Source organism: Odocoileus virginianus, chromosome 22 (genome assembly GCF_023699985.2).
Source record: "Odocoileus virginianus isolate 20LAN1187 ecotype Illinois chromosome 22, Ovbor_1.2, whole genome shotgun sequence".
NCBI classification, from domain to species: domain Eukaryota; kingdom Metazoa; phylum Chordata; class Mammalia; order Artiodactyla; family Cervidae; genus Odocoileus; species Odocoileus virginianus.
In genome coordinates, this window is record NC_069695.1 from 39,377,891 (window position 1) to 39,522,069 (window position 144,179).

The 144,179-nt window shown below is 37.0% G+C and overlaps 1 long non-coding RNA gene, 1 other non-coding gene and 1 pseudogene across 2 annotated transcripts; all 3 read right to left on the reverse strand.

Moving 5' to 3' along the window:
- Window positions 1–5,063: 5,063 nt before the first annotated feature.
- Window positions 5,064–5,135, reverse strand: TRNAC-GCA (transfer RNA cysteine (anticodon GCA)). Its single transcript has one exon. It is a non-coding gene; the product is annotated as a tRNA-Cys (tRNA).
- A 1,501-nt stretch (window positions 5,136–6,636) lies between these two features.
- Window positions 6,637–119,996, reverse strand: LOC139030399 (uncharacterized). Its single transcript, XR_011482770.1, has 5 exons — window positions 119,588–119,996; window positions 118,563–118,710; window positions 111,162–111,275; window positions 17,500–17,623; window positions 6,637–6,770 (listed from the first exon to the last, which is right to left on the reverse strand). It is a non-coding gene; the product is annotated as an uncharacterized lncRNA (long non-coding RNA).
- LOC110138390 (large ribosomal subunit protein eL43-like) lies at window positions 28,349–28,653 on the reverse strand (annotated as a pseudogene).
- Window positions 119,997–144,179: the final 24,183 nt, after the last annotated feature.

Here is a 144,179-nt window from a genome sequence, read left to right on the forward strand (position 1 = left end):
CAAGAATACACAGAAGAACTGTACAAAAAAGATCTACACGACCCAGATGACCACAATGGTGTCATCATCCACCCAGAGCCAGACATTTTGGAATGAGAAGTCAAGTTGTCCTTAGGAAGCATCACTATGAACAAAGTTAGTGGAGGTGATGGAATTCCAATTGACCTATTTCAAATCCTAAAAAATGATGCTCTGAAAGTGCTGCACTCAATATGTCAGCAAATTTGATATACTCAGTAGTGGCCACAGGATTATAAACAGGTCAGTTTTCATTACAATCCCAAAGCAAGACAATGCCAAAGAATGTTCCAATTAGTGCACAACTGCACTCATCTCACACACTAGCAAAGTAATGTGGGTATATCTTTAATACTTTGCAGAATGACTTATCCTTTAAATCATGTATATAAAACAGTTCCAATGTTATTTTATGTTTAGTCTATTACTATACCCTTAATATCCAAATTAGTGAGAGCATGTGGTTGCATAAACAGTGCAGTTTATTTAAAAAATTAGTCATTATTAATTAATCATTTGCACAAAAGTCCAGAAAACCATGAGGTACAATTCCTTTCTAAACTCTATTGTTACTCTCTACAGCTCCCTTAGGTGAGAAATCAGCTGAGGGACCTTTTGCTGTATTTGTGCATGCATGCTCAGTTGCTTCAGTCATGTCCAACTCTTTGCGACCCTGTGGACTGTAGCCCATCAGTCTCTGCTCTCTGTGGGATTCTCCAGGCAAGAAAACTGGAGTGAGTTTCCACGCCCTCCTCCAAGGGATCTTCCCAACCTAGGGATCAAACCGGTGTCTCCTATGTTTCCTGCACTGCAGGCTGATTTTTTTTACCCCTGAGAAACCTGGCAAATCCTTGCTTTATTTAGATGAACCCAAATCTTAGTCTACTTAGCTTAAAAAGGTATTACCTGAGCCTCAGCCCAAACCTTCTATTTGCCCAGTGGTCATACATCCAGAGCCCCTCAGAGTCCTTTCTACATTATGGAATCTTCCTCTAGTCATTATTTATCTACAGGATATGGAGGATTTTTCAAATTCCTCTTTTGGTTATTTTTTAGTTCTTATGGATTTCACCCCTGATTGCCAAGCGTTTATTTACACAAGGGTTTTCTCCTTCTAAATCATAAAAGTGCATGAGGCCAAAGAAACATGAAAACTGAAGCTTTCTCTGTCTAGACTCATTATCATAACAAATAAGAAATAACATAATCTACATTGCCTGATTTAGTTAATCTTTGTTTAATGTTTATGCTGTAGAATTCAGAAAATGTGTTGTTTCCTTTTTATTTAACTTAAATCATATTGCAAAAGTTAAATTCAGCAAGTCACAGAGAAGGAGGAAATCCTCACAATACACACACCCAATAAAAGATGTATATTCTTAATACATGTAGAAATCTTCAAATTAGCAAGAAAAAGACAACACAATTAAAATAGATTAAAGACATAAGCAATCATTTGACAAAAATAATTAATTAAGACATGCATGCATACATAAGCCAACAAGTATGTGACAAAAGTCATGAGGAAAATCCACTCTAAATTTATCAAATGGCTAAAATGAAAAGACCAGCAACATCAAAGATTGGTAAGAATGTGAAGCAAGTGGAAATCTTTTACACTGCTAATGTGAGTGTCAAACATGTTAGAAGACTGGTGATTATCTAAACTTATGACTTCTTTATCACTGAGCAATACCATTTCTAGGTGTATTTTGACAAATTATAATTTATGATGTCTTTCTTTCAGTCACTTCACTTATGAAATTGTTTGCATGAAAGTCAAGTGTCAATGACTTCACAATCTGGGATTGTGCATCCAGGATTGGAGCTCTAGTTTTAAAAAAGGAGTAATGTATGGTCATTGAGGTAAAAGGGAAAAGAGAAGAAGAGAACTGATTCAGACAGAGGCTCCTTCCTTTCCAAATAATTAATTAGGATTCAGGATTTGATCGGGGGAGGCAGAAAATAGGAGTCATTCTGGCCTTCTGTCAAAAGTTGAGGGGACCAGTATTTGGAGAAAGTGGGAAGCACAGACTAGAATTTCTGAGAAGTTCTCGATATCAAGAAGGACATCTTCGTCCTGTTGCAGAGAAGTAGACCAGAATTAACATCCAGCTGCAAAGAGAAGAAAGTAAGAGAAGTGACACATACTATTTCAAGATCCAGGCCATGCCACCTTGCCTTCAAGGCCAAGCTCTGACAGTAGTGGATTGCTAACTAATAAGTTCATGGGAGTCATAGGTAGATGTTCCTGAGAAGGTAGAATGTTCAGTCAAATGAAAACACAGTCATTGTTTGGAGGGAGTTTACCCTAGACTCTCCAGAACTTAGGAATGGAAACAGCAGACCATCATTTCTTCTCTCACAAATGCATAAGAAGAGTTCTCAACTTCAGAAGACAAACTAGAACTTTTGTGTCAGAAGAACTCGATGGTTGGAATTGTTTACATTCTATGTATATTTCTGCTGATTATTAATCTCAGTAAACTTCATTCCTGGGGATACTAACGTTAGCTGCCATATTTTTTAAAACATAAAGTTTTGAAAATCTCTGTCTTGATAATGAGGTTTGGATACTTGTCAATCACTTGTTGATCAATGATACTAGTCATCAATGATTAAAAAAGAGGCGGCTTGATTGAAAGAAAACTCAGAGGGTTTCTTGGTTTTACTGCTTTTTCCCCCCTCTCTTTCATTTCTTCCTAATAGCAATCAAGGTGTCAAACTTCAATTTTAAATAATCACATAATTATGAGCAATAATCAACTATTGCAAACCTATCATATTTGTGGCTAATTTCCAATGGCTCATTAAAATCAATTTTTTTTTCCCCATGGATAGTTGGATGATCATAATGCTAATGCTGAGCCCCTTGAGAAAAGGAGGCAAGTTTTACACCCAGATTTACTTGCAACCCTAACATGTTGACTGAAACATCATTGACTCTCAGCAATAATGAAAAGAATAAATGACTACTTAAAGCTGACTGTGTTGTTGTTTCTGACTCTTCTTGTTTTTAAGCAAGAAGATTATGCATTCCTGCTTTCAGGACTTTGAATGAACTTGTAATGCTCATACTGGACATAAATCTAGCTTTGACCCATAAAATGTAGAGAGACATGATACTGAGCAGAATCTCTTTAAGACACTGTGTGACTTCAGTGACCTTGCTCCTGGGAAGGAAGCACTCAGAACCCAACATGATCCCAAGCAGCATGCAGTGAGAGATCTGCTACTGGTATGTAACTTTAGCAGCAACTAGATCTTCACTGTTGAAGCCACTATGATTCCATAGAGCTGATGTATATATTCTAATCATCAATCGAATAGGCAGGGAAAGTGTGTCACCAGTTGAATGCCTGACTTAACTCAAAGCTGTGTTTATCACTGATAGATTTTATGAAACTGTCTAAGCAGTTCAATAGTCTTCCCCCACTTACAGCAAATTTAGGATAGGGTCTTTTGTATCCAAGCAAGTAAAAAAATATGATTGAACATCCAGATTCAGGTCAATCATCAAGACATAGAAGAGAGTAGATTTTCACACAAAAGGTAAGAAAAAGCATCAGGCGTAAGACAATTGTGCTAACCAGAAATTCTGGTTAGGGTTTTGTTATTATAGAGGAATAAAACTGTGTAACATGCTATGAAAATTTATCAGTATTTATTTCTTATTGCCTAGTTGATTTCCTTAGTGACTTAATTTGTGTTTTTTCATAGCTTCTTAACAAAGTTACTGTAGGAAAGTATTGTCCACTTTCCTGCCAGTTTGATTGAACTACAGGGATAAGAAGCTTTTCATTTTGACCTGATTTACTGCTGACAGTGGTAGTTATGATTTTTATTGGAAATTTTTTTCGGAAGAATTTTATTCCTAAAAAAGACATTTATCCACAAATAACTTTTGCTCAACTCAGACAGCATAAGGTGGTATATAAGCTTATGTGATTGAAAACCTAAAGGTCAACTAGGGTCCACATTTCTTTTTTACTTTATACCTTCAGTTATCCTACATTTTATCTGTATTTTGGGGGTTGAAACTGTCATCTATTTATAAAAAGTGGGACAAAACAAGGACTAGAACAATGTCCTTTTTAATATATTGAAAAAGAAAAAAAGATACTACCCTTAGATTTTGGAATAGAATCTCTCTCTCAATCTGATTGGTATAATTTTGGTCGACTATCCTCTCAGGATCAACATATGTGGAAACATCATGACCTGATTGGCTCAAACCTGGATGCCTGAGTCCATCACTAATAAGAGGAATGGGATTTTGGTCAGCTTTCTCTGAACTGATGAACCATGAGGATGATGAGTCATTACTGGGGGTTCATTGGTCTAGGAGGAGGGACCATGGGTACTGAGTAGGTAACCTGATTAAGGTTCATTTTACTGATGGTGGTTGTGGTTTAATAACTATGTTGTGTCTGATTCTTATGGCATCATGGACTGTAGCCCATCGGACTCCTCTGTCCATGGGATTTCCCAAGCAAGAATACTGGCGTGGTAGCCATTTTCTTCTTTAGGGGTTCTTCATGACCCAAGGATCAAACCTACATCCCCTGTATTGCAGGCAGTCTCCTGCATTGCAGGCAGGTTCTTTACTGACTGAGCCACCAGGAAACTTTACTGATATGGAGCCTAAATGCTGAGGACTACAAAATCAAATGAGTATGGTAATAATTTTTGTTATTTTCTTCCAAAGCTTTTCTACTTGTCTTCATAATAAATTGTACATTCACTAAATACTGTCTCTTTACTATCCCTCTTGAGTGTGTCTGCTTTTTAATAATTATATGCTTATATTTTTCCCTCTGCCAAAGATACAGTTTTTTCTTTTTTTCCCATTTACTTTTATTAGTTGGAGATACAGTTTTATAACAGATCTGCTTATTAAAGTTCTAGTGAGTGAAGTGAAAGTTGCTCAGTTGTGTCTGGCTCTTTGCAACCCCCATGGACTTTCACCCACCAGACTCCTCTGTCCATGGAATTCTCCAGGCAAGAATACTGGGCTGGGTTGCCATTTGCTTCTCCAGGGGATCTTCCCAAACCAGGGATTGAACCTGGGTCTCCTGCATTGCAAGCAGACTCTTTACCATCTGAGACACCAGGGAAGTACAAAAAAATGACACAGGGCAAGCGGGTTATGGAAATGGGGTAGTAGTAGTAGTAATAGCAATAGTAGTAGTGGTTGTAGGTGCTAAGTCCTGTCTGACTCTCTGTGACCCCATGGACTGTAACCTTCCAGGATCCTCTGTCCATGGGATTCTCCAGGCAAGAATACTAGAGTGGATTGCCATTCCCTTCTCCAGAGATTAAAGTTCTAAATATCCTTCAAGTCCTAGTTAAATTATCTTCTCCTTGGAATCTGTCTTGATAATTTCAGCCCACAGTGATCTCATCTTCCTATGACCTGTATAGTACTTGTTGTCAAAACTATGAATTAATTAATTAATTATTTACTGCCTTATGACATAATCAGTACCTGACATTGCTATGGCTTGCCATTTCATTAACCTTTATATGTGTTCTAGTCTTGCATTCCATATTTTCCTGCAATATTCGACTTCCAAGGGAAAAAAAAACAAAGACTATCTTTTTCATTTAAGATCATAATTCTCCACTAAACAGATTGCAAAGTCATATACATAATTTGCTTTTTCAATAAATAGAGTGATAGAATTGCTAACTAAAGAGGTGACAAAATACTACTTCAAAATTCTAGTAGTACTAGAACAGAAGTTCTAGTACAAATAAGTACAAATTTCATACACACACACACATACACACACACACACACACATATGCAAAGTTGTTTTTTTTTTTTTTTTTTTTTTTAATGTCAGCCTGCACAAATAAAATTTGGATAGGAAGAATCAATATAGTGAAAATGAGTATACTACCCAAAGCAATCTATAGATTCAATGCAATTCCTATCAAGTTACCAATGGTATTTTTCAGAGAACTAGAACAAATAATTTCTAAATTTGTATGGAAGTACAAAAACCCTCAAATAGCCAAAGCAATCTTGAGAAAGAAGAATGGGACTGGAGGAATCAACCTGCCCGACTTAAGTCTCTATTACAAAGCCACGGTCATCAAGACGGTGTGGTACTGGCACAAAGACAGAAATATAGACCAATGTAACAAAATAGAAAGCCCAGAGATAAATCCACGCACTTATGGACACCTTGTCTTTGACAAAGGAGGCAAAAATTTGAAAATGAAATAATTATCTTTTATCTTCTAAGATGGTTTGAACAAGTAATGCCCACTTCTAGAAAGGCTCTATCCTTGTAATAAAGGGTTCATTTCAACATTCACTCATGTTTGGTTATTTCTACAACTCAGATTCATTCTAATCATATATAATAGGCCAGGTTTGGGGGACAGATTAAAAAAAAAAAACACACACTAGGGTTTCCTTTACTGCGATTTTTCCTCTGGCTCTGTTTGCAAGAATCACAGTTGAGTCCTAGAAATGCTTACCATAGAACAGTGAATAAAACAACAACAACAAGAAGAAAAAATGAAATTGCATTTGTTTTTCATACATGAAGAAGAGATAAATTGAACTTCATTAATTTATTAAGTATTTATTGAGTACTTACCATTTTGTAGGCTTCCCTGGCAGCTAAGATGCTAAAAGAGTCAGTCTGCAATGCAGGAGACCCAGGTTTGATCCCTGGGTCCAGAAGATCCCCTGGAGAAAGGAATGGCTACCCACTCCCATATTCTTGCCTGGAGAACTGCACGGACAGAGGAGATTAGCAGGTTATAGTCCATGGAGTCACAAAAGAGTCAGACACAACTGAGCACCTAGTACTACCATTTTCTAATTTGAAAATTAAACAAGTAACATTCTAGGTTTATAGTTAGCTTTAAATCAGTCACTTTCCCAAGATTATACAAAGAAGCAATACCAAGAAAAAGCCCAAATTTAAGATTCTTATTGTCTTTATGCACACTGCCTCCAGAGAGTCTCCTTGGCCCCTCACACATTTTCCCATATTTTCTGATGACCTTATACATGAATGTTCATGATGGCTGGTGGGAAAGTTGAGTTGTCTGTGATCATGAACTTAAGCAAGGGTAGCTCCTCCACCTGCCTTTTTTCCCTCCTGTATGTATGCATTGGATAGAAATGCATGCCTGACTTCTTAGCCAAGGGTCTCCAGTCAGTGCTCATCCTACTAACTCAGACAACCCCTTGACCTGCCCATTAGTTTAGCCCACTCTCCACCGAAAGTTTCTTCTAGGTAGTGCTTGAATCCAGTGACCCAGTCTGGGAGGGCTCTGGAGTTTATTTCCAGTCTGTTTCCAGTGTTAATTTTATGTAATTGATCTTAGAAAATGCAATTAGGCAACATAAATTATTCTTTTTCAATTAAATATTTAACCACAACAGAAACAATGAATATCCTAAATGCATTAATTTAAAATCTTTTTCTAAGAAATGTGAGATTATTTTTTCCCAGAAGTGAAAAATTATCTGTAAAGAATGCAATAAAAGTAAGAAATATTTTAAGTTAATTTGTGAACAAAATAATAGAAATGACTGTATTACTGTGTTACAAATCAATTATATTAATAATGAAACCTTATACAAGTTTGCTTTTATTTAATTAGTTGCATCAGTATGTGCTGTAATTGTTAATGCATCACACTATAAAAGATGAAATAAGGTTAAATGGCAGTTCCCAAAACATGTATATTTTACAATGTGAGGAAAAATCACAGCAAAATATCATAAATAATGTAAAAGATTTTCTAAATTGTTATGTTGGTTAGAAATCATTTGTGGGTGAGGAGAGTGAAAATAATAATAATAATAATAGTTTCCAGAAATATTTTCTCCTCCTCCTCCTAGTTAATGTTTAGATCATAAATGATCAGAACTGAAAGTTCTCATGCAATAACTAATTTACCTTCTCCATTTTTAAAAATAGAAAATGAGGATTCAAGGAGTGAAGAGATTTGCTCATGGCCAGCCCAGTACTTAGTTTATTAGGGAATAGAATTAGAACCCTGATTTTATGAACTCTCAGGCAACAGAGGTCTCTTCAACTTCATAATGCTTTCTTCCATTCTCCAATAATGATTATGAAACATACATTTCTCTTTGATTCTCAGAAATTTCCCCCTATGGCTAACACAATTTACTTGAAATGTGAGAACATAGCACAAAATAAAAGTTGCATTGAGTCACAGGGAAATAAAAATCTTACCCTATTTTCTGCTACTAAGTACAGCTGATACTTCGGATGCTGAAGGGCGATAATTTAAACAAAATTGACACTGTGCTGGTTTTATGGATTTCTAATGCATTTCATCTGGGGTACATTGGACATATTGTTGTCTTGGCTTATGCTGCATCTAATACTGAGGTTTGGAAGTTTACACAAATTGAGAATTGCTGGCTTCCTTCTTCAAAAGGCAGACAGCACAAAACCAGTTTTTTTCCCTCCCATATTCAGTTAGCTTGTTTACTAAAAACTTCATATTTAAGGAAACAGCAATAATTGATTAAAATTGATTTAATAGTCTTTTACTCTTTATAGATAGTTTATTGGCTGATTTATTTTCTTAATTTTTTTGGCATTTTGATTAAATCATTTTCTCTATATTTGTAAACTTTATCAAATGGGCCTGTCTTCTACTGGAACTTAAGACCACACTCTGTGGAAAGTTACACACACATACGCACATACACACACAAACTCACAATCAAAGAACAACAAAACAAAAACCTGTCATTCACTAAAACAAAGATCAAAAGAATAAAAACTCCATAAACACAATATAAATAAAATTAAAGGGCAAGCTGGATTTTCTTCAAGTTTTCTTGGATCATCTGAATATCTTACCCACTGTATATTGTGCTCATATTTTCTTTCAAGTAGAAAAAAAAAAAAAGACCCTATTATTCCTTTGTCAGTTAGGTATAGAGAAAGTAAGTATATGTGTACCCCTCCATTTCTGTCCTCACCTCTGCTTTCTGTTCTTCTCTGTTATTGTTTTTAATCTTCTAGAAAACTATATTTTCTCCAGAAAAGGAAGGGTAAAAATGTGTCTGTCTTTGAGATTTTATGAATGATGAAGATGACAATGTTCTTAGGATCCCAAAATGTGTGATCTGGGTACTGATTTGTTTTTCATAATTTGTCAGTCTATTTACATGAAAATTCCCTCAAACATATAAACACTGAGAGCTAGGGTTATAGTGGCTTGCATATATTGGAAGAAATTAAAAATACTCTCCTGTCTCCTGTATAGGTAAGTGTTTCAGCAGGCATTCTCTGGGTGGAGCAGACATGTTTAGGCTCTGCCTCTCTCATGGCAGGAGAATCCCAAAATGCACGTAAAAGGACTTCAGGTCCAGCATCAGGTAGGAAGGCTTCTGCTTGCAATGAGCGTACACAGTGCACTCTTGCAAGGTCTCCATTTTATGAAAAAGTCAGATCTTGGTTTTGGCCTATAATTAATTCCACATCTTTTGTGACTTTTGATACATAGAAACTAATATAAATTTTAACACGTACTGTCATGATTCATTTAATTATTTATAAAATAGTGGCCTGCCATAATTTTTTTTTCTTTTTTACCTTGTAAAGGAAAATGGGGTGGAATATTTTACTGAGATTGGCTCAGGAAAATCTGAGTAACTAATTTTATTACCAAAAAAAAAAAAAGGATATTCACCTAGTTATACCAAAGACCTGAGGCAGCTAACAAAAATTGAGAAGTTTAAACAAATAAAAATAAATAAGACAGTTGAAATAAGTGGGAAATACATATGCACAGTGCCCTACTAATATTTGTGTAGAAGATTGTCAGGTGTGATTGTAAGCATCCTTGCAGTTCAAGCAAAGAGACTATAGGCACAGTGTACATAATGCACATTCAGGTATTTGTTGACTTGATGGAGCGGCTGTTTTGCGAATTATTAGCAGTTTTTAACAAAAGTTAATAATTACATCAAATACTTTTACATAGTGTTTGAACATCTCAAATATGGTGCATTCCATGATTTGTCTTCAGTAAGTGTTGAATGCAATATTGAATGTAAGAAACCAGCACTGTCTTTACAAAAGTTATTTTTCACATTAAAATATGAGACCTATAGCCTAAAATTAACGGCTTCTCAAAACCAAGGATTTATCTAAGTTCCTAAAAGTCCACCTTTAAAAATAATTTTAAAGTAAAAATAAAATGTATAAAGCTAAATACAAAATACAAACCAATTGTAAGTTGCAAGTAGATTTTCTGTTTGCCTTTTCATACTGTTCACAGGGTTCTCGAGGGAAGAATACTGAAGTAGTTTGACATTCCCTTCTCCAGTGGATCATGTTTGTCAGAACTATCCAGTGTGACCTGTCCATCTTGGGTGGCACTGCAAGGAATGGCTCATAGTTGCTTTGAGTTAGACAAGGCTGTGATCCATGTGATAAGTTTGGTTAGTTTTCTATAATTGTGGTTTTCATTCTGTCTGCCTTCTGATGGATAAGGATAAGAAATTTGGGGAAACTTTTTAATGGAAGGGACTGGCTGTGGGGGAGTTTGGTCATGCTCCGATGGGCAGGGCCATGCTCAGTAAATCTTTAATACAATTTCCTGTTGATGGGTGGGGGCTGTGTTCCCTTCCTGTAGTTTGGCCAAACTATGGTAGGGGTAATGGTGGTAAAGGCAAACTCCTTCAAAAAGAGTTACACCAGCATTCCATGTCATAATTGGGAAAGGAGTACATCAAGGCTGTATATTGTCACCCTGCTTATTTAACGTAAATGCAGAGTGCCTCATGCAAAATGCTGGGCTGGATGAAGAACAAGCTGGAATCAAAATTGCCAGGGGAAATATCAACAAACTCAGATATGCAGATGACACCACCCTTATGGCAGAAAGTGAAGAGGAACCAAAGAACTGCTGATGAAAGTGAGAGAGGAGAGTGAAAAACCTGGCTTAAAACTCAACATTCAAAAAACTAAGATTATGGCTTCTGCTCCTATCACTTCATGACAAATAGATGGGGAAACAATGGAAAGAGTGACAAACTTTATTTTGGGGGCTCCAAAATCACTGCAGATGGTGACTGCAGCCATGAAATTAAAAGATGCTTGCTCTTAGAAGGAAAGCTATGACAAACTTAAACAGCATATTAAAAAGCAGAGACAAGAATCAAATGGAACCAAGATGGCAGATAAGACTAGACCTTGATCCTCAACCAGCAAGCAAAATGATACACCCAGAGGTGCCATGACCATTCCAAGGCACTGTCAAAAGACCAAGGAGAGGGCAGTAGCCCAAATCCTGGAAATCACCCCTTCCCCAAAATAATTGGAATAATTCTCCCACTCATTAGCATATGAAATTACCCAGCCTATAAAAACTAGCTGTGCCACATTTCGCAGCCACACTTGCCCTCTGAAATGGCCCAAACTCTGTCTGTGGAGTGTGCTTCCCTCTGAATCTGAATAAATCCATTTCTTACCTATCACTTTATCTCTCACTGAATTCTTTCTGCAATGAGACAGACATCAAAAACCTGTGCTTTAACAGGTACTGTGAAACCGGGTACTGTGGGTTTTGGCTGGATTTGAGTACAAGTCATGTGTGCTTGATTTCCAGACAGGGTTTTGGCTGGGTTCAAGTTCCAGCACATGGTTTCAAGTCCCAATCTGAAGCAAACAGTTTCAAAACCGGTCAACCCTAAAGGAAATCAATCCTCAACATTCAACAGGAGGACTGATGCTAAAGCTGAAGCTCCAATTCTTTGACCACCTGATGCAAAGAACTGACTCATCAGAAAAGGCCTTGATGCTGGGAAGGATTGAAGGCAGGAAGAGAAGGGGATGACAGAGGATGAGATGGTTGGATGGTATCACTGACTCTATGGACATGAGTTTGAGCAATCTCTGGGAGTTGGTGATGAACAAGGAGGCCTGGCATGCTGCAGTCTGCTGGGTCACAAAGAGTCGGACATGACTGAGCAACTGAACTGAGATTTTCTTTTGCTGATTGTCTCCTCATTCTCAAATGGATTGTATATTTTGACTGAATCAAAATATTCAGTAATATCAAGATATTACAAAGACCTGATATTTCTCTGTGGTTAGGCAAAGCTTATTTGAAGTTGATAAACTAATTTTTATATGTATTGGCATGCTGTCTTCCTTTCATGAAATATTGCAATTTTTTATCTGGGTGACCTAAACTATCAGATAAAAGTGGAAAAGAAGGAAACAAGAGAGGACTTGAGGAAACCGAAAAGCTAACTGTCAGTGATGACATCTCAAAAGTATTCTCTATTTTCTGATCTCATTTGCTCTTAAAAAATTAAAGTGGCTGGAACAATACCATGTGCCTGAGAACTCAGAGGCTGATAAGCTCCCATAAACTTGTGTTTTAGTTTCAACCTGTCCATTAACCAACCTGACACATAGGTAATCAACAATTATCAGTCTTTCTCTTTGAGAAATACTCTCATTATCTCAGAATTTTTATTTCCATGTTTGTAGATGTGGGATTTATTGAAGAAGCTAAATTTTCTTCCAAGTATAATATCCACATCATCCAGTAGAAGAATTCAGTTGTAGAAGTGAAATCACCAATATATGTGATCACAGACTGTTTGGAGAGGTCTGTATTCTAGAAACTGGGAACCTGTTTTTAAAGACTTTGTGATATTTAAGAACACCCCACTTGTGAGTTAGTTTATTTTTCCTAACTCTAGTTCAATTGACTCCAAAAACATTGAATGGTGACACATTTTAAAGGGCATCTCAGAATTACTTTATCAAAAATTGGTAAACTAATTATATACAGATCCCTTTTAGTTTTTCTATTTAATTAGTGCTTGTTGAGAAAGAACTATGCTCAAAGCACTCTGCTTAGTGCTAGGAACAGGGGAGTGAAGAAAATGAAGCTGTAGGGCACATGGCCACATAGGCTTTTAACAAATAATTAGTTTATTGATTATTTAATTACAGTTGGGATAATAAAGAGAAAATGCAGGGTGTTATGAAAATGTATAATAGAGTACTATGATAAAGTCTCGGGGTCAAGGAGAGATTTTTAAGACATAATATTAAAGAAGAATAGTAGAGCTCAAAGCTTCATCAAGGGAGGTCCTGGCAAGAGTGTCCTTTTCTTCTACCATTGTGACAGGCACTTTGCTACTTTGTTGTAGTTGGCAGGGTGGGGGTTGGGGGAAGTGGGACAAGAGTGCATGCCAACCTACTTTCCCAGGTTTTCTTCCAGATTCTTCCCTTCCAGCCTAGCAAGGAGAGAAAAAAAAAATCATATTTCTATATATTTCATAAATTTCCAGAATTTCAGTTCCCCCCAAATAGAATGGGATTCAGCACATCAGGTACTACCCCAAAGTATTTGTTTCAGAGCCTTTGCCTAAAGGGTGCTCATTCAATGATTATTGACTGAATGAGTTTTCCTACAAAATTTTGGATAATCCTGTCTACAAAATCATACAAGACAGGGCTATCAGATCCAAAGAAATTAAAGGATAGGACGTTTTATTGATGCTGTTTAAACATTAGTATTGAAGAATGTGGAATGTGGCAAATCCTCTTTGGAAGACGATTATGATCTCATCCATCTAGTTTTCCTAATTTATACATCTATCCATAACTTGTTTGGTACATATTAGCTCATGTGCATTTGGTCTCTCTAACTAGATTAACTAAATATATTTTAAATGCAGGGATCATATCTACCATTATTGTATCTAAAGTAGGACCAACTATCTATTGATATACAGGCTTGGGAAGACTGAGAAAGTGACTTGAATGGTCCTTAAGAGTTTAGACTTCTTTTTCCCTAGTTTTGCACTACTTTCTTTTTCTTAATCACATGAGATCAGAAATGAATTATCAGTAGGTTGCTATGTCTTTGTAAAAATCCTGAAAATGATGGAGCTGTGTGTGTCCAAGATGTTCATTTGCTAGTTTAAAATCCTGAAGCTCTCAGTCGCAAGTGGCATCAATATGTATGAGTGGCCCAACTGTTGCTCCTACCTCCTACGTCCCTTCCTTCCTGGTGGGTGTCACCTTTTGAGAGTGCTACATCTGCCTTTGGAACCCTTCTGGAGTAGATGGGATGGGGGAAAATAAAGATGTGTGCTGTTGTTTTGCATTGTCAGATAGCAGGATTTGTGTGTGTGTGTATGTGAATCTTAGGAACATACCAGTTTTCCTTTTTCTGGCTGCCTCTTTCTCTCTCTGTTCTTTCACCTCTTTCCCCCACCCCCATGTAAGTACACACTGCCTTTCTTTTTTAAAAAGCAAACAAATATGAGAATGGGAGGCAAGAATTTACTGTGGCAGATTTTTGAAAGAATACATTTCTCCACTTTCTTACTTGCTACACTCCAAAGACAGCCCACATACACAGATGTGACAACTTTTTTGTAAAGCTAATTTGAGCGAATGCCTGTCTGGCAACTTACTCTGGGAATAGTTACATTTGCCCAAGCTGAAATTCTGCCTTTGTAGAGGTGACACTGATGGTGTGTTATTACTGGATACCCAGAAAAAAGAGACAGTAGGAGAAGAAAAAAATTAAAAAAATAAAATAAAAGACATGAAAGTTAAGTATACGTGATTTTGTTTTTGAGGATCTCTGTTAATGGGACTAGAATAGAGGTGCTTGCCCAAATATGACTCTGCTCTTGTAAAAATAGCTGTCTGGGAGGCACCTGGCATCGACTGGATTAATTTGTGAGCTTCTTTGTTTCCCTTGATAAAGGCCTTCCACAAATACAGAAAAAAAAGAGGTAGATATAAGGGCCTCCACTAAAGATACGAGTGAAGGGGAAAGAAAAGAGGTGCCTCTCATTGCCAAATTTATTTTTAACACTTTTCTTTTCCACTTTGTGTATAATTATTTCTATCTAATTTGTCATATTGGTCATTCAAAATAGAGGGTGTGCAAACAAACTCATAATACATTGGGTGAAAGATAAGGCTATTGCCAAACTATTTGACAAGGGAAGGCGGGGCATTTGCAGAGGGAGAAGAAAGAACCCTTTCTCTGTCCTGATTGTACATTCTAATTAGACACGATTCACCGGACAACTGCATTCCTTTCTTCCTTTCCATCCCTTCTCTGCATTTTCTCCTCCTTTCTTTCCTTTATCTCCTTGTGCTTGTTCTTTAATCAATGCAGCTTATATTTATATTTCTACTTATTTAATGCATTGGGGGATGTGGGGAATGCATAATGCATTTGTGGAGAACATAAAGAATATTATATGCTGCTCTTGCCCTCAGGAGTTTGCTGCTATTTGGGAAGACATGATATATATGCATGAAATGTTGAATAAAGATTCAAGATTTGAATGGCAATATAAGAATATAAATCAGATGAGCAATAAGTACTATCAGCTTTTAGTTAAGAGATCAGTGGAGACTGGATGGTCAGAATAAGCTTTGTTAACTTCATCCCCTTTTCTGGAACACTCACTGCTAATATATACATTTCAAGGTTTTTATCGGTTTAACTTATAATTCTTTGCCAGTTTATCTTTCCAAATGTTTCCCAAATATTCCTCAGCCTTCAAAGTTTTGATTAAACTTTATCTTTTTCTGTGAAGAATCCTGTAGTCTTAGCAGCCCCCCGCCGGCATATTCTTCTTCCCTGAATTACTCTACATCAGAACTTCTCTACCGCATACTAAACAATGGACAGCAAATCATCTACCCTGTACTTTGTTTTTTTATTATATATTTAGGCCAAACTTTTCCCTCAAAATTTTTATTGTTTTGAGAGTAGGGCCCCATTTTGTACTTCCTATACAGCTCAAAATAGCACAAAATATACCATCTGGTCTACTCTGTTTTTCCAATATGCATTTACTCGGTTGATTTTTACCCTAGAGAACTTGAACAAACTCCCCTCTTTCAGGTCATCCCATATCTTTTTCAGATCTAATATACAATGTGGTTTTGTTTCTATTCCTTGAAGTCAAATCACTCTTACAGATATTTAAGGAACACTTTTTATTTGTAATGATCATATGAGGCATAAAAGCAGTTTGGGGAGATGAGTGAAGTTCTCATGAAGTTTAATGATCCCAAAAGTTTACCACTGCTGACCGCAGCAGGATTGCCATGCAGGATACATTTTCAGGAGGGTTAACTTCTTTTACAACTTTTAAGACCACCTCAGCTCTCTGAATCAGATGGAGCCTTTAATATTTATTTTTTCACTATTTTATTTAAAGCCACTTTAAGAGCTATTCAATAGAGGTCATGACAAAATGATCTCAATGCTCCTCCAGACTCTTGTCATTCTAGAATTCCAAATATCAACACACACATATACTCACATATACACAAACACACTGGATTCAATGGAAGGTGACTAAGTTCAACATTTCCTTACAGGCACCCTATCTCTCAGATCAGCACCCCAATTTTATCCTTCTCTGTGCCTCAGAGGCTCAAGCTCTGTTTGGCAAAAGAACCGGAACAATTGTGATTCCTGGGAGAGTATCTAAAACGACAGTTGCTGAAAGGTTACAGCAAAATCTATTAGAAAAGAAAAGTTGAGGGAAATCAGGTGAGCTCATAGAAGAAAATAAGGAAAGATTGGCTCCCTTTTGGGATTAGGTCTAATTAAGGTGAGCAAGCAGCTGGGCCTGTTTGGAATAACAATTGTGCTAGCTTGTCACTTTTTTCTGCTTAGTTGAAATTTATATAGTTTGGGAATGGTGGATATAAGAAAATTAGAGCTCATTTAGAATCTGTTGAAAGGACAGTGTGCCTTCATTATTAGTTTTGCATCTGAATTTTCCTGGGGCAGTCCTCTCTCTCTTATAGGTAATGGATTTTTCCCCAGATGTAATTGGATGAGTTTAATTTTTTCTTTCATTACCTGTCGAGGAGGCCTATGCCCCTACTTCCCTTTGTGTTTTATTAGGACTGTAACCCCTATTTAAATAAAGGCTTTGATTGTGCTTATATACGTTCAATCAGCACTTTCTGATTGAATAGTTCTGGTCACACAATGCTCTTGCCTAGCATTTTTTACTAATTACATTTTTGCCCTGGCTGGGTATGGAAAAACCTCTGATGATGTTTGTTTGCTGCTTTTGATTATGCTGGTGATTTGGTCTGTCCAGGGTGCCACAGGACTAAGAAAACAGATCTTCAGACTATAGCCCTACTGGTCTTGAACAGTGACTTGACCTGATCTTGTCTTTTGTTGAAGGGATAGAAAGCTAAGTCATGTGCTGATAAATGCTTAACAAGCAGTTCTAAATAAATAAAGGAAACAAATCTCTATCATAGCTTTCGCTGATTTCCATGGTATAAATATTCCCACTATGGCTGATTTTAACATGACATAATCAAATGTGGAGCTGAGAAGAGAAGCACGCAATCTGATATCCAGAGCTGGTATGTACAGCTCCAGCACATGATGAAAAGTCTCAGTTACATACCTGTCACTGAGGCCACGTACCTTATCATCTCCATATCACAATTAAGATGGATACTGGTTGTTAAGCCGATTTAATTAGAGTATAATTTCAATGATTTATATGTTTTGTCACTAAAGGCATTTTAAGGTGATTCTTCTCCCTGTGCTGAAAAGTCAGAAATATAATGGTTAAACTGTATCATCTTAAATCAAATGTACATGTTTCCTGAGAAATTTTTAAATATTTATATGTTTCATTCTTTTCTAATATATTAACAAGCATCTTAGTAGATGTATTGTACTAGGAGTTTGAAGACCTTAAATTTAGCTCAAGCCATAATTAAAATTATTAAAATCATCTGTATCCTTGAGGAGGGAACTCATTTAATATCAGGGCATCACCAATTTGCTCATCATTTTAGGAACGAGAACAATAGTTCAATTATAACCTCTCATGGAAAGCTGCTCATTTTCACCTGGATAGTATTATAAATTCTTTTGAATGGATGCATGATATTTTATCTTTATCTGTCCTAAAGCAAACTTTAATCAGGACCCAAGTGATAACATGTTTACATGTATTATATCTATAAAATAAATTATGTTGCTAGATTTTACTGGAAGGCAGAAATCAAGCTTTGTTCATCTTATATATCTCTCAAAATTTAGCCCAGGAAACTGAACAGAGTGAGTACTCAGTTAGCATGAGTGGAATGACTTGGTGACTGAGTCCTTTCCTGTTAGACAAAGATTGGTGTGGAAACAGGAAATAATTCAAACTAAAATCTTAAAAAAATTAAAAGCACGTCACCAATGATAAACATTAGACTCCTGACAGTACATATTTTCTAATGCTAGCTAAGGACTAGAATGGAATATATATATATATATATATAAGTTTTTAATAGGTTTAAAAAAAGGATTAAACTTTATGTTATCTCTATATACCTTACAAATACATTTTCTTTTACAATCTCTGGAATAGCTAAAATCACATAAATTAAGTTTAATTAATATTCATCTTTAATTATGCTATAAATGCAATGATGTTTCTTCAAAGTGGGAAGGACATCCCAATGGACTGAGATGTTTCTTTTTTGCTTCCAGGTAAGCCCCTAACCCCGTTGCATCAGGGCCTCCAGGCTTTGTGGAATAGACAGACTTATGGTTCAATCTTAAATAAAATGGCTATGCTGTCTGGTGATGACATCTATGACTAAGAATCTGGAACCTCGGCCTTTCCTTCTGAATCTTGCCAGTCCACCATTTTTTCTCCTTACTTTCTTTCATAAAATAGAACACATAAAAACTACTTTGCCAGTATTGAGTATGAATAAGAAAAAAAGGTTTTAAAACATAAAAATGCTGTAACATAAAGTAACCTTAAATATAATATTATATATAATATATAATACAAGATAAAATATAATGATTAACCCAATGACTAATCTTCAGGCAACAAGTCTAATTATAGATGGTCAGTATAATTTAAAAGATTATTGTGTTCAATTCCTAAGCCCAGTCCAACTCTTTGTGACCCCATGAACTGTAGCATGCCAGGCTTACCTGTCCTTCACTACTTTCTGGAGTTTGTTCAAACTCATGTCTATTGAGTTGGTGTTGCCATCTAGCTATCTCATCCTCTGCTGCCCCCTTCTCCTTTTGCTTTCAACCTTTCCCAGCATCAATATCTTTTCCAATGAGTTGGCTCTTCACATCAGGTAGCCAAAGTTCTGGAGCTTCAGTTTCAGCATAAGCCCTTCCAATGAATATTCAGAGTTGATTTCCTTTAAGATTGACTGATTTGATTTCCTTGAGTCTCCAAGGGACTCTCAAGAGTCTTCTCCAGTACCACAGTTCAAAAGCATCAATTCTACAGTGCTCAGCCTTCTTCATGCTCCAAGTCTCACGTCTGTATAAGACTACTGGAAAAACCATAGCTTTGACTAGACAGAACTTTGTCAGCAAAACGATGTCTCTGCTTTTTAATATGCTCTCTGGTTTTTCATAGCTTTTCTTCCAAGGAGCAAGTATCTTTAATTTCCTGGCTGCACTCATAGTCCACAGTGAGGTCCAAGAAACTAAAATCTGCCACTGTTTCCATTTTTTCCCCATCTATTTGCCGTGAAGTGATGGACCAGATGCCATAATCTTAGGCTTTTGAATGTTGAGTTTTAAGCCAGCTTTTAAAAGTCAATGAATGATTTCAAAATGGAACTGGGTCTGGAGTTGTCAGTTTCTAGCAAATGGTGGACTAAAATAGTGCTGACATCCTCCCACTACTTGCATGTCAATAAAATGAAATGAAATAAAATATGACCATATGATACTCAACAAATGGCTGAGTTTGTAAGAAAGAGAAATAATCACTTCCCCAAAGCAAAGAGAAAAAGTTGAAGATAAGAAGGCCAGTAGCAGTGCAGATCCTGAATTTTAATCCACCTACAGAAAGATGAGACAATATCATGGACCTGAGATAAGTGAGAAATAAAAACTGAGACTCTCTAAGTTGAAACTAGAGCCTGTCTGCCACAAGCCAGGGGAAATGTCCTTTGTGCTGTTTATATAGTGAAGTGAATGTCACTCAGTCATGTTCGATTCTTTGTGACCTCATGGAGCGTAGCCTGCCAGCTTCTTCTGTCCATGGAATTCTCCAGGCCAAAATACTGGAGTGGGTAACCATTCCTTTCTCAAGGGGATTTTTCCAGCCCAGGGATCGTAATCAGGTCTCCTGCATTGCAGGCGGATTCTTTACCATCTGACCCACCAGGAAATCCCATGCTATTTATATAAGTGAAATGTAAAATATAAGTAAGCAAGAAAAAGTTTTAAATTAAAATAATCCGAAGATATAAATTGGTAAATAGTAGCCAAACTAAATCTCATGTAACTTTCTTAATATTAATTGAAATATTTTGTAGTAAAAGAAAAGTAACATAAAACAACATTGTTGGGTTAAAAAAGGTTATTAATTTTATGACTTTCAGGTCATAAGAAATATATTACAATCCTGAACAACATAGCTTCAAAATATGTTGATCAAAGACTGACAGAAATATAAGGAAAATCCAAAACTAAATTTGGAGATATTTAACATAATTCTCTGAAGAATTAGTAGGTCATCAGATTGAAAATAGATAAAGATTATTTGTATTAAGAAGTTTTTGAGTTGATGGAAATAACTGAAACATGCCTTGTTTCTATTTATTTAAATGGATCACTTAGCCTGTACCAGAGAGTTATTTGTAAAATAAAGGTTTTAAGTAATTGATGACAAAACAACATATTTGTTTTTTTATAGATGCCATCATTGTTAGCATACAGTAATCAAGGGATGAGAATATAGAAATAATTTGCTATAACTAATAAGAGATTTCAGCATAATTATGCAAACTAAATGACACTAATATACAAAAATTGGTGGTGTTTCTATGTGAGTGGTGATTAGATACTTTAGTTTCTAAAGAGATAATAATCTACAATGCCTTCTATAAAGTACTTAGAATTAAATCAAGTAAAATATATATAAAAAATTTAAAAATAATTTTAAAAGGTTAATAAAGAAAATGAATTAATATGAAATTATCAGAGAAATATACCAGGTTCAATATTGGACAATTTTAATAAGGCAAAGATGGAGATTTTCCATAAATTAATCCATAAGTGACATGCAGTTTCTAGCAACACTCTGAAATATTCTTCTGGTGATATCAAACAAGCTGATCATAGACTGTATTTATAAATGGAAAGAGCAAACAACAATGGAAACAATTGAAAAATTAAAAACAAAATAATGTAAGCTTAATCCACAAAGACTTATGCTAAAGCAATAATTATTAAGAGTTTGGTTGACAATTAGTAGAAAATAATGGAGAGTGCCAAAATATAACCACCTATAGATTGGAAACTAGTTATACCACAAAGGAGGCATTACAAGTCAGTGGAGAAATGTTAATCAGTAGGGAAATAGTGGGTAAGTTATTAACTGGCTTGTAAACACTGACTTTACTATTGAAAACTTTAATTCAATTCAGATGGGTTAAAAGACAAAAGGTAAAAACTAAAATAAAAATAAAATCTAGAACATCTTATGATATCAATATGTGCTAATATTTGAAATAAAATGAAAATTATACATTGAAAAGGAACATACTAATACTTTGTCCCATTAAAATAATAATAGAATATTCCTATGTTTGTCCAATGAATTGATGTGATGTAATGCTGTCTGTACCTAGAACACAGAAAAATACTCCAAACCCTTAATAAAGTGTTCTATAAATGAATAAAAATTTGAACAAATGATTAGAAGAAAAACACTATCTGCAAAAAAGAACAATAAAAAAGATACTTAACTTTACTACTTAGAAGGGGGACTCAAATCAAAAGAAATTTAAAATTTCTGACCCGCCAGATGAACAAAATTATACAAATATGTGTTGGTGAACATAAACTAGGAATATAAATTATTACAAATTGCAAGTCCAGCCATGTATATTTTAAGTCCAGTCACGCCTGTGCAGTGTAATTTGACACCACCATTTTGAAAAGTATGTGGATAAAATTCAAAACAGTCAAAACTACCTATACTTTATGGTATATCCATTCCACTTCCTAGTATCTTACCCTAGAAAACATCAGTCTGGTCTTGTACTAAAGGAGATTCATGGAAATATATTTACTGTGACACTATGTAAGACTGGGAAGAAGGGTGTTGTTTTGCTTATCAGTCTTATAAGAGTAAAATATTAAACATTATTCTTACAACGAAGTAGTATATGGGAAACTTATATCAACTTCTTTCAACATGAATAAGCATGAAAAACAATATTGAGTAAAGTTTAAATACATTTTTAAACCAAATGAAAGAATAATTTATATTGTTTATGGAAATACACGTAAGAAGGAAAAATATAAAAGCACACATGGTTATATATAGATAGCAATAGTGTTAGAGAGATTTTCAGAATAGTGATTACTTTCAGAGAATGAAGAAGAGGAAATTGATGGGGTAGTGGTTGGATTTACATTTTTTTCATTAAAACAGAAAAGGGAAATTCTATTTAGGACCTTAAAACTTAAGTTCTTTTACATGTAGCACCATACAAAGTTTAACAATGACTAAATTTGCTTTTGTTTTCCCTTTCATGAAGAATGGTCTTCAGAATGTCCAGTGACCATGGACAACACTGGCATCCTTCAGAGACATTCCATTACAAAATGCTGGACTGTGGGCTTCCTTATTTGAAGAAAGGATCATCCTATAGCTTATATGTCAAGAGATCATATCTGGGAGACATTTGAATACTGAATATCTCAAATAACAGGGGACTTACCATTCATATAACACCCACTCAGTCTTTTTTTGGGGGGGAGGGGGAAGCAGAGACATATTTAATTGCCACAACTCAAAGATTTTTTTGGAGACCAGTGTGGGGAAGAATGTCAGACATTCCTCCAAATCATCATCAGGGGAAGCTAACACAGGCCTACAGAGCTAATCAAAAGAGCTCTTCTGATCACTATCCAGTTGATGTCTAACACTGAACAAAACACTTTCATTTATATAAACAAGGACGGGAAGTACACATACTTACATGTACAAGATACTGTGAAAAAATCAATTCCCTAGAAAAAAAGAGACTGGACTAACAGCAGAGTCCCCTCTAAGAGTCAATATGGCTTGTAGAACATACATTTAATAGGGAATTTCTGATAAAACAAAATATTATAAAACATACTGTTTTCAGAATGTTCTTTTTAATATTTAACCATATATGGAACACCCACTTAGTCTTGAATAGTCTGTTAGAAATATATTTTGCTGACAGAATATCTGACTTGTATTCTCCATTTTGAGCTTCTCTACATGCTTTCTGGAAAAACAAGGTTACATATTACATGTGGCAGCTTTTCTGAAGTTCTCCACTTGGTGTTTTCTTCAACCTGCTTTTCAACAGAATCATACCTCTACTTGCAGATCCCTCATGGCCCTCTGCCCTCTACTTATTCTGTCTGTTACAAGCACTATCCAGAATAAGGAAGAAACCCTGTGTAGAGGGGTTGATGACACTAGACTTTGTAAGTCAGTCCCTTCCTATACTTTACCATTAAAAGCAATGTCCTGGGAGCTCAAGTCGGTATTTTGGCTGTTATTTTTTTCACCAGTTATGTTATTACAAAATGACGCAGCAGTAGGTGGTTACGGCAGATCTCTAGGAGGAAAGCTCTCGCCGTGGCTGTCCTATTGTACTTACAGACAGCCTACATCCCTCCATACATATGTATGTAGGCAGGAGACATGGGCATTTTTTTTTCTCATATCATGAATAATTTTAACAGCACAGACGTCTGACTTTGAGTCAACAACCAGTTTCAGACGAATGCAATTGCAGCCAAGGAAAGTTTCTAACTAAAATTAGCCACTTTTCATATTTAACAAACTACTGCCTGCTGTATTTCCTGTGATCTCAGCTTTCCTCTTCCTCTCATATGGTCACATGTAACATTGACTCCACTTCCGTCTATTTTCTTCTTGGCTTCTCTAAGTGTAAAACTTGCAGCTCCTCCTGCCAAATGACTTTCCAAGGCTGCATCTAGGATATGCCAAGCCAACTCAGGCTCACATCTTCCTATATTATCCTCAGATTTCAGTGACCATGAGTCCCTTTGCCCCTAACACGTATCCAAGAAACTGGAATAGGAGCCTCACATGAAAATAAAGAAAAACACTTTGAGGGCAAGAATTCAAAAAAGACCTCTGGGCACAGCCCCAGGCAGATGATAAATTGAATGTTTTTAAGAACTATATCTCATTTAATCTTTATAAAACACTCTGCAATATATGTAATTATTCATATTTTACAGATGAGGAGCTTAAGCAATTTTTCCATGACATCAATAAACTCTCAACCAAGTTTATTTTGTTGGACTCCTTGGAAATTAGATCACTGTCTTATTCGGCTTGACTGGTGTTAAAATGTCATACACTGAATGGCTTAACCGACGTATGTTTAATGTTCATAGTTCTGGAGGCTGAGAAGTCAAAGATCAAGGTGACAGCAGATCTCGGTCTTGATTAGGACCTTCTTTCCTTCTAATGATGCTCACCGTCTTGCTGTATCTTCACAGAGTGAAGAGAGGAAGCTCTGATATCGCTTCTTCTTATGAATGCTACTCTCGTTACAGTGGCTTCAACCTCAAAGTGAAAGAAAGTGAAGTCTCTCAGTCGTGTCCAGCTCTTTGCAACCCCATGGACTGTAGCCTACCAGGTTCCTCCATCCATGGAATTTTCCAAGCAAGAGTACTGGAGTGGGTTACCATTTCATTGCCACCCAAAAGACCCACATCCTAATATCATCACATTGGGAGTTAAAGCTTCAGCATATGAGTTTGGAGGGGTCACGTTCAGTCCATGGCAACTGTGCTCTGTTTATTTTAAGTCCAGTCATGGCTGTACTTCTCTGACTAACCCTGTTCTTGTTCAGTTTGCTTGCTTTTAACAGGAATTGTCCTAGTTTGCATGAATCATCTATCATTGAAATTACATAGTAAGCCCTGGACTAATTGAACTGATGGCATCCTGCTCTATAGATCAGCTTTTCCATGACTGTGGTTGATAGATGAGAGGGACACTTTGGGAATTTTATTAAGGAAACATTTATTTCTGACTGTAATCCTCCACCTTCTGTCTTATTATCCAGCCTCAGAACTCTTGTGTTCTCAGCATCAGATGACCCTCAGTCAAGAATTTTCATTCAAGTGTTTAATCAATTTTGGAGGCTGTGTGGCTCTTGGGTATAAAGTATAACTTTTGGGATCTAAGAGTCTGGCTTCAAGTTCCATTTCTATGATCTATTAGATTCATGAGTTTACATATTACCTCATCTCAGGCCGTCGTTTCCTCATCTGTTAACTGAAGATACTAATAGAACCTACTCCACACAGTTGTGGGGAGGATAGAATGTATAAAACTCATCATTTAGTTTGAAATAATAATTTACTCTGAATAGAGGCTACAGTTCCTCAAGGTTCTCATAAGACCATACATTTTGGCATTTGATGAATCTCATTTTATTTGAATATTAAGCAGTAGACAAGTTTCCCACACAGTTGTGTGCTATTGAAATGCTTCTTTCATCTCTAGAAAGCAATTCTAATTATGGTAAATTTATAGACTACATGGGAATTATAATTAGAAATGCTTAAATACTCAACTGGTCTGGTATCTTCTGCCTTGTTTCACTGCCTTGTTACACTGTTGCTTCAGTGTACAAAATTGTATCCTGAAGAGCTTGGGAGTAGGCATATAAACAGACAAATATCCTGTTACTTTCCAGACCCCAATCTTCTCATTTGTGTCTGAGGGACTTGATCTAGAACCTTAGTAGAATATAACAAATGTAGCTCCTGCTTTAAAATTCTTATGTATCTATGATGATGATTATAATCCCAATTATGTTCATATTTAACAAACATATCTTTATATACTTGTTATCACTTTTTAAAAAAAGAATTCTAAAATGTGTATATAGTTAATTGAGCTTAATTTTTAAAGTGTTTTCAAAGACAAAAGTTAAACAGTGTTTCACTTTAGGCTTGAATCATTTTACATTGTAAATCATAGTTTCTGGTGAATTTAACTTTGGTTCCAAGACCATGTCCTTGGATCAGTTTCACAGAAGCATGTGAGAAGGCTGATGTGTGGGAGGGAATGAAGTTTTTGCACATAAAATAAAATGATTCCTGGGTGTGCTAAGAGATGTTGCCAAGTGTCTATTGTGCCAGGGCTAGCGGGGCTTGCTGAGAAAGAGTACAAGGGCTCCTACCATTCTTGGGGCCGTAAGGGTTTGTGCCCTGCTGCAGACACTGGGTCTTGTTCTCCCATGGAGTCTTAAATTCTCTCTTTTAAATCTAAATATTTGCTTGGCTCTTCAATTGTGCAATTTTTCTTAGTTTATGGGCCTGCCTATTTCTAACATATAATAAAAAATATTTTTAAAAAATGTATCCTATTCTGCTACAACCACATGCTTCTGTTCTCTTTCTCTCCCTGTCAAAGCCCTTGCATGCACTGCAGCCCTGGAGTTCACTGTTGAAGAGGCAACATGTTCTCCCAAACTTTCATTCTTACAACTCCTATGCTAGAAACTTTCTTCCCACCGTAAGTATTGAGAAGACAAATTTTGCTTCCATCCTTTCCCTCACCTTCCCTTAGCAGAGTAAAAGTTAGAATTCCAGATATCTATTGGGTAGAATTAATGCATCAGCTGATTGATGCTCACCTCAACCCTTCACCTTGCATGGGCAGGAGTAGACTAAGAGGTGCGGAAGAGGGGGTCGATCTTTGATCCACAGATTCACTGTCCTCATCCAAAGGATATCGAGATTTAGACTGGAAACTTCCCAGAGTCTGGACAAGGAGTACTCAAACTGATATTTCAGAATCTCCATGAAATGGTCCTGAACTGCATTAAAATCTAGCACACTGTGTTCTTTAAAGAGTTCTGTGTTTGAATAAGTAAACTCTTGTGCTTCAAAGACACCCAATGCTTTCCTTGAATTTTACTTTTATTTAAGGTATTTCTTCTCAAAAAATTTCACTTTTAAAAGTTATTTAGACATTAAATTTCTGTCTTCTATAGTGGTATAAACTCTTTCTAAATCAGAATTATTACCTTTATTCTATATTTTAATTCACATAACTGTTTCTACCTACAAGACTAAAAGCTTCTTTTGGTTTTGTGCTTGTTTTATAAGCTTCTTGAACATACAGGATTTTCAATTTGTTCATTTTATCCTTAAATGTGCCTGACTTAGTGCCTTGAAGACAGTAAAAGCTCATCATTCACTACTTAATTGTTATCTGGGAATTAGAATTTTATGTCTGGAGAGTTCATTCAATTCTAGCTGAGAAAGATGTGGATCAGGAAATACCACCTTTCTTTAGACCAGACAGTCCAAGTTTTGATTATTTATCTCATTTTTTCCTGACCAGTCTTTCTGCTAATGAATAACCAATATTTATCAATCCCCATATCCTCAGACTGGAACATCACTTTTATATGAAGTGAAATTGTGAATAAATCTACAAAAACTCAAAGATTTTGCCATATTGCCATACTAACTTTTTTTTTTTTTTTTTTTTTACATTCAGGGATAAGAAAGGGCTTTGGTCAGAAAAATTCCTAGTAGTCTAAGTTCCCTGTCTTCCCCATTCTCCCTTTCCTCTCGGTATTTTCTTTCCATTCCCTTGATGCTTTGATTCCACTTATTGGCCCTTGCTTTTCAGAGGGCCTCACTGTATTATTATTTAATCCAGAAAAAGAAATACCAATACAGTATATTAATGCATATATATGGAATTTAGAAAGACAGTAACAACAACCCTATATATACAAGACAGCAAAAGAGACAGATATAAAGAACAGACATTTTGACGATGTAGGAAAAGCCAAGGGTGGGAAGATGTGAGAGAATAGCATTGAAACGTGTATATTACCATATGTAAAACAGATGACCAGTGAAAATTCGGTGCATGAAGCAGGGCACTCAAAGCTGGTGCTCTGGGACAACCCAGAGGGATGGGGTGGGGAGGGATGGGGAGGGGTGTTCAGAATGGGGGGGACACATGTACAACCAAGGCTGAGGCATGTCAGTGTATGGCAAAAACCACAATATTGTAAAGTAATTAGCCTCCAATTAAAATGAATAAAGTGATAAAAAAAGAAAAAACAATTCTCAAGGGCTGTGCTTCCCAGGTGTTTTGGTCTGCTCCCTTATTACTGTCACCTGTTGAAATCATTCTAGCCTGGGGAGAATTTTGTTGCTGTTGTTGTTACATTAATTATCCCATTTATTATAGGCTAGCAACATTATCAAATGATGGCTTCTACTGGTCCTTCAGTTCCTTCAGTCTTCTGATGGCAGGCTTCACTGTGCCTACAGAAGTGGTGGTGCAGGTCCAGGCAACTCCAGCTACTGTTTTCATGCAGGAACCACAGTGCCAAATGCCCATACCTCATCTCTTCATCTTCGTTTTGCCACAGAAGAAGCAAGTGTACTTGGTATGCTAGCTGATTTCAATTTTCTTCACTATTTTCCCAAGAGAGGTATCATAACAGGTCCTGTATTTGCCCATATCCCAACTGTCTTGATGCATTTTGCCAGGTGTGAGCCCAGAGAACAGGAGAGCATTTTCATTTCAATATATCATGCTATGTTTATCCTGCAGAATCTTTTTCCCATGCTTCACCTGCAGAAATTGTTGAAGAGATCAATAAAAATAAAAATAAATCCAAAGCACATTGAAATTTGTGTAGTACTCTTAGAGAAGTGGAAACCATGTGAGATCCTTTCTGAAAGGAGGAAAGCAGAGGATAGAACTAAAGGGCAAGCCACAGCCTCTGGTCAGTTGGGGAGGAGTCTACAGGAAATATGGAGCTAGCTGTTTCCTGAGTGGTGGGATTTGGAGCAGGGGAAGGACAAGAGCAGACAGCCATGCCATGAGTTGTGGTGCTAGAGTAGAAGATGTCATGCATCGGTCACTGATCTCTTCCATTGCCATGGTTCTGGCATAGCAATGTGGCTGATTGCCTGCAGGAGACAGTGTACACTCTAAGATATCTAACTGATAAGAGAGCAGCTCACCAGGTGCTGGTGATATTTGTGAGAAATAAAAGGGCAACAAAATCAAATCTTTATTGTTGACTTTAACCTGTTCTTCCCCTTTTGACTATATTATAGAATGCAAGGCAAATCAGAACCCCTGGATCATTTTCCCAGGAAAGCAACCTGATCCAAAGATGTAGTAAATAGATATACAGGGTGTTCTAACTACAAAAATGGTGACAAAATCAAGGCTCACTACAATTTGTGAAAGAAGGACAATGCACTTCCACAAATAAAATAGATTATAGCCAAGGGAAAAAAAGTCAACAACAAATAGACACAGCATCTGGGAGGTATCAGAGATAATGTTTCATCTAAAAAACTGGGATCAAGAAAATAGATCTAAGTAGAGAACTTGGAAACAAAATATAATTGATAAAAACCAAAAATATTCAGTGAGTGTCATGATATAAAAAATGAGCACAGCAGACAAGAAAGTTAATGATGTGGAAGGTCTTGCCTAGTAATTGTTAAAGAAAGTTTCACGTAATGTTAAAGAGATTGTGATTGTGTAAATAAGAGTAACAAGAGATAGGAAGGAACCGTTATCATTAAGCTAGGTCATTACTCACATTTAGGAAAAATAAAAACTGGGAAATTACACACACATACTTAATGATTCTTCATTCTCATTATTTAAATATATAATTAAGTAGGTTATGTATTTTATCATATATTTAAATAACAAGGTAGCAGAGTATCGCTGGGGCTTCCCTGAGAGCTCAGCAGGTAAAGAATCTTCCTTACAATTCAGGAGACACAGGAGATACAGTTTCAATCTCTGGGTTGGGAAGATCCCCTGGAAGAGGAAATGGCAATGCATTCCAGTACTCTTGCCTGAAAAATCCCATGCACACAGGAGCAGACCAAGAACCAAAAGAAGAAAATTATTCAGGGACTTGGACCTCCATTTTCCACTGGTGAAAATGTTTGCCAGTTTTGAAATCAGCAGCAGAGAGTTTGGGAAGTTCTTTTGACCTTCATGGGAGGCTATATGATCAAAACATTAACCATTGGCATGCAAATCTCACCATGGGTAGAATTCCTGGTGAATTCTACCACAGATTCTATTGGGATTCTAAAATCACAATGCATTAAATTATCCATAAAACAAATCTCAAGAAATTCTGTAGGGCTGAAATCATAAACAAGAGGTTCTCTGTCATAATAGAATTAAGCTGGAAGTCAAAATCAAAGAAATAAATATATATGCTTCAAATTAAGATATATACACTGAAGTATCAAAAAATCAATGAATAACACAAAATGAATGCCAGAAAACACTTTGAGCTGAATGATAATAAAAATATTACATTCCATAACTTGCTCAATCAGTGATTAAGGAAAATTTTATAGAATCAATTGTGCACATTTTTTTAAATATTTTCATTTTCCCTCAGCTTTATTGAGATATAATTGACATATAGTATTTAGTAAGTTTAATGTTATATAATGCATTATTTCACAAATTTATGTATCATGAAATGATTGACACTATAATATTAGCTATCACCTTCATCACATCATGTTATTAAAATATTTTGTGGTGAGAATATTTAAGATTTGCTCTCTTAACAAATTTCAAATACATACTACAGTATTGTTGAGTATAACCACCATACTATACATTAGATCTTCAAAGTATTTGTCCTATAATTGAAAGTTTATACCCTTTCACCAACATATCCCATTTCCCCATTTCTTTGTCTCTGATAATCACCCTTCTACTGTCTATTTGAGCTTAATTATTTTAGATTTGATATATAAGTTATATCGTACACTATTTGTCTTTCTCTGACAGACTTATGAAGGTCCATCCACATAGTCAAAAATGGCAGTGTATGTGTGTGTGTGTGTGTGTGTGTATGTGTGTGTGCATCCATCACATCTTCTTTATCCATTCATCTGATGATGGACACTTGGCTTGTTTCCATATCCTGACAATGGCTATTGTGAATAATTCTGCAGTGGACATAGAGATGCCTATAGATGTCTTTGACATCCTGACTTCATTTCCTTTGTGTGTATACTCACATGTAGGCCTGCAGGGTTACATAGTAGTTCTATTTTTTTAACATTTTGCGGTGTCTCCATACTGGAGATGACATTTCATTGTGGCTTACATTTACATTTTTCTGATGATTAGTAATTTGAGCAACATTTATATTAGTTTAAAAAAAATCAGGGAAAGCTATAGTTCATCTATTAGAATTAATACATAAGTTTAGAAGAGTTGCTGGATACAAGGCTAATATACAAAGCATAGTTGTATTTCTATAATTGCAATAGAGTTATGTAATCAAATTAACAGTAAATATTGAAAAATAGTGAAGACTGGAAATAAATCTAACAAAAGATAGATAAAGTTTCCACCCAGAAAGTAAAACATTACTAAGACAAATTAGATATCTTACTTAAATAAATGCAGAAATCACCTATCTTTATGGACTAGAAATTCTAAATATTGTAGAAATGTTGAATTTTTCCCCATTAACCTTAACACTCAAGATAATCTTAGTGAAAATTTCTAAGATTGTGAAAAGAACTTGAGAATCTGATTTTTTATTAATTTTAACCTTTTTATTTTGTATTGGGTATAGCTGATAAACAACATTGTGAGTTTCAGTTAAAAAGTTAAAGGACTCAGCCATATATTTTATATATACCTACACCAAAGCCTTTGACTGTGTGGATCACAATAAACTGTGGAAAATTCTGAAGGAGATCGGAATACCAGACCACCTGATCTGCCTTTTGAGAAACCCGATGCAGGTCAGGAAGCAACAGTTAGAACTGGACATGGAACAACAGACTGGTTCCTAATAGGAAAAGGAGTATGTCAAGGCTGTATATCATCACCTTGCTTATTTAACTTATATGCAGAGTGCATAATAAGAAACGCTGGGCTGGAAGATGCACAAGCTGGAATCAAGATTGCCAGGAGAAATATCTATAACCTCAGATATGCAGATGACACCACCCTTATGGCAGAAAGTGAAGAGGAACTAAAAAGCCTCTTAATGAAAGTGAAAGAGGAGCGTGAAAAAGTTGGCTTAAAGCTCAACATTCAGAAAGTTAAGATCATGGCATGTGGTCCCATCACTTCATGGGAAACAGATGGGGAACCAGTGGAAACAGTGACAGGCTTTATTTTTTTTGGGGGGGGGGTGTCTCCAAAATCACTGCAGATGGTGATTGCAGCCATGAAATTAAAAGACGCTTACTCCTTGGAAGGAACGATATGACCAATATGCTGGATAGCATATTTAAAAGCAGAGACATTACTTTGCCAACAAAGGTCCGTCTAGTCAAGGCTATGGTTTTTCCAGTAGTCATGTATGAATGTGAGAGTTGGACGGTGAAGAAAGCTGAGTGCCAAAGAATTGATGCTTTTGAACTGTGGTGTTGGAGAAGACTCTTGAGAGTCCCTTGGACTGCAAGGAGATCCAACCAGTCCATCCAAAAGGATATCAGTCCTGGGTGTTCTTTGAAAGGACTGATGCTGAAGCTGAAACTCCAATACTTTGGCCACCTGATGTGAAGAGCTGACTCACTGGAAGAGACCTTGATACTGAAAGGGATTGGAGGCAGGAGGAGAAGCGGATGACAGAGGATGAGATGACTGGATGGCATCACTGACTCGATGGACATGAGTTTGAGTAAACTCCAGGAGCTTGTGATGGACAGGGAGGCCTGGCGTGCTGCGATTCATGGGGTCGCAAAGAGTCGGACATGACTGAGCGACAGAACTGAGCTGAACTGATACATATACCTACACACATATATCTACACACATATATCCATTCTTCCCTAAACTTCCCTCCCATCCAGAATGCAACATAACAGTGAGCAGAGTTCCATGTGCTACACAGTAGGTCTTTGTCGATTATCCATTTTAAATATAGCAATGTGTACATATCTATCCCAAATTTCCTAACTATGCCTTCCCCCTGGCAACTGTAAGTTTCTATTTTGCAGACCAATCCTTGTCAGTCAGGTCATTTGCAAACATTTTCTCCCAATTTGTGGATTGCCTTTATGTTTTGTTTATTGTTTCCTTTTATGATCAAAAGCTTTTGAGTTTAAGTAAGTCCCATTTGTTTATTTTTGTTTTTCTTTCCATTATTTTGGGAGATGGATTGAAAAAGATACTGCTGCAATTTATGTCAGAGAGTGTTCTGCGTACATATTCCTCTAGGAATTTTACAGCCTTCAGTCTAACATTTAGGTCTTTAATCCATTTTGAGCTTATTGTGAGCTTGTATCTGATATAAGATGGTGGGGTAGGATGTGTAATTATCTTCTCTTATGAGAACTCCAAAATTGCAATTAACTGTTGAACAGCCATCGAAAGGATAATGCTGAGTCCCACCAAAAAAAGGTACCCCACATCCAAGGGCAAAGGAGAAGCTGCAACAGGATAGTAGAAGGGGAAAAAATTGAGTTTAGAATCAAAACCCATACCCACCAGTGATGTTTGGAGGGCTCAAACAAAACCTTGTGCACACCAGGACCAGAATCCAGGGACTCCACAATAGACTGAGCCAGACATGCTTTGAGTATTTGAGTATCTTCTGTGGAGGCACGGGTCAGCAGTGGTCTGCCATGGGGACAGGGGCTCTTGCTACAGCAGATCTGGGAGGCATGGTGTGTGAGTCCCACCACAGAACCGTTGAGCAGAAAACTTACAATCTGAAGAACAATTACACCAAAGAAGTTCTCACAGAGTTGCAAAAGTTCTAGAGCCCACAATAGATTTCCTGATCTGGGGATCCAGCAGAGGGACTGAGAACCCCCAGGGAATTTGACTTTGAAGGCCAATGGGATTTGATTATAGAACTTCCACAGAACTGGGGAAAAGACTCTTAGAGGGCACAAACAAAACCTTGGCACAGCAGGACCCAGGAGGAAGGAGCAGTGACCCCATAAGAGACTAAGTCAGACTTGCCTGTGAGTGTCCAGGAGTCTCTGGCAGAGGGGTGGTTTGAAAGTGGCCTGCCATGGGGTCAGTGGCACTGATTACAACAGTCTTGGCATAAGACCTTTTGAAGGAGTTTGGCCTCAGGCCAAACCACAGGAGGGAAACACAGCCACACCCATCAATAAAAAATTGGATTGAAGACTTACTGAGCATGGCCCTCCCCATCAGAGCAAGACCCAGATTCCCCCACAGCCAGTCCCTACCACCAGGAAGCTTCCACAAGCCTCATCCTTATCCATCAGAGGGGAGACAGAATGGAAACCACAGTTGCAGAAAACTAACCAAACTGACCACATGGATCACTGTCTTGTCTAACTCAATGAAACTATGAACCATGCCTTGTAGGGTCATACAGCCATCAAAAACCAGACCAGGAGTTGACTGCAGCTGAGATCATGAACTCCTTATGGCAAAATTCAGACTTAAATGATAGAAAGCAGGGAAAACCACTAGACCATTCAGGTATGACATAAATCAAATCCCTTACAATTAAACAGTGGAAGTGACAAGTAAATTCAACGGATTATATCTGATAGACAGAGTGCCTGAAGATCTATGGAGAGAGGTTCCTAATATTGTACAGGAGATGGTGATCAAAACCATCCGCAACTGTATGTTTTCTTTGGAGAAATGTCTGTTTAGATCTTTGGCCCATTTTTTGATTGGGTCATTTATTTTTCTGGAATTGAGCTGTGGGAGTTGCTTGTATATTTTTTAGATTAATCCTTTGTCTGTTTCTTCATTTGCTATTATTTTCTCCCATTCTGAAGGCTGTTGAATGCACAACATCACTCATTATCAGAGAAATGCAAATCAAAACCTCAATGAGGTACCATTACACGCCAGTCAGAATGGCTGCTATGCAAAAGTCTACAAGCAATAAATGCTGGAGAGGATGTGGAGAAAAGGGAACCCTCTTACACGGTTGGTGGGAATGCAAACTAGTACAGTCACTATGGAGAACAGTGTGAAGATTCCTTAAAAATCTGGAAATGGAACTGCCATATGACCCAGCAATCCCACTCCTGAGCATACACACTGAGGAAACCAGATCCAAAAGAGACATGTGTACACCAATGTTCATTGCAGCACTGTTTATAACAGCCAGGACACGGGAGCAACCTAGATGCCCATCAGCAGATGAATGGATAAGAAAGCTGTGGTATATATACACAATTGAATATTACTCAGCCATTAAAAAGAATTAATTTGAATCAGTTCTAATGAGGTGGATGAAACTGAAGCCCATTATACAGAGTGAAGTAAGCCAAAAAGAAAAGCACCAATACAGTATACTAATGCATACATATGGAATTTAGAAAGATGGTAATGACACCCCTATATGCAAGACAGAAAAAGAGACACAGATGTATAGAACAGACTTTTGGACTCTATGGGAGAAGGCGAGGGTGGGATGATCTGAGAGAACAGCATCAAAACATGTATATTATCAAGTGTGAAACAGATTGTCAGTCCAGGTTGGATGCATGAGACAAGTGCTCGGGCCTGGTGCACTGGGAAGACCCAGAAGGATGGGATGGGGAGGGAGGTGGGAGGGGGGTTCAGGATGGGGAACACATGTAAATCCATGGCTGATTCATGTCAATGTATGGCAAAAACCACTACAATATTGTAAAGTAATTAGCCTCCAACTAATCAAAATAATTGGGAAAAAGAAAAAAAAAAAGAAATGCTATTTGATAATGAAACTCAGCCAACCAAGAGGAGAGTCTAATGAAGAACTCAGGACAGGATAACATCAGGTAATGGGACAGTAAGCATCAAATCCAATTAAACTAGAATTTAACTAAGAGAATTGTGATTGCAGAATAGTAATGTAAATATTATAAGCTCTGATGACATGAAATGCAGACAAGCAACAGAAACCAAGAGATAGAGGAGAAGGAAATGAGAAAAGTGGTAAGAGAACTAAGTAGCTGGTCTTTTAAGGTCATTTATACCATTAAAAATTGGAATATGGAGTCCTACAACAAATATTACCTCAGTCTCATAATGACCTTTAGAATCTGTTTATCTGAAAATAATCTTTTAGGAACCAACATCTCTATGGCAAAGAAACTTTTACCTAACGTTCAGTGAGTTCTTCAGTTCTATTTTCCTTTTATTAAATTCAAGAAAAAAATGTAAATCTAATACTTTTACTATTAAAATAATAACATTCTTCCATATGAAAAGCAAAACAAAACCATCCCCAAGAAGAAGAAATACAAAAAGGCAAAATGCTTGTCTGAGAAGGCTTTACAAACAGCTAAGAAAACAAGAGAAGCTAAAGACAAAGGAGAAAAGGAAAGATATATCTATCTGAACTCAGAGTTCCAAAGAATAACATGAAAGATAAGATAGCCTTACTAAGTGATCATAGAGGAAAACAACACAATGGAAAAGACTAGATATCTCTTTAAGAAAATTAAAGCTACCAAGGGAACATTTCATGCAAACATGTACCAAATAAAGTACAGAAATGATATGGACATAACAGAAGCAGAAGATATTAAGGTAAGGTGGCAAGAATGCACAGAACTATACAAAAAAAATCTTAATTTCCCAGATAACTATGAAGGTGTGATCACTCACCCAGAGCCAGATATCTTGGAGTGCAAAGTCAAGTGGGCCTTAGGAAGCATCACTCAAAACAAAGCTAGTGGAAGTGATAGAATTCCAAATGAGTTATTTCAAATCCTAAAAGATGATGCTGTGAAAGTACTGCACTCAATGCACCAGTAAATTTGGAAAACTCAGAAGTGGCCACAGGACTGGAAAAGGTCAGTTTTCATTCTAATTCCAAAGAAAGGCAATGCCAAAGAATGCTCAAACTACCACACAATTGACACATCTTACACGTTAGTAAAGTAATACTCAAAATTCTCCAAGCCAGGCTTCAACAGAGACAGATTTAGAAAAGTCAGAGGAACCAGAGATCAAATTGCCAACATCTATTGGATCATAGAAAAAGGAAGAAATTTCCAGAAAAATATCTTCCTTATTGAGTATGCTAAAGCCATTGACTGTGTGGATCACAACAAACTGTGGAAAATTCTTAAAGAGATAGGAATGCCAGACCACATTATCTGCTTCCAGAGAAAACTGTATGCAGGTAAAGAAGCAAGAGTTAGAACCAGACATGGAACAATGAACTTGTTCCAAATTGGAAAAGGAGTACATCAAGGCTGTATATTGTCACCTTGCTTATTTAACTTACATGAAGACTACATCATGCAAAATGCCCGGCTGGATGAAGCACAAGCTGGAATCAAAATTGCCGGGAGAAATATCACTAACCTCAGATATGCAGATGACACCACACTTACGGCAGAACGTGAAGAGGAACTAAAGAGTCTCTTGATTAAAGTGAAAGAGGAGCATGAAAAAACTGGCTTAAAACTCAACATTCAAAAGACAAAAATCAAATCATCCAGTCCCATCACTTCATGGCACATAGATGGGGAAACAATGGAAACAGTGACAGACTTTATTTTCTTGGGCTTCAAAATCACTGCAGATGGTGACTGCAACCACAAAATTAAAAGACACTTGCTCCTTGGAAGGAAAGTTATGACCAATATAGACAGCATATTAAAAAGCCAAGACATTACTTTACCAACAAAGGTTCATCTTGTTAAAGATATGGTTTTTCCAGTAGTCATGTATGGATGTATGAATGTGAGAAAGCTGAGCACCAAAGAATTGCTGCTTTTGAACTGTGGTGTTGGAGAAGATTCTTGGAGTCCCTTGGACTGCAGGGAGATCAAGCCCGTCAATCCTAAAATCCTGAATATTCATTGGAAAGATTGTTGCTAAGCTGAAGCTCAAATACTTTGGCCACCAGATGTGAAGACTGGCTCATTGGAAAAGATCCTGGAAAAGATGCTGGGAAACATCGAAGGCAGGAGGAGAACGGGATGCCAGAGGATGAGATAGCTGAAAGGCATCCCGCATTTGATGGACATGATTTTGAGCAAACTCTGAGAGTTAGTGATGGACAGGGAAGCCTGGTGTGCTGCAGTCCATTGGGTTGCAAAGAGGTGGACATGACTGAGTGACTGAACTGATCGGAGCTGAGTTTATATTTTTGTATGGTGTTAAAGAATTATCTAATTTTATTTTATTTATTTATTTTTGAAATGTAGATGTCCAGTTTTTCCAGCAGCATGTGTTGAGGAGGCTATCTTTTCAGCAATGTGTGGCTTTCCCTAATTTGTCACAGGGTAACTGACCATAGGTGCATGGGTTTATTTCTGTTTTTTTCAATCTTGTTCCATTGATTTTAAAATAAATATGGAAATTCAAAAGACCAAGAAGTTTCTATTGTACCAATATAAGGCAACATAGGGAGGTTTAAGTTAAGCGAACTGTAAATATAAAGTAATTAAGACAGCATGATTTGGTTCAAAAGTAAACAGTCTAATGGAACAACGGAGAAGGAAATGGCAATCCACTCCAGTATTCTTGCCTGGAGAGTCCCAGGGACAGAGGAGCCTGGTGAGCTGCCATCTATGGGGTCACACAGAGTTGGGCACGACTGTCGTGACTTAGCAACAGCAGCTAATGGAACAAAATAGAGAGCTTAGAATGCGTACTAAGTACACACAAATGCATAAATGCATGTACCATGCATTTATGAACATTCTTTTAGTGGCAAAGATGGCACTACAGAACAGTACCGAATGAATAGTGATTTCAACAAATAAAATAAATAAGTAGAATATAGTCAATTGAATCTTTATATAGAAACAAAATGTAAACTTCACTGTGAGCTCGTATCATACACAATAATCTGCGGATCAGTAAGACATCAAGATGTCTGGAAGACATCAAACTTACCTTTGTTACCTTGGAATAGCAAAAGAAAGTAAAATGATTTAAGAGCATAGATGTAAATGAAAAGATTCACTTTTTATTACAGGAACATCTATTTATGAAAGGCATCATTAAATGGGTTGAATTAAATTTATACTGTGGGAAAAGAGATAGTGGAAGAACAAAAAAATGACAAAAATTCTATAGCCAAAGTGTGTGTATGTGTGTGTGTGTGTATATATATATATATATATATATATATATATATATATATTCTTCAAAAACTAATAAAATTGATAGAGAGTAAAAAGAAAAATGGCAAAATACTTGAATAGCTGCTTTTTAAGACAATGGAGATCAGTCCTAGGTGTTCATTGGAAAGACTGATGTTGTAGCTGAAACTCCAATACTTTGGCCACCTGATGCAAAGAGCTGACTCATTTGAAAAGACTCTGATGCTGGGAAAGATTGATGGCAGGAGGAGAAGGGGATGACAGAGGATGAGATGGTTGGATGACATCACCAACTGAATGGACATGAGTTTGGGTAAACTCCAGGAGTTGGTGATGGACAGGGAAGCATGGCATGCTGCAATCCATGGGGTCACAGAATTGGACACAACTGAGCGACTGAACTGAACTGAACTGAACCCATATTCACAATCTTATGTTCTGCTTAGCCCACAATTTTAAGGGTGATAGCAAGAGATTTGTCCAATTTTTTGCTGGGAAGATTTATATAATTTTAAATTTCATTTTCAACTTAAAAAATAGTTAAATTTTTGTTGAGACATTTTATAGTCCAGATTCAACTTGACATTGACATTTCACTGTTGATAACTGTCTTAGTAATATAATATGTTAAGAGTTGATATAGTAGAATTTGTTATGACCTCTTAGTTCTGGGCTGTCTGAAATTGATAAACCAAGGCAATAACGAATAACATAATCAGCCCATTCAGTCCAATTAACCACTTAACCCTTTTTTCCAATTAAAATTATTTAGATTTTTCCCTATCATTACTGTCTTTTTTCTATTGCCAATGCCACTGTAGTTATTACTAGAGGAGAGCAAGGCAACTCACTGTAGTATTCTTGCCTGGAGAAACCCCATGGACAGAGGAGCCTGGCGGCCTACAGTTCATGGGGTCACAAAGAGTCAGACATGACTGAGCGACTATGCTCAGCACCTGTATCTATGCAGAAGGAACAGGAATGAGAAGGAAGCATTTGTTATCGAACCCTGGAGGTCTAAATATCTTTGATATGGAGACAGAGAAGACTTCTACCAGTGTCAACAATAAATATCATTATCAATGAGGTATTTATCAATTTATCACTCACATTTTGGGACTTAGACCTTACCTTCTTTCCCTATTATGCATTACTCATTAAGGCACATCTGTAATATCTAAACACACCTCTTATGTACCAGTCGTCTCATTCCCAGTCCTCCATAAAGTTTTCACATTCCTACAAATCTACTTTTTATTGCAAATTTTAAGTAAAACAAACTAATTTAGACATGGAGATGGTAGTTATCAGCTACCCTAAACTGTGAAATTTCTTATAGATCTGGATTGACAAAATTGTACACAATTTATTGGATGTTAGACATTATGTAAAGAGAACTCAACTCACTATTTATATATTTACAATTGGTAACATTAATGTGCATTTTAATTTACTAGATCTTTAAAGATAAGATCTATGATCAAGTTTGCCAGAAGACTAATTTCAGAAGACTAAGACATAGTGGAATTTTGGCCACTCTCTGGATATCCATTTTCAGCCTTCATATCCTGACATTTGTCATCATAAGCTTTGAAACATGTTGTTAGTAGCACAGTTAAAACACTAAAACTTGTCAAAATTTAGAGCAAAATAAAGCTTATTCATATATCCTGATTTACCATGACATGTTCACCAAATTGTCCCTGAATCTTTCCTGGAATGGGTATTGTAGAACAGATATAAGCCAAGAATTGCACCTATTTAGGAAAGAATACAAAAAGATTTAAAATGGAAGATAACACAATGGAAATATTTGAATGAATAACAAATGGATGACTGGTCGGTGTGTGTAGAGATAATCGGAGCCCAAGGCTTCCCACTTTTCCTTATCTTCTCCTCCCAGAGTATAGGTAAGTGTATTTTGATGTCTGACTTGTTGTCTAGCTTTTATATTATATAATTTATGTAATGCAGTCATTAGATACAAACACTGGGGATAACAATAATGCTGTCAGGATTGTTCACCACATTCACCAACATGTCTTAACTTGGAACATCAAAATAATCTGAAATTTCATTTTGTCTGTGACTCAGAAAGAGAATGATTTATTCCTAAAATCTAGACAAAGGCTATCTTGGAACATGGTGACTGCAGTTCCAGAGAATTATGGCAAGGTAATATTAATTTTTTCAATCAAGATCCTCATCTCTTGTTAGTAATATCTCACCACATTAACATATTAGTATCCCACTGCATTGTATTAATATTCATATCATATCAGAATTTATTGTTGCTTATACAGTGTTAAAGTCATATCGCATTAGTGACTTTTATATCAGATTAGTGAAAGTGGATCCTAATAAGACTTTCATATTCAATTACTAAGGTAACAGTTTTGTCTTTCCAAGTCACTTCTAACTCGAGCCCAGAGTACAAATTGATAAATGTGGTAATAAAGCAATCTTTCTGGCTGAAGATGGATGGCCCTTGGGACCAGTGGAGCTGTGAAAATAGGACTTGAATCAAGGGGCCACAGTTCTGACAGGAAAGAAGTTCAACCACTTGCCTGCATAGCAACGCGTCTGAACTAAAGACTGTATGAACATAAGATAGAATCACAGACCTCGTCCTTGGTAATTTACTTTTCACTCCTATTACCCTGTTCCAGTCTGATAATCTGAGCTACAAAAACAAACAAACAAACAAACAAAAAGGAACATAATTGAAAACTTCTTATGAAAGAGGTTAGTGGCTTCTTTTGTCCCAGAAATTATTCAAATTTAGAGAACTTTTACCTAACATTTGGATCAGTAGGTGAGATATTTTGGGACATACAAATGATTGCAAGAACTCAAATACTGCTATATTGTTATTCAAATTACTAAGTTAAACTTAATCTTAACACCTATAGCAGGATATGCAAGAAATAGAAACTATGAATGTATCTGTATATTGATCTGACTTCGCTAATGGCATGAACTGTGCTTTTCTCACCTTTTAATTCTAACAACTCTTCTCAGCACCTGCTACGTTACATGCATTCCACATGCACTCTTTGGCAAGGTAAATTAGGAGAGCTCATTTGGGTGCAGAGACCAGAGGTCAAACCAGTCATAAGTGTCATTTGGTAGGAAAGGGCAGAATTTCTCCATCAACTAGGAAAGCATTCATACATAATTTGCGCATGCACATATGTGTGTGTGTATCAATTGTTTTGTGTTTCTTCCTGCAATCCTTTGACATATAGTGTATTAGATAAACTTTCTAAACTTTCTTCTGCATTACCTCTCTTTTTAAACCACAGTAACCTTTCTTGGAGTCTTAATCCCTTCTTTTCTCAGTTTCCTTTCTCGGTATATTGCCATATTCAAATTCTTCCTAGTTTAAGAGGAAAAAGAAAACCCTCTCCTCCCTTGACTGAGGACTTCACTCACATTATCATCCTCCTACTTGGTTGTGCAGCTGTGTATTTTTAAATATCTAGACATTTATGGTCTCAGTGGCATTGCTCGTCAGCCTACCACAGTCTGTATTGTATTCACACTCCACTGAATGTTCTGTTTTGTGATCAACAGCAGCCCCCAGCATGCTAAGGCAAAGGGACGTCTTTTCAGTCTATGAATACTGACCTCTCATTACATCTGATATTTTCTTCAAATTCAACCTCCATGTTTGATCTTCGGTCTTTTAGATCTTATGGCATCACTTTACTCTGGCTTCTTGCCTCTCTCTCTCTCTCTCTCTCTATATATATATATAATATTTATATTATATATATTTTATATATAATTTTATATATATATATTTATATTATATATATTATATATAATTATATATAATATTTATATTATATATATTATATATTATATTATATATATATATAGTTATATATATAATTATATATATAATATATATTATATATATTATATATATAATATTTATATATACATATATTTTATATATAATATATATATTTATATACAATCTTAAATATATTTATATTTTATATATATTTTTATATATTATATATATATATTTCTTATTCTGCTTTGGGGTCACAACTTCAAGTTCTCTTCTCTGCGTAGTCAATCTAATTGATTAGATACCATTCCTTTCTTTCGATGGTTTCAAGCTTTAGTGTGCATGAAAATCACCTGGGGAGCTTGATAAAACCCAGAACACTGGACCCCACCTTAGTAATTTGAACTAGAAACCCAGGGGATATTTTGTCCATCTCGCTCTCTAACACTGCCCCTTCCTTTCCCTCCATTAAACTCAACCCATTATAAAGTCCTAACGCCTTTAGCTTATAACTGAGGCAGTCTTCTCTCCTCTATTAATAGTTGCCTGGGCCACTGCTTGTCTGGATTAAGCAACAGCTCCTTTAATTGTTCTTTCATGTCTAGGAAATTAGCAGTTAACATTCTAGCTAGTATTTGTTTTTAATTTACAAATATTTTGACAAACATTTTTTAAAAATATTGTGTCAGTTTAAAAGAAAATGATAAAGAGTAGGTAAAATAATATTTTACAAAGAAGAGGGTACATGATTTTCCAGGACTACAGAAGAATTTAGCTAGGTCATCTGTTCCTATGAATTATCCTGGATTCCATAGGGAGTCAATGAAAAATAATAAAGTGGTATTTTTTTTAAAAGCTGCAACTACTCATTGCATATTACGTACTAAGAACTAAGGTTTAGAAGATTTAATAACTTCAAGGGTTTCACAATGAGAAGAGGTAAGATTGAGATTAAAATGAAGGTATGTCTAACTCCAGAATCTGTGTTCTTAATCCCTTTATTTCTGAATAGTCCTTGGTAATGGCATTTCCCTTCTTGAAAGTTGGCAGTTCTGTTATAGCATTGCATTCTGAATTCTCACTTAGAGCCTTAAAATGCCATTCATACTAGCAATAAGCATTAATTCTTGCTCTTGCTCCTATAGTTTACATACTATAAACCCCTCTCTACATCTGTGTCTCTTTTGCTGCCTTGCATATAGGGTCTTCATTACTGTTTTTCTAAATTCTCTCTATATATGCATTGATATACTGTATTGGTGTTTCTCTTTCTGACTTAAAGTAATTAACCTCGGATTTAAAAAAAGAAGAAAAAAGAAAAAAAACTCTCTAAATGGGCCAATCCTATGCTCAGATAAAAGCTATCCTACCTTGGGCTCCATCATCCGTGGGGTTATTCCCCTCCTCCTCATGCAGGATCAAGTCACTCTCCAACATTTGTGGGGTTTTTTTTTTTATTTTTATTAAACCCTCCTTCACACCTTCCTGATTTATAATGATTTCCTTCTCATTGTCCCCTAAGTTTTGTTTCTCTGGGCATGCATTTGTTTTGTAAGGCATTAGTAGATGCAATTTTGACAGTTCATGGTTTCACCTGTAGCTGTATAATAAGCAATGTGAGAATAATAGTTGCTTCTTTCTGTTCTCGGTGCTGTCATGCAATGCCTAGGTCAGGGGGAACCACAGCTAGGTGCTCAGAAAGGTCATGCTGGTTAGATAGGCTTTCCTCTTGGTATCAGAATCATTATACATTTATACTTTCCTTAAAATGTTGTCAATTAAATGGCATTGCTAAAGTCTCCAAGTCACTAAAGGACCCAGGGTGGTGGTTTATTTTAATCTTAAAATAATAAATCTATTGGCTTATGCAACTGAAATTCATGACTCCATTTGATTGAGCAGCTTCCTTATAACTCATGTGTCTCTTCTTAGGTGGTATTGTGAGAAATTCTTGACTGTCTCTCTCATCTGCTGGATACTTTTCTTTGATAGAAAAAGCAAGACAAATTTGAGTCTGGGTTAATTGTTTCACCAGCAGAAATCTCTTAAAGATTTGAATTGCTCCCTGGCTTAATAAGGTCTCTCTGTCCTAACACAAACCTGACCACAGAGCTTTCTGTGAGGTGGTAGATCTGGTAAACTGGTCATATGGAATCAAAATCCCCTCTAATGCAGAACACATGGAGATTTAGAGACTTTGTCTTTAGGGCCCAACAAAGACTTGGGAATCTTGTTTGATAATATTATCTTCTTCCTTTTAATTTCTTTGCAGAACACTTTCTGAAAATTGAAATCCTTTATCTAAGAGCCAGAGATCTTAGCTTTGACCCAGTTGCCCTTTAAATATGAATAAGAGCTTGTGTCTAATGCTCTCTGTCTTATATTTACCTGGTCTATTTGACTGCATACTATTTTGTGATGCTTTTCTTGAAAGACAGCTTTCTTCTCTTATCCTCAGTGAATAATTTTCTTTGCAGTCTATGGGAGTTTAGAGACATATTTTCCATTTTTTTCATCTTCCTGGTTAGGTCGAAGTTATAAAGGTTATCATAATTATAATTTAAATTCATTTCATGTCTTTGGTTAGAATAGCATTATTTGAATTATCAACTGTTGTTTCAAAAAATAGGACTTTACATTTTAGTTTCATTCCCCTGTAGTATTTAATCAAGGACTCCTCTTGTCAATCAATCAGTTTATTTGCATTTATATTACACTATTCAGGAAGGGGTGTGTGATTGTGTAATACACACACACACACACACACACACATTCTCTACTTCTTCCACTCCCTATTCTCCTATCAAATGGTAAAAGATAGGGTTAGCAGCTAAAAGGCAATTACAAGATAAGGTTGGAGTTAAAAGGCAGGTAGAATTTGGGCAGACAGAAAGTCTTTGCAAAAAGATAGGATGATGGAAAATATAAGATTTGTTTGATAACAGTTGTGAAACTGATGTATTCAGGTAAAATTTTTATTTATCAGAAAAATACAAATAATAATTGTTCTGTTGTGTCCAAATCTTTTGTGACCCCATGGACTGTAGCCCTCTAGGCTCCCTGTCCATGGAATTTTCCAGGCAAGAATATAGGAGAGGGTTGCCATTTCCTTCTCCAGGGGAGAAAGAGTTGTTCCCAACTCAGGGAACAAACCCACATCTCCTGCACTGACAGGTGATTTTTTTTTTTTTTTAATACCACTGAGCCACCTAGGAAACTCATAAGTAGTAATAGAGGACATTGAATGAATGAACATAGGCCAGGTCTCTCCACTTGACACCTTGATGATCGAAAACAAACAATGGAGAGAGAGAGAGAGGAAAAAAAAAAAAGAAAGAATGCTGGGTTATACTCTGAGGTCGGCAGGTTATACCTAGACAATTAGATTAACTGTTATTACATCCCCAGAGTCGTGGCGGTAAAGGACTGTGAGGTCAGACCCAAGTCTGGTTTGAAATCAGAAAAAAACCAAAATGCAAACGTTAGAGTAGCTATATAGTAATTCTCAGTTCTTGGGTTAGTTTTTTATCCTCTCTGGAATCAAGTCTCCTCATCTGAAAAAAATATCTTGTCAGGTTATCTTGATAATTACATAAACTTAGATACAAATAGCAATTGCTGCTGTTTAGTCACTAGATTGCGTCCAACTCTTTGTGACTCCACAGGCTGCCCTGTCCTTTATTATCTTTGGAGTTTGCTCAAACCCATGGCCATTGAGTTGGTGATGTCATCCAACCATCTCATCCTCTGTCTCCCCTTCTCCTCCTACACTCAATCTTTCCCAGCATCAGGGTCTTTTCCAGTGAGTTGGGTCTTTTCCAGTGATTCATCTCTTTTCATCAGGTGGACAAGTATTGCAGCTTCAACTTTGGCATCAGTCCTTCCAATGAAAATTCAGGCTTAATTTCCTTTAGGGTTGACTGGTTTGATCTCGTTGCAGTCCAAGGGACTCTCAAGAGTCTTTTCCAACACCACAGTTCAAAGCATCATTTCTTAGGTGCTCAGTCTTCTTTATGGTCCAACTCTCATATCCGTACATGACTATTGGAAAACCATAGCTTTGGCTCTATGGACCTTGGCCAGCAAAGTGATATCTGCTTTTTAATACACTGTCAGATTTGTCAAACCTTTCCTTCCAAGGAGCAAGCGTCTTTTAATTTTGTGGCTGCAGTCACCATCTGCAGTGATTTTGGAGTCCAAGAAAATAAAAGCTGTTTCCACTTCTTCCCCATCTATTTGCCATGAAGTGGTGGGACTAGATGCCATGATCTTAGCTTTTTGAATGTTGAGTTTTAAGCCAGCTTTTCACTCTCCTCTTTTACCCTCATGATAGATAGTTCACAAATTTGAAGGTTTTTAAAAAATTCTTCTCCTAACTACAATGAGGTATCCTCACACTGATCAGAATGGCCATTATCAAAATGTCTACAAACAATAAATGCTGGAGAGAGTGCAGAGAAAAAGGGAACTCTCTTGCACTATTGGTAGGAATGCAAACTGGTACAGCCGCTATGGACAACAGTGTGGAGATTCCTTAAAAATCCAAGAATAGACCTGCCATACGACTCAGTAATCTGACTGTTGGGCATACACCCCAAGGAAACCAGAATTGAAAAACACACATGTACACAAATGTTATTGCAGCACTATTTACAGTAGCTAGCACATGGAAGCAACTTAGATGTCCATTGGCAGATGAATGGATAAGGAAGTGTGGCACACATATACAAGGGAATATTACTCAGCCATAAAAAGAAGCACATTTGAATCAGTTCTAATGAGGTGGAAGAACCTGGAGCCTATTAAACAGAGTGAAGTATGTTTGAAAGAGAAAGAAAAAGTACAGTATATTAATGCATATGTATGGAATTTAGAAAGATGGTACTGAAGATACTACTTGCAGAGCAGCAAAGGAGACGCAGATGTAAAGGACAGACTTTTGGATTCAGTGGCAGAAAGTGAGGGTGAGATGATTTGAGCAAATAGCACTGAAAAATGTAGTTTACCATATGTAAAATAGATGGCCAGTGCAAGGTCAATGCATGAAGCAGGGCGCCCAAAGCTGTGCTCTGGGACAACCCAGAGGGACGGAGTGGAGATGGAGGTGAGAGGGGAATTCAGGAAGTGGATGGGACACAGGAACCTGGCCGATTCATGTTGGTGTATGGCAAAAACCATCAAAATACTATAATTATCCTCCAATTAAAATTAATCAATTAATAAAAAAAAATTCTTCTCCCTTTCACCTTCACTTTGGTTTATGTGTGGTGATGGACCCCCATCTTATGGAGTAAGCTAGATTTATTTTAGAATATCTTTCCAACAAAAATACAATTTTTCTACAACACCTTCCTAAATGGTTAAGTATACTTTGTTAAAAACATGAAATTGTTTTTAGGTATTAAAATGAAAATATAAATTACAAATAATGAAATGTATAACATGTATTTTGATAAATATTGATTTTGATAAATATAAATTGCCTCAAAATGTCAAGTATCATGATTTAATTATTTTACCAACATGGTTTCTTCTGGGAATATGAATGTGTTAAAATCAATAGTAGCATATATAAATGCAATGTTGCTATTAATATACATTTTTAGAGGTGTCAATGATCCCTAATAGTCCCACTGTCTTTTTATGAAAAGCATCTACATAAGATACAAAGTTCCCAGGCCTAGTCTTCCGGCTTTGTGAGTATTCCCCCATGTCCCACTTTGTAAATGTTCATTTGCTTGTAATGGCAATTTATGTCACTGTGCATTATACGGATGGCCTAATTCAAGGCCAGTCATCCAGTGGAGATGTCTTCACTTCAAGGGAAGTTGGTTAATGTTTGGAACCAGGATGTTTTATTGTACCATTTCATTGAACTGTATTTTCTACAATATCTTTTTACTGACTGTACCTAAAAACATTTTATTATATTTAATCATATACACTCATTCTCATTAGAAGGTTATCATTCCCCTTGTAGTTCTACCTTCCCAGTGCCAGCAATGATTTGGGTTTCTTAATGCTGCACTAAGAGATGCGTTGGTTTTTAAATTAAAATCCTTATTACTCATTATGTGTCCTGTGGTTTAAATCAATGAAATGTACCATCTTTCACTGAAATAGATAGAGCCCCTGGTCAGGGCCTAACTTATGTGGAAGTAGACAGAACAAGCCATAGAATATTAAAGGTTCCAACAGCCTCTCCCATGTTTCTCCCAAGCTAGTTTCTCCAACTCCACCTGCAATTGCTTTTTACATGTTAATTGATTCCTAGCATAAAATGGCAACCCACTCCAGTATCCTTGCCTAGAGAATCCCGTGGACAGAGGAGCCTGCTGGGCTGCCATCTATGGGGTTACACAGAGTCGGACACGACTGAAGCACCTTAGCAGCAGCAGCAGCATTCCTTCCAAAGACCTTACTGACTTTCAGTCTATTCATTTGCTCATTTACTCATTCATTCTATTATTTTTATAAAGGCCTTGGAACACCAATCATATATTATGGCTTCTGTTTGTGTCTTCAAATTCAAAGATGAGTTATTCAATGTATTGACATTAAAGAGAATGATATACACTGCAGTCACAGTATAAAAACAATTACAAAACATGATTTTAGGAGCTTTAATTGCTATATGAGCAAAATGTTTCTGGAATACAAGGAAATGTCAGGGCCTTCACAGAGAAAGTCATAGGTTAGCAAAAGTGGCCAACTTGACTAAAGAAAATCATTAGAAAAACATGTAGAAAAGAGGTATGAGAGATCCTGCCATGTTCAAATAGGAGCAAACTGGTTTAAGTAAATTTAGCAGCTTTGTGAAATTGGAAAGCAAAGGCTGTATGGTAAATCCTTGTTGGGTGGGATCAAAGTGGGTTGAAGTCCAGGAATGGAGAGTGAGTCAGAGTCAGATATAGGCTTATATTGTGATCATTGTTAGTTATGATGGTAGTAAAGGTTGATGAATTTTGGAACAATGGTGTTGTTATAAATATCAACATTCTTTGTGCCAAAACAGCGTCTTTAAATGGAGTATCTGATGTGTAATGTTGTTTCTACTGCTTGTATCCTAGCATCTACTTCCTGCCCCTTTATTGACCTATAAAAAGCATTGACAATCATTCCCACCAAATTTTGTAATATTGTGTTACCGTTATCAACTCAAAATCATCTGAAAGAATGAATGAAAGAAAGTGAAAGTGAAAGTCACTCTGTCCTGTCCAACACTTTGCGACCCCATGGACTATACAGGCTATGGAATTCTCCAGACCAGACTACTGGAGTGGGTGGCCTATCCTTCCTCTAGCAGATCTTCCTGACTCAGGAATCAAACAGCGGTCTCTTGCATTGCAGGCGGATTCTTTACCAACTGAACTATACTTATATTGTTAAATTCCTCTCATGAAAGAACAGCTGAAACTAAAAACTGAAAGAAAAAAAAATTTCTGTCAAATTCCCTCCAAAATTTATTTTATATCTAAAATCCACATAGCATAGAATAACTTACTGATTTAATTATGGAGGGGTAAAGTTTGCATAAAATTTAAAAGCAAAGATTCACCAAGAATTAATTTATTAAAAACTACAGAGCTTATGGGTTTGAGATTTTTCTAAGGCCAAAATGTTCTGTTGAAAATTTTCATTTTAAAAGTTTAATCACTTGCTATTACTTTTGATTTTAGGGTCTATAGCATACTTCTTCTTCTTCTTTTTTTTTAATTTTTTTTTAGCCAGCACAGTTAATGTCTTGTGAGGAAATCGCAATCTTTCTTCCAGGTTATTTATAGGTTCTCCAAAGGTGGACTAACCATCTTATTTCTTTTTGAATTGTATGTCCAGTGGAAAATTCACTCTTCTTTACCTGTTCTGTTTTTCTATTAGTAGCTCAGAGTTACATTTGTCACTTCCAGAAGTTTTGCAAATTTTCATTATAGACATATCTTAAAATATTAACACCAATTTAATTGGCATTAATTGGTAATTTAATTGGTATTAAAATATTAATACCAATAACAATGCCTTGTTATTCTTGTCCATTTGTTATTTTTCACATTGATTTATTTCTATGCTTATTTTTATCACCCCTCAGTTTAATATGGATTGCATCATATATTCTACAGGCAACCTAAAATCTATTTTGTAACTAAATGAGATATAAACAAACACAAAGAGTGCTATTCTTTGCATAACACTAGCCATAAGAAAACACGGATGTGCACTTTTCTATTTTATAGATGAGTTTTTAATTTAAATGAGATAACATGATTGGGGATGCAGCCTAACCAGAATGGAAAGTGTTAGTCGCTCAGTCATTTCTGATTCTTTGTGACCTCATGAACTGTAACCCAACAGGCTTCTCTCTCCATGGAAGTCTCCAGGCAAGAATACTTGAGTGGGTTGCCATTCTCTTAGTTGAATACTAAAGGGTAACAGATGGGAGTGTGCTTATCAGCTGTTAATTTGGCCACCAAGCTCTGTGTTCTATGTATGAACAGTGCTGCCCAATTTAATAAGCAATGGCAATAATCATGACAGGCAGGAGAAGAAAACTACAACCAATCAAGGAAGAAAAAATAACACCTGTATTCCACAGAATCAGGACAGGGAATCTGGCTTGCCATAAACAAGAGAATGCTGGGAGTGTAACAATTAAAGGCAGTTTTTTTAGAGACTGGGGGCTGTGTCTTCCTGCATGCTACTAATGAAGTATAATTCATTTTACCTCACCCTCCACCTTTAGAAATCAAAGTTCAAGCATCTGTATCAGACACATTTGAAAGGCGAGGTCTCCTCTCTCATTGCAGTACTGTGTCTTCTCTTCAGGAAGCATTCTCCTGTCCTATTAATTATTTTGCTTGGATGACATTACTATTCATGGACTAGCATCTCAAAATACTTGACTTAGCACTGGGTCTGGAACTAATACTAATAAGTACAAGGTTGAATAGTGGTTGAAGTTTTATTTATTCTTTTCTCTCTCTTCTACACACAAGGAAAGAGGATCTTTTTTTTTTTTTCATAATTCAACTGCCTTGCACTTCTAGAGAGAATTTAGTCTGTTGATTCATTAGTGACAGTGTCATAGAAAAGTGCACCTCTGGGACTTTCTTAAGAAATGGAAAAACCCAATTCCAAATTCCCATAGACAATCTAAAGAGGAGGTATAAAAATGAAGATTTATTTAATTTGTTATAATTTTAATATGACTTTCAATAATATGTATTTTGGAGGCAGAAAAACCTTTGTTCACTGGTCTGGAGTTGGTGATTGCAAATGTGCTGTATTGATAAGAGGGATATTAGTACTTGAGGTAAGATTAGAATGTGATGAGATTAATCAGTTTAAGCAAACATAGTAGGCTATATCCACTCAAGGAAGACACGTGTTCTTTAAAGTAGCCAACATGAAAAGCTATTGTATCATAACAACAAAAGAAAACCCAACTACTAATATTATCAAGAAATAGGTTTGCTTTTCCTTTGCAACAGAAAATGTGCTGGCATTAGGTCACCTGTTCTGATAATAAAAACAAAGTTATGTGCTATTTCTTGCTTTACTACGAAGATCACATTGTCTTTTGACTACTATTTATTGTCCCATGGTCACATGATGGTTGACTCACCTAAAGATATCACTTTATATTCAAGGCAGAGAAAGGGAAATTAAGGTGGGGCCAGAATGGATGCTCTTGTTTCTTTCTTTTAATTGGGAATTTAAAAGACCCTGAGACATTTATACTTTTATCTTCTGTAACTGGTTTTCATGCCTCTCTCAACTGCTGTTAGAAGACCAGACATATGACTTTATATACCCTATTGTGGGAGCTGAACAAGGGAGAAGGAATTGAGATTGGAAGTGGTTCTGTAACCAAGAAGGACCTATGGGACCTTCCCAGGACAGACCCCCACTCTTTGTCCTCCACCTGCCTATTGTTTGTAGAAAAAAATTAGGCTCCTAGGCCTTCCTGTGAAGCAGGGTCTGCCTGTGAGGCAGGAGACCAGGGTTCAATCTCTGGGTTGGGAAGTTCCTCCGGAGAAGGGAATGGCAATCCACTCCAGTATTCTTGCCTGGAGAATTCCATGGACAGAGGAGCCTGGTGGGCTACAGTCTGTGGGGTCACAAAGAGTCAGACACAACTGAGTGACTAACACACCGTAGGTCTTTCTGAGTTTTCAAAGGATACATTTAAAGAGAGAAGTATGGAAATGCGGAAACAAAAGAAAACAGTCTAGAAAGACAAAATAATAATAGTTTAGTAATTAAAGTCAAAGAGCTTTAGTTTCTCTTCAAGGACCATAGATACTATTAGGAGCCACATCTATCCTTTGAACTCTTTTGCAGACACTGAAACCCCTGCTAAGGGAAGAAGTGAATTATATGCTGACCACAAGCACGTAGACCCCAGGCTTGTGGAAAGCAGAAGGTTGATGATGTTGATTCCTAATTAGTTATCACCAACCAATCAGAAGGTCATCTACTAACTGAGCACTGCATCCTGCAAACCTCTACCTCACCCTATCTTTAAAATTCTGCCCCTGAAATCCCCTGGGGATGTGCAGGGCTTTGGAACATTCGCTACCAGCCTCGTTTGGCACCTGCAATAAATGCTTCATTCTCCATCACTATAATCTGCTGTCAGTAAATTATCTAAACTGCATGCAGGTAAGCAAATGTAAGTTTGGTTCAATAACAGTGCTGGCCAAAGAAAAGTGTCACTATGAACATGGAGTCAGTCCAATAAGCTTTTATTATTTCAAATTCCTCATTGTTTACTAATTGCATTTTCAAACACATTTTCCTTGGAGCAGAGAATCAGGTCTGCCTTCGTTTAGTATCATTTAGCAATAGCATAATGCCTCTCAACACACATATTGAGTGAGTGAATTAATGAGTGAAAAAATGAACCAATACAATTTTTCCACCAGGCACCTATTGGTTATTCTATGTGACTCTTGAACAAAGAGGAGTGGATGGTGGGCAAATGGAAAACTGGCAGCTAAAAATGTGAAGCAGATGGAACCTACTTTTTCTTTCTATTGGATGAGGTGGTGCAAACAATTGTTGAAGGAGGAACAGAGACAGACTGAAGAAACTATATATACTCGTCCAGTCCAAGTACTTCCTCTGCTCCAACAATCCAGAGACTGGGTTGCTTCTCACAAATACTGTGGCTTGAAATTGGTGCCAACAGCCCAGTTGTTTCCCTGACTGATCTTTCTTCTGCTCAGATCTGCAATTTCTTCTTGACAGCTTAGTCCCTTCATACTGTTTTGTCTCCAATTCTGATAACTGTCAGTTCCAGCTAGGGGAAAGTTTTCTATAAAACGTAATTAGTTTTTCATTAATTATTTTGTTTAATAAAGTTTTTTTTTTAATTATTCCTTTCACCTAATACCTGAAACTCCAATATTTGGTCACCTCATGCAAAGAGTTGACTCATTGGAAAAGACCCTGATGCTGGGAGGGATTCAGGGCAGGAGGAGAAGGGGACGACAGAGGATGAGATGGCAGGATGCTGTCACCGACTCGATGGACATGAGTTTGAGTAAACTTCGGGAGTTGGCGATGGACAGGGAGGCCTGGCGTGCTGCAATTCATGGGGTCACAAAGAGTCGAACATGACTGAGCGACTGATCCAAATTGAGTATTTATAACCTATATGTCAATCTCCAAAACAATACCTCCATCACTAAAATTGTAAGCCATCTGTGAGCATATCAAAACTTCCAGATTTCAGGAATTTTCAGTGATTTGATTTTTGAGAAGCAGAATATAAGGGTTGCTTTATGTATTTTATGTCTGGGAAGTGATACGATTGTGTTTCTTATATTTATTGCTTAACTGAACATCTGTGGAGTGACAGGGAAAGACATCGGGTGTGAATAAAGTAAGGAATATGACCAAAATTCTCCTGAATTAGTAATTCCATCATTAACGATTGAAAAAAGAGTAGATGGACTAGCCTCACTCTGTTCCCAGGTTTGTGCTTATTTTCTGCCCTTTCACTTGCACTTTCTCTAATCTCATACTACCATCACCCACCTCATTCCCTGCCTTACTTATTTTCTTAGGTTCACCAGTGTTTTTCTCCCCACTATCCAAACAGATTATTTAAATTACTGTCACATGTGATACATTTAGAGCTGTCATAATCATTATTGAGGTTAATCAGTTGAATGATACTATGAATATGATGAATATGATTACTTCTCTTTTATGGAGTTAAACTAACATACTATGAGGTTAAGTGGGATCAAACCAACACAATGGGACCAAAACTTAGACCCAGGTTTTCTCAGTCATAAACAATGTTTTTTAAAACTTTTTCTTTTATATACATAAAATGTTTTATATACATAAAAAGTCACATGAAATAAAAGACACCTCATGAATCTATCACTTGAAATTGGAGCCCACCCTCCCTTTAAAAAATACATTAAATGCCAGCTCAATCTCAGTTTGAGTTAAGCTATATTTGCTTTTTCAGGGATTAGACTTTTCTAGGCATGTCTGGTAGACCAGAAAAATAGATTAAAGAAAATATTTGGGGGCTTGCTAAACCTAAGGATTCTCCTAGGAAGCATTTCCTCATAAAAAAAGTTTTTTTTTTTTTTTTTTTTTTAACGAAGTCTAAAGAGACCTTTATTTTTAAAGACTCCTAGTAGGAAATTCCCACTCCAGTACTCTTGCCTGGAAAATCCCATGGAAGGAGGAGCCTGGTAGGCTGCAGTCCATGGGGTCACTAAGAGTCGGACACGACTGAATGACTTCACTTTCATTTTTCACTTTCATGCATTGGAGAAGGAAATGGCAACCCACTCCAGTGTTCTTGCCTGGAGAATCCCAGGGACGGGTGAACCTGATGGGCTGCTGTCTATGGGGTCAAACAGAGTCAGACACGACTGAAGCGACTTAGCAGCAGCAGCAGCAGCAGCAGGAAATTATAATATTGTCATGGTTCAGTTCAGTTGCTCAGTTGTGTCCAACTCTTTGATACCCCATGGATTGCAAAATGCCAGGCCTCCCTGTCCAATACCAACTCCCAGAGCTTGCTCAAACTCATGTCCATCGAGTCCGTGATGTCATCCACCCTCTGTCGTCTCCTTCTATACCTGCCATCAATATTTCCCAGCCTCAGGGTCTTTTCCAATGAGTCAGTTCTTTACATCATGTGGCCAAAGTATTGGAACTTCAGGTTCAGCATCAGTCCTTCCCATGAATATTCAGGACTAATTTCCTTCAGAATAGAATGGTTTGACCTCCTTGCAGTCCAAGGGACTCTCAAGAGTCTTCTCCAACACCACAGTTTCAAAAGCATCAATTTTTCAGTGCTCAGCTTGCTTTATGGTCCAACTCTCACATCCATGCATGACTACTAGAAAAACCATAGCTTTGACTAGATGGAACTTTGTCCAAAAAGTAATGTCTCTGCTTTTTAATATGCTGTCTAATTGGGCATAGATTTTCTTGCAAGGAGCAAGCATCTTTTAATTTCATGGCTGCAGTCACCATCTTCAGTGATTTTGGAGTACAAGAAAATAAAGTCAGCCACTATTTCCACTGTTTCCCCATCTATTTGCCATGAAGCGATGGGACCAGATGCTGTGATCTTAGTTTTTAGGGTTTGAACATTGAGTTTTAAGCCAGCTTTTTCACTCTCTTCTTTCACTTTCATCAAGAGGCTCTTTAGTTCCTCTTCACTTTCTGCCATAAGGGTAGTATCATTTGCGTATCAGAGGTTATTGAATTTTCTCCCTGGAATCTCGATTCCAACTCTTCCTTTATCCAGTCTGGCAATTTGTATGATGTGCTTTGCATACAAGTTAAATAAAGAGGTGACAGTATACAGCCTTGACATATTCCATTCCCAATTTGGAAATCAGTCCATTGTTCCATGTCCAGTTATAACTGTAGTTTCTTGATCTGTATATAGATTCCTCAAGAGGCAGGTAAGATGATCTGGTATTCCCATCTCTTTAAAAATTTTCCACAGTTTGCCACAATCCACATAGTCAAAAGTTTAGCATAGTCAATAAAGCAGAAGTAGATGATTTTCTGGAACTCTCTTGCTTTTCCTATGATCTAGGATCTTGGCATTTTGATCTCTCTTCCTGTGCCTTTTTAAAATCCAGCTTGAACATCTGGAAGTGCTCAGTTCATGTACTTTTGAAGCCTGGTTTGAAGAATTTTGAGCACATGAGAATTTTGAAGAATTGATAGCATGTGAGATGAGTGCAATTATGCAGTCGTTTGAGCATTCTTTGGCATTGCCTTTCTTTGGGATTAGAATGAAAACTGACCTTTTCCAGTTTCATGGCCACTGCTGAGTTTCCAAATTTGCTGGCATATTGAGTTTAGCACATTCACAACATCATCTTTTAGGATTTGAAATAGCTCAGTTGGAATTTAATTGCCTCCACTAGCTTTGTTCATAGTGATGCTTCCTAAGGCTCACTTGACTTTGTACTCCAGGATATCTGGCTCTGGGTGAGTAATCACACCAGATTACTGGTCATCTGGGCCATTAAGATCTTTTTGTATAATTCTTCTATGTATTATTGCCACCTCCTCTTAATATCCTCTGCTTCTGTTAGGTCCATACCGTTTCTGTCCTTTATGGTGTCCATCTTTACATGAAATGTTCCCTTGGTATCTCTAATTTTCTTGAAGGCATCTCTAGTCTTTCCTATTCTATCACTTTCCTCTAGTTTTTTTTTTTTTTTTTTTTTTGCATTAATCACTTAGGAAGTATTTCTTAATATCTCCTTGCTATTCTTTGGAATTCTGCATTCAGATGGATATATCTTTCCTTTCCTCCCTTGCCTTTCACTTCTCTTATTTCCTCAGCTATTTGTAAGGCCTGCTCAAGCAACCATTTTGCCTTTTTGCATTTCTTTTTCTTGGGAATAGACTTGATCACTGTCTCCTGTACAATGTCATGAACCTTTGTCAATAGTTCTTCAGATTCTCTGTCTATCAAATCTAATCCCTTGATTCTGTTTGTCACTTCCACTATATAATTGTCAGGGGTTTGATTTAGGTCATACCTGAATGGTCTGGTGGTTTTCCCTACTTTGTTCAATTTAATTCTGAATTTTGCAATAAGGAATTCAAGATCTGAGCCACAGTCAGTTCTTGGTCTTATTTTTGCTGACTGTGTAGAGCTTCTCAATCTGCAACCACAAAGAATATAATCAATCTGATTTCGGCATTGACCGTCTGGTGATGTCCATGTGTAGAGCCGTCTCTTGTGTTGTTGGAAGAGGGTGTTTGCTATGACCAGTGCCTTCTCTTGGCAACACTCTGTTAGCCTTTGCCCTATTTCATTTTGTACTCCAAGGTCAAACTTGCCCGTTACTCCAGGTGTCTCTTGACTTCCTACTTTTGCCTTCCAGTCCCCTATGATCTTTTTTCTGGTGGTAGTTCTAGAAGGTCTTGTAGGTCTTCATAGAACTGTTGTGCTTCAGCTTCTTCAGCATTAGTGGTTGGGGCATAGACTTGGATTACTTGGTATTGAATGGTTTGCCTTGGAAACAAACAGAGATCACTCTGTCATTTTTGAGATTTCACTCAAACATTGCATTTCAGTCTCTTCTGCTGACTCTGAGGGCTACTGCATTTCTTCTGAGGGATTCTTGTCGACAGTAGTAGATATGAATTAAATCATATGAATTAACTTCACCCATTTCCATCCATTTCTGCCCTTTCTCATCCATTGAATTAAATTTGCCCATTTGTCCATTCCAGTTTGGAATGGACTGGAATACAGCATATCTTTGTGTTTAAAACTTAGAAAAGCATGATTAAAAGAAATTTTCTTAAGTTCTTTTGTGCCTCTCTATGATCCAAATCAAACATTATCCTAAGTGGGAGAAACTTATAAGCATTTACTTTAAAATAAGAAACAAGGTAAACATGCCACCTGTCACTACTTTAATTAGAACCCAAGGTATCAGTAAAAAGACATAATGATAGATAAATAAAGAAACATGAACGTAGACATACATGTATCTGCATGCATTTCTATCCACATAGATATGTATATAAGTAAATACACATATAGATACATATATGCCTATGTAGGCACAGAGCCTTTGACTGTGTGGATCACAATAAACTGTGGAAAATTCTGAAGGAGATTGGAATATCAGACCACCTGACCTGCCTCTTGAGAAACCTGTATGCAGGTCAGGAAGTAACCGTTAGAACTGGGCATGGAACAACAGACTGGTTCCAAATAGGAAAAGGAGTACGTCGAGGTTGTATATTGTCACCCTGCTTATTTAACTTCTATGCAGAGTACATCATGAGAAATTATGGGCTGGAGGAAGCACAAGCTGGAATCAAGATTGCTGGGAAAAATATCAATAACCTCAGACATGCAGATGAAACCACCCTCATGGCAGAAAGTAAAGAGGAACTAAGGAGCCTCTTATTGAAAGTGAAAGAGGAGAGTGAAAAAGGTGGCTTAAAGCTCAACATTCAGAAAACTAAGATCATGGCATCCGGTTCCATCACTTTATGGCAAATAGATGGGTAAACAGTGGAAACAGTGGCTGACTTTATTTTGGGGGGCTCCAAAATCACTGTAGATGGTGACTGCAGCCGTGAAATTAAAAGACGCTTACTTCTTGGAAGGAAAGTTGTGACCAACCTAAACAACATATTAAAAAGCAGAGACATTATTTTGCCAACAAAGTTCCGTCTAGTCAAGGTTATGGTTTTTCCAGTGGTCATGTATGGATGTAAGATTTGGACTGTGAAGAAAGCTGAGGGCCAAAAAACTGATGCTTTTGAACTGTGGTGCTGGAGAAGACTCAAGAGTCTCTTGGACTGCAAGGAGATCCAACCAGTACATCCTAAAGGAGATCAGTTCTGGGTGTTCATTGGAAGGACTGATGCTGAAGCTGAAACTCCAATACTTTGGCCACCTCATGCAAATAACTGACTCATTTGAAAAGACCCTCATGCTGGGAAATATTGAGCGCAGGAGGAGAATGGGGCGACAGAGGATGAGATGGTTGGATGGCATCACTGATGGACATGGGTTTGGGTGGACTCTTGGAGTTGGTGATTGACAGGGAGGCCTGGAGTGCTGCCACTCATGGGGTCGCAAAGAGTTGGACACGACTGAGCAACTGAACTGAACTGAACTGATGCACAGATAAAGAGGCACAGATATATCTGTATGTTTTTGTATGTGTGTTTATGTGTATATAGAGAGAAATATGTGTATATGCACGGTGTTAGTATATAAGCATTTTTTTTTTTTTTACATTTGTCTCCTGACAAGGCTTAGAGGCAATGATGTATCTGTAGTGATGACCACACCTAGCATACAGATCTTGAATATCTTTAATGAAAAGAAACAAGGCCTCTTTGGAGATGTGTTTGATTTTAATTCTTGGGCAGGGGAAACACATAAGATGACCCTGGAACATCCCGTTGTACCAGAAAGTATAAACATTCTCAAGAGAATAGACACTTACTTAAACAACATAGGAACCAACTTGAAGAAGCTGCTAACGGCTAAAGCTGGAACAATTTGAGTAATGAAATTAAAGAGTAAGAACTGAATTTTAACCCATAAAATAAATACTGTGAGTCCATTCTGCTATAAAAAACTAGTTAAATAAGTAAATAGGAGATAAAAGATTAATTCCCTCTTATAGCAAATTTTTAATTAATAGTTGTAGATAAGGTCACTTGTGGATGCTAATGCTAATGGTAGGAAAAGCAGTCCTGAGGAAAATCAGGACTTGGATATTCTCAGATTATCTCTGCCCCTGATATTCTTTAATTAGAAATAGAGTGATCTGCCCTGCTGGCTCAAACTGTAAAGAATCTGCCTGCAATGAGGAGATCTGAGTTCAGCCCCCGAGCTGGGACGTTCCTCTGGAGAAGGGAGCCCACTCCAGTATTCTTGCCTGGAGAACTCCATGGACAGAGGAGCCTAGCAGGCTGTGGTCTGTGGGATTGCAAAGAGTCAGACACAACTGAGAACCTTCATTTCAGAAAGTGCATATTTTAGACTGTAGAAACTCAGACAAGCAGAAGAAATAAAATGATAAAAGTTAACATCACCAAAAATAAGAGAGAATAACCATGTGAATCCCATGGTAGATACAATGAGAACACAATATCACCTCTGTGGTATTTTTGTCTACAATGTATAGCTTCAGCCTAAATATAAGAATATATCAGACAAACCCTAATTGAAGGCCATTCTCATAATAATTGGCTAATATTCTTCAAGTATCAGCAGCCTGAAAGAAAAGGAATTACTGAGAGAATGTTATAGGTTATAGGTGACATAAAATAAATAATTTCTAAATGTGGTGTGATATCTTCAAACAGAAAAAGAACATTAGTGAAAAAAATAGTGAAATTTAAACATAACAGTCTTGTTAATAATATTGTACTGTTAGTATTGTATCATATTTTCAATAGTTTTATTTAATTATATCATATTTTTAATAGTATTAGTTATAGTTTAAATGCATTTTCAATGTTTATTCACAATTTGAATGCTTTCATATTTATGTAGGGTGTTAATATTGGAAGTATCTAGGTGAGGCATATATAAGCACATTTTTTAGTATTTTTATAGCTTCTCTATAAGTCTAAAATTAAAGTGAAAAGCTTATTGCTTTCACATCTGGGTCACATTCTTTGATTTATCAATTTATCATTTTTTGCTTTACCTCCTCACTGAGAAAATTTGTCCTCTACCTTGTCATTTATAGTACTTTGCTTTAATTATGAGTTAAATGCTTATAGAAATATGAAACACAAAATACATGAGTTAAAATGAAGAAGTCTTCTACAACTTTTCAGAGCTCCTATCTAAAAGCAAAATTGTCTTTTGCAGTATGTTTTTATTTTGCTTATGGACCATTCATTCTAGAGTATATAAAATATGTCTTCATGGTGTTTTATTATTAATTAAAACAGTTTATTTAGCTTGCTTTGGTAGTGTGAACTATTTGTGAGCAATTAAGGTAGAAAAACAATCTTGAAATGTATAAAATACCTAGAATTGTTCCATTTCAATATATAATTATTAAAATTTAATTTAGCTCCACCTGATTCCTTTTTGACATTTATTTATTTGCCATTTTATTTTGAATAAGTTCGACTGTTATAGCTCTCAATTTACCTTCCAAGAGAATAGGTAAAGTCTCACCTGTTTTTTAGCTTTAAATTGTTGTAATCCTACCATGAATGCTTAACAATCTAGTTTCAAATAATGAGAAAGATCGGTGGAGGACATACTCTTCTGGAGGATCATTTATCAGGCTCTGAGATCAAGTTTCTGGTTAATCCTATGTTTATTTTTTACATTTAATTTTCCTGGTATATTTTGCCAGTTTCCAAATCTGACAGATTGGTTAAGATAATGTACCCCAGAGCCACAACATCTGTGTTCAGGTGAGACTCTGAAATTTCCTACCTGTGTGAACTTGGGCAAGTTACCTAAGCCCTCTGCACCTGTTTCCTCACAGAATAAATAACAGTCAAACAGTCATATTTCCCCCATAGTGACATTAGGAAAATCAAATGACTAGTAGTTAGTAAAGACTTAAAACAGAGTGCCTGCTATCCCAAAAGTATGATAGCAGGTTTGCTAACTAAACTGCCTTAATTCATTCTAGATTTGGTGTAATTACATGACATTCATATATTAATGCAAGAATGTCATTGTTAATTTTTCTCTTGGGGGCAGCGGGGGGAGGAACAGAGAAATCAGTGTCTTGAGTAAGGATTTGATTAAAAAGTAAGTTACTTTTAGAAAATTAGTCAAGTTTCTAGAGAATTATAGAAAGCTAGAAAATTTATCCTAGATTCCCCCAAAGACCAAGCTCTATTCTAAGATGAAATGGCATACTTCAGGGAAGATTTTGTTTGCATCCATGTGTCTGTGTGTATGCATACATGTATATACACACATTTTTTTTAATGCACTGATATTCTGGTCACAGACTGTCAGTAGCCATTTGAGAACTGGCTGCTCTTTCCTCCTCTTCGTTCTCCATTGTCATTGTTATTGACATTGTTATAATTTATATTCATATGATTACCAGAGTGTGGAGGCTGACATGTCCAGAAGAACTGGGTTGAGCACAAGAGCTGCTTCTGGAGTGAGATAAACAAACAACAAACAAAAAGACTTTTCGATTCAGCAGTTCCCCAAAGTGTATGATTCATATATGAGTCATTCTCATGAAGTGGATAAAATTCCCATTTACAAAGACAGAAATGAAAATAAAATTGTTTTTAATTTAGCAGACAGAAGAATGGGATGAAATATTGAGCTCAAGAGGATTCTTCTGAAAATGGATTTCTAGCAGAAAAGTTTCACCCCTCTAAGCATAGACATGCAAATTTTGCCTTCCATAAGCTAATCAAGACTTTTTCTTTTTTTTTGGCAAGAAAACAAAGAAAAACCAGTCTAATCCTGAGTAAACCTGGCTTTTTCTTACTTATTGGGTCTCACAGGAAAAGCAGATTGCAATGTTTAACTCTCTAATATATGCAATAAAAGATTTCAGCGATATGTCAAGCTGACTACTTAGCCATTCAACTCCTTTCATATTATACATATTGCTATGCACTGTCGCTTGAGATTACTTTGTGCAAGAAAGCTTTGTTAGGACAGGGTAATTTGATGAATGTCAAAGCCAAATGTATATATGGAGATAGAGATATAAGGGATGAGGCCAACCTGATTTCTATTTGACTCCCACACAAATCACATTTTCAATACATTTCAATGAATCACTGTTAGATGTTAGGCTGGTGGACATGATACATTCTGGACATGGTTAGGAAGACAGATTAGAGATATTTTAAACATGGCCCCTTGAAGGGCATATTTTGAAAAAAATCAAAGAGTGTAATACTGCATTATTTCTGCAGCATATTTTAATCAAAATATTTAAATGAAAATTCCTCTATGTCCAGTGTTTCCATGAAAACATTGCTCTCTTTGTGGAAAGAGACCATCTTTCATGACTTTTTTTTTTTTTCATATTTCTAGGATAGAGTTTAGCTAAGTTCATAGAGAGATGGTTTCTGCTTGATGAAATACTCATTCATGACTGGTTTGGGGAGCAACCATAGGCAAACTCCCCTTCAGCTCTGCCATGTGGGGAAGGGCTCTTGGAGCACACCCATTGTGCCTGTTTAGACTGCTTTGCATGCAAAGGAGAAAAGGACTTGCAAGTAGCACGACACTATTGGATTCTTAAGGTTGTACTATTGGCCTTGGTCTCTATATTTAATTTATATATCTTTGGATGCTAGTTGTCCCATTTCTAATATTAGGGCTATCTTTCTGGAACAGGTGTCGGCAGATGAGGCCAGGTCATTGGGATGCTCAGAAAACTTAAAGAGTCCTCAACTTAAGATTAATTATTGCTACCTTATGCACCTCTTATGCCTGATTCCAAGGTTTTGAAAAATAGAGATATTTTTTCATTAAATTATTTAATATATACTCTTTGAATTAATCGAACTTCATCAGTCTTCCTTACTGATTCTATATTCTTTTTTTGCTTATTGGCTTTCCTAACTGAGGGTATTATCAACTATCAAAATATGGAAATCATATGTAGGAACCTTAATATGAAAAAAAGTATTGTAATATTACAGTATAGAATAGTCTGTTTGGAAGGACCTTGGCATCTCTTATGCTAAATCCTTTAATTTGCAAATGAGGAAACTGAAAAATGATTTTCCCCTCAGACACAAAGCTACTGAAGAAATTGTCTAGACTAGGGTTTCACATGGGCTTTCCCTCTGGCTTATTGGTTCAAAATCCATTTGTAATGCCAGAAATGCAGGAGATGCTGGCTTGACCCCTGGGTCAGGAAGATCCCCTGGAGGAGGGCATGCAATCCATTCCAATATTCTTCCTTGTAGAATCCCATGGACAGAAGAGCCGGGTGGGCTACAGTCCATAGCGTTGCAAAGAGTCAGACATAACTAAAGCAATTGAGCATGCATGCACACAGGATTCCACATACTTCTCTTGACTCAATTCACATAACACATGATTGGTTTGAGTGAGAATTATTATAAATATATCATTATGAATGTATAACTATGCCTTTCCAAACTATACACTTTGTCTCTCCCTAACTCTCAAAACTGGATATCCAGGAAATTCTAAGCCCTTTTGGAATCACCTAAAAGGAGGTCTATACTACTCAGTAAAAAAAAGGGAAGAGACAAAATTATGTATCTTAGTTGATCTGTTTAAATGTGTAGACAGTGTAGAATTTTAAAGCCTGGATTCCATATTAGAACCCCTGGTTAAAATCATAGCTCCAGCAAGTTATATAATACATCTATTCCTGAGTTTTCTCATCTGTAAAATTGAATTAATAATAGCACCAAATTAGTAGGGTTATTGTGAAGTTTAAATGAATTAATATAGACAATGAACACCTGTGTAAAACACAAAAAACAGTACATGGTCTATAGTTACTCTTATAAAATATTAGTTGTCATTATTACCAGCTAGTTGCTTGGATCTGTAGGGGGAGAGACAGTGAATCCTTTTTTCATATAGGTGACTAGATAGAACCAAATTTCCCATTATCCATTCCTCTGTTGATGGACATTTAGCTTGTTTCCACGTCTTGGATATTGTAAATGGTGCTACAATAAATATTGAGATGCATCTATCCTTTCAAATCATGTTTTCTCTGGATATATGCTGAGCAATTGGATTGATGGATAAAGAAAATATGGTACTTATATACAGTGAAATAATATTTAGCCATTAAAAAGAAAGAATCAATGACATTTTCAGCAACACTGATGAACTTGGAGATTAACATATTAAGTGAGGTAAGTCAGGCAGAGAGAGACAAATATCACTGATATTACTTATAGGCAGAATCTAAAAAGAAACAAGATACAAACAAAATTATTTACAAAACAGAACAGACTCATGAATTTAGAGAACAATCTTTTGTTTACCAGGGTGGGAAAAATGGTGGAGAGGGATAAGTTGGGAGTTTGGGATTGACATGTATGCACTGATATGTTTAAAATAGATAACCAACAAGGACCTACTGCATAGCACAGGAAACTCTGTTCAATATTCTGTAGTAAACCAAATGGAAAAAAAAAAATTGAAAAAGATGTATGTATATGTATATGTATAACTGAATCACTTTCTTTACACCTTAAACTAATACAACATTGCCAATCAACTATACTCCAATATAAAATTAAAAAAAAAAAGCTAAAGGGATCAACAAATCAATATATAAACATATAAACACAGTGTCATCAAGAATGTGTCCATTTAAGAGAGGTGAGGAGGGCTGGATCAACATCTAAAAGTATCTAGCAGTACTTGATATAAAAAGATTTAAGAGGATATTTGTAGCTGATGTGATGGAATAACTTGATATTTGGTGATTTATGGTTGTTGGCGGTGGTTTAGTCGCTAAGTCATGTCTGACCCTTGCAATCCCCTGGACTGTAGCCTGCCAGTCTCCTCTGTCCATGGGATTTTCCAGGTGAGGATACAGAAGTAGGTTGTCTTTTCCTTCTCCAGAGGATCTTCCTAACCCAGCAATTGAACCCAGGTCTCCTGCGTTGCAGGCAGATTCTTTAACAACTGATCTATGAAAAAAGCCCTAATTTCTGGTTACCAAATATGAAAGTAGGGGTAGCTACTTATAAAATAAGTAACCAATAAAGGCCTAGTATATGGGAACTATACCTAATATTTTTTAAGTAATCTATAAAGGAAAATAATCTGAAAAAGTGTAGATATATATGCATAAATGAATCATTGTGCTACACATCTGAAAATAACATGATATTATAAATAAAGTATGCTTCAATCATAATAATAAAAGTAAATATAAATATATATGGTTATAAAATGGATTATAAGAAATTATAATTTCCTCAAATTTCATGATTGGTATTCATTTATTCATCCCCTTCATAAAGATTTAGTTGTTGTGCACTAGATTCCAATTGCCATTCTCTGTACTACATAAACTCATATCAACATTTGGGAAAGGTCTTTGTAAAAAACTACTCTCAGGCAAGTCAGAGCCAAAAACACATGGAAAAGAATCTTTTATACCTTGGCAGTGTAACCTGATCCCAAGCCTGTTCTTGCTCTGATAGTCCTAGCTGTTTATTTTAGATATTCTTTTTATAAATGCATAAATGAACATCTGTTTGTGCATTTCCATGGGGAAATAAAAGCATTAATATTTCAGATTGCTATCACAGCTCTGTTAATAGCCAGAAATGCTATAGATAGAAGTTTATATCCACTAGAAGTTGGTTGGCTCTCAGAAAAATACACAGCAAGTATAAATATAAATATAAGTAATGCAGACTGACTCAGGGTTCCTGTTCTCCACAAGGCATGAATTAGTACAGCAGTGGTAGAGTCTATGGGTTAGATACTTAGAAGAAGGCAGATGGAGAAGGCAGTTGCCGAGGATGAGATGGTTAGATAGCATCACTGACTCAATGAACTTGAATTTTGAGCAAACTCCTGGAGACAGGGGAGGACAGAGGAGCCTAGCATGCTGCAGTCCATAAGATGGTAAAGAGTCAGACATGACTTTACAACTGAACAACACAACTTAGAAACTTGAAAATATCATCACGACTGACTCTTAAGTCCACACTGTCTTTGTTAGAGTCTTCTTAATTCATGGGTTTATGCCTTTCTTAATCAGATGGCTTTGTAATATCTTGAAAATAAAGCCAAATCTTTGGCTTTTCTTGACTAACATGGAGTAGATTTTGGCATAGAGTACATATATTTTTTATGGATTGAATAGTGATTAAAGCTAACTTCTGCAGCAAGAAATATATATAAAAGAGAGAGATGAATGAAAAGTTTGTAAAACCCAGAGAAATAGGGATACACACAAAGCTATATGGATGAGGAATATTACTCAAGTGCTCAAGACCTAAATCAGGTGGCTGTAGATTTATCTACAGATCTCCTGCTTTTACTTCAGTGATTATGAGCCATCACCTTCTCATGGTCTGTTATGGAGTCTTCTTCAAGTTCATCCAAGTCTCCTTTGTCAGTATGCTCTGACCCTAGACTCTAGTTGATGTCCTTTCATTCTTTCATTAAGGACACTTTCCGACTTGCTGATTTTCTGGAAAACTCATCTTAGTACAGAACAAATGAAACATAACCCTGTACACTTGCATAAAACTGTGCAGTAGAAGAAGGGGACATCCCTAAAATAATGTCTGGGTTTGAATAAACTGGATAGTAGCTCAATATATCTCCATTGCACAAGCATCTGGTGAGCATAAAGGCATAAAGTGGTAACATGGAAATACCACATTACTAGAATATTTGGGCTCTATCAGTTATTACTTAACTTTCCTGAGCTTCTCTATCAGGAGGAAAAAACATGAAGCAGTAAGTTTTTAAGAAAAATTAGAAAAAAAGAAAAATTAGAATGATTTTGAAAATACAATCAGGAAAATTTCTAAAGTGTCTGCATAGTACTTGGAACTCAGTAGATGCTCGAAAGTACTTAGTCCTTTCTTCCCTGCATTCTCCATACCGTGTCTTAAAGGGTTGATAATCATCAGACAGGAATATGTCAAGGTAAATAGTTCAGTACTACCCAGGGCACTGGCTTGCTTATGCAACTTTATGTTATACTCTTGGAGAAGGAAATGGCAACCCGATCCAGTATTCTTGCCTGGAGAATTTCATGGACAGAGGAGCCTGGTGGGCTATAGTCCATGGGGTCACAAAGAATCAGACACGACTGAGTGAGTAGAATACACACATATGTCACACTCTAGTCAGCTATCAAGGCAGCTGGGGGTTCCAAGCAGGGGCTGGGGTGGGAGTGGGAAGGAGAAGTATGTGAGGAGCAATGACTATATACTGCAGAGGCATTGGAGATGGAGAGGCAAAAGAAAATCCTGGGATAGCAGGCAGATTAGTGTAAGTCATAATCAATCTATAAAGTATAGCTTCATTCTTGTTTTCACTGCAAGCTACAGGTACAGATCTCATTACTTTGTCTTTCAGCCTTATAGCTAGGAGAACGTGCTGGTTGATTGCTATGTCCTGCAAATGACAGCCCCATTCCCTTCTTTTTATATACCTTTCTAGGGTTGCTATTTAACTTTTCCTCAGTTAGGAATATTAGACATGAGTATATAATTTAAGGGGTGAGCTTGACAAGCTGAGTAAACCCTGGACCAACAGGTGAGACTAAGAAGCTCGTCTCAGTGGTTTCGACCCACGACTGCTCCTCGTGCTCCCAGGAGCACAGCCTCCCCTATGCGTCCTTCCTTGCACATACTTATGAGTATAGTAAAGATGGAAAGGTATCCTGCAGAAGCATTGTAGTTGCAACTTATGCTAGTCGACTGGGAGCAATGTAGGCAATGGCTGGAATTACAGAAATTAATTCCTGAGGCAGGTGATTATTATAGCGGTATCTTTCCAGCTCCTTGCACAACCTTCCCTTCATGGGAATTGGGACTGAATACCTTTCATGACAGAAAATTTCTAACTTCCTTCCCTCGTGTAATCAAATACTCCTAGTACTGCTTTACCTCACACTTTTCTTTATTAAAAGACTAATGAAAGGTGATCAAGGATGCCAAGGAGCACCACACGATCCTTCACTTTATAAATGAGTATACAGACCAGAAGGGACGCATCTGGCACCCAGCTCTAGTTGAGGACAAAGCAAGATCCAATTTTATTCCTACTTGTAGCAATATTTTTATTTTCCCTTTGTTCTTAGTTTTATCAACTTAACATGGAAACTAGCTGTGGTCAGTGGCCATCTCTTCTTTTGGAGAAGAACTTCCGTGTGAAACAGTTTCAAGCAGATCATTCAAGGATTCCTTTCTCTCCACCACTATTAAACTAGGGCAAAGCATATATTTTCACAAATACAAGTCAGTTGCCATCTACTGGTTAGAGAAACCTCCACAATTGCTTTGCCTGGAACTTCTGAGGTTTTCCACGTGACTGGGGATGTCCTAGCTTTGGAAGCAACCTTGCTGCTGGCTGTGTCCTTCCAACACTGGAGAGCTGGTCTAGAGAACGTAGGTTTTGGTGCAACAATACAAAGAAGGGGCTCCCCAGCAGCAGAGCTAGAACCACAGAGACAAGCTCCATCCCAGTGCATACAGCTCTGTGGTCCATGAGAACACAGAGATGCTTCAGGTCCCTGCTGAGCTGAGACTACAGTCGTTCTCCACCTGACCTCACCATTCATTTACCTCCCACTTTTCTAAATCAGTCAAGTGTTCACTAAAACACCCTATTCTTTTATCTTCTGTTGTTACTTTTTAATTATTTATTTATTACATGATGTGACCTAATCCCCTGCATAGACTGTGAGCTTACTGGTGATAGAAAAGACACTATTTCTGTTTGTCTTCCTCACCTTACCTCATATTATATCTTGTATAATAATGTCAATGCATGCGTGCTCAGTCATATCTGATGCTATGGACTGTAACCCGCCAGATTACTTTGTCCATGGGGTTCTCTAGGCTAGAATACTAGAGTGGGTTGCCATTTCCTCCTCCAGGGGATCTTCCCAACCTGTGACCAAACCTGTGTCTTCCTCATTGTCAGGCAGATTCTTTACCACTGAGCCACCTGAGAAGCCCAGTAATACACACCCATTAATTAACAATCAGTGAAACTGTTTTGCATCTTATTTGAACAAGTGGTATCTCCTTTAATATATCTTGAGTTACATGTTATTTTCTTAGCACAAAAAGAGGGAAGGATTGTTTATCTCCTAAATACACAGTTCATATCTGCCTACTGTATTAGGAAAGATTAAACAAGTAAATTAAATTAATAGCTAGTATTTATTAAGCATTTGTGTATCACATACTATAATAAGAATTGTATATGCATTACCAACATCAACTTAAAAATGAGCAGATTATTAACACCAGCCTTCACAGGTTGATTATAAGGGTTCAGTGAGAGAAAATCCTATAAACAATAAAACATGAGATATGGCTTGTGACGACAGTGAGCATTTTATCATAATGGTTAGATTTCACTTTGGAATGCTAAAAAACCTATGAAGTGAGACATGTAAAGAGTAAGTTTCAATGAGGGAATATCTCCCATAGGAAAAAATTCTGGGGTCCCAAGGATAAGACGCAGATTTTAGCCAGAGAGGGAAGAATAGAACAAATGAAGGGTCCCCAAAATATATTTGAAATTGCTAGCAAATGCTAACCACTTTCCATTTCTGCCTAGAGTCAGTCCTGTTCTTTCTTTAAAATTGTGAACAATATGCCTTTGATCTTGCATATTTTTCTTGATCCAATCATTGTTTTCTTTTAAATCTAGTTCTACTTATCCTGAGGGCTGCTGATTCAACAATAGGTCTGAATACTCAAGTTTAAATGATATATATTTTAACTTGTTTTTAAAGGAAAGCTTTGTAATTTCTATAAGAAATGAATCATTAATTCTGTCATGACATTATATATGAAATCTACCCAGGAGCTCCCAAATGCTCTCCAATTCACAGGAGACTAAAGTTCAGCAAACCAAGCTGATGTAGTATTATATTTGCCCTTTAAAAAAGGTCAGGATATTGTTCAATTGATGCCAACATCCATGAACTAAATGAAAGGGGGCTTGAGAAGATTGGATGTGGTTAAGAGTTTTACAGAATTCATGAGGCTCCTTAGTCACTGTAAAATAAAACTCCTTAAAAAAACCTTATTGAATGTAATCCTGGGAGTATTTTGACATTGGATGGGCAATCAACAGAACAATTTTTATTGGGTTTGGATGGGTAAAGCCATTTTTAGTTTTCAAAATTCATAGCATGATATCCTTCCCACAAATTTTATCATTTTTATTTTCATAAGGAGCGAAGAAAGAAATGAGACTTGGGTCATATTTAAGCCTATGGCAGACTTAGAGTTAATAATACTCAGGATCTGGAGATGTAATTTGGCATTGAGACAATTATATGAATGTTTAAAGTAGGTTTAGCTCCCTACTTTTGGCAAGGCCAGAATGTATCTTATAGCCTTTAAGGTACACTATCAGCTGTAATGATTTAGTTTTTTTATGCTTTAATATTTTTCTGCATCTTATGTTGCCTTTCTTTAAAATAATGTTTTCAACTTTTAATGCATATATATATATATATATATATATTTAAATTACAAATTGTAGTATAAGATTCATAATGAGAAATGTTAGGACCATGATTCTAATTTCAACAGATTCCTATCCTTTTAGTCTCATTTTTCTTAACTTATATATTTTAAAATAATCTATGTTTATTGTGCTTTTTTTCTGGTACCACACAGCATGCAGGATCTTAGTTCTCCAACCAAGGATTGAATTTGTGCCCCCTGCATTGGAGGCATGGAGTTTTAACCACTGGACTGACAGAAAACTCCCTGCTACTATATTTTGATGGCAATTTTTGCAGTGATGAATGCTTCTCTGTGGCTGGGGATAGGGATTGAATACACTTACCTGCCTCCTGTTTACACTCCCCCTTTCCTTTACCTCCCATTACGATCAGGCCACAATTAAAGATCACATTTATCCTCACTTTGTATATTATTCCCTAAGAATTTTTATGACTGAGCCATGAATGCATTGTGAGTACATTTTCTTTCTTGCTCAATATTTTGTCTTGGCAAGAGGTAGTTATCAATTCACATGATAACTTCATTCCTAATAGGAAAGGTTTTTCCAACATTTAGCCTGGAATTGATGAATATCAATTTTACCCTTATTCCATAAGCCAGAAATCAAGAACATAAACATACCTAACTGAAAGACTGGAAAGTAGAATCTAAGAGGAGTCTACAAGAAATACCAAAAAAGGGATTTGTTGAAAGTTTTCAGCAGTTTTTGGCATATCTTCTTTCCACTTCTCCTTTGTTTCTTGTTTCAATTATTTTACTGAGTTTGGAAGAAAGAAGAAATACACTGACAATGAGATACTTGATGGACTAAGTAAGTAAGTGTTAGTTGCCCAGTCATGCCTGACTCTTTGCAACCCCATGGACTGCAGCCCACCAGGCTCTTCTGTTCACGAGATTTTCCAGTCAAGGATACTGGAGTGGGCTGCCATTTCCTTCTCCAGGCGATCTTCCTGACCTAAGGATCGAACCCGGGTCTCCTGCACTACAGGCAGATTTTTTACTGACTGAGCTACAAGGGAAACCTTATGGACTTAATCAACTATGTTCAACTAAATGTTTAATATTGTATTTCTTTGCTTGTTTCTTTTTGTCTTCCTTCCCTCCTCCATCTTTTCTTTTATTTTTAACTTTCAAATATCTTCCAGGAACAAGTCTAATTTTATTCTCTCAATAACATGTTATCTTAGTACGGAGGTATTGATTACTAGCAGAACATATTACATCAGAGGCTTCAGTGGTGGCTCAGATGGTAAAGAATCTGTCTGCAATGCAGGAGACATGGGTTTAATCCCTGGGTGGGGAAGATTCGCTGGAGGAGGGCATGGCAACCCACTCCAGTATTTTTGCCTGGAGAATCTCCATGGACAGAGGAGTCTGGCAGGCTACAGTGCATGGGGTCACAAAGAGTTGGACACGAGCGACTAAGTACAGCACAGTACTGTAATTCAAAAAGGTTAAGTAATTTTCCTGCAGTTCACACAGAAAAAAAAGTTGAAGTTCATGGAAAAACAAAAACTTTGAAACTTGCCTACCTGATTGTGATCCCTGATCTGATCTCTTCCAACAACATAGAGCAATATGCATTTTTTTCTAAATTGAAGCCATATAAGAGTCTAGAGAGACTGATGCCAAAATGCAATTTACTGAGTATAAACATCCCTATTATTTTCATTAAATATCTTGACTAGGCACTATACCTCTTCAATCCCATTTAATTTCTCTCACCATCACCTGGTAGGTGAGATTTCATATCTGATTAAGAGGAGAAGCTGGCTTCTGTCTTAAGACTTGCTTAAGAAAGCTCTCATCCTCAATATAATTGGATAAAGTAAAATTAAAAAAGAAAAACTCAAGATGGCTCCTTAGACATGAATCAATATAGCAGAAACTGAGACCTTCCTTGCTAAGGGAACATATAAGCAAGTACGGATGGGAGTTCCATGTGCTATTTTTAAAAAACCAGAGCCAAACAGCAAATAAAGTCTGGCAACAAATATGCTAGAAAAATGACTTGAAGTAAAATATAAACTACTTCTCTCTCTCTTACTATGTTAACTGTATGTCAGCATAATAGACTGTCTAATAATCCCATCACTCCAGTTAACCATAGCATTTAAAGAAGCATATAAAAGAACAAAGGAAAAGTTAATTCTTTAAGCCTAGAACTAGGCACTAAACCTATCTAATTCAGTGTTCATAACTCTCTGTATGGGTACATATATTCTCATTTTTAAAATTACAAAAATAAAGATGGAAAAGGTTAGGGAAAACTTGCATTGTCTTTTTGAGAGAGTCACGGAACAAGGCCAAGTAAGAAAGAAATCAGGAATAAGTAACGGCGAAAAGAAAAGCCCTGTGCAAAAGACAGTAGGGAGAATAGATGCTTAAGACAGACAGTTATTTAAGGGAAAAAGAAAACATGATTAGTGAAGAAGAGCTAAGCTATAATTGTAGCTCTTGGTAAAAACCATGGGTGACTAAACTGAAGAGGTGGTATCTGAAACAAACAGGGTTTGCAATGGAGAGAGATCTTTTTTAATCAGCATTCAGGAATCTATTAAGGTCTTGACCTGAGGCCTGGTCTACACAGTGCTCATATCTCTTAGTAAACAGAGAAATAAAGTCAGTTGTTTGGATGTTTGTCCAAGCCTGGAATGTAGACATCTCTCAGTACCTGGATACTGGGGTTGCATTAAGAAGAATGCATAGTTCTGATGTTGACATATAAGACTCATTGCAATTCTTCATTCTCCCTTCATTCATTTTTAATGGGAAAATATTCTTTTCTGTTTCCAGTTGTGCCTATATTCATAACAAAATTTTCCATGACTACTCCTTTTATCTGCACTTTTTGAAACTTTCTGCCCTCCTATCTGAATATTCTGCTTTTATTAAAAGTGGCTGCTTTAGAAGATGCCCTTTTCTTAATGAAACCCACCCATATAGTCTTTATTGCCCTATTTCTTCTGTTTCCTTCCCTCTCTGGCACATATTTTACCTGTTATCCATAATTGCCATTTTCCCTTGCTGTCACTTAACCCATGGTTTATTATTCGCTCTTCTTTTAAATGCATCCATGTTAATTTCCTCAGAATGTCCTTATTGCCAGCTGGCCTCTTCCCTGCAGATTTCCTGTGGCCAAATGTCACACCTAAGCGCCTGCACCTTTGGTGATTTCTCCCAGCATTTGTTTAGACCCTATCCATCATTATCTCACAACAAACAACAGCTTTGCAAATGGAGAGCAAGCCTTGCCCAGTGATTGATGTTTCTGTATGCCTGCCTTTTCTCCTCGTGAGAATCACATGGGTCCCCTGCCTTTATTTTGAGGACTCTGGCTGTACCTGCCATAGCTTATGGGAAAACAAGGCTAAACTGCCAATACCAGGGCCCCTCTTCTTTTTCTCTTACTGCATTTCCTTATCGGTTGTGACAATATGCCACAATTAATGATAGCAGAAATACCCATGTTTGATACCGCATGCATCACACTTAGGCGTGATGGATTAGCAATCAAGGAAATTAATTCTGCCATTACAAAGTAACATCTGAACTTTGAAGTTAGGCAATTGCATTGTATAAGGTTGAGTTATGAATTCAGCCATAAATATAACATTAGGCAAGCTTATTTAGGAGCAGAATAGCTTCAATATTTTAGTTTTTCAGTTTCTCAAGAAATGGTTTATAATTCTTTTCCACCAAGCTCCTTCAGTTTGGAGGGATACAAGGTTATCAGATTTCCAGGTCAAAAAAACAACCAACCAACCAACCAAAAAAAAAAAAAAAACCCAAAATTATTGTGTGTATTTTTGACCAAGCAAATAATATTTCTAATAGATTGTTTATGACCACAGGTTCTTCAAAAACCAGTCCTTTCTGCCGTGAGTCATTTTGCTTTTACAGAAGGCATCAGGTTTATTATAGCATGCTTTTTATTAACTTGAGAAACGCTGGAACAAGACAAGTCAACGTGGTTACCTAATTTCCTGTAATACTTCACCTTTGAGGCTATTTTATACACTTTTATACCCAAAATGCAGCTTCTGAAGATTGCTTCCACTTTTCTCACAGACTGGATTCTCATGTCTAGAGCTGATGTTCAGTTGGAACCAGTCTGCACCAACTGTGAGATTGCTGAGGCTGCCTGGTTATGCGAAATAAAATATCTAAGCCAACAATGCTTAAGCACTGTAAAATATGGAAAAGAATAAAAACATAAAAATCTTCTACTAAGTGCATTAATACACGTCATGAAATGAAGTGAAGGTCTCAGTCACGTCCAACTCTTTCTGACCCCATGGACTCTAGCCCACCAGGCTTCTCTGTCCATGGGATTCTTGAGGCAAGAATACTGAGTGAGCAGCTATTTCCTTCTTCAGGGCATCTTCCTGACCCAGAAATCAAATCCATATCTCCTACATTGCAGGCAGACTCTTTAATATCTGAGCCACAGGGAAGCCCAATACATGTCATAGGGAGGTAATTTTATGTTAATCCTCAGTTTATATGGACAAACTTATTCTTCTGTAGACACCGTGGGCATAGACTCAACTAACATGGATGAATCAATCATTCTTGCTGTTTATTTTAGCTAAAGTCATTTGGATGGTACTGAAGAAATAAACAGCCTTTCACAGCTGTCTACTGATCCAATTTGGGCCATAGGTAGGTTGCAGATTTGAGTCTCCAGAGAGCACAGGAAAAAAACCACAAGATTGGAAAGGGTATTAACCTTGATCCTACCCCACGTTATTCACAAAAGGGACTTGAGCCGCTGATTTTCTTCAGTATTTTCTGCTTAGTATAGAGGTCCCCAAGGTTGGGCAGTGGTCACCTACATCTTTGGCACCAGGGATCAGTTTCATGGAAGACAATATTTCCATGGACTGAGGAGGGGTGGTTTCAGAATGATTCTTATAAAGATCAGGCAACCTATATCCCTCGCATGTGCAGTTCACAGTAGGGTTCACCCTCCTATAGTATCTAATGCCACCGTTGATCTGACAGCAGCCGAAAGGAGGTGGTAATGTGATTGATAGGGTGTGGCTGTAAATACAGATAAAGCTTCATTGACTCACCTGCCACTCATCTTCTGCTTGAGGACAAGTTCCTAACAGGCAATCGACCATGTACTGGTCCACAGCCTAAGAGTTGGGGACAGGCACCACAATTCCAATGAAAATATCAAATGAGCCAAACTTAATGAAATCTGATTAATGCCTCCCTCATCAATCCCTCCCTTATTTTGGAAATAATGTAGTAATATTCTGAATCACGGGTGGTGAAACTAAAACACGTTTTAAAAAAGTACTTGATCAATATATTACGCATCTAAGTTCTCAGAATAATGTCTGAAAAACTTCAAAATCATTTCCCAATGTTGTGACACATCAAATTTCATTGCACTGGTTTGATTTATTAATTATGAAATATTATTTATCCTTAAGATGGTTTCCTTGGAAACTATACATGGTGATACATTATTAAATCCATTGCAGAATGTATCAGAAATACTGCATTTCTTTAAAAACATTCTGATAATCATACTTTACAATTTAAACTGTCATTTAACCAAAATAATTTAAGTAAATGAGTTGCCTTCTTGTTTGCATTTTTATTATTTACACAGTTTCATTCCACTCAGTTGAATACAAATTTATTGGTAATTTCTATATCACAGTTTTTCTGTGGGCTACTAGAAATTAAGGATAATAGCAATTAGAAGTTATTTTTATCATGGCTAGGATATCACAAAATGAATCCATGAATGTCAGCAGATCCATGCTCATTAGTTCAGTTCAGTCACTCAGTCATGTCCAACTATCTGTGACCCCATGGACCGAGGCACACCAGGCTTCCCTGTCCATGACCACTGGAAAAACCATAGCTTTGACTAGATGGACCTTTGTTGGAAATGTAATGTTTCTGCTTTTCAATATGCTGTCTAGGTTGGTCATATCTTTTCTTCCAAAGAGCAAGCACCTTTTAATTTCATGGCTGTAGTCACCATCTGCAGTGATTTTGGAGCCCAAGAAAATAAAGCCTGTCACTGTTTCCTTTGTTCCCCCATCTATTTGCCATGAAATGATGCTGAAGCTGAAACTCCAATACTTTGGCCACATCATGTGAAGAGTTGACTCATTGGAAAAGACACTAATGCTGGGAGGGGTTGGGGGCAGGAGGAGAAGGGGACAACAGAGGATGAGATGGCTGGATGGCATCACCGACTCAATGGACATGAGTTTGAGTAAACTCTGGGAGTTGGTGATGGACAGGGAGGCCTGGCGTGCTGCGATTCATGGGGTCACAAAGAGTCAGACATGACTGAGAGACTGAACTGAACTGAACTGAACTGATGGGACTGGATGCCATGATCTTAGGATTTTGAATGTTGGGTTTTAAGGCAGCTTTTTCACTTTCCTCTTTCGCTTTCATCAACAGGCTCTTCAGTTCCTCTTCGCTTTCTGCCATAGGGTGGTGTCATCTGCATATCTGAGGTTATTGATATTTGTCCCAGCAATCTTGATTCCAGCTTGTGCTTCATCCAGCCCAGCATTTTGCATGATGTACTTTCCATATAAGTTAAATAAGCTGGGTGACAATATACAGCCTTGCCACACTCCTTTCCCAATTCGCAACCGGTCCATTGTTCCATGTCTGGTTCTAACTTTTGCTTCTTGACCTGCATACAGATTTCTCAGGAGGCAGGTTAGGTGGTCTGGTAGCCCTATTCTCTTCAAGAATTTTCCACAGTTTGTTGTGATCCACACAGTCAAAGATTTTGATGTAGTCAATAAAGCAGAAATAGATTTTTTTTCTGGAACTCTCTTGCTTTTTCTATGCTTCAGTGGATGCTGGCAATTTGACATCTGGTTCCTTTTCCTTTTCTAAGTTCAGCTTGAACTTCTGAAACTTCTCAGTTCACATACTCTTGAAGCCTTGCTTGGAGAATTTTGAGCATTACTTTGACAGCGTGTGAGATGAGTGCAATTGTTCAGTAGTTTGAACATTCTTTGGCATTGCTTTCCTTTGGGACTGGAATGAAAACTGACCTTTTTCAGTCCTGTGGTCCACTGCTGAGTTTTCCAAATTTGTTGGCATATTGAGTGGAGCACTTTCACAGAATTATCTTTTAGGATTTTCAATAGCTCAGCTGGAATTTCATCACCTCCACTAACTTTGTTTGCAGTGGTGCTTCCTAAGGCCCACTTGACTTCACATTCCAGGACGTCTGGCTCTAAGTGAGTGATCACACCATCACAGTTATCTGGGTCATTATGATCTTTTCTGTATAACTCTTCTGTGTATTCTTGCCACCTTTTCTTAATATCTTCTGCTTCTCTTAGGTCCATAACAATTCTGTCCTTTATTGTGCTCATCTTTGCCTGAAATGTTCCTTTGATACCTAATTTTGTTGAAGAGATTTGTAGTCTTTCCCATTATATTGTTTCTCCTCTATTTCTTTGCATTGATCACTGAGGAAGGCTTTATCTCCCTTGGTATTTTTTAGAACTCTGCGATCAGATGAGTATATCATTCCTTTTCTCCTTTGCCTTTGGCTTCTTTGCTTTTCTCAGCTGTTTGTAAGGCCTCCTTAGAGAACCATTTTGCCTTTTTGCATTTCTTTTTCTTGCGGATGGTCTTGATCATTGTCTCCTGTGCAATGTCATGAACCTCTGTCCATAGTTCTTCAGGCACTCTGTCAATCAAATCTAATCCCTTGAGTGTATTTGTCACTTCCACTGTATAATTGTCAAGGGTTTGATTTAGGTCATACTTGAATGGTCTGGTGGTTTTCCCCACTTTCTTCAATTTAAGTCTGAATTTTGCAGTAAGGAGTTCAAGATCTGAGCCACAGTCAGCTCCTAGTCTTGTTTTTGCTGACTGTGTAAAACTTCTCCATCTTCAGCTGCAAAGAATATAATCAATCTGATTCTAGTATTGACCATTTGGTGATGTTCATGTGAAGAATTATCTTTTGTGTTGTTGGAAGAGAGTGTTTGCTATGACCAGAGCATTCTCTAGGCAATACTTTGTTAGCTTTGCCCTGTTTCATTTTGTCTTCCAAGGCCAAATTTACCTGTTGTTTGGGGTATCTCTAAATTATCTACTTTTGCATTCCAGTCCCCTATGATGAAAAGGATATCTTTTTTTTTTTTTTTTTTTTTTTTTGGTGTCAGTTCTAGAGGTCTTGTAGGTCTTCATAGAGCCATTCAAGTTCAGCTTCTTCAGCATTAGTGGCTGGGGCATAGACTTGGATTACTGTGATTGAATGGTTTGCCTTGGAAACAAATAGAGATCATTCTGTCATTTTTGAGATTGCACCCAAGTAGTGCATTTTGTTCTCTTTTGTTGACTGTGAGGGCTACTCCATTTCTTGTAGGAGTTTCTTGCCTGCAGTAGTAGTTATAATGGTCATTTGAATTACATTCACCCATTTTCATTCACTGACCCCTAAAATGTCAATGATCACTCTTGCCATCTCCTTTTTGACCACTTCCAATTTACCTTTATTTGTGGACCTAACATCCTAGGTTCCTATGCAATATTGTTTTTTTTACAGCAACAGATTTTACTTCCATCTCCAGTCACATCCACAACTTGGTGTGAGTATCATAGCAACTCATAAGGTGATCATTTTCAGAGAGATCAAGATTATCAACATTTGGTACTTAAGTAGACTGCAGTCAGATGCCAAGTACATTTATAGCAAATCCAAATCTAGAACCCAGGATCCTCTACATTATGTCCAAAGTACTTTTTAATTAAGCTTTTATATTTCCAATCTTGGCATTTGTTTTAAGAACATCAAATTGAATGGATGCCCCACATAAGTGAGCCATTTAAATTACATCAGCAACAGAGAATTTCCACAGTATATGTAAAAAATTTAAGAGTATTTTTCCAGACACAAAACATCAGCTTGAATAGAGCTAAACAATTACTTTCTTGACCCATTTTCTGTGAGCTTGATATTTTAAAAATACTTAAAATTATATTTCAAATGAGAGTAACCAAGAGTTTTACCTCTTTAAGACATAGCTACTCCAGTATTTAGACATATACCTTGTTCCAAACTAGACATCATATTAAAAATCAGAGACATTACTTTGCTGACAAAGGTCTGTCTAGTAAGCTATGGTTTTTCCAGTAGTCATGTATGGTTGTGAGAGCTGGACTATAAAGAAAGCTAAGCACTGAAGAATTGATTCTTTTGAACTGTGGTGTTGGAGAAGACTCTTGAAAGTCCCTAGGATAGCAAGGAGATCCAACCAGTCCATCCTAAAGGAAATCAGCCCTGAATATTCATTGGAAGGACTGATGCTGAAGCTGAAACTCCAATACTTTGGCCACCTGATGTGAAGAACTGACTCATTAGAAAAGACCCTGATGCTGGGAAAGATTGAAGGCAGGAGGAGAAGGGGACAACAGAGAATGAGATGATTCAGTGGCATCACTGACTCAATGGACATGAGTTTGAGTAAACTCATGAGTTTGAGTTGGTAATGGACAGGGAAACCTGGCATGCTGCAGTCCATGGGGTTGCAAAGGGTCGGACATTACTGAGTGACTGAATTTAACTGAACTGAACTGATTGTTCCAAGGTGGGTGCCTTATTTTTGTGTCCATTTATTCTTGACTACTTGAAGTCTCACTGTAAATGGGAAACCAATCATGAGATAAATAAGATCTGAAGACAAACATAAGGTAACGAACTGAAAAATATATGTAAGTCTTGTTTCCTGATCAATCAATTATGGTCAATCATGTGACCATGATTATGCTGTCATGTTCTCCACAGTTATTTGATCAAGATGGGGATGAAGAGGGAAGAAGCAGATTTCACTGCACTTACAAAATGTAATTTTTATTCCCCAGAGTGACAACAGCATGATTTATGTCCAAGGAGTCAGGTTGAGTTCTAAATGTTAGTTTCACAAAGTGATATACTTCCTTAAAAGCACACATGGAATCCCTCTACACGTAAAGAAGTGTATTGCCCAGAACACATAAGAGGATAATATCAGTCTGTTATTACCAACACTGCAGCATTATTTGTATTTCTGAAAGCATATTCTTCTAGATTACTTTATTCTGACTTATAATTGCATAATATAAATAAGGTTAGTGTGTATATTTGTTAAATTTTTACACATAAGCTTAAGAGGAGACTTTTAAAATTTTCATTATACCCAGACTTGTGCCTCTAAAATCAAATTTAAGTTGAATGTAAATATACTGTGCAATTTTTTTTCAAAGCACAAACCAGACATTGCTTATATTAGCAGCTATCAGTGACAAGTAGAATTAGATGTCTGTGAAGCAGCAAGTTTGTTGATTGTCCACTGTGCCACAAAAGGTGGAGAAGAGAACATCCTAAAGGTCAACTTATTGTTATTTAGTCGCTAAGTCGTGTCTGACTCTTGGTGACCCCCATGGACTGTAGCTCACCAGGCTTCTCTGTCCACAGGGTTTTTTTAAGCAAGAACACTGGAGTGGGTTGTCATTTCCTTCTCTAGGGGATCTTTCCAACCCAGGGATCAAACCTGGGTCTCCTGCATTACAGGCAGATTCTTTGCCACCAAGTCACCAGGAAAACCCGAAGGTCAATTTAGGATGAACAAGATCATAGGAAGGCAAAACTGGCTAATGGGAAGCTCTTTAAAAAAAAGGAAAAAGTATGTAATTAGAAGGTTGAGTAAATTTTTTTTTAATGTTAAATGTTATGTTACCTAATGAGGAAAGGAAGTTCTTCTCTATCATATGACTTTCACACTCTTTTATGACCTGCTGAAAGTTTTGTCATGCTAATTAACCATCTCTTTGAAGGGCTAAGACTCTAGTTAAAAGGGGTTAAATATCATCTAAAAAGATTCCTGGGCTGCCATTGGATAATTTGTTGTGAGGAACAGAGGAAAGTGGAAGGCAAGAAGAAAGAAAGAAAAATAAATAGTAGGTTTACAATCTGAAAACAGCTTATGGAAAGGAAGCAGGGACTCTGGAGTAGCCCTTGGACAGGGAGGGAAGTGAGCTTATTGTTTGGGCAAAGGGAGAGGAAGAGAATTGCAGGAAATTTAGAGTTTCCCATTAGCCAGTTTTGCCTTCCTATGATCTCCACTCCAGAATTATACTAGCTGTGTTCAAATCTCCACTTCTCCAGCTGCTAGCCAAATGGTCCTAGATAAGTTATTTAACTTCCGTGCCTTGATTCTTCCAACTGCAAAATGCAAGGGACAGCAGTACTGACTTTAGAGAGCCATTATAGAAATCCCAAGGACAGAGGAACCTAGAGAGGGCTACAGTCCAAGGAATCACAAAGAGTCAGAGTCTGACTTAGTGACTAAACACCACCAGCAACAACAATAATAGAACTAAGTTTCTCAATATATAAAAAGTACTTGAAATAATGCCTGACATAGAGTACAGCACATACAGGGTTTACTGACATTATTGTACGAAATCATTTATTTCATCCTCAAGCAATGCTAATGATGGATATTAAATTTCTTGCATTTGATCAAAAGCTGGGCAGTGTTTCAGCCAGCATTTGAATTCAGACTGATTCCAGAAATTGCCATCTTTCCATGATGATTTTAACCATTTAAAGGCAATGCTTCCCTTTATGTGGTGAAAACCTAAAGTTACACCTAACAAAATAAGGTTATTTTGAAATCATCTTTCATGATCAAAAGATATACAAGGTATACAGGGGCAAGGTGTGATTATGCCAGCAACCCTCCAGTCACATTCTGCAGAGAATTGTGCTTGTTAACATGGACTCAATTTATTTTTGTAAAATGTTGATGTATGTCTTGTGTAACATCAGCTTCCTAAATGTGATTCCCATAACCGATGAATGTTAAATACAGATGTACGGAGACTACGGTTACAGTAATCTTGTCTCATGAGAATATGAACGCATTCCTAGAAATAAGCAGAAAAAATCCCCTGACAATACAATAAATCACCATAAAAATCCAAATGTAAAAGGCAGGTACTTGGGCTCTCCTTTCAACTCTTACTAACTTTGATTTAGCATAACATACTTGATTATCTGCTTATTCAAAACAAAGCATATTTTAAGTTTCAAATTAGAGAAGAGATGGAGGTTTTGTTTGAATCAGCAGACTGACATTTGCAGTAAATTATAGTTAGCAACAATAAGTTAAAGTGTTAATTGGTCAGTTATATCCAGCTCTTTGTGACCCCATGGAATATAGGCCCACTGGGATCCTTTGTCCATGGGATTCTCCAGGCTAGAACACTGGAGTGGGTTGCCATTCGCTTTTCCAGGGGATCTTCCCCACCCAGGGATTGAACCTGGATTTCCTGCACTGCAGGCAGATTCTTTACCATCTGAGTCACCAGTAATAAATAAAGTTTCACACACAAAACATCAGACCAAAGATAAAGTATATATTTCCTGAGAGCAAGCAAATAGTTTTAGTGGTAACTGTTGTTTATCAATCAATGGTTACATAATGTTTAAAGAGTTCTGGGATCAGACAGCTTAGGAAGATCTTGATCATACATACTATATTGAAATAAACTAATTTTTTATTTGTGAGACTAGATTCCGGTTATGCAGAAAATACCTGTACTCTTAAAACTCCAGATAAATTGAATGATAATTTAATATGTTCTGTGTAGAACCCAGCTGTTCTATGGTGATGGTTAAGCATATATATTTTCTTGTTAAACTGAACACTCATTCAAATAGAGATTGAAATTTCACAAAGAGGTTATTCACAAGAAACATTGACCACTCTTGATAATATGCCTTATAATTAGTTTTATAGCTATTACATTTAATGTTCAAAGTAAAGACAGGATGTACCAGAAATATGGAGGCCAGCAGATACTGTATGCAGTATAGGAAATAACTTCTGAAATTGTATTCCTCCATTCTACTTCCTTAGCTCATAATTTGATTCTGATTGAGAGAGGAAAAAAAAAATCAGAAGATTCAGAGGTTCAAATTATATTAGCACTCAAAAGTTTGGATTTGTTTTCAAATATCCTGGGCCTGAAAACGTTGGCTGGAAATGCCAGGAAAAACACTGTTTCTTCACAGTGTTTCTGGCAGTTCGACTCCTGCTCCTGGCTGGAAGTTCAAGTGCAGAGACGCATGAAATTGAACAATGATAATAATAAAAACTTTTCTGAAACCATTTTGAGGCAGCGAAAAAGTAGGAGTTTAGGTCTATCTAATCTGCAGAAATGGCTCAGGTACAATTTTATAGTCAAATGGGTTCATCTTCTTTCCTTCTTTCTCATTTGGTTCCCACCATGTGATAATTTTACCCTTGTATTAAGAATTCAAACTTCAGCACCGCTGAGCTGATACCTGCTAATTATTTGGACTCTGATTAGTTCATTTGTTGGCTAGCAAGACCTCTTTGTTCTGTCCCCTTTTCTGTGTGAGCAAAAGGAATTTCAACTCAATGAATCTTACCCTTTGCTCACATGTGTGCTTTGAATAGTCTGTGAGGGGAGTGGTGAAAGTTATTGGATGAAGGGCAATGAAGTTGGAAGATTATCTCCACATGTCATTACTTCTAGACCTTCTCCTTTGTCTTATTAGTGAAGAATACAATGTTAGAATCTATATCCAAGCGGTCCCTGGGGCCATTGTCTTTTCTAGAGAAAGAATCTCTACATAAAAAGGGTAGATACATTAATCATAAAATTTTCCAGTGAATATTAAAATTCTATCTTGCAAAAGGGAAAACTAATGAAACTTTATTTGTCCTTCATTCAGTCTGGCTCCTTTCTTTCTGAAGACCTCTAAGCATTAGTTCTATGCTTAGAAATAGTTATGAATAGGTTATGAAATAGGTTATGAATAGAGATAGGTTATGAAAAGAAAGTTCTCTTGGATAGAATAGTAAAGGTGAATGAATGAGTTATTAGAAATCATAATCTTACAAGAGATTTATACTACATTTATATAAACAGATGTTAAACATTACCTATCTGTTACTATTTTAAATAAGGAAGGCACCCTCCTCTGAAGCAAATCCTTCTATGCTAACATCACTGAGAGAGTCTCTGGGGCCATTTTGGTACAAAGTCCTCCAATTATGTGTAATACATGATTTAAGATGGCACAGATAAGAAGTGATAAACAAGGGACACATTTACTCAATTAAATATCTATGATTTCATGAAAAACTGCCTCCACTTCTAATATTATTTTCCAAAATCAATATATGGTCAAGATCTATAAAACTTCCTTTTTTTTGAAGCTGCAAAATATAGACGACCCTTTAACAATCTGCACATGGCATTTTGTGTGGTCACATAAATGCTCTGTTCATTTTCCTTCCAGACATATTCATTTAGTCAGGGATTATTTTTATATAGACGGATTATGGTGATTAGAAGTTTCCAAAGCAGTTTGCATTCACAATAAATACTGATGATCTTAGCCTACTGAGAAGTTGTTTATAGCAGTTTGTTTTCCTAGCTCGAGTCCATACGTCTAGTTTTAGAAGCAGCAGGGCCAATAAACCACAAAAGAACTATTTTATGGGTGACCCAGTAACTCAAATTGCTAGAAAAAAAGAGAAAGTAAAGAATTTCAAGAAATGACCACTATTGACCAGTTCATATGGTGTGTGGTGTTTGCCTTCATTGGTGGGATAACTGAACCAGGGGACATCAAATCCATAGCAATACAAGGCTTTCCTTAAAAGACAGTTAATGCACCATCAATCAACTAGTAGGAATAGTTCCTGTGTTGCAGTCTAAGTATGTTTTCATTCAGCTCATTTGCACTTCAAAGCTGAAGTCGATAATTCAGGCCCAAGTAGGTGCAATTTGGGCTATTTCCCTTTTGTAGCATTTGAACACAAGCTGAGAAAATCTCTAAATTCATTTGCACAGAGCATTACTGGCCAGAGTTGGCAAAGCAGAGAAGCTGCTCATTTTCTGTAGGTAAGTATTATTGCTATGAATAAATCCTTTGAGAGCTCAGGGCCTCAAGAAAACATGGCTTGCTCTCTATTGGTGATCAGTGATTTTATTACATAAAACATAAGGATACTCTTTGTTTTACAACAGATCTTAGAATCTTATCTTAAGCAAAACACTTGTGGGCTGAATTAACAAGCCCAGCCGATCATCTTCATGGATTAAGAAATGCTTAGTGAATGCAAGGAAGGAAACCATGATGGGAAAGGTGAGCTCTGTCTAGGTCAGAGACAAAGTGGTTAGATTCTTATCAGGAAGTAAAAGCAGCAGCAAAGTGGTTGGAAAAGGCAATTACAATCCTCTTTGTTCAAATAGCATTTCATGAAAACTCTCATGACCACCGCAGTATGGTGTAACACCATGTTTTGTTCCTTGTACTTTGTTCTCTGTTCCTTTATTAAATTTGAGATTAAAAAAAAAAAAAAAAGTGCTAAACACATTTTTTGTGTGTATGAGACCTCATATCCCCAGTTTTGCAGGACAATCCTGTTAACTTGGTCCAACATCACACTCTGTCTATATACACTTGCTATAATCAACAAAGTTCCTTATTATTCACCAGACTTATTATTTTGAGCTACTTATGAAATCCTATGAAAGATGATCCCATTTAAAGGAATTAGCCAACCCATTGAGTTAGGGTTTTTTGTTTTCTTGAGTTATTTTTAAACCAACACTTACTGAGTGCCCTTTTTGTGCCCCAAACACTTTGGATGCATGATATGACCTCATTAAATCATCTCAAGATCTTTGTAGACTAATACTGTGCACCATTTTACACATGAAAATATTAGAGAGACTACATAATTTCTCCAAAGTTAAGTCTTTTATAATATGCATACTGCCTCCCATGCCAGTGACACAGGATAATACACTTGTAATATTTGGGATACATACCAATGTCTTCTTTACCAAGAATATGAGCATTTTCAAAAGGGATAACACAACTTGTGATGATCCTGCCTGGTTTCTCACATTCTACCTATCTTGGCCTTCCCCCATGTAGCCCAAATTTATGTGTACTCATTCTCCAATACTCATCTCTATTCAAGTCAAATCATTTTTTTTTTTTCATTTATTTTTATTAGTTGGAGGCTAATTACTTTACAATATTGTAGTGGTTTTTGTCATACATTGACATGGATCAGCCATGGATGGGAATACATGTAAATCCAAGTCAAATAATTTCTTAATGGCTTCTTGAATACCCCATGCTCAGCTAAAGCTCCACGTGCCTCTTTGCCTAGAATTCCACTTCCTTTATCTTCCCATCACTGACTACCAAGACTGAGACTTTCTGGTGAACCATCCCTCCTCCCCCACATCACTTTGCTCCAAAACAAGCTTCCTTCTGTCAGTTTCATGCAATTCACAATTAATTCCATTCTGGGAGCTAATGCTTTCTTTTAGTTCATCTTGAAACATTTTCAGTAAATCTTTTCCAAAATCCCAAACCTATATCAACAATAACCTTATTCACACCAAAGCAGAATAACTATTTATAATCTTTATTGAGTGCTAGACTTCTCTCCTTTTAAAAAAAAAAAAAAAAAGATTAGCTTATTTATCATTGAATATGCCGGTTCTTTGTTGCTATAGGTGGACTTTTCTCTGGTTGCAGCGAGAAGTGGGTGCTCTTTACCGCAGTGTATGGGCTCCTCATTGTGCTGGCTTCTCTTGTTGCGGAGCCCAGACTCTCGGAACGAGGGCTTCAGTTGTGACAGTGCAAGGGCTCAGTAAGTGTGGCCCATGGGCTCTAGAGCACAGTCTCAGTAGTTGTGGCACATGACTTAGTTGCTCCATAGCATGTAGCATCTTCCCAGACGAGGGGTCAAACCAGAGTTCCTGCATTGTAAGGCAGATTCTTAACCAGTGGACCTCTAGGGAAGCCCTAGACTTCTGCCTTATACTACGTTCGAGACATCTCAGAAATGGCCAAGGAAATAATCTGTGAAGTATAAATTATTGTGATCATTTTACAAGACGAAACGGAGGCTTTGAGGCTTGAGTTAATTGTCTAAGACAATACTAGGACAGCCAGGAACCATGCCTAAGTCGATGTCCCCAAAGTTCATGTTTATCTCACATTACACTAGCTGCTTCCCCTCAGACATATATATTCATTCATCATCTCATGTTCATGTAACATCCTGTTCATGAAACATTAAAGACTTTAAAGAATATTTTAGTAAAAAAGCAAACAGAAAGTCTAGAAAGGTCTAGAATGAGTTTCTGCAGATGTCAGGCACACTGACCTGATATGAGAGAGCAGGTGACCTTCCTTCGGCTCTCTCTAATCAGAGCATCAAGGGTAGAAATATGCACATCAGGGCAAGGTGAGTTCCCAGATTCTCCTAGAGCCAGCACATTGGAAAAGACCCTGATGCTGGGAAGATTGAGGGGAGGAGGAGAAGGGAATGACAGAGGACAAAATGATGACATCACCAACTCAATGGACATGAGCTTGAGTAAACTCAGGGAAATAGTGAAGGCCAGGGGAGCCTGGTCTGCTGCAGACCACAGAGTCACTAAGAGGCATGGCTGAGCCTCCGAGCAGCAACCACCTCACCTCCAGAGGATGTTTGAAGAGTAAGTATGACCCATGGTGCTGCAAGAATAAGATATTTTTAAGTAGACATTTCCACAATGACTCTTAAAATTTGAATGCTTTTCTTTGTTTCAAAATTACTGCCATCATCTAATGAAGAGAAACAGGTTAAATTAATCAAAGTAAAATTTTAGACTGAACATCTAACAAATCTGCTAATAGTGAGATCCAATAAGCTCTATTAGAAGCCCCTTTGATTGAGTCATTTAAAAGAAGACTGAGTTCCCCCAAGATGATTCTGAGAAGACCCCAGGCCAGGGGAGAGGAGCAGACGGAGCCCACAAGCTCTCCAGCCTCTAATGTGGGTGATTTTTATTCTGAATTCCCTCATTTTGCCTTCTTGTCAACAAATCCTGCCATCATTTCACTCACATCTTCGCAGCATTTTTCCAGAGCTATTAACAGAAATCATTTCACAGAAAGTGGGGAAGAATGTCATTTTGTCATTTTCTTGGGGGAGTGGAAGGGAAGAGCAGGCAGTCTCTGCTTCCTGAGGCTTTCATAATGAAAAAAGAAGAGGAAAGTGAGGCCTGCCAGCTCATGGGGTATAAGAAACAACTTCACTTGGCAGCGGTATGCAAAAATAGTAACTGGAAACTCCTCAGCCAGCCTCTCTCCTTATTAAATAGAAGGAAGGACAATTTGGGACCATATTAACACCCCCAAACTTACTAGCGCTAATGAGCTGCATGAACTTAATCATTACATTATATCTGAAGAGTAAGAGGAACTTTAATGATCATCAGGTATAATCTGCTTCTTAATTCAGGAACTCCTTTTAATTACAGAATTCCTATGAGATGGCCATTGGAAGCTCATTATTTCATTGAATTTTCCATCCCATGGTTAGTTGTTTCATTTGTTAAAAAAAAAAGTCACCCTTTTATTGATCTAGGACATTCATTCCTTAGTACTTCTTTCTCCTTTGGAATAATAATAATGCATGTAGAAAAGAGTGCTAATGATGATGACGAATTGCAGAATTTTTTTTCTATATATTAGGCATGTAATATAATTTTACACAATTTTATATTCTTTTGTAATCAGAAAAATCTGAGGTTATAGACATTTTTATTAGTCTCTATTCTATATAAGGAAGGATTGAGACATAATCTAGAGTGACCTTGTTGAGGTCATATAACTAATAAATGGAGAATTAGAATTTGTACCCAATTCTGTTTGATTGCAGAGCTCAAGCTCTTATGTGCACTGCATACTGGACACACACAGATACACACACAGAAAGCCTCTAGCTCCTTATTTTACACTTTCAAAATACACGGTCTGTTCATTTCTTTTTTATTCCCCTAGATTGCATATCCCAGCTTCTGTAAGGACTCCTTAATTAATATGACTTTCAACTACCACATGATCATAGTTGATTTTATTTTAGAAGTTTCTAACTTTCTTTCCTATAGAGTGGAACCTTAAATTGGAAATAATACTGAATAGTGCAGTTTAAGTGCAGAACATAGAAGATTTTATCACCATCCTTCATCACTTTTCCAAATCAAATTCCTGCATCTGTAAAAGTTATTAATAGCAAAGATGATAATTGACATTAGAAGAACACCAAAGTACAAAGATTTAGGAGATAAAAAATTCTTACAATTGAGAAGATTATATTTGCAGGTCAGAAATTCTTTTTATTTACTTGAAGCATCACTATTTTTTTATGTAAAACTAAGACTACACTTCTTTTATATGATTTTCTATTCTATTTGAGGACATGGAGCTCCCTGCATCTGCTGAAATTTGGTGTGAATGTGCTTTCAGCTCAGCTGCCCAAGGTGCAACCACACAGCAGGGGCTCCATTCGTCTATATTTAAGAGCCCCACTGTAAACTTCTGGCAGAAGCAATGTGCTAAGAAGAGCGCAGCCTTTCCGACTAGTCAGAAAGTGAAATAAAAACTAGGTGTGACTGTCTTCAAGTGACCAAGGTAAATCAAAAAGTAGGAGATGCTTAAGCGTTATTCCCACAGCCATAGTGGGAGACTGAGTTGCCACAGAAGTCAGTGGCTGCTGAAGCCTTTGTCTGGAACTATCAGGAAAGCTCTGATGCTGATGTGGAAATTGTTCAAAGGCTGGATAAGGTCTTTGAGAAAGCTCCAGGGGTAGGTAGGGGAATTATGATAGTATGCTTTCAAGGAACTCATGCACAATCCAAGAAAATAGCAAGGCCAGTGCCAAAAGAAGCAGATAGACTTTGTTAAAAGAGGAAAATAGTAGTAAAGGTGGTAATTATAGTAATAAAATGATTTAATGTATAATGGAATAACATGAATCAAACATTGAGATAAGTAAAAAATGGGGGCCTTTGGTGTTAGAGTATTATGCTTTTCTAAATTATTTTCCATGTGACTTGATGCATATGGCAATAAAGATCCTCAGGAAACTGCCTTGGACAAGGTATCTATTGCAAAGAAAAGTAGACACTATTCAATGTCAGAAGTTCTGGGCTACAGTTTTGGTCATTAAGTATCACTGTAGTTGGAGGCACTTTTATGATCAGTTAATAAGTATATATAAACAAACAAAAAAGAATAGTGCAGAACATATTAAACTAACTCTCCCTTACTTTTCCTCTTCCCTCTCCAGTTAGCTAGACCTTGTTCTTACTTTCTAAACTTTTGCATTTTGTAGAAGTTACATGCATGACTCTAAGCAACCTACTGATATGACTTTCTTCTTTCTGACTTATGAAATTTAAGCATTATATTTCCTATCTATTGAAAACAATTTAGCTCATCTATATGACCCCAACTTCCACTTGTCCACTTACCTTTTAGCTAATTTTTCAGTTTTTCAATTGGCTAAATCTGTAATGTTGTTTTAGCAGTATATACAATAAAATTGGAATGTTACAGAAATTGGCACGGCTCAAGATGACAGGCGACTTTGTGAAACATTCATATTTTTATGGAATATTATTCATCCTTAACAATAATGAAATTCTATCACAAGCTACAAGCATGAAATTTTTTTGAAAATAGAGTGCTGAGTGAAATAAAACAGACACAGAAGGACATATATTGTATGATTATATGAACTACCTAGAGTAGTCAACCACCTAGCTGGCGGTTACCAGGGGCTGGGAGAGGGGGCTGTAAGGAGCTGTTGGTTAACTGGTAGGGTGCTTTAGTTTGGGAAGATAAAAAAGTTCTGGCAATGACTGGTGCAACATGGCAAAGCAACTGAAACCGTACACTTAAAAGTATTGCATGTGTTAGTCTCTCAGTTGTGTCTGACTCTGCAACCTCATGGACTGTAGCCCAACACACTCCTCTGTCCATGGAATTCTCCAGGCAAGAATACGGGAGTGGGTTTCTATGCCCTTCTCCAGGGGATCTTCCCCACCCAAGGATTGAACCCAGGTCTCCTGCTTTGCAGGCAGATTCTTTACTGTTTGAGCTATCCAGGTACTCAATACTTGAAAGTATTAAATTTGTGAATTCTGTTAAGCATATAGTACAAGTATATGGTATATATGTATAGTACATAGTATACTTATATATAAGTAGTATATAAGTATATATAATATACTTATATAAGTATAGTATATAAGTATACAAGTACACAGTACATATACATATGCATATATATATATATGTATATATATATATATAGGGCTTCCCTAGTGGCTCAGAGGGTAAAGCGTCTGCCTGCAATGCAGGAGACCTGGGTTCGATCCCTGGGTCGGGAAGATCCTCTGGAGAAGGAAATGGCAACCCATTCCAGTACCCTTGCCCGGAAAATCCCATGGATGGGGGAACCCAGTAGGCTACAGTCCATGGGGTCGCAAAGAGTCAGACACGACTGAGCGACTTCACTTTCACTTTATGTTAGTCACTCAGTTGTGTCCGACTCTTTGCAACCCCATGGACTGCAGCCCAACAGGCCCCTCTGTCCATGAAATTCTCCAGGCAATAACACTGGAGTGGGTTGCGAACCACTCCAGTACCCTTGCCAGGAAAATCACATGAATAGAAGAGCCTGACGGGCTACAGTACGTGGAGTTGCAAGGAGTCAGAAAGGACTGAGAGATTGAGCACTCATGCACACATTTGTATATACATCTTCATTGTCTAACTTCTCTTATCTTTTGACTTCTTCCACGTAAAACTGTTTATGCACATCTTTTAGTCTTCATCCTCATTATATGAGTAACTGCATATACAAGCTTTTTCAAAAAGATATGTAGAAACAATTGCAGATATTGGTGGTGTTTACAAATCCCCCCCCAACCCCACTTTTCTATTTTCTATGCATTGGGATTATTGGGTTCAGAACCCTTGGGGCTGAAGGAAGCCAAGTGACCAGCATCATTCATCAGTGAATTGAGTGGCAAGGAAGTGAGCCATTCTCAGATCTGGGCATTTAACCAAAGAGACCTTGGTTCTTTGCCACAACAATGGTAAAGTTTGAGATGGCTGTTTTTTCCTTTTTATGTTCTTAAGTTTTCCTGAGGTTGCTTTTTAAGAGTAGACTTTTCACCCATCCATTTATGTAATCAGCATACCCTTCAAATATGACTATTAATGTCTTTTTCCAGGTATGTGCAATTTTCCTGTGTTTTATTTTGCTTGTTTCTTCCCTTTTACATTGTATTTTCTCATTTCAGACTTCATATTTATCAGATTTTATATATGCTTGATTGTTATATCTCTTCTATATCTTATCACATGTTTTCCACTCTTTGTCCATTTTGTTCTATATATAGAGTTCCTTGACTTTGATCTCTTTTTCTTTTTTATCACCCTTCAAGTCCTTATGAAAGTACTAATTAGATTTTTTCAAGTTTCTTCTTTTCAGTGATTTTTTTCCTGTTTCCACTGGGATTGTTTTATCTATTTATTTTGCCAGTTTAATGTTGCTAATTTTCTTTATATGCTTGACTGATTATAAGTTACTTGTGCATATTTAAAACAGGAGGTATTGAACTGACTTTTCCAGGTAGTGGATTGGGCTTTCTCTGCTGTTCTATTATGTAAGCTTGTTTTCTCTGCAAAATATTTTCTTCAGTCATGGGGGCTGATCGGATCAAGTAGGCACTCAAATCACAAGGATACAGTCTTTTGATAAGGGATTGTCAAAATGGGAAAAGCTTTTATTTTGGGGTACCAGTACCCAGCTAGTGGTCCTAATTCTCCCCAAGCAATGAGTTACATTTCTTTAATGTAGGGATTATTTTGCTGTTTTCTCTTTCCTTGGGTTATTGTGATCTTTCTTATTCTCTTGTTACATCCAGGATTGTGGGAGAGAGAGAAGAGGGGTATGGACATGACTGGTTCAAAATTGTTCTAGAAGTATTTTAGGAGCTCTCTATTCCTCCCACTCATCAATCTTGGCTCACTTTCATGATGTCATCCTCCATACTTACGAATTTTACTCCAAAGCCTTTGGGATTCTGCCTGAAAGATTAGCTTTTCCTGCCATCCCGTCTTATGTTAGTTTTGGACTATAGATTCCTCAGTCCTCTTTATTCAATTACATGTTTCTCATCCATTGCCATCTCTCTGAAAAGCTTTAAACGTAATGTTGAATGATGGCCCTTCTCCCATTCTCTTTCCTTTTAGGGTTTATAGGTTTAATTCTGTTTTTATTCTTCTCCATTTTAATGAGAACTGGAAGAAAATGGAAAACATTTGATCACCATATTGAATCAGAGATCACTCTTTTCACTTGCAGTGAACAGAGGACTGCACTGAATTTTGTGTAATTGTGATGGATCAACTATGTTCTCATTGAAGGTCATACACGCTGAGTTTAGGTTCCTAAAACACAGGTAGATATTTTCAGTGTTTTCTGGACACATCAACACCTTTCCATGGTTTTTAAGTTGTTTGAAATGAACATGTAGTAAAATAGAAAGTGGGTGAAAACCAGAATTTGAATCAATAGCTCTTCTTCTTACCACACCTTTATATTTTATTTATGCATTTATTTTTTTGGAAAAAGTTGAATATAACCAATACAAAATTCCATTATTAAACTAGCAGTTCTGTTTTTGAATGGTTCTAATTGCAATGACTTGTTGAAAGGAAACTAAAAAATAATAAAAGTAGTATGAGAAAAACTAAAACATTTTAATAGATTTCCTCTTTGCATTTCAGAAGATATTGTGTCTCAAAGAATCTTGAATTCAGGTTTTATTCTTGTAGTTTCCTGCCTCTAAAATTATTTCTCAAGTCGTTTTCCTCAGCTCTTACAAGAATACATCTGTGCTTCTGAAAAATATTCTCACAAGTGCTTGTGGGTGATTTATTGGTGCTTATAGTCATCCTATTTTGGGTGTACAAAATCGTGACTGCTCCAAATGTCCAGAGTCAACAACAGTGTGGTTTTCATAATTGTCCCAGACCTTCCTTCTGTTCCCCTGCTTTTATTAACTCACCCTGGTTTTGCCCTCCCTAAACTTATAAGCTCTTTAGATGTAGTCTGCCTCTTGATGTATCTCAGCGGATCTTTCTCTCTGCTATCTCATTTGGATCTTTCCTTAATACCAACCTTGTCTTTCTTATACAAAATTTCATGTCCATACTTCTTTTGTGTTTATTTTATAATTTGTTTCTTTCTTTTTTTTTTTTTTTAAGATTGGGCTGATGGGTAGAGTCCCTTGTGGAGGGGGAGGAAGAGCAAAAAGTGTTTTCTCCAATACAAACTTTATACATCAAATCAGAGTCAAATACTAGACTGCATCCAGGGAAAAAGACTGCATCACAGCCACAGTAGGTGTGATGAAATGTGTGAAGAGCTTAGCAGGGACAAATCGGCTGGAAAATGCTAACAGAAAGTGGCCTAGGTCATCATCAGAGACAATTCAAGTTTGAGTTGCCTACTACATATCTATTGAAAGAAAACACAGACGATTTAAATGTTTATCAAACAGCCAGTACATACATACTATGGAGCCCATTATAGTACAGATTATATAAGTTCAATAATGACTATATGGAACTATCCTAAAAGTAACTTGATTATCTGGTAGAACAGAGATGTCACGGAGTGATGGAAGAGAGAAAAGGGATGACTATACTTTGTAAGTGCAGTAGGATGTTTTTTAAGAACTGAAAGTAAACAATATGTTTATGGCCATAGTATTTTTTTATTTTTTAAGTATGCTGTACCCTAACCTTGGATCCATAAAATCAAGTCAAATCTTACCTACACTGGGGAGCTCAGAGGAAATGAGAAATTACATGGCCAGCTTACCAGCCAGCTCCATCATGGCTCAAGGAATGGCATAACATAGCATACAGTTTCCAATTATTGAAGTGTACTTCTGGGCAGTCAGAGAAGTTCCCACTAATCACCCTTTATGCTTATAAAATGAGAATACTTTCTTAATAAGAATACTTCAAGTTAGACCATCTGGCAAGTTGTCTTGACTAATTACAAGTCCAAATCTTTTGACTGACTTTTCTCATGAGAGAATTTGAAGTTAACTTTTCTTTGGAATCTAACAAGAAACATAAATTGCCAGTGGTTTTTCCAGCCAACTCTTTTCTATTTCTTTAGACAACTATGCGTTTCAAAGCAACCTGTTCACTAATGTGTTTATTTACACACCTACAGTATATTTCATTTACAATAAAGTCTCCTATTTAGCCATTTGCCAAAGGAAAGGTCATTCTGTGGTTCAGTCACTTAGTCGTGTCTGACTTTTTGTGACCCCATGGACTGCAGCATGCCATGCTTCCCTGTCCATCACCAACTCCTGGAGCTTACTCAAACTCATGTCTGTCGAATTGATACATTCTGTGGTTAATGTCACTCATATTATTAGAGTGAATATCCCAAACATCATTATATACAGTTCAGTTATTTTATTCAGCAGAGCTGTTTCTTTGCTCATAATCAGAATACATGAATTGTAGCCGTTTTGAGTGAAGGCTAAGCTGCTTCAGTCGTGTCCAACTCTTTGTGACCCTATTTACTGTATCCCACAGGCTCCTCTGTACATGAGATTCTCCAGGCAAGAATACTGGAGTGGATTGCCATTTCATTCTTCAGGAGATTTTCCTGATCCACATATTTTTATGTGACTCGATCCACATATTTTATGTCTCCTGCATTGACAGCTATGTTGTTCTTTACCACTAGCACCACCTGGGAAGCCTGTTTAATTTTTGAATTTTGAGACTGAATGAAGTGTGAGGAAGGTAGGACACTAAAGCCAGTGCTGTTAACATGAGCACTGCACAATTTTTAGGAGGTGGCATTCACACTGCAGACTGCAGGGAATGGGACTCTGAAATCACATAGAGAAGCTTTACACCATCGCTGTTCTTTAGTCAAATACAGCAAAACACAGAGTTTCTTCAGGGAAAGCTAGCATACCATTGCTATATAGAACAGGAAGTTGCATCAGATATTCAGGTTACACCATATTAGTACCATTAGTATGTCTATAGGAAAAAAAAAAATAATGTTTAAAATTGAAATTTCAGTCTCCTTCACCATGGAAATCAAATGTTAATGATTCATTAAATTATCAAAGATATAATAAGTATATATTATGTACAACACATTCTGTTAATGCTACCAGTTCAGTTCAGTTCAGTCAGTCAATCATGTCCAACTCTGCACACCCATGGACTACAACACAACAGGCTTCCCTGTCCATCACCAATTCCTGGAGCTTGCTCAAATTCAGATCCATCGAGTTGGTAATGCCATCCAACCATCTCTTCTGTCATCCCTTTCTCCTCCTGCCTTCAATCTTTCCCAACATCAGGGTCTTTTCTAATGAGTCAGCCCTTCGCATCAGGAGGCCAAGGTATTGGAGCTTCAGCTTCAGCATCAAACCTTCCAATGAATATTCAGGGTTAATTTCCTTTAGATTGACTAGTTTGATCTCTTTGTTCATGCTATGGAAAATTCAATAATGAGTAAGACAGTGATCTCAAAGGAACCAAGGGTCTGGCAGAAGAAAGAAACAGGTGCACGTTTGATGGAGGGATAAAATAGAAGAAGGGTAGTATGAGTTCACCTTAATGGTGTCTACCCTTAGGATTAAAACAGAAAATGTTTTTATGATATAGACCACAAATCATATAGACCAGAAGCATGATTGATGATGAATATCTTTTGATTCATAGAGCTTTCAGATGTCATTGTATAGAGAAGTATTTGTGTCTTTATATATGATATTGTGTGGCTTTAGATAGATAATAGACAAGAATATGTTTTAAAAATATATAAATATGAATGGTGAACACAGTGCATGGTTAGAAATATTGACAGGTTATAATAAAAATAAATAAATGATATATGATAGATAAAGACATGGATAGATAAATAGATAAAAGGAGAGCCAGGAAGATTAATAAATTATCCATTATAATCTTAGGGTTATATCCACAACCATGAAGCAGAATTGATCAATTATACTTCTGATTCAAGAAGGTGGAGTAGAAGGATGTATGCTCATCTCCTCCTCTGAAAGCACCAAAATTGTAACCACCTGTTGGACAACCATTGACAGTAGGATGCTGAAATCCACCAAAAAAGGATGCCCCACATCCAAGACAAAGAAGTCATAGGAAGGTGGTGGGGGGCACAATCACAACATAATCAAATCCCATACCTGCTGGGTGGGTGACCCGCAGACTCAGTCAGTTCAGTTCAGTCACTCAGTTGTGTCTGACTCTTTGCAACCCCATAGACTACAGCATGCCAGGCTTCCCTGTCCATCACCAACCCCGAAGCCTACTCAAACTCATGTCTATTGCATCAGTGATGACATCCAACCATCTCATCATCTGTCATCCCCTTCAAATTTTCCCACCTTCAAACTTTGTCAGCATAAGGGCCTTTTCCAATGTTGGCTCTTCACATCAGGTGGCCAAAGTATTGGAGTTTCAGCTTCAGCATCAGTCCTTCCAATGAATATTCAGGACCAATTTCCTTTAGGATTGGTAGGTTGGATCTCCTTGCTGTCCAAGGGACTCTCAAGAGTCTTCTCCAACACCCCAGTTCTAAAAGCATCAAGTCTTTATAGTCCAACTCTCACATCCATACATAATTACTGGAAAAACCATCATTTTCAGTAGATGGACCTTTGTTGTTAAAGTTCTGACAAAACTCAGTCCACTGGAGAAGGGAATGGTAAACCACTTCAGTATTCTTGCCTTAAGAACTCCAGGAACAGTATGAAAAGATCCACTGACTGGAGAAAAAATAATACTAAAGAAGTTCTCACACTATTGTGAAGGTTCTGAACCTCATGTCATGCTTCCCAGCCTGGGGATCTGACAAAGAGACTGGGAATCACCAGGAAATATGGCCTTGAGGACCAGAGAGATTTGATTATAGGCATTCCAGAGAATTGAGGGAAACAGAGACTCCAGATTTGGAGGGCATAAACAACACTTTGCATGCACCAAGACCCAGAAGAGAGGAGCAGTGACTCTACAGAAGACTAGACCAAAATTATTGGCTAGTGTTGGAGGGCCTCCTATGGAGAGGTGTGTCAACAGGGCTTCACCGCAGGAATGAGGGCACTGGAAGGTCTCCTTTGGCTAAACCCCCTTGGAGTTTGCCATTAATCCTACAATAGAGCTCAAAGACCCCAAGCCTGGGTCACCTCAGGCCAAAGAACTACCAAGGAGGGAGTGAAGCCCCTACCCACCAGCAGATAACTGGATTAAAGCTTTACTGAGCAAGGTTCTGCCCACCAGAGCAAGACCCAGTTTTTCCCACTGCCAATTCCTCCCATCAAGGTTACACAAGCCTGTTAGCTTCATCCATCAGAGGGCAGACGGAAGAAGCAAGAAGAAGTATAGTTTCACAGTGGCTAATATAAAAACCATGCTACAGAAAGTTAATCATGATGAAAAAGCAGAAAGTTTTGTCCCAGATGAAGGGACAAGATAAAATTCCAGAAAAAACAACTAAATAAAGTGGAGGTAGGCAACCTTTCAGAAAAAGAATTCAGAATAATGATAGTGAAGATAATCCAGGCTCTCAATAAAAGAATGGAGGCAAAGATTGAGAAGATGAAAGAAATGTTTACCAAAGACCTACAAGAACTAAAGAACAAACGAGATGAATAATACACTAGAAGGAATCAACAGCAGAATAACTGAGGTAGAAAAATGGATAAATGACCTGGGGGACAGAATGGTGGAAATCAGTGCCACAGAACAGAATACAGAAAAAAGAATGGAAAGAAATGAAGACAGCCTAAGAGACCTCTAGAGCAACATTAAACACACCAAAATTCACATTATAGGGGTCCCAGAAGGAGAAGAGAGAGAGAAAGGACCTGAGAAAATATTTTAAAAGATAATAGCTGAAAACTTTCCTAGCATGGGAAAGGAAATAGTCACCACATTGAGGAAGCACATAGAGTTCCGTATAGGATAAGCCCAAGGAGGAACACACTGAGATACATAGTAATCAAACTGACAAAAATTAAAGACAGAGATAAAGTACTAAAAGCAACAAGGCAAATCATACAAAGGAATTCCCATCAGACTATCAGCTAATTTCTCAACAGAAACTTTACATACCAGAAGTGAATGGCATAATATATTTAAAGTGATGAAAGGGAAGAACCTGCAACCAATAATACTCTACCCAGCAAGACTCTTTCAGGTTTGATGGAGAAATCAAAAACTTTCCAGACAAGCAAAAGTTAAGAGAATTCAACACTACCAAACCAGTTTTACAGTGAATGCTAAAGGAATTTCTCTAGTCAGGAAACAGAAGGAAAAAAAAATACAAAATATCCAAAACATTTAAGAAAATGGCTATAGGATCATACACATCAATCATTACCTTAAGTATAAATGGATTAAATCCACCAGCTAAAAGACATGCATTGGCTGGGAGGATGAAAATATGTGCATGTATGCACTTCTACTTACCACATCACCCTGCCTGATCCCCCCAAATTCTATATAATTATTTTATATTCTTAAGTTAATAATGTTCCTATTATGACTTACAGTTATAATTATCATTTATTTTTTGCCTGGCTATGGATTGTGAAAACTGATAAATGTCATTTACTATTTTGATTATGTAACTATTATTCACTTAATACCATTGTACCATGATGGATCAAGAGAAAAATAATAGAACTGTGTATCACCAAAACTAACAGAAAAACATGTTATCACTTTTTAAATTCCAGTTGAATATCAGAACTATCTTGAATTTTTTGGGAAAATTCAGATGCTCAGGTATTGCTTTTTTGCTCCAGAGCTCTAGATATGTTTCTAATGAACAGTTATGTTTAAAAACAGCTGGACTATATGATGATCTTTTACTTCTATCTAGTGTTTCACTTTTTCTATTTCATATTCAGCACTCCCATTTCATTTAGTTTGTTGTTGTTCAGTTGCTCAGTCATGTCCGACACTTTGCAACCACATGGACTGAAAAATGCCAGGCTTCCATGTTCTTCCCCATCTCCTGGAGCTTGCTCAAACTCATCTCCATTGAATTGGTGATCCTATTCAATCGTCTCGTCCTCTGTCATCCCTTTCTCCTCCTGCCTTCAGTCTTTCCCAGCATCAGGGTCGTTTCCAATGAGTCAGCTCTTCTCATCAGGTGGCCAAATACTGGAACTTCAGCCTCAGCATCAGTCCCTCTAATGAATATTCAGAATTGATTTCCTTTAGGATGGATTGGTTTGATCTCCTTGCAGTCCAAGAGACTCTCAAGAGTCTTCTACACAACACCACAGTTCAAAAACATTAATTCTTTGTTGCTCAGCCTTCTTATGGTCCAATCGTCACATCCCTACATGATTACTGGAAAAACCATAGCCTTGACTGGATGGACCTTTGTCAGCAAAATAATGTCTTTGCTTTTTACTATGCTCTCTAAGTTTATCACAGTTTTTCTTTCAAGGAGCAAGCCTCTTTTAATTCCGTGGCTGCAGTCACCATCTGCAGTGATTTTGGAGCCCAAGAAAATAAAGTCTGTTACTGTTTCCATTGTTTCCCCATCTATTTGCCATGAAGTGCTGAGACCAGTTGCCATGATCTTAGGTTTTAGAAAGTTGAGTTTTAATCCAGCTTTTCCACTCTCCTCTTTCACCTTCATCAAGAGGCTCTTTAGTTCCTTTTCACTTTCTACTTTTAAAGTGGTATCATCTGCATACTTGAGATTATTGATATTTTTCCCTGGCAGTCTTAATTTCAGTTTGTGATTTCATCCAGCATGGCATTTTCCATGATGTACTCTGCATATAAGTTAAATAAGCAGGGTGACAATTTACAGCCTTGACATATTCCTTTCCCAATTTGAAACCAGTCTATTGTTCCATGTCTGGTTCTAACTGTTACTTCTTGAGCAGCATACAGATTTCTCAGGAGTCAGGCAAGGTGGTCTGGAATTCCCATCTCTTTAAAAATTTTCCACAGTTTGTTGTGATCCACTCGGTCAAAGGTTTTTAGCAAGTCAAGGAAGCAGATGTTTCTCCTGGAATTCTCTTGTTTTTTCTATGATCCAATGGATGTTGGCAATATGGTTTGTCTGCCCTTTCTAAATTCAGTTTGAACATCCAGAAGTTCTATGTTCGCCATTTTTGTCCAATCTTCTTTTTTATTCTTGATGTTCTTTCTCAAAACTTCACCAAATGTAGTAGAAGTTTTATTGTTTTATATATAAATATATATATGTATAGATGTATATATACTATATAAGTGAGTATAATATATATATTTTAGAAAACTTACTCATTTTTTGCCTAAAAAAATTGACATTTTGATTCCATTTGTTTGACTTAGTATGAATAGAAAGCTAGATTTCTAATTAACAATAGATATGCAATAAACAATACAGGTTTACTGTATAACATAAGGAACTATAGTCAAGATCTTGTAATAACATATGATGGAAAATAATTAAAAGAAATAATATATGTGTATTTGAGTAACTGAATCACCTTGCTGTACTCCTGAAACAGTGTTAGCCAATTATATTTCAATAAAATGCATATTTAAAATAAAAAAAAGATTGATTCAATACATATAATTTTATTTCCATTTTGAATTAAATATAATGGTGTTTGTTTGGACCAAATGCTAATTTTAATCTCTGATTTTCCAATGATGTATTTAAATTTCACAAGATGTAATTTTCAGTATAGAATTTTGTTATGCTTGAAAAATGTCATCGTGACAATTTTATCAAAGTCTTTAGTAAGCTAACTTTTTTTTGAAAATTAAAAAAAAAGTAAGAAAATAGAATCCTGACTAATTTATGTGCTTATTGTTCTTCCAATCAATCTTCCCTTGTTCTACTTCATAATGTGTAACAAATAAAGACCAATCTTCCTTCGATATGTTCATAATGATATTTGTATACCAGGCAAAAATAAACATTGATAAAATAAAGCTACAAATCATTTTTTAATTGGCATATAACCTTGTTTCCCCCCATTCTTTAGTCTTCTCTTCAGGAGAGCTCGAGAATTTGATTCAATCTGGAGTTGTGTTCCGCTACACTAGCTCCCCGAGCTAGCCAATTATCTATGAAGGTTTCTTCTTGGATGCCCTCAGTTAGCTCTGTTCATTCAATGGAAAACTTGTGGTACTGAATTCATTCTAAATGACAGGCAGAAAAATCTGTACTATTTGAATGGCAACTTAAATATACAATGCAAGGTATTTGATTTAACTTAAATTAAATTAATTTAGTTGTCAAGCCCCAACAAAGGCGCTTAATGTTTCATGTGGTATCTCTTTGATATATAGAGGAGTGTGTGTGTGTGTGTGTGTGTGTGTGTGTTTGTATATGTGCAAGGGAGAGAAATACTGCACAACTTTCCTATGTCTTTGCAATGAGAGCTATTTTTGCTGTTTTCTTTTACAAAAATAAGAAAAAACAAATGCATATTAATTTATCTGAAGTTGCAAAATATGATAGATACTATATCATTATAAGTTACATTACCTAACTTCCAATACTGTTTCTTAGAATTGTTTCTCTCTATTTAGAATTTTATTGTGATCATCCTTAGACCATGTATCTACCAAGCACAGCACATTGAAAGAACACTTGTCTCTGGTGTTTCCTCTATCATAGAGATTCAACCATTCAATAAATCTGTCAGTCAGATGCCAAATAAAATCTGATGATTTCTAGTCTACCCGGTTTTATGCCAAATATGATAGAAGATATGAAAGCATAAGACATAGTTCTTGTCCTCAAGTAAAAAACTCCAAGAGTGGCATCTACCTTCTTGGAAAATCCAACCCCTTTTTCTTTGACACATAACTTTAAAAATGACAATTTGAGAATGACTAAGAATGCTTTAGGAACTTTTAAAAGAGAGTATAACTGAGGAGACTACACAAAAGATGTGAGAAATGAAATATCTTGCAGTTTAATATAGTTGATTTCCCTCGGGAAGAAGTGTCCTCACCACAAAACTGCAAAATGGATGGCAGACAATGGACAAGAGATCTTATTAGTAAGAAATATAAATGTGGTGATAAAGAGTTGAGGAAGGGGAGAGAAAACAAAGAGCAAAGTGTGTTGGATTTTCATACAATAAAAAAACTTTACCTCAACCTAGAATGATGTTTTCCTAAAAACAAAAACCCCAGAGGATCCCTAACAACTTTATTTCAACATAATTTATTAACAGCACTTGAGCCATAAATATATTGTTCAAAGGTAACTTCTTTGATAATATTTTGGTGCAGCTTTCCCCATTCTCCTCTTCACCTGCACCTTCTTACCCCACAGAAGGATACTGGATGTGCGGGAATATGGTGTCAGGACCTGTTGAGTATATAGGGGATCACTGAAAATAGCATGTGAATATGTGGAGGAAGAAGGTTTCTGAAAAGTCATATCATAAAACTGAAAGTCACTCAATTGTGTCTGACTCTTTCTGACCCCATGGACTATAGAGTCCATGGACTTCTCTAGGCCTGAATACTGGAGTGGGTAGCCTTTCCCTTCTCCAGGGGATCTTCCTCACCCAGAAATTGAACTGGGGTCTCCTGCATTGCAGGCGGATTCTTAAAACTCATATTATAGGGAGACACCAAACCAAAATGAAATGAGTATTTTTTAAAATGTCTTTTGTGCAGCAATTCACTTTTTAATCAGCAGGATGAATATATGGGAAATCAGAGAAAAGCAAGAAAATTTGAAACAGAAGCGGTAGACAGTAAAGAGATGCCAAACATTCCCTGAAGGATATTTGCAATGAATGTTTCCAGGATGCCTCTGCTGTGAGTGGGAAGGTAGCTCTGGAAACCACCCAGCTGGTATGAGGAAACTGCACTGAACATTCCAACAGGATAGGCAAAGACAAGAAAATAAGTCCAACAGTATCATCTTCACTGTGTACAATTTGAATTGGCTTCAAGACTCAAGCTTGTTATTAATTAACTTTATTCCATAATTCCACACTAAATATTGGGACATTAAGACCTTTCAAAATACTAAAATCAGAAATTCAATTAGTACTTCTTGCTTCCCATGAATCTGTAGCACTGATTTTAGAATTTAACTGTAGACTGGCTCATATTGCTTTTCTTGTGCTTTGTATTGATCAGTCAACTTCAGTCCATCCTGAGAGTGTATCTGTCAATGTGTGCCAAGTATAGAGAAAGAATTGGCCCCTGTCTTTTAAGGAATTAATTATCTTGTGGGTGAGATAAGAATTACAGGTATGAAAAATAAATGATTATCTCATTACAGTTGTATTCTCAACATGTAGAACTTGCATTTACTTGTCACATGGAAACACATGAATGGTATCTTAGAACACAAAATATGGCTAATCACAAGGGGCCTATGCTTAGCTCTTAGAAAAGTCCCTAATTTATTTATATATACGTGAATGTATAAATTTCTTGCTTCTTCCAGGATCAATTCTCTATCAAGACATACACTCTCTCTATATACAACTATCTTTAACATTTTCACTATATTTTTTCTCTTACCTGTGAAAGTTACATATATATGTGTGTGTGTGTATGTGTGTGTGTGTGTGTGTGTGTGTGTATACATATATATATGGATGGATGGATGTTAGAGTTGGACCATGAAGAAGGCTGAGCACCGAAGAACTGATGCTTTTGAACTATGGTGTTGGAGAAGACTCTACAGAGTCCCTTGGACTACAAGGAAATCACACCAGTCAATTCTAAAGGAAATCAATCCTGAATCTTCATTGGAAGGACTGATGCTGAGGGTGAAGCTCCAATACTTTGGTTACCTGATGCAAAGAGCTGACTCATTAGAAAAGACCCTGATGCTGGGAAAGATTGAAGGCAGGAGAAGAAGATGACGGAGGATCAGATGGTTGGATGGCATCACCAACTCAATGGATATGAGTTTGAGCAAGATGGTGAAGGACAGGGAAATCTGGCATGCAGAAGCCCATGGGGTTGCAAAGAGTTAGACACAACTGAGCAACAGAATATATATATGTATATATATATATATATATATAGCTTCCTAGGTGACACAGAGGTTAAAAATCTCCTGCCAATGCAAGAGATGAAGGAGATGTGAGTTCAATCCCTGGGTCAGGAAGGACCCCTGGAGCAAGAAATGGCAACTCACTCTCGTATTCTTGCCTGGGAAATTCCATGGACAGAGGAGTCTGGTGGGCTACCATCCATGGGGTCACAAAGATTCAGACAGAACCGAGTGAGGGACACACACACACACACACACACACACACACACACGTGTGTATTTTTCTTCTAAAAGTAATTGACTATGTGATGAGGAGCTGATCAGAGTCCCACAGAGCTGGTAAGGCCCAGCAAATAGTGGAGTTGTCACTTACTTACTAAGTGACAACCCAAATATTATTTGTGGAGGTTCCTCAAGAACAATCACTATTTCAAATTAAAGGACTCTGTAAGTGTATCTGCTCTAATGTTTAATTTAAGGCTTTGAGTACCTGGTGTTTAAATATAAATGTATTTAGTTACTAAAGGGGCCAGAGTCCTCAGCTTACCATGTAAGAGAATACTAAATACATCATATTTTTTTTGGTGTTTCTCTGCTGGTCTATGTGGTCCCCTTCCTACTCTTCACACTCTTCATTCATATGAACCTTAGTTTTAAAGACCACAACTTGAGATTATAGGTGAATTTTTACTGACTGTCCACTCTTACTTTGCCAGGTGTATCCTCCTTGCTTCCACATCTAGTTGACGAAAGAAATGCTCTGTTCCTAAGAAGAGACAGTGACTTTTGACTGATAATAAACATTGATCCAAATGAGTATCCCTCATTCCAAAGTCCTGACTCCCTACAGTTTGCAGCAGGTAGGTGATTACAAGATAGAAAGTGAACCATGGATCGGGGCTGGACCAGCACTCTTGCAAACAGTGTCCACTTTGGACAGTGCAAAACAGCTAATCCTAAAGTAAAAACCAAAACAAGCAAACACAAAAGTCCTCTTGAGGTTATAGATCACAGTAATGCCATCTATTGGGGCATTTTTAATATTTTAATCATTTGCTGATTTTTTTTAACTTATATGGGCATACTTTCAAATGTAATTAGAAAAGACACAACCTACATATGGATTGTTAAAATATATATATATATATATATATATCCCAAATACATGACCTGCCTCTTGAGAAACCTGTATGCAGGTCAGGAAGCAATAGTTAGAACTGGACATGGGGCAACAGACTGGTTCCAAATAGGAAAAGGAGTATGTCAAGGCTGTATATTGTCATCCTGCTTATTTAACTTACATGCAGAGTACATCATGAGAAATGCTGGGCTGGATGAAGTACAAGCTGGAATCAAGATAGTCAGGAGAAACAGCAATAACCTCAGATATGCAGATGACACCACCCTTATGGCAGAAAGCAAAGAAGAAATAAAGAGCCTCTTGATGAAAGTGAAAGAGGGGAGTGAAAAAGTTAGCTTAAAACTCAACATTCGGAAAACTAAGATTGTGGCATTTGGCCCCATCACTTCATGGCAAATAGATGGGGAAACAGTGGAAACAGTGAAAGATTTTATTTTTGGGAGCACCAAAATCACTGAAGATGGTGACTGCAGCCATGAAATTAAAAGACACTTGCTCTTTGGAAGAAAAACTATGACCAAACTAGGCAGCATATCGAAAAGCAGAGACATTACTTTGCCAACAAAGGTCCATCTAGTCAAAGCTATGGTTTTTCCAGTAGTCATGTATGGATGTGAGAGCTGAACTATAAAGAAAGCTGAACAAGAAAGAATTAATGCTGTGAACTGTGGTGTTGGAGAAGCCTCTCGAGAGACCCTTGGATTGCAAGGAGATCCAACCAGTCCATCCTAAAGGAAATCAGTCCTGGATATTCATTGAAAGAACTGATACTGAAGCTGAAACTCCAATACTTTGGCCACCTGATGCAAAGAATTGACCCATTTGAAAAGACCCTGATGCTGAGAAAAGATTGAAGGCAGGAGGAGAAGGGGATGACAGTGGATGAGATGGTTGGATGGTATGACTGACTCAATGGACATGAGTCTGAGTAAACTCTTGGAGTTGGCGATGGATGGGGAGGCCTGGTGTGCTGCAGTCCAGGGGGTCGCAAAGAGTCAGATATGACCGAGCGACTGAACTGACTGACTGCTGTATGCATATATATATATACATATATATATATATACACACACAGAAGTGAAAATTGTAACCTAATGTTCAAGATATGAAAAAATAGCATTTTTTAGGTACCACAATATGAGTAAAATCTACAAACTAGCTTTCTAAATGACAGAAATAGGTCTGATATAAGGGTAAAGGCAACATTTACATTTTGTAAGATATGAATGGGTTAATTCATTTTTAATTCATTTATTAATTCAAAACCTTGTTACTTAGCTGTATGATGGATACTTTGCTTAGTAGTAAGCATTAAATGTAGCTTATTTTAAAGCAAGGTCTGAATTTGCATTGTAATACACAGATTTGCTGCACTCAAAATACAGAAATTCCTTCCAATAATGTATGTGAACTGGTGATACCTTTAAATAATAAAATGCTAAACACAAGCATGAAGTCTGGAATTCCCACATGGCAGTGGTGGCTAGGGAAAGCAATTAAGAAGGTGAAATCATGGTAGTAGTCGGTACTTGATCGTAAGAGGCAACTTCAAGATGGCAGCATCACCTCGTCTGATTATTAATAAATAAATATTGACGTTAATTTAGCACTTTCCGTCTTCAAAGCACTTTACAAATATTAATTAGTCCTCTTAGGACTATTTGAAATATAATTTCTGAAGTTTGCATTTTAATAGGATATTCATGATGATGTTTTTTGCCTTCAAGTACAACAGCTTTTTTTTTTTCAATTCTCAGAATTTGTTTTTTTCTGGAATTAAAGTTAGTAGAATGAATGTAGTTAAAGAGCCATTCCAGAAAGTTTATCTCAGGACACTGAGTTTAGAGTCAGGAGGAACTGCATTTGCAAGTTCCCATAGTAATGGACCAAGATCACGGTTCAGTTGTCCTAAAGATCTTTGACCAGGGAGAGAAACTTTTAGGTCATCACATGAATCTATTTTTGCACTCAAATCTTTGTACAGGGTGTCATCCTTACCTGGAATTGCCACTCAAATGGCTAGCAGTTTTCATTCTCCTTTTGCTTAGTGATTCCTAGGCAACTAGGTTTTATATTTTATAACAGAAAAGTATTCCCTAAATTCTAGCTTTCTTTTTATCACCCAACAAATGTTCATTAAGTTACCAAATCAAAATAAAATCATAGATGCTTACCTTATAGCTCATAGCATAAGAGATTCAAGATTATATGAGTAACCATCATAGATGCTTACTTTATAGCTCATAGAATAAGAGATTCAAGATTATATGAGCAACCACTACACAGAATGTGTTATTCAAAAAATACTCTTCTTTAAAACAGTTTTTCATTTACAAAAAATTGAGGGAAAGTTACAGATTGTTTTCATATACTCCCTCAACACCTCCGCTTGCCCTTCCTATAATGAACATTGGCACGGTACATTTGTTAGAATTGATGAGTCAATAGTGATGGTGATGATGGTGGTGGTTTAGTGACTAAGCCCTGTCAGACTCTTGACCCCATGGACTGTAGCCTGCCAGGCTCCTCTGTCCATGAGATTTCCTAGATAAGAACACTGGAGTGGGTTGCCATTTCCTTCTCCAGGGGATCTTTCTAACCCAGGGATCGAACCCAGGTCCCCTGCACTACATGTGGTCTCCTGCATTGCAGGTGGATTCTTTACTGAGTTACTAGGGAAGCCCATCAGTACTGATACATTGTTAGTAACTAAAGTCCATAGCTTCCATTAGTGTTCACTCTTTATGCTGTACATTCTATGTTTTGACAAATGTGCAATGACATATATCCACCATTACGGTATCACACAGAATAGTTTCTCTTGCATGTCCTTGTCAGTTAATAAGAGTTCGACTTCTCTATGACCACTCACCTTTGTTCCAGACACACCGGCACTTCAAGGAGGTTGTGTCCCTTTGGTGACTGCTTGTAGAAGCACTATACCATCAGTCTTCTCAGCTCCACTGAGCAGGGAATTTCTCTGTCCCTGTAGAAATGCATTTCATTCAGCCTGACTTGAAGATAAGAACAGGGTCTAAGGGTTGGCGATGAAAGGGAGACATTTGCAATTTAATGCCATTTGACTTAGAAGAGGTCTTCCCAAATAGATGTGCCTGTCATGCATCTTGTCCAATTAGGGAACATCCTGTCACCTTCTTTTTGTTTGCAATACCTATCACTTCCCTCACTTCTGCAATGTCCAGGGTTATCACAGGGTCCACTCTAACATCCATTCTGTCTGTGCAACTGCAAATGATTCTACTAATCATTGGAAAGAGATTCACCTCTATATTTTGGATAAGCAGCTTGTCTAACCAAAATAGATATACTGGCTTATGTCCAATTTTTTAAGATCCACAAACCTTTGCTTGACCATAACCCCCCACTTAGTATACAGGAGCAATCTTTCTGTCTCAACATAGGTATCTAATTGCTTTGTGATTGTTTGTCTATGTCTGCTCCTCTTCTAGATTGTAAGCTACATAATGGAAAAAAATTATTATTCTTATTTACTTTCCTTACTCTTAAATTCCTCAATAATTTAAACTTCGCCTGCTACATGATAGAGACTCAATTTGGGAATGGGTTTAAAACAGCAAAAAAAAATAAAAACAGATTTTAAAAAAGTAGATACAAGGAGAATAAATAAACTAGAAAACCAACTTTATGTAATACTTCAAGGAGATGATTTTTAAAAAACATCTAACTTTACCATCCAATCCTCATACCTAATGAATGTGTAATAGCACAGAGGAGATGAAAAGAAGGTAGGGTGTGTTCATGGCTTGCAATATCATCACATAAAACCTTGATCAAAATATTATATGTGCCTCAAATTCAGTCCCCTTTTGTCCTTGAGGATTACCTCTAAATGCCACTTTCAATCACTGAGGATAAAGACACTGATGACAACAATGGCATTTTTTCATTTCCCCAGTGAGAGGACCCATTCTATTCACCAATGGAGGAGATTTCAGTCTTTAAAGAACATCAGAAATATGCAGAGATCCATGGCTTTCTAGAGGATCATTATAAACCCTTCCTGTTTACCTTTGGGCATCCTCTGGAAACCTCTCTCTGTTACCCCCCTTTGTCTGCACCAGGCACCGCACCTGGGGCCCTGATAGCATGGTGTAGCCTCTCCCATTTCCGTCTCACTCTGATTGTAGTTGCCTGGATATTTGCCACACCTGTCACTTCCCATGGTCCATTTTCTCCACCAGGCTTCAGGCTACTTTAGGACAAAAAGTCAGTTTGCTTTGCTCACTATATCATATGCTGAACTCAATGTCTGGAATATAATATGGGGACAAAGGGAGTGAGGGGAGGTAGGAAACAAGGCAAGGAAGAAAGTTAAAAAAAAAAAAAGAATGCAGGAAGGCAAATCTCACATCTAGAAATAATAAACTTTCTCTAAGAAGCCCTGGAACATTAAGGTTTAACTGCTTCTCCTAGAGTCTTGATGCATAAGAGATCACAGAGCTTTTCAGGAAAAACAAAATGCCGACCTAGCAAGGGAAACTAGCTGGCCCACACCTCCTCCGGAACCATCCTTGACACTATGATTAGCCTTGATTTTGCTTTCCCATCTGTTTGATTTATATTAGATGACAGTGGATTAACTGACCTCAGCTATACTTTACTGCTGTGTTCCATGGGATAGTTAATCACTATAGCCAGATATGGAGATGTCCCCAGCACTAAAAACAATGCGGTCCTGTGTTGTGTGTACCGTTTTACCTTGGGGTCCATTTCCTTTGTTGCTTCTGGACTATATTTGATTCTTTTTGTCTTTTCTATCATCTGAGATGAGCTTAACTCACTTGTATCCTGTTGGCTTTATTATTCATACAGGGCAGACTGTCTCTTTCCACTTAACACTTATTTTCTTATTTTATACCTGGCATGTGTATTATTGTTCAAATTAATTGAAGACAGGGACCATGCCCTATATTATAGTTTTATCATTTCCTTTAGTGGCTAAATTACTATGTTGAACACAAAAGGTCCTTGATATTTTTCTTAAAGATAAAATCTATAAAAAGTAAAAGGAATTTTCTTATCACAAAAAGAAATATTTATAATTCGACTCATATATACTCCTTCAAAACCACCAAAATCCTGAGATTTATATTAAGAGTTTAAGATATTCAAGAAATGTTTTCAAAAATCAGTGGTTATATTTGTATGTGTACCATTTGTGTTTTCATTGTGTCCAAAAACAAAGTACTTGCTTGTTTAGTTTTGCTTGTTTTTTGTTTGTTTGCTTTAGGTCAGATACCGAACTCAAGAGTTAAAAGATGTTATTACAAAGCATGAACTCTCCTCTGTCACCACCCATGCAGACCTACTAGGCTCCACCCTCACTAATGTCCTAAATGGCATCTTAGCAGCAGAAAGGTCAGAAACAAAAAGCTCCAAGTTCACAAGATTTAAAGGCAAGTTATCAGGAGTTGGACTAGAGCCCCAAACCATACAGGCTATAAGGTCAGAACTAAACTGTTTTTCCATTTTATTGCTCAAGGACAAGAGAGCTTGATGCATGAGACTCCAGCACCATAAACTGTCTACCGAGGTGGCCATTTTATCACATATGGTTGCGAGTTGAGTACTGACCACACAATTTAAATCGACAGCAGCCAGGCCCTGGTGGAGATGTGAGAAGCAATGTCACACACAACATCCTTTTCCTAATTATTGGGACCCAGACAGGTGGCAGGAAGGGAATGAGGGGTGAGGCGTGGGGAGAAGGAGGGGCGGGGAGGCACAGTGACATTTCCCATCTCAGGAGTACAAGATTCATTACCTCTGATGAAAAGTCACCAAGCTGCGGTGAGTCCTGACATACTCTGTGACAGGAGAAAGTGACATGGCCGTTTGACATTCAGGGCTAGAAGGTTGCCGGTCTGTAATCACTAGTTAAAATTGAATCTTGTACATTGCACCCTGCCAGCACAGCTCAACTCTTGATAATTATTTGGATGCTACTGTATTTGGATTTTATTTCCCCAGCAGAGAGGAGAAGTTGGATTTATAGTGTACTGCTGGGTTAAGATTGGAACAAGCTAGATCTTTTTTATGGTTAATATGGCAGAGCCAAATAAATCTAGAGGTGCTTTTTGTCCCCATTTTAATTCTAAACCCCTTGGGGATGGGGGTGGGGAGTCACAAAAGAATCAAAGAATTCGTCTTCTAATTTTCCATGAACAAGCTACAATTCTGTCTGTGCTAATGTTTTTCTCTTTTTTTCCTTTCAACTCATGATGCTTTAAACCAGCCATCTGGACATGAATGGGGCTGGGAAACACCATTTTGAAACAGCTATAGCCTGAGTAGCCACATGGATGAGGACATAGATGATCAATGCCACTTAACAACCACTTCTTCTTTACCTGGGGGTCAAGAAAAGGACAAGAAAAATGTTTTACAGTGGGTCATTTCGGTATAATTACAGAATGGCCTTGAACTGTTGATTTGCATACAGGCATGCTGTGATTCCAACAAGAATATTCTCTCCTCTCATTCCTATTCCAAGGCATGAAAGCTTCCATTCTTTGCAGGAGCACAGTCTGTATATTCACCCCATTAAGCCCAGAGGGATCCTGGATGTTATCTTGACAGGCTCAATCTAACATTTTGAGGGGTCACAAGCCGCATGTTCTTAAAAGGGAAGAGTGATCACAAGAGGTAACTTTATGTACCGACAGAATATGCATTGCCTGTGCACAAGGGTTTAACTGTGCTTTGGGAAGTAAGCAAACTGGCCTGATCTAAGATATCTTTGCCTGTGTCTAAAAGCCCATTGCTTGTGTCTAAAAGCCCTTGTTTCCAAGGGTTCCAAAGTAAGTCACTATTTCTAGGAGGAAAAAAAAAAAATGTATATATATATACTTATATAGTCAAATACTGGCATAGATAAAACATGGTTGAAATTTTGCTGGGTAAGTCTGATAGACTCTGATCCCAGAGGGCTCAAGAACTGACATTCATTGTTCTGGGGGATTTACTCTGAACCCAGAACTCTTAGCCTTGCTCCAGCTGCAACCTAATTTCTGGCAGTTAACTGTGATCTCGTTACTTACAGAGAAGTCTCATCACTTGCTCATCACTGTTTTAGGACTGATATGAAAGTGAAAGTTGATCGGTCGTGTCCAACTCTTCTTTGCCACCCCATGGACTTTATAGTCCATGAAATTCTCCAGGCCAAAATACTGGAGTGGTTAATCTTTCCTTTCTCCAGAGGATCTTCCCAACCCAGGGATCAAACCCAGGTCTCCTGCATTGCAGGTGGATTCTTTACCAGCTGAGCCACAAGCGAAGCCCAAGAATACTGGAACAGGTAGCCCATCCCTTCTCCAGCAGATCTTCCCAACCCAGAAATCCAACCGGGATCTCCTGCATTGCAGGTGGCTTTTTTACTAACTGTCCTATCAGGGTAGCCCTATAAAATTGGTATATGGAACCAGAATTCTGATTAATCTAATTGACATTGAGAGATAACAATGCAAGAGGATTTACATGTGAAAGTCACATGACTAGTGCAGACATAACAGATAAACTGGCCAAATTCCAAACAGAAGGTGTCTGTGTGACCAAGGAATCACCAGGGAAGTAGAAATGAATCTAACTCTTCACCTTCTTACTGAGAGAGCAGGTATAGCCAAGGTTGGTCTTCACCAAATGTGTTTATGCCTGCTAAGTCACTTCAGTTGTGTCCAATTCTTTGTGACTCTATGAATTGCAACCTGTCAGGCTCTTCTGTCTATGGAATCCTCCAGACAAGAATACTGGAGTGGGTTGCATGCTCTTCTTCAGAGGCTCCTACCTGACAGGGACTGAACCCACATCTCTTATGTCTCCTTCATTGGCAGGCAGGTTCATTATGACTTAAGAAGGCGAGATATTCAGCGTCTTCAGTGTAAGGTTCCCTTTCTTCTGATAGTGCTGAGATGGGCTCTGCCAAACCTTGTTTTCTTTCTTCTCCTTTGTTCATTCTTCAACAGCAAACATCACCTGTTGTATCCCTCCTCCACTTTGTACCAGAGAGATGCTATTGATACCAGAGCTCACTCTCAGAAAGTTGTCCTATTTTTCTGCTTTCCTAGTCACTTGCAGACGTAAACAATTTAGAATGAATATAATAATTGCTTACTTTCATTCTACTAGAAAATCCAATGATAGAAAATATACTGATAAAAACTTAAGGAGATAATTTTTTTAAAAATTTTTTTTGCAAAAAGCAAGAATTTCTGAACAGGGAAAATCTAGGAAAGTAACTGAGTCTTGAGAAACTTGGCAGTTGAATGATAAGACTATTTGGTGAAAGGACATGAACAACTTAAGGAGGTTAATATAGAACAGAGAAGAGAGACAAAAGAAAAGGGACAAAAATAAAACATATATCAAGAAGGCTGAAATTATGCCTGTAATCTCCTAATGGAAACAGAGACAGGAGTGTCTTGGACACCATGGTTGCTGAAATGATGATCCCCAGGAGTAGTAAAACTGGGGTACCTGTGTTGGTTCATGAGTGTGGTTAAAGGAATAAACCAACTTGTCAGTTGTATATTTGAGCTGTTTCTAAATGTAAAGATTGGATCAAGGGCAATTTCTTTTTTTATGGGCCTCAATTACCTTTGCTTAGGAAGAATAACCCCAATTAAGCCATAAAGCAAAACAACAAAGCTGCAGCTAATAATGGATTTCATCAACAGTATTGCCGATGGCAAACAAGAGCAGTTTCCCAGGGCTGGGAAAGGCCCTCCTCCTTTTCTCCCCCAAACAGAATCTCCAACATCATATATGGCTCAGTTCAAGGACTCCTCTTCCATGAATCTCTCTATTTAACCTTCACAGTTGATCTTTCCTTCCTTTAGTTTCTACAGAATTTTTATCTTCTTATATAAACATATCACATGTATTAGATTGTAAAGTTTTTTCTGTATTTATACATCTTGCTTCAATGAGCAACTATAGCCTGAAGGTATGAAGTTTCTGACACCTAAAGTTAAACTTTTGACCTCCTGGAAACTCAATTTTCTTAACTATTAAGATAAGGAAATGAGAATGTGGACCTCAAAGGTCACTTCCAGCTCTAACATTCAATTGAAACTGTGGTGTGCTTCTTGAACTTCTCCTAGGAGAGAAATGTATTTGTCTTTGTTTAATTTGTGCAACTCTATGTTTGTTCAGCTCAGTGTGAGCAGAACACTGCAAGAGCAATGCTTGGTACTAGACTCAGCCATGCCATAGATTCAGCCCAATGACAGCCCTCCATATGCGGCAATGTCAGCTAGATGTGAAACCAGCAAAATCGTCTTGGGAAGTGACTGCTGGTTCTGCAGGTAGGACATAGGAACTATATGCTTTGTGGAGTCAAAGTTTGCATATGTGTGTTTGACCTTTCATTTTAGAATATTGTGCCACCAGACTCTTTCTAGCCTCATCTTGTTTATGTGTCTTTCTGAGGAGATCAAGCAGTCTGAAGCCTTCTACTCCTACAGCTCCCAGTTATGAGCTTGTCCCACAGCTTTTGATGCAATTAGCATCCTGGAATATTGAACAGAAGCAATTTTATCCTGCAATCAAGAATACTTCAGCTATGGTTAGATGTGAATTATTGCTGCACACAGAAAGAAAGCTAGCCTATGAGAGGTAGCATCGCTCACAGGTGAAAAGAACATAAGCCTGCCAACACCTAGAAAAGCATGGCTTGCCTTTTGATAGTATGATTATTTTAATATGCATGCTAGTGTTCTTTTGAAGAATATTGATTATGTTCATTGGCATCACACAATTGGGGATAAAATCATCAATATTCCATTGAACAAGGGAAGTGGGGATAGAATTTGTGGCAGCCTCAGGTGAAGCCTAAAGATTACACCACTGGATTTGGATAGATTTTCTTAACTTTCCTTCAAATTTGTATGTTACCCAAAAAGGAAGATTTTTGTTGCTAAGTGGGGTTAGAGCTTAGTACCCATTTTAGGAATACTAGGAACAGGAATCTTCTTTTTCCCACACATCCCCTGGCTATGCTATCTGATCATTTAGCAGGAAACACTTTCTCTCTGCCTTCCTGGGGGCTGTTAATTCAAATGCAGAGGGAAAACATGGGTTTGCCTTTTGTGCCACTCTCTTAATCAAAGTGATTTTCCGAAATGCAACTGTAGAAGATAGACTCTTTTATTTTAGGATCAGCAGCAGTTTTTACAATGTTAGGCAAACCTGAGCCCCTCCTTAAAATGTCAGGAAAACAAAAAACCATCCCCACCTGAAAGCCCTCTTGTCTTGAAAGGATTTTTTCGGCTGTTTCCCTTAAGCTGCTTTCTCCTTCTGTGCAACTTCCCAATCCCATTCACAACTGTTGCCATGGTAAATAATTATATCACAGATGAATTGTGTACACTTCCTTTTCATAGCTGGAAGAGAAATTGTAGAGGAAAGGGGAAAAAATCAAAATTCTTTAAAATTACAGGGGAGATAGCTGAGGAAAGATTGCCTCCTCGTTAACATAATTAGCTCCATGAATTATAAATTGGTATTAGAACTTGCTCTTCATGACAAAAGGAGTAATTATATTTACTCATGTAAAATTAAACAATACCAAAAAAATTAATGGGACTCACCAGAAGCTCTCTTGACATTATCATAAAATTCAGAGATCTGAATACCCCACAAACTGAAGTGATTTAAGCAGCATAAACTTTAATGCTGCTTAAATGTACTATGTAGAAATCTGTCTCCTGGCTAGTTTATAATTGTAGTACTCCATGTTCAGAACACACAAACATACACACAACAGTAGCAACAACAGCAACAACAGCAATAACCAAGCTCTTAAATGCTTTTTTTCCCCATAGACTGATGCACAGACAAGTCCAGATTTTTGGTACCCAAATGGGATGTGGAAGTAATTTCCACAGAAAATATTTTTTTTGTATTGACTATTCTAAAGTCAAAGCTTCCAGAATAGAGGGTAACCTGTTAAAAAACTCTCAAATATCTCTAAAAGAGGGGCTGATTGAGAAAAGGCTAATTTGTCAACTAGCTTTGCACACCCAGAAAGATTTCCTATAGGACAAAGGTCTACAACCTCCAGAGTCTAGTACCTAATTATCTGAGGTGGAGCTGATGAATAATAATAGAAATAAACTGCATGATAAATGTAATGCACTTGAATCATCCTTAAACCAGCCTTCCCCCCACAATCTGTAAAAAATTTGTCTTCCACAAGACCAATAATTACCAACATTCAACTATATGAACTGTATGAAATGAAACAAAGAGAATACTTACTTGTATCCAAGTAGAGAAGCCTGGGGTGAATTCAGGTGTCTTTGGAGAAAACCTTGACTCATACAGTAATTCAGCCATCAAGTTCATTTGGGGGGATCCACAACTGTACACGGCTTGTTAGGAATGGGAGGAGGAGAACAGCAAATAAAACTGCAAGATGCTTTTTATACTTCCAGAATTTATGAATCCTAGAAACCCAGCCTTGCATTCAGAATAATATGCAGCCAAAATGAAGCTTAAAGAATATGACAAAGTGATTAAATTGTATGTTAAGTGAAAAAGCAAGTTATAAAATTGCTATTCTAATGATGCCTGGTGTGTGCATATGGGATGACAATCTGTCACTGCTTTTCCTCCTGACCATCCTTCCTAGTCTAGGACTTCTGGAGTCTAGCTTGATTCACTATGCTATTTAGAAGTACCATTGAATCTGTCCTTCACTTTGTATCTGAGAATGTTACTTCAGGCCACTCAATAGGACAACAAGGATGGTACCCCTACCTTGGGGAGGAGGACACACTTAAGGGAAGAATCAAGATCTTCTATTTCAAAGTTCCAACCAGAGAAACATTAGGAAACAGATGGTGCACTGAAACTGAGTAATCAGGGAGAGATTAATAGAGGGGGGTATTCAGAAAAATGCAGGCAGGTTTAAAAAAAAAACCCAACAAGGGATAATGCAGGATTCCAGGATTAGTAACAGTAAAGTGTCCTCACAAACCCTGAAGGAATAAAAGGAGTATGTGCTTACCAGAACTTTTAGGGAAGCTGTAGGCTAGAAATACCAAGCAGGAGTTGTGGCCTTTGGTAGAAGGACAGATCCAACCTGTGGCAACTTGGCCAGACAGGAGCAAGAAGAATGAATATTCCAATTTGACACTCCTGCCCTTGAGTCTTCTGCAGGTACCTTCCATTGGCCAAGCTCAATGCAAAGCCAGAGGCAGGGTTTTTGTTTTTGTTTTAATTTATTTGCTTTGGCTTATAAATATTATTCTCTTTGGTCACAGGGCATGGTAGAAAAGGGTGAGAAGTAAATTTACAGAGATCAGTAAGAAACTGCTAACGGAAGTAAGAGACTGGGAGACAACTTTTTGAAAGATTAGCAAATTTTTCACTCCAGAAAACTGTCTATTTACAAATGAAAAATTTTGTCATTAAATTAAAAAGTTATAATGTTGGAAATTTGGCATAAATATTTACTATGGACTATCTCTGTGATATTACTTTAAAGTTAAATGGTTTTGAACCCAATGAATCATTCAGCTTAGTAAAATATATTTAAATTAATTTTTGAGACCTCAGTTGCCTCACCAATAAGACATTTTCAACAGCAATTTTGTTATATGAATAAATGAATGAAAGAATGAACAGTGAAATTCCCTAGGAAAATTCTCCCTTTCAGTAGTAACATCCTTGATTAGATTTTGCTAGTTTCTTTATTCATGATCTTGCTTTCCTCACCACAGTAGTCTCCACCACTTTTCATATCCAAAGAGATTAGTTTTGTTTTCCTCCAAATAATGTGCCTTGAGGCTCATGGTAAGTTTTACAGTAAGGCCGTTGGGGAAAAATAGTATTTTCTAATGATGTGGCATAGTCGATTTTTATTTAGAATTACTATGTTATCATTTGTAAATAACTCATTAAATATATGTGCCATGATTATTTACTGCAAGGAAAATTGATACTCTCTTTTTCCAGGCTAACAAACTGGTATTAAATATATAATAGCAAAACTATTTTTTGTGTAATAGGTCATATTAAATTCTGTCCTTTTGAAAATGACTCTCTGCATTTATTTCCTAGAGTATTTATCTAATGTATTCTATAAATCTCTCTCTTTTAGCATATGGCTCAGATTTTATTAATACCACATAACCACATAAAGGTTTTTAATAATGAAAATTGTCTTTGTCATTTAGAGAGACTAATGTTCACATGTTGTAGATATTAAAAGCCACCAGAGAAGAGAAACTAGAGTTAAAGAAAGAACAAAGTAAGAAACCATAATTATTTTTATATAGTATGTGTGGTAAAGTGTAATGATAGACAGACCAAACAAGGTCAGACCAGTAATGGAAAAGGCATGACATCTATACTGTCACGCAGGTCCCTTTCCCATGGGAAACACCAGAGACAGATCATAGCGCTGCTTGTCCTCATGCATTGTCCTTGATGCTGTTTTACCATCTTGCTTCTTCTGGTGCTCTCAGCTTTCCAGTCCCAATGGATCAGAGCCAACCATGATGGGCATTTTCTGCAAGTGCCCAAAATATCAGACATGTTCATCCAATATCTCATTTTCCAATGAAAATAACATTTAGCATTTATATGTTAATTCTCTCTAATAAGTTAAATGAATATGCTTTCTTTTCTATTATGTTTACATTGAAAATGTAGTTCATGAATATGATTTACAATTCTAGAACTTATGTAACCTCATTCAGGGACACTCACATTCACTGAGAATCATCAAGCAATGGGGTTAGAGAAACCAAGTGCAATTTTATAATAATAATAACTATGAAAACTTTTGTGACTGTAGTAAACACTTAACAGTCATTGCTTAATTTCATCCTTTTCAAAAATGTGAAGTGTTATTATTATAACTTTACAGTTGAGGAAACTGAGGTTCAGAGGATTATGTAAATTACCCAAGAAAACTCGGCTAGTACCCAGTATGAACTCTACAGTCATGATAAAAATCCATGTTTAAGGGCATAAATTTCATAATAATAGTTAAACACCATATTAATCAATAAATTGAATTCAGAGAAGATAAGTGAATTTCCCAGGCCATGTAGGTCCCAAAGTTTCAGCTGAGGATTGAATACTAGTCCACCAGATTCTTGAGTTAAGGTATGTTTTATCACCACCTCCACCAAATAATTGCCTAATAAAGTCATGGATTTAACAATTCTGATTGAACTAACTTCTGAATGAAAACCTAGGAAAAATTTGACTATACACTTCTTTGAGTCAGAACCAGCCTCCTCTTCCATATTTTTGAGATGGGTTGCAGTCTGGTCAGTAAAAGTACGTGATCAGTGTGCATTGTTATCCTTTTAAAGGTCAAAGTCACATGTGCATCTGGAAATAGTAAGGATCATTAGCAGTAATTACTCAAAGTGGGGTGAAAATCAGATCGTACTATAAATAGGCAAATAGTGTAGAGCAATGTTTGAAACAATATCCACATTCACATCTCAGCTCTCAGTATATTGGATAAGGAACTACCTTCCAAACAAATGTTGCTGGAGGTCTGCATGGCATTCAGAGTGGCTCCTTGCCTGCTGGTTGAAATCCTCATCAGAGAGAGTTCCAAAAAAGAAGTTATTCACCTAAAGGCTGTCGACTTCTATTAGATCACACTGGGCAATAATTTCAATGTTCATGTTTCTGCGCTGTAAAAAAAGGGGAAAAAAAAAAAAGCTTCACATGTGCCAAAGCTTAGCTGCCAACTGTCGGGGGAAAAAAAAAAATTTGATTTCTATTGAATGTTGCACTTTGGAATGAAAGAAAACGTTGTCTAAATGAAGCTGAGGCTCTCAGTCACCTATGCCTATATTACTGTGAAATCAATTATGTGGGCTCTTTCGAAAGTTACTGATTGTAGCAAATTGAATGGCCTTCATTTCAGCATAATTTGGAGAGGTTGATGTAATCAGAGACCTTATACCATGGTGAAATACAAGATTCGTGATATTCAGATGGTTAAAAAAAAGAAAAAAAAAAGAAAGAAAGCTACAGTGGTTAAGCTTGTTCTGTACCTTCCGCTTACCGGCTATAATACATTCCTAAGTACAAATGAAATTGTTTTGATGAAGGCGGTGATGGTTCTGAAGGGATGTGTGAAGGGGTAAGGGAGTGGAAATAAGGTTGCTGAAAATCGCACTCTTGTCCTCATGTGCAAGGAGGCTGCAGAATCTAATCCTAGACCTAATTGGCTGCAAATGAAACACTTTAATATCAAATCTTGAGTTATGCCCCAGAGATGAGGTTCAAGCATAGATGTGAGGAGAGGTGAAATGCTTGATTTTTCTGGCTATGATGTTTGTTCCACTTCATTCTTTTGGAAGTCTAAAGGCCTAAATAATTGCTCTCCAAATTATAAATTGATTCTCTCTAACCTCAAGACAGTGTTTGACTTGAGAAAATTTGTAGTAGGTTTGGTTTCATTGCATTTACCTAAATGAAAATTGTTGTGTGCACTTACATATGAGAAGCAGCATGTCTGTAATCAAGCGTTCTATTTTGTAATAGGTCAGTTGTCGTTGCCAGTGCGTAGACTTGTTTGCTTTAAATCAATGGCAAAGTGATCATACTCCATCAAGGGTCTAAGAGTTATGTGAACATGGGTTGGCCTTTGGGAGGTTGAAGATGCTAAACTGAAACTTACTTCTTACAAGGTGCTCGGGACATTTTCTAACTCTGAGAATTAGTGTGGCTTTGAGTTACAGAGCCAGGCAGCACAGTCATCTCCCTTTGTATTCAGAAAGTTTAGCATTTGTTCTTTTTCCAATGATTTCAAAAAGCCCAGCTTAAGAACAAAAAATTTAATGACAGTTTTTCTGTAACACTGCAAATAGATCCCTCATTTGAACATAATTCTTACATAGAGTTAAGAGAGCTTGATATAGTGAGGAAAAGAATCTAGGTTAAATCTTCAGTCCTTTGCCTTGAATCCATGGTTGGTTGACCTGACTTCAGTGTTTTCACTTGCATATGGGATCAACTGTGTAGGTAAACTGAAGGATTAAATTACAAAATGAAGGTGTGTCAGTGCATTTTCTCATAAAGCTGAGAAAATATCAGTTATTATGCACTCAGCTAATTTGTGAGAACTCTAAATGCAACAGTCAAGTTTTCTCTTTGCAAAGAACATTTAATACATATTAGGTTTTTCAATTATTTCTTGCTTGAGATAAAATATCTTAGAAGGAAAATGGATTGGAGTTCAAAAACTCTTACATCAATCCCAGATCTAACAATACAATCTTAAAAAAGATGTGTTTTTTTTGTTCTGGATCTATGAATGAAAAGGTATATTTAAAAGCATTTATAAAGGTTTCTTTTAGAAATAAATTTTGTGATACAAAATTTTATTTTTTTGAAACATAAAGTGAAATTCAGCAATGTTTTAAATATAAATGTATATATGCATTTATCTATTAATGCATGCATGGATATTATATTTTTGGATGCATGTGAATGTGTACTAAGTTGCTTCAATCATGTCTGACTCTTTGTGACCCCATTTACTGTAGACCACCAGGGTCCCCTGTCCCCTATTCCAGGCAAGAATACTTGAGAGGGTTTTCATGCCCTCCTCCTGGGGATCTTCCCAACCCAGGGATCAAACCCATATCTCTTATGTCTCCTGCATTGGCAGGTGGGTTCTTTACCACTAGAACCAAATGGGAAGCCCGTATTTTAGATACCTGCTATCAACTGGACAGTTTCCATGGATGAGGCCTAACAAACATACACATACTCACATGTAAACTTTCTATATTTCTAATTGCTTCCTTTTTAAAAATAATATTGAGTTGTATGGGCTGTTTGTGTGCTTTGGATATTAACCCCTTTTCAGTCACATTGCTTGCAAATATTTTCTCCCATTCTGTAAGTTGTCTTTTCATTTTTTTGATTGTTTCATTTGTTGTGTAAAAGCTTTTAACTTTGATTAGGTCCCATTTGCTGATTTTATTTCTTTTTTCTTGGAAGACTGATCTAAGGAAATATTAATACAATTTTTTGTTTGAGAATGGTTTGTCTATCTTTTCTTCTTGGAGTTTTATAGTGTCATGCCTTATATTTAGGTCTTGGTTATGGTGTGAGGGAGAGTTCTAATTTCATTGATCTATATGTAGCTGTCTAGCTTTCCCAAAACCACTTGCTGAAGAGACTGTCTTTTCTCCATTGTATATATTGCCTTTGTTGTCATAGATTAATTGACAGGAAATGTGTGGGCTTATTTTTGGGTTCTCTATTATGTTTCATTAATCCATATGTTTGTTTTTGTGCCAATACTATATATTCTGCTGTTTTGATTACTGTAGCTTTGTGGTATTGTCTGACACCTGGAAGGATTATGATTCCAGTTTTGTTATTTTTCCTCTGATTACTTTGGCAATTCTGGGTTTTTGATGGTTCTATATACATTTTTGGATTATTTGTTCTAATTTTGTGAAAAATGTCATGAGTATTTTGTCAAGGATAAAATTAAATCTGTAGATTGCTTTCAGTAGTATGGATACTTTATGGATATTATTTTTTGTCAGTTCAGGAGCATTGGATATCTTTTTATTTCTTTGATTCACTTTTAATTTACTTTATCAAAGATTTATAGTTTTCAGTATAGAGGTTTTTCATCTCCTTGATTAAGTTTATTCCTATGTGCATTTTTTTCTTTAATAAAGTTTAAACTGGACTTTTTTTTTTACTTTCTATTCGTGGTATTTCATTAATAGTGTGAAGAAATACAGTGGATTTATGTGTATCAATCTTGTATGCTGCTACCTTACTAAATGTATGTATTAGCTCCAAGGTTTTGTATGGAGTCTTTAGGGTATTCTAACTTCTATACTTTTAAATTACTTGAAGCAAGATACTACTATCACACTATATCCTAATTTTAAAATGTAATATATTTTATTGAGAAAAATATTATATTATCAATTAAGGAAACAATGGAAATCAAAAAGCATTGAAGAGGTAGAGCACAAAGAAGAATTTTTTTAATATTTAGTATATGGTGTTAGAAAATAATTTCTTCTTCTGACAGAAGCTTTACGAAGGAGACAGAAGAGCTTGCTGGGGAATACTTTCTTGATCTTGGATCGATACATCTGCTGGTATGTACCAGATCCTAGTGCAGAGAACCGAGGATGAAGTTGTTCAGTTTTAGTAGGAATCAGTATGTGGTGCTGCTGCTGCTAAGTCGCTTCAGTCGTGTCCGACTCTGTGCGACCCCATAGACGGCAGCCCACCCGGCTCCCCCGTCCCTGGGATTCTCCAGGCAAGAACACTGGAGTGGGCAGTATGTGCTAGATATCACTAAACAGTCTAGCTTCTTCAAGATACAGAATCAATAGGAGATATCTATATTCATGTCCGACCTGGTGTGACCCTATGAACCGCTGCCCACCAGGCTCCTCCATCTGTGGGATTTTCTAGGCAAGACTACTAGAGTGGGCTGCCATCCCCTCTTCCAGTGGATCTCCTGACCCAGGGATCGAACCCTAGTCTCCTGCATTGCAGGCAGAGTCTCTATGTCTGAGCCACCAGGGAAGCCCCATCTGTATCTATAACTAATTGACATCCATGCTGCTACTGCTACTGCTAAGTCCTTCAGTCGTGGCCAACTCTGCGACCCCATCCCTGGGATTCTCCAGGCAAGAACACTGGAGTGGGTTGCCATTTCCTTCTCCAATGCATAAAAGTGAAAAGTGAAAGTGAAGTCGCCCAGTCATGTCTGACTCTTCGATCCCATGGACTGCAGCCTACCAGGCTCCTCCGTCCATGGGATTTCCCAGGCAAGAGTACTGGAGTGGGGTGCCATTGCCTTCTCTATTGATATCTATACTGACATCTATATCTCTATATATAGATATATCTAACATTCGTATGGAAAAAGAGTTTAAAAACAAAGAAATGTTAGTAAATTACACTACAGGGGAATTTTTAATTTTCTCAAAATAAAATTATTTAGAAAAAAAAGAAGCCGAGCAATCTCTGTGCCTTTACGTAGTCTGTACTAACTTTACTCTCACTCTCTACATTGTAATAGGTTCTAGTGGATTTCTACTTTACTCTGCATTTTTTACTTTACATACAGAGAAATTACACACATAAACAAAAGTAGATGGCATAACTTTTGCTTGAGATTGTTTTATAATCATCTAAGGAAGAAAATCAAACATATACAAGTATTGGAGAAAGAGTAGACTCTATTTAATCCACTGCTAGATTTTCTGGGGTAGCCAGTAAGTATCATAAAGAGCAGATAGAGCTTAAAATATTTAACCAAGGAGAGATTGGGACATGAAATTAACCTTAAGAGATACCTTGAAGCAAAAGGGCAGGAAAACATTCCTGCCATACGCAAAACACACATTTAAATTGAATGATGAGAGTGGAATAGTGTATCCTGCATTAATGCTATTTTAAAATTCTGTCTGAAGCAACTGATATCTTGAACTAAAACACAGTCTAACCACATTCTCAAAAAAGTTTTAAAGACGCGGACAACCATGATGGTGTCAGTTACCTAAGTCAGACATGCTGAAGTGTGAAGCCAAGGGTGCTTTAGGAAGCATTACTACAAACCAAGCTAGTGGAGGTGATCGAATTCCAGCTGAGCTGTTTCAAATCATAAAAGATGATTCTGTAAAGTGCTGCACTCAATATTCTTTGCTCTATACACCTCTCTTAACACATCCAATCCATCTGATAATCAAAGATACGAAGCATTTCAGCAAATTTCTTTATGTAAATTCAAACAGTACCAGTGTACCTTTCTCCCACTTGCTTCGTTAGGCTATGATTATTGTCCTTGAACATGAATGTATTGGCTGCATTTATTCCCACCCAGTATCTGTGTTAACTCAAAAATAAATGCTATCTTTATTATTCAAATCAATGTATCTCGCTTAAAAAATACCAAGATATATTGTTCCATATGAGTCATATGATAGGATCTACCAATCTAGTCACAATGGGTCTCCTCTGAACTGTCAGGGTTTTGATTATTTTTTTTCCCAACACAATATTGAAAAGATCAGAGAAAAACCTAAAATAATTATAGAAATATTATTTCCAAAAATAGTATTTTAAAAACCCAGAATTCTCCAGCAATAGAATAAGTCATCTCTCGGGTGCCTTGTTAATGAAAACACCCAAAGAGAGACGGGATGACTCTCTTGTCCGTTCCAGGCTACTGGAAGAGAAATTGTGATTTAGACCAGGGTTTGGACTTCCAAGACTTTTGTTTCTAGCTATTCTGCTCTAGTTTCTCACTACTTCTATTGACTTTTAAACTTTGAAACTCAGTTTCCTCATCTTTCAGATGAAGATAAACAACCTATCTCATTGTGTTTCCCCTAAGGACTCAATTACATAGTACCTTAACTCTTCCAGCTTAGTGCAGCCTCTGGAAATGTAATCCTCACCCCATGTCAACCCTTTTTATTAGCTTTGTCAGAAAATACAGTCATTCTCAAATGCAAAAATATAGTAAAATGCTAATACCACCAAGATCTTTTCTTCTGACTCCCCTAGTCAAAAGTACTTTCCAACTCCAATAATAATTGTATCTGTACATCTTCATTAACATTTATCTAAACATGTATTTAATGTCCTCCACTTCACTGTCAACTCCTTGGGATGAAGAACCACAATGCGATTCACCTGGGTATCTTCAAGAAATGAATAGTATAACAAAAATAATGCACATTTACTGAGGATTAATATCTGTCAGGTGCTCTTCTTGGCTATTTTACTCTTCTCAATAATGCTATATCAAAAAGTAGTATTATTCCTAGTTTATAGAATAAAACAAAAAAACAAAACCCTGATATTTAGGCGAGTTCAGTAACTTGCTGAAATCCCATAACCACCCAAGAATTTGAGTGTAATTTTGAAACAAGACTGATCCCAGAAGTTATCTCCTAACCTCTATGTTATAAGTGTGGTGGGTTTGGCCTGAAGATAGCCTTTGGTAGTAAAGATTCACTCTTCGATTTCTGCCATTAATGAGCCGGTTTATTATAAATGGGCAATAGAGAGATTCCTAGATGGAAAATGTCATAGCGTTTTCATATGGGGGTGGGTGGATAGTAACTAAAGAGCTAATCAGAATATAGTGGTGTCAACTAGGAAAGGCTAGATCCACACATATCAGCTGGGAAGTCCCATGGAGAAGATAGGCTAGGAAGGAAGACTGAACACTGAGTCCAGAGAGGAGAACTTCAGACAGTGTGTCCAGAAAAGCAACCACTATCACCCAGATCCAATAGAGATACAGGGAGGCATCGTAAAAGGCAGATGGGGCACGGACATGTTTCAGCTATCTGCAGAAACCCAATAAAAGAGCATATGAGGTTCAGTTCTAAGGCTCATCAGTCTCTCAGAGGAAATTATTAGACAAATGTACATCTCTGGTCCTAGAGGAAATATGTATTGAGACAGTGACAGAGGTTGAGATTTTCAGGCAGGGGTCTAGGAACAGACCAAAAGGAAAAAGAACATGCTAATTGCCTCACAAAATCAAAATAGACATCTTGTGTGCTAGAAAAATGTAGAAAGACAGAGACAAACTACAACCACTGTTGACATAATGCTCAGCCAAATGCAATAATTACATATTAAAGCCAAACTTTTGGTGGCATTAAATATGTTCATTACAGATAGATAAATAGATAGTTGTACATCTATCTAGAGACTTTGTCTTAATTTATTTATTTTAACTTGAAGGATAGTTACAATATCATGTTGGTTTCTACCATACATCAACGTGGATCAATCATAGGTATACACATGTCCCTTGCAGCTTGAGCCTCCCTCCCACCTTCCATTATCTATAGACTTTTGAGGGAAAAGAACTAGACAGATTCTGATAGACAAATTTCATGGGGAGAGCCAAACAGACTTACTGAATCTTGATGAAATTAAGGCAACATCATATTTTATTGTAAACACATAAAAGAATTCTCTAACAGGCCTATAACCAAGATGCTCTCTCTGATAGCAAAAGACAGAGATTGTACAGAAATAATGGCACTATTTCTTCTTCAATTATAATTTTGCCTTTCAAATTTTATCATTCTCAAAGAACCCAGATTTCTTGATTAAAGCACAGTTTGTGGGTCTCAACTTCAGAGTTTCTGATTCAGTACCTTTGTGGTGAGTTCTAATACTTTGCATTTCCAACAAATTTTCAGGAGATACTGTTGATCTCAGAAAGAGATCACAAGTTAAGAACCCCTGAATTCAGGTAAAACTTCTAAGTTCCTAAGTGTTACTAATAAGAATGGATTCAAAATGTCACCAACATCCAATAGGGAGGAGAAAACACTGGCAGAAAACAAACAAAAGCATACTTATCCAAAGATGATTTTTTTAATGGAATTTGAGATGTCTGAAATGTGACCATATTCATGAATTTCTGGATTCTGATACTTGCTTATTCATATCTAGGACACAAGCTACAGCTCTCAGTCTTAGTGGTCTAGATTTTGTTTGAAACTATAGTAACTTCCAAATATATCCTTAGATAGACTTCTACTCCAGAGTGATTTTGTTTCCACCAACACATTAATGTGACATTTTAAAATTGTCTTTCCATGAAATTAGGTGTCTTCCCAAATGTCCCTGTTTTTCTAATCGTGCATCTGAATTTACTTTTTTTTTTAAAAATTACCTTTAATATGAGAAAAAAGTATTGGCAAATGAGGGTTTCCCAGGTGGTGCTGGTAGTAAAGAACTCGCCTGCTATCACAGGAGGTATGAGACTTGGGTTTGATACCTGTGTAGGGAAGATCCCCTGGAGGAGGGCACGACAACCCACTCCAGTATTCTTGCCTGAAGAATCCCATGGACAGAGGAGCCTGGTGGGCTGCATTCTATGGTGTCACAAAGAGTCAGAAACAACTGAAGTGACTTAGCATGCACTGGCAAATGAAATGGTCCTGAACAGAAGTATTAAGAAGGGGAGTGAGGCATAATCATATTTCTGTAAAGATTAAGATAAGTCAGGACGGATAGTTACCAGCAATGTCAGAGTTGAGAAGCAGGTGTCCAGCATTAATCCACATAGACTCACGACATTAATGGGAGTCTTGTGGCTTTATTCCCAAGCACTTCTTTGAACATTTATCCCATGATATGAATTAATACAATGTAGTTCCTGTACTGCTGGGTCTTATTGCTTAATTAATGTGATCATAATGACAGTGGGGAACTCTAAATTTTCCATGTCACTTCATGTCCTATAAAGTTTCAGTAGAGTAATGAGCTTCATAAGAAGATGAGTCATTTGCATTTGAAGGTTTAAGTGACAGGCTTAGAGGCATTGTCCACCATTAAAAAGAAGCTGTGCAAATATATTGGCTGAGAAAGGCATATGATGTGTACCATATTCTAATATTTATGGGTAAGCATCTTGGAGAAAATTCTGAGAATTAGCCTATCCATTTGTATAGATTCATATTCCATATTTCCATTCATATTTCCATAGTACCCTTAAGAAAGAAATGATGTGTTAACTTGATATACCAATAACTATTAATTTTTCCTTTCAACAGGAAGCTATCCCTATAAGCAAGATATTACCCTTTAGCATTCTGTGTATGGTGGAGTAAGTCAAGAAAGTATGCATACCTTCCTACAATTTTGTACAGAAAAATTTCCCTGCAAGTTCTTAGATTTACTGTTATCTTCCTGTATTTGTCCTATGTGTTATCTGTAACATTTGACACCATGACTGTCTCTTTTCCTTCCTAAATTTTTCTTCTCCCTGGTTTGTAATGACAAAGCCTTTTGTCCTTCTTATGTAACCCTGACACTACTCTTATCCTTTGACTATCTCTCATTAGTATAACCATTCAATAGAAGATGTCTCCCCAGGTTATGCTCTTTTTTTTCCCCCTAGGTTATGCTCTTGACCTTCCTCTCTGCTTCTTAATATTTCTTTGCATTATCTCATGTATTTACACAAACTTAAACTGTCACCTACAAGAAGGTAAGATCCTAAAAAGTGTGTCAGAGGATCAGAAAGTAAACTGTGTAGCTAAAACACCCAAGACTTGCAATATCCATCCAATTCCCATGCTATATTAAGGAAAACCACCTCTGCACTAGTGTTTATCAAGGTAATAAAAGAGATTTTTCACAATATAGCAAATACAGATAAGCTGAAATAATTCCTTCCTTTCATGCTATCCTGCAGCATGGTACATCACATTACACTTATGAATTAGAGGAACATCAAGATATTTGGAAGGGTATTTCTTAGGTTTCTGTACTAGAATTATACATACTTGATGGTATAGGAAATTATTTATTTGACTTCTTATACACTCTGCAATCTAAAAGGCTTTATATGGCCTCTATTTCTAAATCTAATGTGATTCAAAGAAGGAATGATTCTCTTTCCCCAATATAAAAGTTTATATCATAGTGAAAGCAGTGTACTGTTTAATTGTATGGTCTGTTAAGAATTGACCATCACAGGATCTCAAGTTTTTGGAGTTTAAGATTCACCAGGAGCTTGAAAATAAAAACTAGAATGGCCTCTGTAGGCAATAATATGAAAGTTCTTGAAAAAATTAAAAATAGAACTACCATATGATCTAGCAGTTTCACTCCTGTGAAAATATATGAAGAAAATAAAAACATTAAATCTAAAAGTACATGCACCACAATATTCATAACAACATTGTTTAACAGAGCTAAGATATGCAAGGAAACTAAGTGTTCATCTACAGAAGAGTAAAGAAGATGTGATATGGAGTACTAAGTTAGTCGCTCAGTCATATCTGACTCTTTGAGGACCCATGAACTGTAGCCTGCTAGGTACCTCTGTCCATGGAATTCTCCGGGCAAGAATACTAGAGTGGGTTGCCATTTCCTTCTCCAGGGAATATGGAATGTTACTCAGCAATAAAAATAATAAAATTCCATTAAAAACAATAAAATTACATGTTGTTGCATTCACAACAACATGGGTAGACCTAGAGGGCATTATGCTTCATGAAATGTCAGAGAAAGACAAATAATTTATATTACCAATTATATGTAGAATATTAAAAAATAAAACAAATAAATATAACAAAATAGAAACAGACTCCTTGGTATAGAGAACAAACTAGTGACTGCCACTAGGGAGAGAAAATGGGGAGGAAGGCCAGATAGTGGGAGGAGTTTAAGTGTTACAAACTAAAAGTATATATTAAAAATAAATAAGCTACAAGGATACACTGTACAACATAGAGAAATAAAACCATTATTTTATAATAACTTTAAATGAAGTATAATTATCAAAATACTGAATCATAAAGCTGTATACCAAAACTAATATATTATAAAGCAACTATCACGTCAGTTCAGTCAGTCAGTCATGTCTGACTCTTTGCGACCCCATGGATGGCAGCACTCCAGGCTTCCCTGTCCATCATCAACTCTCAGAGCCTACTCAAATTCATGTCCATTGAGTAGGTATTGCCATCCAACCATCTTATCCTCTGTCGTTGCCTTCTTCCACCTTCAATTTTTCCCCGCATCAGGTTCTTTTCAAATGAGTCAGTTCTCCATATCAGAAGGCCAAAGTATTGGAGTTTCAGCTTCAGCATCAGTCCTTCCAATGCTTTCAGGACTGATTTCCTTTATTTATTTATTTATTTTTCCATTTATTTTTATTAGTTTGAGGTTAATTACTTTACATCATTACAGTAGTTTTTGTCATACATTGAAATGAATTAGCCATGGATTTACATGTATTCCCCATCCCCGTCCCCCCTCCCACCTCCCTCTCCACCCCGATCCCTCTGGGTCTTCCCAGTGCACCAGGCCCGAGCACTTGTCTCATGCACCCAATCTGGGCTGGTGATCTGTTTCACCCTAGATAATATACATGTTTCAATGCTGTTCTCTTGAAACATCCCACCCTCGCCTGACTGGTTGGAACTCCTTGCAGTCCAAGGGACTCTCAAGAGTCTTCTCCAACACCACATTTCTAAAGCATCAATTCTTCAGCACTCAGCTTTCTTTATAGTCCAAATCTCACATCCATAATGACTCCTGGAAAAACCATAGCTGTGACTAGACAGACCTTTGTTGGCAAAGGAATGTCTCTGCTTTTTGATATGCTGTCTAGGTTGGTCATAACTTTTCTTCCGAGGAGCAAGCGTCTTTGAATTTCATGGCTGCAGTCACCATCCGCAGTGATTTTGGAGACCAAAAAAAATAAAGTCACCTTCACTGTTTTCATTGTTTCCCCATCTATTTGCCATAAGTGACGTGGCAAATGGGAGTGATGAGACCGGATACCATGATCTTAGTTTTCTGAATGTTGAGTTTTAAGCCAACTTTTTCACTCTCCTCTTTCACTTTCATCAAGAGGCTCTTTAGTTCTTCACTTGCTGCCATAAGGGTGGTGTTATTTGCATATCTGAGGCTATTGATATTTCTCTCAGCAATCTTGATTTCAGCTTTCGCTTCATCCACCCCAACGTTTCTCATGATGTACTCTGCATATAAGTTAGATAAAGGGTGATAATACACAGCCTCGATGTACTCCTTTCACAATTTGGGAACCGTCTGTCGTTCCATGCCCAGTTCTAAATGTTGCTTCTTGACCTGCACAGATATCTCAGGAGGCAGGTCAGGTGGTCTGATATTTCCATCTCTTTAAGAATTTTCCACAGTTTATTGTGATCTGCATAGTCAAAGGCTTTGGCATAGACAATAAAGCAGAAGTAGATGTTTTTCTGGAACTCTCTTGCTTTTTCTATGTTCCAATAGATGTTGGCAATTTGATCTCTGGTTCCTCTGCCTTTTCTAAACCAGCTTGAACATGTGGAAGTTCACAGTTCATGTACTGTTGAAGCCTGGCTTGGAGAATTTTGAGCATGACTTTACTAGCATGTGAGATGAGTGCAATTATGCGGTAGTTTGAGCCTTCTTTGGCATTGCCTTTCTTTAGGACTAGAATGAAAACTGACCTTTTCCTTTACTTTAACTTAAAGAAAATATGGTCAGTATATCATCCTCCTCATATTTGGAAAATAAAATATTAAAATGCACAAGAAGAAGCAAATGTAATTTCTATTCCTCTGTGGCTATGATTTTGATGCTATGAGCTATTGAAAACACATATTCAGGCATTCTTTAAAAAAGTCAGATACAAAGCATAAAAATATACCTCATCCTTGAGACCTGGGTGCCAAAAATTGTCTAGTCTTCTATGTTTATCAAATACTAGGAATGGAGTGCATAAAAATCTAAAACACCTATATGTACACCATGAAGTGAAGGAAAACCTGGGTCTTACTGCAGCTTCAGAAAATTAAAAGCAAAACTAGAAGAAATCAGAACAACATTTATAAAAGATGGTTCAACTCTAAAGTCACTTATATAAGTAATGGTAGGCCAAGTAGAATTTAAATATGCATTATAAAGGATAACATAATCAAGGATATTTTATTGTTCTGAAAAGTTTTGTACCTAAACTTTTATACACTCTTCATGGGGCCAAAATCAACCCTAATAGAGAGCACAGAACTAATTAGATGATAGATGGGAATAAAAATGCTAAAGACCTCTGAAATTGCCAGGCTCAATAAACTTCATTTGAGTCATGAAGAACCTGAGGGCTAGACAGTGAAATCACCTATATTGAAAAACATAGATTATTAAAATCACACTTGGAACAAAAGCACATCACCTAATTTCCAACTTAGTTCTCTAAACTGTCAGCTGAGACTAGTGATAATAAAATCCAAAGAGTTAATATTAAATGTGCAAATATGTATAAAAAGGAGATTTATACTATTTACCCTTTTCAAAGCCTTGGCTGTACAAAGGGCATTAAATCACAGACCTTAGATATACAAGAACAGGAACAATATTATCAGGTCATAGACCACATTTCTTACTTACTCATTTCTGCCTTATGATTCACTTAACCTAACACTCATCCCTCACCCAATATATTATATATTTCTAAAGGTTCTTCTGTTTTCTGAGCAAGGCTACCACTGAAATCTTGGCCCCAAATGAAAACAAATGATCAGTTGATGAGACATTCACCTTGAAGAAATTTTGCTCTAGACTGCTTGAATTAAGATCACCACTTATACCACTGACAATCAATAACAGTTTGGTTGCTTAAATCTCTGGCCAAGGTACTTCTTTTTGCAGTAAAATATCTAACTCAAAAATAGAATATATTTTATTTAATAAGTTAATGTACAATTTCAAAAATTAATTGCTATTATTTCTTTTAGCTCTCTAGCCATTTAAAATCTCATGGACTTTTTTTTCTATAAGCAATAAATGCTGGAGAGGGTGTGGAGAAAAGGGAACCCTCTTACACTGTTGGTGGGAATGCAAACTAGTACAGCCGCTATGGAGAACACTGTGGAGATTCCTTAAAAAACTGGAAATAGAACTGCCATATGACCCAGCAATCCCACTCCTGGGCATACACACAGAGGAAACCAGAACTGAAAGAGATACGTGCACCCCAATGTTCATCGCAGCACTGTTTATAATAGCCAGGACATGGAAGCAACCTAGATGCCCATCAGCAGACGAATGGATAAGGAAGCTGTGGTACATATACACCATGGAATATTACTCAGCCATTAAAAAGAATTCATTTGAATCAGTTCTAATGAGACGGATGAAACTGGAGCCCATTATACAGAGTGAAGTAAGCCAGAAATATAAAGACCAATACAGTATACTAATGCATATATATGGAATTTAGAAAGATGGTAACTATAACCCTTTATGCAAGACAGAAAAAGAGACATAGATGTATAGAACAGACTTTTGGACTCTATGGGAGAAGGCGAGGGTGGGATGATCTGAGAGAACAGCATCAAAACATGTATATTATCAAGTGTGAAACAGATCGCCAGTTCAGGTTGGATGCATGAGACAAGTGCTGAGGGCTGTTGCACTGGGATGACCCAGAGGGATGGGATGGAGAGGGAGGTGGAAGGGGGTTCAGGATGGGGGACACATGTAAATCCATGGCTGATTCATGTCAGTGTATGGCAAAAACCACTACAATATTGTAAAGTAATTAGCCTCCAACTAATAAAAATAAATGAAAAATAAATAAAAAAAAAATAAAAAAAAAATAAAAAAATAAATCTCATGCACTTTTTTGGGAACTATTCTCAAACCAAACACTAATCTGTAGGCCAGGATCTGAAGCTATTTTGTAATCTCATGAGTCACTTGGATGTGTCCAAAGGGGTCCCATATGGATGCTTTATGTTGCAACAATTCATGTATTAAAAACATGATGTGAGACTGTTTCAGTTAGCAAAATATAAGTCCAGCAGAAAAACAGCTGATATATGTTATTGTCTTGTGTTCCCTGTGAGATACAAACTTTTGTATATCATCTCAAGCCTACATGTTAATCCCTCCTGCTGGGCCAAAGGCTTGGTTACATAGGGTGGATATGCAGGAGACATAAGAGGTTTGGGTTTGATCCATGGGTTGAGAAGATCCCCTGGAGGAGGGCATGGCAACCCATTCCATATTCCTGCCTGGAGAATCTCATGGGCAGAGGAGCCTGGTTGGCTATAGTTCATGAGATCACATAGAGTAGGACATGATTGAAGTAACTTAGCATGCATTAACACACATGACCTGTTAGAAGATTCCACAGAAAATATTTCTGTAAGGAAATGGGAAAACTCTCCTATTTGGAACCCATCTGAAGGGAAGTCTAGCCTGATTAGCTAACCCAACAACAAAGATTTGATTAAAAAACAAAACAAAACAAAAAAAACTGATCACCCAGAAACCAAAGACTTAAAGTCTGAGGCCTCCGGAGGAGTCAGGTACCATAAGTAACACACAAGAGGAGTTTCACTGGAAGTTTTTGGGGAACTTGTAATATAAATGTTACTTTCTTAAGATTCCTCTAAATAGGTATAATACAAAGCGCTGAGAGACGGACCACACTACACCTTGGAAACAGGTGAAGATTGGACACCGCAGGCATCTGTGAATTTGGAGTCTCACCAGCAGTGTACATTGAAGCAGTCCAAGAGATGGTTTCCAGGAGGGATATGCCTATATCATATTGCTCAGTGTTGCAGTGGGAATGCTCAAAATGAGATTATGCAAACTGGGAAGAGAGTCAGTTCAGTTCAGTCGCTCAGTCATATCTGAGTCTTTGCGACCCCATGGAATGCAGCACGCCAGGGCACACCAGGCTTCCCTGTCCATTACCAACTCCTGGAGCTTGCTCAAACTCTGGCCATTGAATTGGTGACACCATCAACCATCTCATGCTCTGTCATCCCCTTACCCTCCTGCCCTCAATCTTTCCCAGCATCAGGGTCTTTTCTAAGGAGTCAGTTCTTCGCATCATGTGGCCAAAGTATTGGAGCTTCAGCTTCAGCTGAAAGAAGGAGAGTAGCAACTCTTGAAGAAAAGGCAGCTGTTTTAGGGAACTTCTGTAATGCCTGACAGAGAGGTGATTATAGACATAGGTGTGATACCCCCTAATGATTCTTAGATGTTCTCTAGGAAAATTTGCAGAAAATTCCAAATGAATTAGGTAGAGGACAGAAACCCATTATACAAGCATCACTTCTAGTAATGAGAGTTCTTTTGTACTCACAAATTGGTAGGGCCAGAGAAACTTCAGTTGATGTAAGCTCTGTCTCCTAGTCAGCTATAGGTATTTATACACCTTGTAGCCTCTGTTTGAGTACTTTTTATCAAAATCCCGGTTTTTACATCCCCAAAAGTCAAAGTCAATATTCTGAAGTAAACCGTTACTTGTCTACCTGAGTCCACTATGATCTGAATTTTCTATGAATTTGCATATCAGTTATCACCTCTAATATCCATTTAGTAAGCATTATTATAAACCCATTCCTGCTGTTACTTACATTGCAATTCTCCAATGCCTAAAACTGAAGAGATAGGTTTTGCAAAGGTAGGTTGATATCTCTTATGTATGTGTACTGAGTCATGTCCGACTCTTTGCAACCCCATGGACTGTAGCCTGCCAGGCTCTTCTGTCCATGGGATTATCCAGGCAAGAACACTGGAGCGGGTTGCCATTTCCTCCTCCAGGGAATATTTCTGACCCAGGGATTAAACCCATGTCTCAAGTGGCTCCCTCATTGGCAGGCAGATCCTTCACCACTGAGCCACTTGGGAAGCCCCTGATTTCCCTCAGTAGACTGCAAATGCTGAGATTGTTGGCACTTGTGTTTATTTAGCTTCGAGTAGTTTCCAGCATGTATGACAATGGTAGAGACTCAAAAGCTCTCAAATGGATTCATGAATGGAATTTTTGATTTTCTACCACTGAGGCTATGATGGTCATACCAAAGCACATGCTCAGTGCTGTAACATGTTTTGGTTTATCTATTTATTCTGCATTATAGAGCCATGATAAATAAATGGCTGAATTCTCCATCTCAGTAGAATGTATTTTGATAAAAGAATTGTATTTTGATAAAAGTACAGAGAGAAAGGTGAAAAATTGGGCAAAAATCTGCTGATAAATGTAAAAGTTTTTACTAAAATCACAGCAGTAAAACAGCTGAAGCTCAAATGTAGAGAATCATGTCTCCTGAAAATAAATATCCCCCAAGCTCATAAACACCAAGGCTAGTGGTCAGGAATGAGCAGATGTTTATTGCCTCATGCACCCTCTGCTGCTTTGGGATAATCTCTTAAATATCCCAAATCCAGTTTGAATTTAAATTAGATTCATATTTTCTTTCACGATTATTCCATTAAAAATATCATATGATTAGCCAATTAAATGGAGGAAAAATCAGTAGGAGAGCAATCCCCTTTAATATTTTCAATTAAGATGTAGTGTGGCCAATAAAAACGGCTTACATTTTCATTTTATGGGTACCTATGGAGAGCATTATGACACAAATGACTCAGAAGAAGGTAATCGTTTCAAAATATATTGTAGTGGAAGACTGTAAACAGTGCAGTGTGTTAGCTTACAGGGGATGTGATGAAAATATAAAGTTTTTTTCAAAGGGGATTCATGTTTATTTTATAGTCTTTTAGGGTGCTTGTGCCTGCCAATTTGCAGCACATATTTCTAAAATGTCATGGACTGTTTTCTCCCAGGAAAGGTTGGGAAGGTGAGAATATACCCATTAGGGGATAATACGTTTTCAAGAAGAGAGTCATGAGGCAACTCCATCCTGTCTGCTGCCTATATTTGAAATGGCACTTCACTGGGGCATAGTATAAAGTCTTATTTTCTTATAGGACCATAAGGAGAAGACTGAAAGGCTGGGACTACGTAATGTCAAAGGCAGCAAGGAATATGGAAAATTTCTAATGTGCAGCATAGCATCATGCATTTTGAATCTATAACCACTGAAAGTTGGACTGAATTATTTCATTTTCTCTGACATCCTGTGACTGTGTGACTCCAATTAATATCAATATCAGTAGTTCTTATTGGTCATAGTGTTGTCATAGCATATACAAGCTCTTCTGTACATGTGATTTTATTGAATTAGAATAGTAATGATACAATTCTCATGGGCAAGGGAAGGTCCTCAATTCTCTCATATTAAAAATGTTAAACATAGCTTAATTTAGAATGTGTATACCTGATTTTGACTGAGAGTTTACCAAGAACTTATTGGCTAAAGATCTATCCTTGCACATAGAGATTGCATATTTAGTCATCTGTGTAAAAGCAAACCAATAGTTAATGCTTCTCAACAAGCTAAAGGAGTAATACAAAAATTAAAAGTAACTAGGATTAAAAATATATACAACTAATAATGGAATTTTTTTTTAGTTTTAAAAATGTTAAAAAATGTGCTTATCATGTGTTAGATACTGTACAAAATTTTTAATATACATCTTTTTCACATTCCAGTGAGACTGGTGTTGTCTAGACTCAACAAAGACCACATAGCTAGCACACAGCAGCAAGTTGGAGCTAGAGACATCTTTGTATGTCGTTCATCCCATGGGTATGTGTACTTGACACTGCGCAGGAAGGGCTAGAACAAACAGAGGTGAGCAAGTAGATCAAAATCCCTCCCTCGTGGAGTTTACATTCTATTTTATTTTGGTTATAAATTGGGTATAGTTAAAACTTGTTCCCTAAGCTATTTCACAAGGTTTCTCCTATTTTCAATGAATTCAATGAATAATTAAAAGTCTGGGGGAGAACACTGAACTGAAACCCTTTCTTTCCCTTTATCTCATGCTTATTCAAAATGGGGCTATGCTTTCTGTCTATTTTCATGTTTTCTCAGTAATATATAAACTGCATCAACATTTGATTCCAATCACAGACTGCAGGGATGAGTTAGATTTATTTTTCTGCATACAGAAAATATCAGAATGCTACAATTATTTTTGGCCACAGCCAAAAATGAAATCTAGAAGTTTGTTGTGTTCACTACTTTACCCCTACATATATAATTCCTATTTCTTAAATGATTGTGTTATTTATTTTCAAAAGTTGTCATATGAAAGTATCTTAACTCTATTCACTTAAAGAGTTAAAACATCACTCCCCAGAGGAAGACTTCAGTGTTCCTAATGGTCAAGTTTTTAAGTGGGAGTATGTGGCACTCTGAAAGGAAAATTTCAGGTATGACACTGGATAGGAAAGACATTTACAAGTCTGAAAGTCTTTAGTGCTATCCTTAACATAATATTGCATAAATAATAAATGACGTGATCTGCACACACAACTTTAGCACTCATGTGTTTTCCTTATCTTCCTTTATCTCTTCCCACAGTAACTGGAATGTTTTTCCCAATTAAGATGCACTTGTTAAAGTTTCCGTGTTTGTTCTGGTTGTCCTACTGTGTTTATTTGCAACTAATCATACTATTGTAAGGACGGAATAGCAGCATGTGCATTTTAAATAGATTTCTAAGTTTTCTACATGTTTATATGTCTGACTCTTTGCAATCCTATGGACTGTATAGCTCACCAGACTCCTCTGTCCGTGGGATTCTCCAGGCAAGAATACTGGAGTGGATGGCCATGTCCTCCTCCAGGGGATCTTCCCACCCCAGGGATTGAACCCACCTCTCTTAGGTCTCCTGCATTGGCAGGTGGGTTCTTTACCACTAGTGCCACCTGGGAAGCCCAATACCAACATTATCTTGGTCATCATGCAGTTGTCTTACATGTTAAAGCATAGATAGAATTTTAGTTCTTTGACAACAAAATAAATGCTTCACTGTTACCCATTCTTATGTCACTTAAAACTGTCATCACATTGAAAAATGACCATGAATGTTGAGAAAATGGACACTTGTATGATCAACATGATTTGAAGATCCTTCAGCTTAAAAAACAAACAAAGAAACATTTTCTTCACACCAAGCTTGACATTCTTTCTTTCAGGTCGTTTATTCACATTATCAGGATTCTAAAATGTTAATTGACTGTGGTTTCTGATGAGGAAGTTACTTCATGTTAAAATGACACTTTATACAGAAAAATCTCTCTAGCCTATGTTCTAGTCACTCCCCCAATGCAGGTTATTTTGCAGATCAATCCAAGGTCTTCTGTTTTTAGGGTATGCTTCTTACCTCTGTCCTGTCTGTCAAAAAAAAAAAAAAGAGATTGGCAAGACTGTTGAATTAAATCTGGATTTAGTCCTGAACTAGTCAACATTATAAGGAAGCAGGGCACAAAGGTCACCATTCTAATTTATACATTTTCTAATTAATTTCCATATTTTTGGTACTCAATCTTTGGTCCAATGTCACAATCTGAATGTAAAGACTTTAAAAGAGCTTCCTATAAGATTAGCTCTTTACTTCTGACCCTGTTTAATTGTCATCTGCATCTTACTTTATTCTATTAATTAATTTTATTTCACAGCTTTACCACAATCAAAGAAATGACTCATTTTTTAGCTTCTTCCTCCTTGAATAATAGATCATTTTAGTAAGATCTCAAAATGGAGACAAGCCAAACATAATGCTTACTCAACTATTATTGACCTGGATTTAGTCTCTGTTTCTAAAATTAGTAGGATGACTTGACAACAGAAGGATCCAAAATGAGGTAGAAATAAGCTTTTTAAAGAGAAACTTTATGGCAGTCTTTAAGTTCTAAGTATCTGATATAGAATATGTTCTTAAAATAATCTAAAGAATGGATGACTGAATGACTCAATAAATGTAGCAGGCATGTTATAATCTGTTTATGAATCTGTTTTTCACTATTAGCATGGACTTCAACATTAATAAATCCAAAAGCCCTCAGACTTAGTTTATGTATCTGCAATTTGGAAAAATAGTATTTTCTGAACAGTCAATATATTCAAGATCAAATGAAATAATACAATGAAATTGCTTTGAAAATTGTAAAAGTAAGGTACAGTATATTTTGACAGTTATTTAAAAAAAAAGATCACACCCTACAAAGATGTTCAGTTGAGTTCTGTTCAGTCACTCAGTCGTGTCTGACTCTGTGTGATCCCATGGACTGCGGCAAGCCAGGCCTCCCTGTCCACTGCCAATGCCTGGAACTACCTCAAACTAATGTCCATTGAGTCAGTGATACCATGTAACCATCTCATCCTCTGTCGTCCCCTTCTCCTCCCGCCTTCAATCTTTCCCAGCATCAGGCTCTTTTCCAATGAGTCAGTTCTCATCAGGTGGCTAAAATATTGGAGCTTCAGCTTCATCATCAGTCCTTCCAATGAATATTCAGGATTGATTTCCTTTAGGATGGATTGGTTGGATCTCCTTGCAGTCCAAGGGACTCTCAAGAGTCTTTTCCAACACCACAGTTCAAAAGCATCAATTCTTCAGTGCTCAGCTTTCTTTATAGTCCAACTCTCACATCCATACATGACTACTG